General features: G+C 44.1%; 1 protein-coding gene across 6 annotated transcripts; it reads right to left on the bottom strand.

Annotated features, from left to right (window-relative positions):
* Window positions 1–214: 214 nt before the first annotated feature.
* TCF20 (transcription factor 20) lies at window positions 215–65,338 on the bottom strand. Of its 6 annotated transcripts, none has more exons than XR_012674145.1 (6): window positions 53,201–53,896; window positions 40,130–45,769; window positions 15,664–15,757; window positions 8,531–8,580; window positions 5,127–5,266; window positions 215–1,522 (listed from the first exon to the last, which is right to left on the bottom strand). XR_012674145.1 is itself a non-coding variant. In XM_075153573.1 (6 exons), the coding sequence occupies exons 2-5, from the start codon at window positions 45,731–45,733 to the stop codon at window positions 5,508–5,510; spliced, it is 5,832 nt and encodes a 1,943-aa protein (XP_075009674.1). In that variant the 5' UTR covers window positions 45,734–45,769; window positions 65,119–65,338; the 3' UTR covers window positions 215–1,522; window positions 5,464–5,507. The 6 variants fall into 6 exon arrangements, 5 of the variants coding, with proteins under 5 accessions (XP_075009674.1, XP_075009639.1, XP_075009663.1 ...); XM_075153573.1 differs by lacking the exons at window positions 5,127–5,266; window positions 53,201–53,896 and adding exons at window positions 5,464–5,591; window positions 65,119–65,338; XM_075153538.1 differs by lacking the exon at window positions 5,127–5,266 and adding an exon at window positions 5,464–5,591 and having other exon boundaries at window positions 53,201–53,897.
* Between the last annotated feature and the right edge of the window lie 56,558 nt (window positions 65,339–121,896).

The raw sequence follows: 121,896 nt of genomic DNA, 5'->3' as shown, positions 1-121,896 counted from the left end.
GAAAATTCATCCAGTCATTGGCTCGTTAACTCTGAACATCAAACGAATTCTAGGCTTTAATTTTTAAAAGCTTTTGTGGTCTTCCTCTTGCTGGGCCAGTTCAGAAGGTCATCACTGAAGGCAGAACTGATGAAGGCAAAGAAACCAAAAAGCAGCAGATAGTACTGTCTCTCTGTCCTTTTAAACAAATCAAGTTCGCACAAAACAAAAGGAGACAAGGTTAAAATGAAGTTTATTAGTTTTTTTGGTTTTTTTAAGCTTTTTTTATATAAAACTGTTTGTGAAACAGCTATTTTATTCCCATGGCAGAGTGACCCCTGAAAGATGCACTAACCCCTTTCTTAAGGCCTTAACAAGAAAAAATTATGATTTTTTTTTTGTTGTTGTTGTTGTTCCTTAAACCCAAATGTTTTAAAATTACATAATTTACAAAAAAACCCCACCCCAAATAACCATATAGTGTAGGCTGTTACACTGACATTCCCTCTTCCTTCCTTAGGAAAAGCAAAACATAAAATAAAAAGGGCCAAGTGGATTTTCCTGACCAGTTTGAAGATACACTGACTCCACTAACATTCAGACTTCCTTTCCAGTTCCCCAATCTGGCAGGTAAACCATATCTTCCTCTCACCTGCCTTCAAAACTGAAGGCAGCTTCTTGGAATGATCTGGGGGTGCATGTTGTCATGTTGTTGCTGCAAAGGACAGATACTCCTTTCCCCTACGTGGTACAGATGTTCCCACACGAACAAGGTGTACGGGATCTAGCAAGCAGCAGCCACCTCTTACTTCATAAGTCTCATAACCTAAGAGTCTTCAGATGTTTTTCACGCTTCCACTATTAATATATAGTGTTTCTCAAAAATGATAACCTCCCTACCCCACATTCACAAGTACTGACACCCCATCACCTGCAACCATCCAAGCCTTCCTCCCACACCCTACAAACAATTTATCATGATTTTATTTGCCTTTTAAAATTGAACTTCCTTGGATGTTGTGAGAAAGAAAGCAAGAGGAAGGGAGACAAGTCCTGTTTGGAGTACTCCCTGTTCTACTATTCTTTCCCACAAAATTTTAGGCTCCACGAGCCTTGCTTTGATTTTGGATTTAATATTTACTTTAGCTACAGTTTTCTTTTTTAATTTATATGGGTTTTTGTTAATTTTAATGAAAAGCATCAAAAGGGATATAGCGCACCTTTCATTTAAAACAAAGTCTTTCAAGACTAAAAAATAGATCTTTATATATATATATATTTATCCCTCCCTCTTTAATTCCCCCCACCTGTTTCCTTTTTCCCCCTCCCCTTCCCACTGTCACTATGGAGATTGTGTCCATGGAAACAGCTGGTTCAGACTCCTTGGTCAGATTCTGTGATGTCATCAGTCTTGAGTGTGATGTAAGAATTTATGAAGGAAGTGCTGGCATTGGCAGGCACGTCGAGAGGGGGCATGGCTGCACAGTGGGAGAGATTCCATTCAGTCACGAATGTCCACCGCTTTTTATCTCAACAGCCTAACCTGAAAAACAAAGTGAAACGGTAATATTAGAATGGTTCCTTCCCTCCGTCTGCCAACACGCCCCCCCAGGCTTCAGAAAAACCCACTCAGTAGCCTACCACAGCAGTGACACCAAGAGCTCTTTAGTTCTGTGGACTAAAAACAGATGGAAGCACAACGGTGAGTAGTTCATAAAAGCAAATCCACGTGATAAAAAGTATTAGTTTAACAACCAGCAGAAAACGAAATAAGCCTAGCTACGGAGGAGGTCCAGGATGACAGGACGATCTGTGCCACGACAACAGCACGGCACTCTCACAGAAGAGCTACCTCCAGCAGCTGGAAAGGAGGCCTCTTTGCCTCACGTTCGCTCCTCATCTTGACTATGAAAACTGGAAACAGAGGGGCCAAGCACATTCAAATGCGATGACAGCTTCTGGGATGCCACACTGCCCCTCAGGAACTGGACCCAAGCATTTTCATACAGGTCACCACGCTACCATCCCACAGTAGTTTTCAGTGAATATACAGCAGATAGTAAAACTGGTATCAAAGTTACACGAGTTCAGCTGCAGGAACCAAATTTGGGAAATGGCTAGATTTCACAAGCTAAAGGTGAAGCTGCAGTTAAACTAATTGGAGGTTGGGTAATATTTCTTCCTGTTGCTTTTTTATTCTAATTGCCAGACTATGGTAGCAGTGACATGGAAGGACTAAGCTTGTGATGTCTTTCAAGACAAATGAGCTTGGCACGCTCATTCTCCCTGTCCAGAAATTCTCTGAGGCGAGAAAATTAACTTCAGGAGTTTGCTAAGTTGGTGGAGGCTCAGTTCAAAAGAGAAACGGCAGACAAAGTTAAAATTTCATTTCTCTAAGCCACAGTTCTCATTCTTAATCTGCACAGCTGAGAAAGCAAAGCTTGAAATAATATATTCCTTTCTTCCCTTCTCCCATAACACAAGTGAGCCCAGAAGCAATTTGTTTATTTAGTAAGGTTAACCCTATAACTTAGATAAAACCCTTCCCACCAGCTAGTAAGCTTGGGAAAAGGAAAAAAGCTTGCAACATCAGCGACGCATATGGAAAGCAGTTTACAGCATGAGAGGTGTGCCTGGGAACAAAGCAACACCCATGTTCATTCATAGCTGGCAATTAAACTCCAGGAACCCTAAGTAAGTGTGATACAGAAGTCAATGCTGTTCTGATTATCAGCACACCAATTAGATTACATCCCAGCAAGCCTACCTCTTGGCTGCAAATATCCCCTCATACAGGGATGCCAGGCTAAGAGCGAAGAACGAATCGGGTGAGTACGTATGAAAAACAGAAGGGTAAGCCATGGAGCTACAGCTAAAGAGGAAAGGAGGGAGGTTCCTAGAGGGTTCAAGCAGCTGACCTTTGTGGTATTCATTACTGTGCAACTGTGAGCCCTCGCTGAAGGAGTATCAAGGCCGTGTTGCTGTCTCTGGCTCCTGTACAACTGCAGCTTGCCCATGCCTGGAATCGGTCCAGAGCATTAGGCACTGCCTCAGGGAGGAAACAGGCTCACCGCAGAGAGAGAGTCCTTCCCCGTTCCTGGACAAGATCCAGAGCACCAGACTCACTCTCACAGTCACTCTCCAGATCTGGATTTGATCCAAATGTTCTAGAGGCAACTGGCTCAGGGAGAGAGAAGCAACAAAGACAGAATACACTGACTCGCCTGGATGTTATCCAACACGCAGGATTTTTCTTAACTTGCTGGGCCTAGGAGTGAACCAGAACTAAAACAGCCCAATAATCTAACAGCTGAGTGCTCATTCTATCTTATGCTAAGGCCGGCAGAAGGGCAGCTCCTGTACTACCAGCACTGCTACAGAATTCCTCTAAACTTCTTTAGTTACCACAGTAATGCAGCAATTTAAAAAAAAAAAAAAATTTAAATAATCGGATCTTTTAGATTTGCATGGTTTTTATTTTGGGATTCAAGGGCAGGTTGGAGAACTTTATCTTTAAGACAGCAACAAAAGGAGGCGGCTAAATAGGACCTTCAGATAAGAACTACTTGAGGCAGAAGTGGATTTGGAAAGCAGTAATGCCTTAGAGAGATGTCTAGAGGACATAGTGAACATGGTGCAGATTCCAAAGCCTGTAAGGTCTTATGCCAATACATTCCTATGATATATAAAAAAAGAGTTAGCACTGGACAATGATACAGGAAACAAAGCTGTGTAAAGGTCTCTGGGACACAGTAATGTTCACGAGCACTTTAAAGAAATGGCCCAAAAAAACATCACTGAGAAGACTTCTCTAGTGTTAAACAGTTGTAACAGACACACTGTCCGTGAGACTATCATCCTGTTTTAACATTATGAATTATATTGCCTTTTAGACTTTAAGGAAAAGAGAAAAGCTTAAAAGAATCCCAATGACCTTTACCATGGAAGGAAAAAGTTACTCAAATAATGAACTTTAAATACTGTTTGCATGGTAACCGTTTTAACAACACTCCAAAGCCAAGAAAGAATGCTGTTAAAAATGAAAAATCACAGAACACAGCAGAGCTAAACCAAGTCAGCAGTCAATATACAAAGTATTTATATGAAACACTACCTGTCTTCTGCTACTGCACTAAAAAACAGAATTCTCTGATTAATCCCTCATCCTTCACAGAAAACACCATTAAAAGCACTTCACAATTACGTAACTCAAGAAACAGGTAAGATTTTAAGGTAAGGGAGGTGCCTGGGAAGCAAGGGAACTGCAGTGAGGGGATTGTTATAATCAGCTCAGAGAACAGACATGAAAGAGCAACTTCACCTGCATGATTGCAAGAAAGAGAAGCAACTAGCTAGTAAGAAATGCAACGGAGCAGTGAAATGAAGGCAAGAGACCTTCTTGGGCTGCAGTTTATGGGAAAGGGTGCCAATATGTATTAATTTGAAACCAAACACTTATTTCCTTTAGACCTCCCTGTTTGTGCCCAAATGGCAATGCACTTGGTGGAAATGAACTAAGAAATCCCAACCTCATCCCACTCCCTGGGTGCTAACTCCCACCTCTGTGCTAGTCCCTCCTTGTGCCAGGATTTTTGCCCTGCCACAGAGTGAACCAGATCAGGAAAATGACCCAACTCGGATACTAACAGGACAAAGCATAGTTTCAGACAAACTGAATTCCCCACCACATTCGCACATAGCTGTATGAATGCTGGGACTAGACAAAGGAAGAGGCAGGAAGGAAGAGCAGCGCGGGAGCACAACTGCTGCTTTCCACAGCACTGCTGACTTATCGCAACTGCAGCCCACCCTGGATCCAAAGCGAGGGGAGGTGCGGGACCAGAGTAAACATTACAAACTTATGAAATTGTGGCCACTTGTGGGTATAGTTCCACCTTCTATCACCCATGTCTGTTTGCAAAATAGAGGGAAATGCTGGTCTGAAAGGAATATAATCGGCTCCTGAAATGATTAATTTACTTATACCTGTATTTACATTTCCAGAAAAAAGGGAATCAAGATTACAATAATCTTGAACTCATCAGTATTATTAATTCTTCCTTACATACAAAATTTAAGAGACTTTGATGAATTTATTTATTTATTTATTTATATAGAAGCTTACTATTAACTACTCTGAGACTTACAGAAAAAAACTTTCAGATCCTTATGGACATGATCATGGCAATATGAAAGGAGATTTCTGCCACTGGTTTAGCTGGGAGAGTAATCAGGCAGTTGTAACAGCTAACAAGCTTTGCCTCTCAGAGGCAAACAGAAGGGACTGCTGCGGAAATGCAAAAAAAGTGAAGTCACTAGCCTGAACAGAATGGTATCAGGAAAAAAAAAAAAAAAGAAAGAGTTATTACAAATTTTCTGAATATACACCAGAGCACCTTGACTTCTCATAGAAATGCAGAAGGCACTGGAGGTAAGGAGCCACGGAAGAAAGGAGGTGGAAACTGGAAACTCTCCCCAACTCACCTGTGCTTGCTTTTATTTCCATTCCCAGGAGTACACTTCCCCCCTCACCCCCGCTCCGACTGCTCTGTGCTGAGGCTGCCTTTCACCATCTTGTTCTGCAAGGAGGGAAGAGAGCAAGGAAGGAGGGGCTGACGAACCAGCAAGCCAAAAGGAGGAGGAAAAAGAAAATGAGGGAGAAAAGGAAGACAGGGGTAGGGGAAGTGAACATACAGAAAGCGAGAGAGAGAAAGAGAAGTCAGTATTGGAACCAGACATAGATTTTTCAGACAGTTTTCCCTGTGACAAAAGCAGGCAATTCCGCAAAAGTAAAGAGTTTGCGATATGAAAGCCTGGTTAATTTTAAGAAACACAGAATTTAACACAAAAAGGTAGAACAAGCTGAGAAACATCACTTAAAATTGCCCTACAGATGGCTTAAGACAATCTAAGACTGCAGTGCCACCAAAAGGTGAGGTATCCCATCCCCTTTATATCCTCAGCACCTCAGCATCCTCATCAGTTCTGTTGCAACAGCACTTGCTGCGATGCAGACACAGCTAGTTGCATTTGCGAGAGGAAGCTAACCCTTCAAAAGATGATTAGTTTTCAGGCAGCGTTTTCCCTGTGATAAAAGCTGCTATTTTGCAAAAGTAGCACATTCAGGACATGGATGGTTGAAGCATCAATGCTGACAGAAGGAAATGGGAAAGCTCACTGGGGAGCACAGGGAAAGGCAGGACCAGTCCCTCTGGACTTAGCTTGCTTATGCCTGAAGTGTCAAGCGCAGTTAATGAGGCAAGAAGCACCTTTGCTCTCCAGGAGCCACTTATTATGATGAGGTATATTTACCGATGTGAGGCATGGACTGAAAAAGGATAAGAGGCACTATACTGGGGGACTTACTCAGTGTTAGCAGATTTCTAAAGTTAGTTCTTCCACCCATTAACTACAGAACAGAAGAATGAGGTATTAGACAGCTACTAATTAGCTACTAATGTTAAACTGGTGTTACCTAAAAGCATAGTTTTAAATGGTCTAATCTAAAGCCTTTCTTCCTCTCAATTGCTCGTGTTCATATCATGCAAAAAATTGATGCAATTTGCTCTCCAGACATTCTAGAGCAATGATTTTCAACCTTCCTGTTCCTGCCTCGCAACTGGCTGGAACTCCCCTTTCCAGCCACTACAATGGAAGGAGCAGGGTGATCCTATATTCTGCCCTGCAGAAGGATTTGGAACAAACCAGTAGTGATCAGTGAACCACAGGGCAAGGGCAGAGTCACAGCCAAGCAAAGAAAACTTTGCTTGACTTCAAACAAATGTTCATGTCTTTACTAAGCAAAAGTCAACAAACTTCAGTGTCAAAGAAAGGCTGCTGGTGTTGGATTTCCATTTTCCACACAACACAGAAAATGATCTGCAGTGGGATAGTTTTGAATAAAATTCAAAATTTTATTGCCTCATGAAGTACCTTTATCAACTTAATTGGCAGTTTTCCCCCTCCCGCCCCCCAAGTTTACTTTAGAAACTAATGTGCCTGCTCAGTATCTTCTCTGGGAGGCTGGATTCTATAAAATGGTTGTTGCCTTTCACAGTTTGAGCACCATCACTGCAAGTACTCACATATAGCAGCAGTGATTCAAGCCAGCTATGAAAAGCTTTGTTTCCCTGTAATACTTCAGGCAATGGGCAGCAAAAATAAAACAGCCTTCAGAGACGTAACCTTCCTATTCTCTTTAGACAAGTATCCAAAGTTGGGTAGAGGGTGGCACTTGGGTAGTTGCATTTCACAGTAAGGGGAGCTCATCGTTTTCGTTTGGCAAGATCTGCAGGTTCATGTAACATTAACGCATCAATATAAGCTTGCTGTACATTTTCAACATTATTCCACAATTGTGCAGAATAATTTATTTTCTTTTTTATGATGAAAAGTAGGCCAGTTCTGGGTAACAGCCTGAATGCCCCCAGAATCTTGCAGCGCATTTAAAATACGTGTGTATAAATACATCATATTGTGGTAGAACATCCAGAAAGAAACATGAGACTAATTCTTGTATGTTTACAAAAGACAGATTAAAGATAATCTGTGAAGACAAAAGACCACCAGATGTCAGTCTAATTCTAGGCAGAGAAGAGATTTGCAGACAAGGACTAAATGGAGACTAATCCCTGCTAGAAAGCAGCACAATTCTTCCCCATTATCATTTACTTTCCAGCATATGCCATTCACACTCTTGCACAATTCCTGTTGTATTCAACTGGCCACAAGAATAGCCATTTTTCTGGACACTTCTGAGCGTTTAAAACTGGTGGACTAGTATCCACAGCCTCCCAGAGATGTATCTTCCCTTACGGGCTGGGAGGGGTATTCCCAGCACTGTATCACATCGCTTATACGTACAAGAGTATGTACTGTCTGCCTTGTCTCCTCTTTCCATATGGACAGAGCAATAGCAAGCCAGCTCTTAGCACCACTGTGTTTGCAGGCTCCAGGGACATTCAGTTAAGGATGCCCAAATCCTAGGCAGAAGCAGCATGCTGAATCCATCCCCAAAACCAGGAAACAATGATGGGTCTTCTGAAGAGTCAAAGATCTACAGAACAACTAAACAGATTTATTGAAAGCTAAACTAGAACAAGGTGTTTCAGGTTCACCACTGCATTGGTTCATGATGTAGTTTCGAAAAACTGGTCGAAACTTTTCCATGAGCCATTTTAGTTCCTTCTTGCACCCTCAGTAAATCCAAGGAGAAAAAACCAGCGTCAGTTTCAATGTAGCACTCAAACAGAAACAGTGAACAATGTACTGATTCCATCACAGAAGACAGGAAATGAAGCTGGGCTTTCTAAAGGGTCATCAAGGATCTGAAGAACTGAACAGATAGGGCAAAAACTTACTTTATCTTCTTAAACTCTCTGTATTCTTCTCAAGTCGACGTTTGCCCCCAGAATATACCACAGGCACACATCACAGAAGATCTAAAAGCATCTCTGACTAGAGATGTTATCCAGTATAAAATTACTGATCCAAATTTAGATACCAGAAGAGGGCAGCAAAAAACAGGTCTCATCCAGGAGAGGATTCTTACCTTGTGCTTGGGGCACCTCACTGAGAAATTCTCTTCGTTTAGTAAACAATCTAGAGGAGAAGACAGCAATTTATTACTTTTTTAATAAAAAGTAACTTGAATTATACATCACATGTGTTAATCTTGCCTCACAGGTATATATTTTTCATTCAAAGATCTCTTACAGGAATACTATCTTATTAGCAGGTTCATCCTTTCCACCCCCAAAGTTTTAGCAAATAAAATTACTGAACACCCCAAGTGACAATGTTGCCTGGATTACCAAGCCAAGTCCAAGCGTCCCCAGTCTCCTGCATAGAGAGACTCCTGTATACTCTATCCTCTGTATACAGTAAGAATCACAACAGCAAGTCTACAAATCCTATATCCCAACCCCCTTCAGCTATTCCAGCCTTCCTTGCTACAGCACAAGGAAGATGGACGCATTCATCCAATCTGAACAGACAATCCCTGCTTTATACTTAATAAGAAAATCGCTGCCTTTCATCCTTACCCCAAGGCCCTGCCAGCATCAGGGGGAGAAGGGGTGTGTGTCTCTAGGTATGGGTGTATGTGACAGTTTATTTGCAATCCCAAATCCTGGTGATCAATTTACACTTTGACACTATATCTGGTAGTCAGGTCACTCAACGCTGCTCTTGGATCTGCTTCCATGATTCGTATATATGAAGCTTCTATGATCTAAGAAATAGTTTAATTAATGATTCAAACCTATTACAGAAAGTGGGGCACCTACATTGAACTGCTTATTTAGGAAGAAATTAAGCAATAGTGTCATCTGAAGAGCATATCTTTAGGGGCACTGCCAGCGTAGGTGTTGGTCCCCTCTCACCCTCCCCCCCCAGAAGATGCCTCTAAGGGATGCAGAGTCAGCAGCTCCTGGAACTTCCGTGCTATGCCCACACCAGGAGTACCACCGGCCAGCTCTCTGCCCTCCACCGGTGCCTTCCAGATACCCTGCATTTCACCCTCACAGCCAAGTGAAAAAGCAACACTCTCCCAAAGCAATTCAGCTGCGTCCCCTGGGCACCCTGAACTGCAGGGCCACCTCTCAACCTGCCCAAACTTCTGACATTGTTCTTTCCAATTGCCTCATGCACCGAAGGCAGGCTGACGGAGCACCGTCACCACCTCAGAGTGACCGACGCCATGAGAATTCAGCAAAGTGCTTATGACCTCCTGTCTGCTCCAACCTCCCCAAATAGCTAGCAAGTAAAGCAGCACAATGGTAAATAAAATGTGCTAATTTAAAACGCTCTTAAGTATGTAGCATAACCAGCGCTACCTGCTGTTTCAATCTGCTGGAAGAGTTTAGCAGACAGCAGGAGACTGCAACTAAAGCTTGAGGGAAAAGCTTTCTAGACACCCAAGCTTTGGCAGAGCATCCCTCTGCTATGAAACGCTTATGTTTCAACATGAATGCCTCTGGCCTGAATCAAAGGGAAACAGCATGCAATAGGCTAAGTTACTTGAGAGATTTTAGCAAAGGGGAGTAAAACCCTTAATTCTGCCACAGATAACAATTTCAAATGCAGTACTAGCAAATAACAGAAAATAAATAAAATGTTGTCTCATATAAGGGCAGGAATTGTACATTTAGAGTACAGCATGAATTATCACTGCATAATACAGCAATCATCAAAAATATACAGAGCAATCATCAAAAACATACACAGTATGTTAGTACAGGATGGAGTTTTCTTCCTTCTTGGAAACCCAACATCGGTAATGAATGCACTTCTCTAGCTAGTACATCACAAAGGAAGATCGTACAAGGATCAGGAAGAACTGTCAGAAACATTGTACCTCATGCTTGATCTGCACATTGAGCTCAATTTCTTTCTAAGGTTGGCATTTCTGTTGCAAATACTAATAGCAGATCCAATTAATAGCAATTTTTTTGTTTCTCTTAAGGGACAACTATGAAAAATTTCATCAGCTCACTGTAGAAAATCAGCTGAATACCAATAAGGCAAAACTTGTTCCTCATTACAAAGCTGGCCTGGATTTCAGTTAGCAGTTCCAAGTATTTTATATCACAGATTACAATTCATCATGAAGTCACCAGACACGTAGCTATGATCAGTTTGTTGTGGCAGAAAGGGAAAAAGAACCGAGACTCGTCCTTGTTTGTGCAGATTTTTCTCCAAAAAGTAGTCAGGGAAAACCTAAAACATTTTTAATAGAAGCAATTATTCTTCTGTAAGCTTCACACTTTGTCTCACCCTGTGTTCTGCTTGTTACTCATCTTTAACGATACTTGTGAAGACACAGGATTTCTGTTCTCTGCAAATTCGTTTTATTTTGCTGCTAGTCTTTTCCTAATTTACAGTCAGAAATCTTTTGTATGTGGAACTGCTTATGATACACGTTGTGGGGACAAGTGTACTGCAACAATCAGGATCTGACTCCAGGTGGGGAGGAACAAGCAGAGGGAGAGGATACAAAATTTTAGAAAACAAAGATCCTGTTTCCATGGAGACATCCCTAGGACTAAGTTATCTTGAGACATCAGAGGCTCTTCATAAATTTGGACAGATGCAAGCCAAACACAGACAATGTTAACCACAGTCATTTCCATATAAAAATTACCTAAGTGGCACTACTGATCCTGATTTTTATGCAAATGGCTAAAAGGAGTTCAGCTCTCTTGCACCCTATATTGCCAAAGATTACTTTCGATGAAAGGAGATCTAAAGGAAGGCTGAATTAGGCTATATAAAAGCATCCATATGTACAAACTGGCAGCTTATGAAGCCACATGCCTTGCATAGAAGCCAATTAGCAACAGTGGTGCAAAACCTGGCTCCTCATCAGAGTGGGATTCTGCACCATCGGTGCAGAAGCCAGAGCCAAGGTCACACCACAGGGCCAGCCTTCAGCGCTGCAAGTAACTGAAGCCGTTTTGAGATATTTCACCCTCCAGTCCTTTATCAAAAATGTACTGCCTTTCAAATGAGGCACCATACTTGACAGGGTACTAACTTCTAACGCACACCAATGCAAAGCTAAAAACATGCTCGCAGTGCAACTGCCTAGGAGTACGACGTGCATACTTCATCCCAGCTAAAGCATGGTCACTTCTAGGGATGTTACTGTAACTCAGTCAAACACCAAGTGTTTATGACTTGACATACCATAAAAAACACTCCAGCAAGTGTTTTCTGGGTTTTTTGTTGTTGTTGGGTTTTTTTTGGGTGGTTGGTTGGGGTTTTTTTGGGGGTGGGATGGGGGGGTGGGGTGGTGTTTGTTTTGGGTTGGGTTTTTTTTGTGTGTGTGTAGTTTTTTTGTTGGGTTTTTTGTTTTTGTTTGTTGTGTTTGGAGTGTTTTGTTGGGGTTTTTTTGTTTGTTTTTTGTTTGTTTGGTTGGTTGGTTGGTTTTTTTTAAGGGTACAAAACTAGTCACACATATTCCAAAAGCCTGAGAGCCCTTGTACACATCAGCAAAAACTTCTGAGGATTCAGGATCTGTCCCAGATCCTCAATAAAGCAAAGTGGCACCATCCTTCAAAGCAGGACATTCAACTTCAAATGAAACTACCACAGAGCTCAAGGAACTTGAGAAATATCTGTATCTGATTCACTACAGGAAAGACAGCAGCACTGCATAACCAATAAAAAGGGTTTATAGGCAGATAGCAGGCTGAGAAAAGAGAAAAGAATGCTTATTTGCTTCTCAAGGAAGCCTACATTTTCTGCTTGGGCATAAATGAAAATCAAGTCATATCCTATATAGCTTGCTTATTTCTTTTATACAGATTTATTGAAAGAGTGGCTATAGATTAAGACAGCTTGATTACACCCACAGATAAAACCAACTGCAAACAAGGTCTTTTACTGTCATACCATCAGGCTGAAATTTTGAATGCTGAGAGTATACTCCAAGCTAAGCACTTTTATTTGTTTTGGTTGAAAACTTCAGCTAAAGCAGTCTAATAATTTCCTTAAAACTCTTTCTTGGAAAAAGTTATTCCGCCCGTGTTAAACATCCCAGCAAATTTTCTCTGAAAAACTCTAACATATCCTGATGTGCAGTAGGACCTGAATTTTAGCTAAGGCATGCCCTTGCCAGCTTATCACAAAATCAGCAAATGTAACTCTTTGCAAAGAGGGAAAGGGATTTTGATCTGCACATCCTCAGAAGAAGTTTCTTAGATTTTAGTAGCTAGATAATTTGAAAATTTAACAAATATGCTTTTGTTTGGGGGGTAGCAGGTCTTTCTTGCAAAAGATCCTCTGGCCTGAGATTTAGGCACCAGAACCAAAAGCACTGAAGCTGTCAGGGAACACTTGTAAGGCTCAGGAAGCCTGAAGGAAGAAGGTGACCATTTCAAAACTGCAAAATGGGAAGCACAGGTCCAGAAGGCAGCAGAAATGAAAAGGTTACTGAGAAAGGGAATCTGGAACTGGAGAAAGAGTGGAGGCTAGCAGGATGAGGAGACTAGTGCTAGTAGAAGTTAGGAGCAGGGAATTAAGGATGAGTGCCAGCAGAAGGAAGCTAAGACTGAATCAGGATTGATTCAGCCAGAAGACTAAGAACTAAGGCACAGAAAGGTGAAGAAGATCAAGGGCAATATACAAGAACAAACGGGGACTAGCAGGGTTAAATGTGACAAAGAGCTAAGTCAGGAGAACCAAACGGGAGTAAAAAGCCCAGAGATGAAAAACAGAGCTACGAGCAAGAAAGGAGAGGAGGAGGTGATGTAAGAGCAGAGAGGAGGAAGCCAGAATGACAGCTAGAAAACCGGGCAAAGGAAGAGTTGGAAAGGAGAAAGGAGAATTGGGTCTTACAAAGAGACTGGGATAAGAAATTTGAGAAGAGGAACCTGAGACCAACTAGATAAAAAAGCCTGTGGCTGGTATGAAGAGCTGGAGAGGAGAACATATCAGACGCATACAGACTGAAGAGGAAGAAACAGAAAGGAAAATGTATAAAGAAACAACGAGAAATCTTTGTTCTCACTAAATCATAAATCATACTCTTTCTGGAGTGAAGGCAAATCTCTGGAACCAGAGATTCACCATTTATACAACTCCTCTGCTATTATTTAAATATGTCTGTGAAACTCACAAAGTATTCCATCTCCATGCAGCTCTAGCCCACTGAGTGGCTTGCAATTTATTACTGCCGTATTACTCTAAGGAGGGAAATTAGCTTGGAATGGTGCACACTGACAGACGGCCGCATGGCAACGTGATGTCTCATAAGAAAATTAAAAGCAAATGAAATAAGCATAGCCTTGCAACTTGAACACAAAAAGCTACTCTAAAAAAACCTCAAAGGTTGCAAAGTCAAGACAAATGTGAGGAAAAGCCAAATTTAACGTAGCCCACTTCTACATATTATATGGTAGACATATTATATTACATTCAATATGGACTAAATAGTATGATTATATACTAGTTTTTGTACAGGACACTGCCTCTTCCATGCATAACACAGAACTGCTCTTGGGAATCAATTATGATTGTTCAGTAAATTTGTCATCTGGAGGATCCTTCCGCATTTGCTGAAGTGGAGTAGAGTTAATGAGGAAGGTATATTTGAAGAAAAAGGACAATATCTTAATTTTGATACCTGTGTTTAGAACATAGAAAATGCTACATACTGTACCTAGTAACACAAGAATTCAAATTAAGCACCCCAAACTATTGGGAACATTCACTATAATTTATTTTGTTTTTTCATGGTATTGAAAAGGGCAGGTCACAAACTAGAAACAAATTACTAAACACGATATGAATGCAAATCTGATGATTCTGTCTCTCAAGTGTACTGTAAACAAAAAGTTTGCTAATGTTCATGAAACTCTTAGGCATGACAAAGATGAACATAACAGAAAATTCCACAGTGCCACTTTCAGAACCGAGATGGAATCATATGCAGTAAATAAAATACAGAATCAGTGAGGACAGCATACGTTCATGAGTGAGTACCCTCTCATCCTACCGATGACGTAGGGCCTTATGGAAAAAGATGTCAGTCCGTAATAAGGCAATTACTATCTTATAAGATACATTCATAAAAGACCAAAATTAAACTTAAATGGACACCCTTATTTCTGGCAATTTTTTGAGTGTGTGATTTTTGCAACCTGACTAATATTTCTTTACCACCTTATTTGATGTAAAATCAAGGATTCTCCATCTATACTGTGGTACTAGTAGTATTCCACTGCAATATTGATTTCATTAAAAACATTTCTATCAGAACAAAATGTGGTGCTCCAATAGGGTGGGATTTCACAGTGAGAGGTGCAATGCTGTCATTCAGAAATGAGCATATCTACTTCAAATACTGTAACATTTGAAAAACAGCATAAAATAGGTGGTGAAACGAGTGGACTGCTGTGGAAGTGGGATAACAAACAGGAAGCTTGCAATTATTTGCCAGTCAAGAGTCGTAATCTTGAATCCTTACCTGCTTGTTAACAGACTAAGTTTTGTATGATAGGAGAAGTGAGTTACAGAGGACTGGAATAGTGGGACATTATTCATTCTGAGCTGGGATTTTTTATCCAAGAATAAAGTTTATCTCCATGAAAAACTTTCACTATTGTACACAAAACACCAACTCACAACAGCCCGCTCATAGCTGGAGATAATACCATCCAAACCATTAGCTTGTCCAATGATGAAAACTGGACCTACTCAAGAGACTGACTGGAATGCTTCTAAGGAGGGAGAAGGAAGGTTGTGCTGCAAGTGGTACTGATGATTCTACAAACACTTAGCACGTGAAATCCTTACTATGACTATCCATAGGAGTGCAACCTGAAAGAGGAAACGTCTTTCTGGTTACTTGCACTCTTTTAACAAAGGGTTTCTAATTTTTGCAAGAGAAGAGTGGTCAGTTCTCATATTGCAGCCAAATTTCAGTCACTGTAGCTGCATTCCCCAAAACCAGGCTTTTTCTGCATTTTCAGGTAGATACTTTTTCATTACAAGCTCCATCTCATCCCAACGCGTTATTATACACTGTTTATCTGATGCCATTTCGCACCATTTATATTATTGTATCTTCATAGTAGGTGAGAAGCTGAGAGGAAATAAATTTGTAAAGTACCTTGGAATTATTTATGTCATATGTTTTGAATAAACACGAAATATAGTTAGCATGTTATTTGTTCTTACCTGCATCGATGGCACATGGGTAATGGTATCGGAAGGAGCAGCCTTTGTTGTAGCAGCCTAAGGTGGCTCCTGGTTCCTGGCAATGGGAACATTTCTGAAAGGAAAACCAAGAAATGGCAATGAACACTGCAAACATCCTTCCAAATATCTGTATTTTCCTGGGAATTTTATCAACTGCATTCCAGGACAAATTTCTCCAGTATCACAATGTTAGACTGTATCTTTCCACACCATACAAAGAAAGGCCTTTTGAATAGGCAACAACATAAACTCTGTCAAACAACAAACTTTTCAGCTGTGCTAGCCAGGCAAATGATACCAAATGTTCAAACCAACCATTCAGAAAGAACTTAAAACACTTCTCAAATCCGTTTCACTGGCCTATATTTCAGTACCTGACAATGACATCAGTGTGAAAATTGGAGGAAAAAAGCTTTTTTGAATCTACAGGAGCTTTAAAATGAGAATTAGCATGACAAAGAATGATTTAGAAGATACCATTAGCATAAAAGTAATTTGGTTACATCATTTTCATTATCACTAGCAGTTCAAGCAGGCCAAGGCCAAGCTGAACATTTTTTCACAGGTGATCAAAAAAGGTTTACTGGGAGCAGGAGAAGATGCCATCAAGGTAAAATACCTCACCATCACAGAAATGGCACATCTCCAAAAGAAATGCCTGCAGTACTAGAAAGATGCTCATACATTTATTTTCAAAGTAGTAAGACTCATCTGATGACTACATTCAATTTTCATTTCTTAAATCCTATTATCTCAACTGGTCAATGATGTATTTAACCATATTATCAGACAGATGTGAATGCAGCAGAATGAAAGCCACTCACCTACTTACTTCACACTGAATGACTTAAGGAATGACCTAAGGAAGTAGGCCTACCGTGCATCTCATTTGGACAGCAACCTTACTTCTTGAATGTATACAATAAGTGATTTTCATTAACTAATCTAACATTCTGACGAAAGCCGAGTTCTGACAGGTTGACATTTTTCCCTTCTAAAAAGAAAACAAGGCACATATGGCAGAAACCACCAAAGGCTAAGAGACCACTACTATTTAAAAATTAAAATGCAAATAAGACTACCAACAGAAAAAGATGATCTCCAATAACTTTTGAGTTATACTTAAGAAACACAGGAATTTTGGTTTCGCTGATAAGCACAACTAACACCACAATAAGGCCTCATATAACTGGTAAAATTCACCTTGAGTTTAGGCTATAAGAAGTTGCCTTTGGTCACTGACTGCACATAGAGAGATGATGACACGATCTAAAAACTCTTTTTCTGTTGGAAAAGCTAGTGTCAAACTACATGTGCTCTATTAGCACTATCAGCAAACTACACCTGTACAGCACACAGAACAGATGTGCTCGAACCAGCAGTGCACCTGGCACTGGACAAAAGCATGGTTTTTCTACCATACAGGAAGGCTCATATGCCAAGATAGCCACATCAGCTAGACCACACTTCTTCACATCCCTGAATAACATACACGTGGCAGTGGAGGTCTGCAGAATAGATGTGGCTAAAGATAACAGCCACAGTGAAGTTCCTTGCTCTGCATAGTAAACAGGGTTTTGGTTACAATAGTTCAAAAACCACTAAGAATATGTGACAGTCATTGCTCTTCCTACTATTCTATGCTATGTAGAGATGACTATAGTTTGTATTTAAATGACTGAATGAGGATGAAAGCAAAACTAGCTCCAGCCATAAACTAGGTGGCCCTCTCCAAATCAAAGCAGATGCAACTAACAGAAAAGCTTGTGAGACGTCAGTTCTCATGACATCTACAACTGCAGTCTTGAATACTGCCTTCTCTTTCGGTTATGCCAAAGCATTCTGAGCCTGATCTTCGGCACTCCCTATTAAATCGCGTCTATCTTCTAAACAGTAAATGTGTATCATGACAAACTACTGCAGTATTTATGATGTAAGGAAAGCGTCCCCAAGACCTAGAAAGAGACACCCAAGCAGCTTATTTTTGCCTGTCAGAACACGAACGCTAGTTTCCAAAGGTAAAAAAAAAAAAAGAAAAAAAAATCTAACCCAATATTTAAATGCACATCAGAACGTATGGACCTCTAGCCAAACTGCAAGGTAATTCACTCCCTCATGGGAGTAAAACCAAATTTCATGTATAGAAAATGTCTTTTCCTGGCTATGAAGTCAACCCTAGAAGAATATTATGTACTGGCAGTAGTCCCAGATTCACCTATGCCAAGTATTCACAAAGTGCAGCTTGAGGAGTTCTGAACCAGAGCTCTTTACCTGTATGCTTTATTCTTGCTTTTAGATGTGGCTGACCGAGATTAATTATTCTAACAGGACAGAACCTAAATTGACTATTCTTTCTGAACACAGATATGAATTTCTAGTTTTGTTCCTCAGAGGCATTCTGTCCTCCCCACTTTATCTCGTCTTTGAAGTACCATCACACTGTTGCAATAGAAGAAGTCATTCTTCCCTGAACACTGTGTCCTGTACAGAGCCATCAATAAGAGCATAAGAACTAGAGCAGCACAGATTAAACTGCAGCTGTAAAATATTTCTTAACGCTAAAAAGGCATGTCTTAATAGTGTGCTGTGTGATACAACTGAAAACAAGACGACCCCTAGCAAAATTTTGATACTTTTCCAAATGTTAATTTAGTCTTTGAACTTATTCTTTGTCACATCTAGCGTGGTTCATCTTGCTATTCTGAAACTTGCAGCAGAAACACGACAGGCATTTTGACGAATTTTAAGTGTGCCTGTAGCGCTCAGCTGAGAATGGGTATGGAATACTTTCAATTCGGTTGTAGTTAGGACTGATTAGACAGGAAAAGTGGGTAGTTAAGATGCCAGAGCATGAGCATAAAGCCTTCATTTCCCTTTTTTTCAGTCTGCCAGACCAACTAGATTATTACCAAGGTTACCTGCAGCTACGCCCACAACAGCAATTCCCCAGTGGACTACAATACCATTGACTGCTCAAGGCAGAGATCATCTGCTGCTGCTGGCTCCCCTGCTGCTGAACAAGTCTCCATTCTGGCAGATGCTTCTGCTTTTCACAAGCCACTGACAGTCTAATGGCCCCATTTCTTCTACCTCCTGGGACCCCCGACCATCTGCTTCTTTCAGGGGAAGCTAGGGGAACCACATACACAATAACTACTCTTTTCTTTTGAGTTCTTCCTTCTTGACACACCACAGAGTGACTGAACAAAGCAGATACCCTCCAAGGCTGTATGGTTCTAAAACAACTTATGAGTCTATCACTTGATCTTTGAAAGAGACTATCATCATGTACTGCCACGTGGTTTCCAAATATATCCAGGTGTTTCTAGAAAGACAGAACAAAGTGATTAGAAAATTTCTGGATGGTCTCAGTCTTCTTTTGCAAGACATCACTGCTGTGCCTTAAAAGATTAAAAAGATGCATAGTTCCTGGTAATACTTTTTGTGGCTTTGGTCAGAACTCTTATCCTTATATATTTACGTTTCAAAACAAAAAGAAAATAAAATATGTACACTACAACTAGCAAACATTCTAAAACCAAAATAAAATCACAGAACTTCATACAAGAAATGTGTGAATTGGGCTTAATGACCATTAATCGTTCTCTTTGGTCCATGAGCAAATTTTCACCCAAACTCCACCATCCTGCAGCCAATCACCAGCAGATGGTAGCAGCCTGCTTGTCACTTGTAAAGGAATTATAGCATTCTTAGCCAGGGAAACAGCACTCAAGCTCTCATGGGAAGAGAAATTCCTTTTGCTCAGTAAGCAGCCTGCTTAACCTCCCCTGCTTGAAAGAGATGAAGGCTGGTACTTGGAGTGTGCTCCCAATGGGAGGTGCCAATGGATAGTAATCATTGCCAGGCATCTAATCAACTCCTGGCTTAAATTAAAAAAGGAAAAAAAGGAAAGAAAAAAAAGAAGGGGAAAAAAAAAAGACCACACAGCAAAGATTGATTCAGAGGTCCTATCTCCACAATTCATCTCTGGCCACAAGGCACATATATCTCACTTAGAATAGGCTGGAGAGACTGAAAAGTGCCATTTAGAAGAGACACTCCATCCCTTGAACTAAATTATCAATAGTATTAAAGCCAGATACATTGTCTCTACCTCTCTGCGCTATTAGCAGCCCATTTCTTCCTTGCTGCAGCTCATCATTCTCTGTCTACCAAAATGAAGTAACACCCAACCTGGAAGTGTGAACAGTAGGGGGACAGTTACCACAGCTGCAGCAGAGCTGTTCCGATTCATTCAAAATACTAAAACACCCACTAGCTATGTTTCTTTTGCTTTAAGGGTTTTTTTTCCGCTGCAATTTGTATTCCTTCATTACTGCAAGAGTAAACTCTTCTGACAGCACACTGCTCTAAATGTAATGAATAGGGACGTGGTTTTTGGATACCTTTTTTAGTCTCCCTCAGATTTGTACCCTACTCCACATAGGTGTTATATTAAACGTGTTCTATCTACCCTCCTCCTCTCAACCAAGCACAAGCTCTTAGGCTTGTGAAAAGAAGTGCCCCAAACTGCTCAAGTAAAACACACACCTTAACCTTTCCCTTTGGCTCTGCACTGACAGAGATAATGTCTTTGTTTAGGAGAAACGGAATCCCAGAGGGTACAGGGTTTTGCTGGTGGGAGGATGGGAGCCGCCAGAGTAGCCCTTCCAACATATTCTGGGCAGCAGCAGGAACAGTTGCTTAGAAGCAGAAATGAATTGCTTTTGCCTGACACTAATATAAGGTGTTTTCAGATGATTCCTCCACTATCTTTCTTGTGGAACAATTACCAAAGCAGTTTAAACAAGGACATTCACAACAGATGCAACTGTATCATATTTTCTATTGTCTATAATCCAAAGAGTCTTTTCTTGCTGATCAGTTGCTTCTTTCAGTTTGCTCACCTGCGCCTTACACTCAGGCCTCATTCTAACTTCCTCTCTTCCAAGCACCAGTTTTTCCTTTGCTCTCTGTTTTCTTCCCTTTTCCTTTGCTTTGCTTTCTAGTTATCTCCTTGTTTTTCCCTTCTTGCATATCAGTGTCAAGAATGCATAAACTGAATAAAATGGAAAGCAACAACTGAAGGTTACTAAAAAAGAAAAGCAAGCAAAAAAAGAAATATATGTGGCATTAATTATACAGGTACAAGTCTTCACTTTACATGCTATATGCATTTTTCACACTCTCTCCTTCATCTGTTTAAATTATAAGCTTTTAGGAAAATAATTGCTTCTGTATAATTGCACTGCACAAATGCAGATGTAAGATAATGAGGATTTCAGAGTCAGCTGCAATATTAGGAAGGAGGGCCTTCTGACTATTTCTGATTAAACAGTTGGCAGGCTAGGCAGCAGCTCAGATTTAATATCCAGGCAAAAGGGCAACAGAAGCAGCAGGCAGCCGCATTCTCTTTCCTGGAAAGCGGAATGCAGAAAGACTTCCAACAAGCTACAAGGAAAACTAAAAAATATTTGTACTGTTTGCTATAGGAGAAAGGAATAAGTGATTTTGAAAGACTGCTGCAAAAAGGGATTGAGATGAAAAAAGAGAGGGTGGACAGACATTTTAGGGAATAGGAGAGGAAAACAGTACTCTCACTCTGATGTGCAGATACTGGTTAATGAAAAAATTTGCTTATGTGACTGGGGCTAGAGATAACCACCAGTACTGAAGGATACAGAATTATTAGTTTCCATTTCCTGTCAAACAATTTAAGTTCTCCAAAAAGCAGGCACAGAATACCAAAAAATGAACCGCGCAATTAAAAAGATAAAAATCCTTTAAACTTGCATTATTAAAAGGCATCTCTTGCCAAAGATGATATACTCCTGTAGCAAGCAAATCAAGTAATAATAAAGGAAAATAGTCAATGAAGTAAAATTGGGCAGCTGTATTCAAGTCAAGAAACTAAGGACAAATTTAGATTCCAAGATTTCAGCAAACAGACAAATCAATGATCTGGAAGATGCTATACTAATAAAGCTGCATTAGGAAACACAGTAAAAAGTCAGAACTGCAGTGCTGCACGGGCTGCTGAAGCACAAAGGGGAGCTGCAGCTCAAAATGGATGGCATGGAAAAAAACCCAGAAGAAATACAAGAACTGAATAATGTCTTAAAAAAGGGAAATCCTATTCAATACATACAAAACTGATTAAAGTACAACAGAAGCCCTTGAAATGAAGAATAGAGCATTCTATTTCCCTCAACTTGAAGAAAAAAAAGAAAGTAACAAGAACAGAAATAAATGGTTAGTTTTGACAAGGAATGGTTTGCCAGCAAAAATTTCTAAGGTCCTATGCAGACACTTAAGCTATTCAACTGCACTTACAGAGTCTCTCAAAAAGGGGAGGTGAACAATAAGATTGAAAACTTGTGAAGTAGTCAGATCTAAAACTGAAGGTAAAAAGCTGCAAAAACATCTCACAATCCTCAATAACTATACGATAAAATGGAGACTAAAATTAATGTTAAGTGCGAAGTAATACACATGGGGAAAATATTTTCACCTACGCATATACATGATGACATTCTAAATTAGTTTTTACTACTCATGGGAAGGTATTAGTAGTCATCCTGGACAGAAACATCATGCAGTCCCTTTAACTGCAAAAAAACTCAGCCAGAACGTAAGGAGTTACTAGGAAAAGAAATCGATAATGAAACCCAAATCTTCATTACGTCTATCTGTAACTCTTGTAGTATCCTGACATCTTAATGTTGTGTGTGGTTCTGATCACCCTATTAATAAAGGAATACAACAGATCAGAAACAAAATAAACAGACAGACACAGATATAACTAGGAACATAAAGAGCTTCCATATGAGAAAAGACTAAGTATTTCGGAAGAAAGGTAACTGAAGGGGGATTGAGATCTACAAAAACAAATACAGTGTGCGTAAGGGAATGATTCTTAGTCATTTCCAAGAAGGAAGAGCAAATAATAAGTTTAAATTTAAAATAAATCAGCTTTTTTTTCACATAACAAATAATTAAACTATAAAAGTTACCGCCAAAGAATGCTGCACTGGCCAAAAGATAAGCAAGTTCAAAAACAGATTAGACAAATTCATCAAGGATAGGTATGCCACTCCCTGTTAAACACAGTGATATGAAAGAGACTACTCTAAAGCTGTGATTGCTGAGAAGAGGGAGAAAATACGCACTCTGTACATGCCTGGTTTACTACACATCTCCGAAGATAACTGCTCCTGGCCGTCTCTGCTGGATCCAGGACACCACAACAAAACACACTTTTCCACCTGCCTGGAATGGCAGTTCTTTTGTAGACCAAGAGATTTGATTGGGAAATTCCATAATGAAGAACAAAAAAACCCCATGATTATTAAAAAGAACGTAGGCACCCAGAAATTATACTGTTAGGTTACGAGTTTTCAAGACTCTTCAGTCTTACCTCCGTAACAGGAAGGCTGAGCTAAACTGTAACACTATATAAAAGGGTTGAAATTTGATCTAAGTGATAAATTCATGTTCACTACTCCATACAAGCCTAAGTGTTTCATTCACTCGGTGGAGTGATCAAAGGCTTGAATGTGCATGAACACACTCCAGGAGACGAGACTGGTGGGAAGCTGAGAAAGTCATGGAGGAGGATGAACCCTCCCCGCCTCTCAAACAATGGAAAGAGAAAAAAAACACAAATGAAACAAGGGCCAAGCACAACTGAACCAGAATAGAGGCTAGAGACTTCAAGAGTAAACTGATGGTTAACTAACAGATTTAGCAAAATTGACAAAAAAAATGTAACTTTAAATGGTAATGAAAAAGCATGTTTAATTTCAAATTAAGCAGGCTAAGTATACACCTTTGTAGCCATTTTGTATTTTAAATGGAATATTAAAATAATACATAGACTACCAAGTCCAAGACGACAAGAAATGCGTAAATGTTGTTTCCTTTGATGACAAAGAGCGACCCTGAATGAGAGAAACATTTCAGACAACCACTTAACAAGTATAGGGATTTGAATTTGCTAAAGTAATGCAAGTCTAGCAGAAAAAACTATACAGTTTATGTTATCTTGGCTGTTCATTTGGGGAATTAAACGTGCAACAATAAGACCAATTTAGTTACAAAAAGGTCTGAAAGGAAAAAGAAATTCAAATTTTCAAGTAGTGATTATGTGATGAGGACATACAGTTGTGGGAACAGCATAGGCAGCAAGAGAGAGCATTTACTCCAGTTGGATTTTCTGCCAGTACTAGATTTCTTTTCCGACCGTATTGGGTGATATATGGTGAATTTCTATTTAGCACAAGGTCTACTGAGTGCAGTATAATACAACAGCCCACCATAAGGGAAGAGTTTTTGGATAAATTAAATAATTACCAAAAGCTCTCCCCTGTAATACCGTAGAATAAGGTATTATATCTTAGAATATCAATGACTGGAGTGACATAGAAAAGGAAAAAACTGATATAAACAAGAAAATGCAATAAACTCAATTCAAGGAATTTGTTTTCAAGAGGCAAACTGCACGACAGAACCAGTTTTTCTCCAGTCAAAGAAAAAAAAGAGATGATGCTTAGTATTCACTGAAAGGCTCAAAGAAAAAAAAAGGTTTAGTTCATTAAGGACACAATCACTATGTTATTAGTGGCAGTGGATTCAACAGAAACAAAACCTTTGTAAAAGCTTAAAAATAAGGAAATCTTTTGAGCAAGGCAAACTGTAAATGGAAAAGATTTTGACAAGATATTAAATACCTACGCAAACTGGCAGGAAAAAGGGTGCAGCACAAATCCAGCCCCGCCAACAACTCAAAGACTTGTAGCATTGCACAGAAATAAACCATTTGTCATTATTTGTAATAATCTGTGCAAGCCCTTGCCATAAACAGAGCCCCACTGTGCAAGACACTTCGGTAATACAGAACAAAGCGTTGGTGGATGCAAAGGGATGAAATAGGAATGGTGAGACTGAGCCAGCAGCGTTGGGCAGAGTCCATCACAGCAGCAGGCTAAGCATATCCAATTGTTCAGCAGAAATCCCAGACAAGAAGGGCTTTGAAGAAATGCGTGAAGGAAAACAAAGGTAAATGTGCAGGGTTTTGAAAGTGAGGCATTTCATTTAGGAAATTATAAAATTAGCCAGGATGCACTGATTGGAAATAGATCATAAGTTCTTGAAACTGAAAGAAGAAAAAGAAGCAGGATGAAGGCAGATAAAATAATGAGTAACTTATGTTTGAGGCATAAGAAAAGAGGAAGCTGGCAGATTAATGTGAAAGAAGTAGGTATGTGAAAATGATAGTTTAGAAGAATATTTTTTTCTAACAGTATTCCAAATGGATGTTTACTCATTAATAAGAATACCAGTTCTTAAATTAAGGTCTAAAGAGCCGCTCCTATTGCGCAGTCAAAGTATATTCCACTGCAAGTAAAGATAGGTGAAAAAGGTACAATGCTCATCTTACTGGAAAATGAACAACTTGCCTCTCTAGAAAAAGGATAGCAAAGAGAGAACGACGAGAAGACGACAGCTCCTCCAGAAGCAGGGGGAGCTTCTGTAGCAGTAGTTGGCAGCAGAGCTATAATAATGAGTAGCAAAGTGCACACAAGTATTCCTGAGGTCACTGGTGGCTGTTGCTACCACCCAGGAAAAGCAGTCGAAGATGAGAAACAACAGCAGGTAAAATGAATCCAAGAGCAGAGGTAAAGGTGCAATGCTTGCGGAAGGAGAAATGCCTGCGAGTCAGTACATCTCTCTTTAGTGATAAGCTGTCCAGTAACACATCAGTGTGTTAAAAAAAAAATTGAAAAGCTCATGAACTACAGCAATAAATAAGCAATCACAGTTGAGGAAAACTAAACAAATTAGTAACACACATTGATGAAATGACCTTGGATAAAGAGGAGGTGCTCTATGTAAAATAATGTTTGCTGGTCAAAAATCTGAATGGGTTTAAAGAGGCATATGTTATTTCACTATTCAATAATCATCAGGGAAAAACCTACAAACCATAATGATGTATGTGCTGCTTAAACTGCCCATTACAGTAATAGCTACTTCTCATGAATTCAAAACTGAATTTATTCAAAAATATCTAGGGTCAGTAGGCTTGCCAGAGACACATGACACCGGAAAACTTCATATGAGCTAGCGGCAGTTTAGAAGTGGCAGCAAATATAAACAGCAGCAGAAGTCCAAGGCCGGATGGCATTCCAGCTGGATATTACAAAGCAGCTGAGGTAGCGTCAGTAGTTTCCTTAAAGGATAGACTTAATGTTGTTCTCCTGGGGGAAGAACTTCCTCCGTCTAAGGATTAAGGAGCTGTGTGGTTCTCCCCAGATCTCAAGGGGAAAAAAAACTAATGAAGATCTTTCGGGCTCAGAACACTGCTGAACTGTGGTAAAGACAATAATATTATCTAACTAGTTGCAAGCCACATCTTCAGGTTTTATAAACCTAGATGAATCTACACTAAGATAAAAAGGACTGGTATGAGCCATAGACTAGTAGAAAGAAGTCACTGTGCAAGATCAAAGAGAAATTTCAATCTTTTTTCACCTGAGGCAGAAATTGAAGGATACAGGCATTTTTGTTTTGTTTTTCATTTATTTTACACAGGCACACCCTCTTTTCACTTCTTATGCCTCCATCTTCTGAAGGCTGTAGCTCAAAAGCAGAAGTGTAAGTCAGCAGTAATGTCATCTTTGTCAGACAGCTTCAGAGACTCAGAATGGAAAAGTCTTCTTTTGGCACTACCCTTGAAGCTATTTGTCCAGAAAACTGAATTTATTGGTTACTATTCAAAACTCCTGTTGCCCAGGAACTGCCTCTGCAGATTTCTGCTTAGAGAAATAGTACCATGTGGCATCACTAAAGAATCCTTATTCTCCCCAATGATAATGTGTGACACTTCAAAGGAGGAATAATTAAGTATAGGAGTTAAGACTGCATTAAAACCTCGTAAAATAGTTTTATGTACTTATAATGTGGGTATTGGAATTTTTCTAATCTAACCTAAACAATTTCCTAAAATTAACATCTAAAAAGAATTGTTGGTTTTCTGGAAAGCATTGGTTATGCATTGTGTCAACCTTGAAATTTTAGTAATTAAATTTAACTTGAAGAGTTATTCCCCCAGAAAACACTTAACAATTAAATATAATAATGAATTTAGATATGGTACTGGGACATTAAAGTTAGGATCTTTGGCATTCTAACTTTCTACAAGAAAAGAGAAAGCTAACATCAGATGAACACATAACAAAACATTTTTATTATCTTCTGTGGACCCGACTCTAAATGATAAATGAACAAACTTTAAACTTAGCTTCCTCCCATTACATCTATGCAACTAAAACATGCAACCTTGTATCAGCTCCCTAATCTTCCAACTTAATTAAGAACATCTGACAATTTAAACACGTACTGTATTTCCTGTTTTCAAAGCACACTACAGATTTGTCTTAATGGTCACAAAAGTAGGTTTGAAAGCCTACTTTACAGAATAATTAACTGACTTGTCAAAGGCCATGTAGGGAATTTTTGACAGCGCAGGCACAAAGTCTGAAAAGTTCACAGCTCTCAAAGCTGAACTCAAGTACATGAAGTTGCTTTTCTCTCCCATCTCCACCCCCCCCCTTTTTTTTTTTTCTTTTAAGTTTCACATTGAGCAGCAGTGTCCTTTAGAGAAAGTCCCCATTTCAGAGATTCATGGTAGGACACCCTCCTTCTTCTTCCCCTCCCGTAGTAGTAGGTCTTTTATGAAGGTGGACAGTCTCCTTTAATGATCAATAACTTTCTGAAACTTAACAAGTGTGAGATGTCAGTAAGAATAAAGGAGTCAGAGATGCAAGAAAAGCTGCAATTAACAGCAGTATAGTGCAAAGTACCAACAAAACCACATTTTCTGAAATGATAAGCCATGAGAAAAAGACAAACATCCAGCTGAGTTAGAACTAAGGGACCTAAGCATAAAAGAAAACATGCAAGGCGCTAGAAATAGAAAAAAAAAATCATTAGTAAGTAACTGCACAACCAGTTTCTAACATCAACCTTTAATATTTTCCCAAACAGAAGGAAAGCTTAGGACTCAGACAACAATTAGCTGGTTGAGATAAGACTTAAGTGTATCTATGCTATGATCGGTTGTGCAACCAGATCTCAGGAAGACATGTGCAATCTGTTTTTACCACTGGTAGCTCAGGTACTGACAAACAGGGTAGCTGCAGCATGGAGAGCCTTGGGCGGGCTTTGCCACTCACGATGGTCTTTGTGTCTTGAGTAGGGTTGGTATTTTACGCCAAGTCCTATGCTGTTATGTCTACTCTTACCAATAGTTCAGCAAGTCTGAAGACAACTTAAGTAGGGCTACATGATTAAAGTCACACCCTGAGCACTGCTAGAATTTCTCAAAAGAAACTGCAGCTATTTTAGTCTTTTTAACTAAAGAGAAATGCCTGCTTTAGGTTACTCCGGCTGGCAAATTAGGCCAGAGGAGGGGAGGGAGCATGCAGTCCCTAGTGCTTCTAGATCATGGAATAATAACAATAGAAACCCCTATCTTTTCATATGTCTAGACAACTACATGGTTGCACTTGACATCAGTAATAAATGCTGCAAAGCTATATACATTTGAGAACCACCTTAGACAAATTTTAAAATGTACCTTTTATTGAAAGTACTAGTTTGTGTAATTAGTAACATCATTCTGGAAAAACTTTCTATCTGAAGTCATGGTCTTGACCAGTCCACTCACTTCCAGACCATTTTAAGACATCAGTTTGTACTTGCACAACCTGCTGCTCCCTCCTATCCCTAGCTGGGGCATTTCCCTGTATCAGTACTGACACTAAGAGTCAAGAAAGCTAGTCCAGTCAAAAAATTAGCTTGATAAAAATGAGGGGGGCGGGAGGAGGCGGGGGGAGAATTTGCGGGCCAGATCAGCTACCTGACTTTGTTTACTCACAAAGCAGTAGTGCTGGCAGAAGGGGAGGCATGGGGGAGAAGAATGGCTTCTAATAACCCTAACTTAGCCGAGATGAAATTACCACCATATTTCATCTTCACAACAGGCTCCTCAGTGGAGCAGAAGTGGTTTACAAGGGACACTCTTCGCTCTTTTGTACCTTTAACAGCAAAGGAGCCTTGACCTTTTGCTATATTCCTCCCTCCCTCTACCCTCATCTTATTCCACTTTCCCCAGCCCTTGCCTTGCACTCATCTTTCCCCTAATTTACTCCACTGTGGCACAAAGCAATCAAGGACTGCTATCACAGTAAAAATGGGAATTTCATCAAGTTTAGGAGGGGATTCTGAAAAAAAGAGTTTTAGTTGTGGCAAGGAGTGGTATAAGACTACGAAAACCAGCATTACTGTGAGACGAACTCGGAACGTCAAAGGGCCCTTTAAGGAAGACGATTATTTTTGTTAACTCCCTACGTGAGCCCTAATCCACAGCCAGTCTGTGCCCTATGTCCAGGCTGTGCTGTTTTGGCTATTTGCTCTATTTCCTACTCCGATCTCCCCTGCCTGGCTCAACGCTGCAGCAGGAACGAGCTGTTGAGGGCAACTAACATCAGAATTCCCATCCCCATATTCCCCAAACAACTTTGTGCCCACATCTCCAGCTACATACCTTCTCAACATGGCTCAAGCCACTTATGCTCGCCCATAGTTTTAGCAATACAAGACTGCTGTTAAATGCTAATTGCTTACTAATGAAAACTAATCATCATGCAATTAAACTTTAATCACTAAGCAGCTGGCTGAGATCCAATCCGTAACAATGAAGGTTCATTAATAACTTTTTTCCAAAGTGCTCTATCCTATACTTCACACAGAGGCCAGCTAAGTGTATGAAATTGTTTGAAAAATATTTCCTCTGCCAAGAAAGAAAAACTACCCAGAGCACAACAGTGTAAGAGTAGCATAGTTTAGATTAGCTGAAAAGGGTGGTTTTAAAATTCAGGCAACCCAAACTCCGTTCCTAGCTTCTTCCATAACCTCAGGCAAAGTGTGCAGCACAGTCAGAACGTCTTTTCTCCAATTCCTGTATCTGCAGAGTAACGTTCTTCAAGGCAAAAAACCTGAGTTTTAATTTTGCTGTAGTTTCTAAAATTATTACATGAATACTCATCATACTTCAGTTTTATTTTTACTCATCTTTCTAAATCTAGGGAAATTAATTTAACCTCTTTCAGAACATATTTCTCTAATTAAAAAAAGATATCGGGGTTATATAACTAGGTTTATAATGGGCAGATAGATAAAAATTTACTTTTGAAAAGAAAAAAGTTTAAAAACTGCTTTCTAGACTGTATTTTAAAAAAATCTCACACCACCATCAGTAAGTGTTTCAGTTCTGCCTCCACCATGCCTACTCCAGTCTGGCTACTACACAAAGGACCATGCTTACATAGCTTTTTATGAACTTGGTTTGCATTGCAGCGTTTGAAGAGCTTTCCTTTATTATGAATGGTAGAACATTAGTACATTTGAAGCATTATTTTTGCTTATTCAGTTATCAAAGCATTCAGTGTAATGTTTATTTTAAAAATAAAACAGAGAAACTGTACCTTTTTTATTTAAAAAGTTTTACTAAAGACAGAATGTAATTCTAATAATCCATGCAATATTATAGAACAGAAAGTCACGAATTCTTACCTCCAGAAATGAACCTCTTATCAAACTGAACAAGCAAAGAAAGATTAAGTAGTAATAATTTTTTCAAAATCAGGGAAAATATTTTTAAGGTTTGCATTTTTCCCTAGTTGTAATCAAATATAGGCCATTATAAACACAGAGGCGTGGAGCAGAATAAACTTCTGAAGAATGTCCTTCAACACTTATTTGTTAGTAGCATTCTTCTAATGAAGTTAAGGGGATACAGCTCAAGTGACTACCATCTGGAGTTAGTCTAAGTTAAAAAAAAGTTAGTTCAGTTTAAGTTAACAAAACAAAACAAAACACAAACAGCACAACAATGCTCCTCCACAATTTTGGGGAATCTTAATAACCTTTTTGCCAGCACAGCTTAAAAAGATTCAAGCTAAAATCACACATGAATGGATTGTATTCACTCGCTATTGAGAATTTAGCAAGAGTTTGGCATCTCTACAGTAACAGGCAACTTAAATCTTACAAAAAGGATTGTGTGAGCTTGTGGATAGCCAGACAAAAGACATTGAGGTGTTGGAGCGTGTCCAGAGAAAGGCAACGAAGCTGGTGAAGGGCCTGGAGCACAAATCTTATGAGGAGCGGCTGAGGGAACTGGGGTTGTTTAGTCTGGAGAAGAGGAGGCTGAGGGGGGACCTCATCGCGCTCTACAACTACCTGAAGGGAGGTTGTAGCGAGGTGGGTGTTGGTCTCTTCTGCCAAGTAACCAGCGATAGGACGAGAGGAAATGGCCTCAAGTTGCGCCAAGGGAGGTTTAGACTGGACATTAGGAGAAATTTCTTTACTGAAAGAGTGGTCAGGCCTTGGAACAGGCTGCCCAAGGACGTGGTTGAGTCACTATCCCTGGAAGTATTTAAAAGACGTGTAGATGAGGCGCTTAGGGACATGGTTTAGTGGGCATGGTGGTGTTGGGTTGACGGTTGGACTCGACAATCTTAGAGGTCTTTTCCAACCTTAATGATTCTATGATTCTAAAAAGCTCTAAAGCTTTGTTTAGAAATCTCCCGCACAGAGAAGGCCCCATGCACATTTGAAAGAGCTTCTTAGAAATTAAAGTTACTTGAATGTATTTTTAAAGGAAAAGTGTACATCGATTTTGAGGATCCCTGATGCTTTATAGAAAGGCCACAACTGTGGAATGAGCAAGCTCCTTCTTACATACAAGTTTCCAGTGCTCCTGGCTACAACTAATATAAGTGGTTAAACATCCTATTCTTTCCCAACACGCTATTGTCAGTAAATCTATTTTCCGCTTTCCTCACTCCACATGCTAGACAAACAGTAAAATATAAAACCACATGCAAGCACAAACATAATGCCCATACTTCGGCATAAGCTAATGGCAAAGGAGTCTGCACAGAAATAACTTCCTTGCCTACCCTTCATCTTCTCTCTGTCCCCATATAAAAGGTCGATACTGGAGAAGTCTTTCCCCTTTTCCCCATATCATCTTTATGTTTGAGACCTCAACTAAACTGTACTTCCTGCCATCTACAATCCATGATCATCAACATACTGTACTGGTTTTACCTGATTTCTACTCACAATAAAGCCAAGGAAAGCCAGCTTCATTTCACAAATGTAATTAATGGCTTCCACTAACTCAAGATATTGAAATATATGCATCAGAAATGTAGATGTGGATTCTGTCTGCTCACACCTTCGGCATTTGAGGCTTGTTATACCAATATACAGAGCTGCTGAGAGCTACAAAGTGCTGTAGCAGTAGTCATTCACACTTCTAGGTCCCTACCAGAGGAAGGCAATACACTGAAATACAACAGGGGCTCCTACCAGGCTCTCATCTCTGTGGCAGCACACTCTTACAGACCAGGAGTCATGACAGCACAGAGAGTTTCAGTAGCACAGCAGATGGCAATGCTTTTCTGAAAAAACTGAATCTGAAGTTCATTATTCACGTTTCAGAATTTCTTCTCCACCCAAAATTTCATGCTTCCTTATTTTTGTAACACTGCAGAATAATATTAAAGATGCTGCCATTTCCTGAGGAATGAAAACAAATGTTAAACTAATTGTACTAAGGACTGTCTTCAAGACAGAAAGAGCACATTTCCAGCTCAGGCAACTAGGTGTTTGGGCACAGTCCGTCAATTAAAACCAAGAACTCAACCACTTTAAGGGTGATTGTAGAAGATGCCTTGAGATTCTGTGGCACTCCTCACTTGAGGGGTTAAAGTATACTAAAAACTGATGCCAGAGATAAAAATAAGCAGACAATGTTCTCAATACATCCTTTTTTCAACCACTGCTAACAGGCAGTTTTTAAATTCGTTACTGGTTTCCCTTTCCCCACAGTGAAAAATTAACAAGCTCCAGTGTCACTTCTTTCTACGCTGGAAATTTCTCTGTACTATTACAGGTCTGGGTGTAAGAAATACAGGTTTTCCTTCCCGTGTTTGTCAGGAATGTGGTCTTTGAAGCAGCAGATATGATTTCAGCTGAACCCTGACCTGATGCAGAACTTCACTTGAGGGGCTTTTTGGAGGGAAAAAAAAAAAAAGAAAAAATATGTCAGGTTCTGCATTTCGTCTCTAAAAAGAAGGATAATGAATAAAAAGGTCAGCATTCATCTCCCAACACTTAGAAACAGTAACACTGTGGGCCTAAAACACTTTCAGCTAGTGGTGTCACCTGGGCACCATTTTGAGTTATGGCTAACTTCATCTAATGGTTACAATCACAAGCCGAAAGGGCCTTCCCTGTCAGACACAGCAAACATGGTTCAGAGAGTAAGCGGATTCAGATGGCTGATCTGGCACAAATATCCCCCACCCCAAGCTACTCTTCTGATGGATTAGCTAGCTAAAAATCAACCCACTGCGCAAATGCACAGTTGGTAGATCTAACACAAGGGAAACAGTGGGAGCAAGCAGCTTGCAAAGAGGATAAAGTAGGATCACCCCTCTTGACAGCAACTTACTCCTAGCCTGGCTTAGGGATAACAAAGCACACCTGTGCCAAATGAGACATTCAAAATAAACTGACACCTCCAGACTCACGGTGCTACACCACTCAGGTTTCTAGGGCTAGAAATTGTTTTGCTTTGTTTTGCCAGAGGTAGCTAACCTTCCACAGTTTTCGCAGTTCATACTGATTCCCTAGCTTAGGCATTTTATTAGTCACACAGTTAGGAACCTTTTAAAAGCAATTACTTCCAGCGTGTAGGAGCATTTGTTAGGCTTTGATTTCCCAAATCTGAGAATATAAATAGCTTAATTCCTAGTGATCCCTCTAGGCACCTTTCTTTACCCAATTTACCGCTAGGGTCCAGAATGATAGAGGTAAACAAAAGAAAATGGTTATATGAAAGCAAACAAAATATTATAGATAGGCAATCCTTCTTTCCTCTATGGTACAGATTTCCACAGATAAGATATTCTGGGAGATCAACTAGCAGGAGTCTTAAGTGGTCAAGGACAACTTTTCTATGCAAAACCAGAAGTTGTTCTCCATGAAATTTGGCTAGCATATGTAAACCTACCTCCAGCCCTACAAACTAACAACGGCACACTCAACATGAGCTATAAGGCTGCCACTGCCCAACAGTAATGAAAAATTCAAATATGTCAGTATCAATCTGCAAAGAAAGAGACATGCATTTAGGTTCTGAACTTCTGTGAACCCATATGTGGTTTTTAAGAACTTTCTCCAAAGTCACTCTGACCTTCTGAACAGGCTTGTTAACAGTCCTAAGGCAGGTAGATTTCTCCTCTTCAGGTAAGCAGCAGGCTTTGAAAGATAATCCATGGAACATCAGACAGACAAAATTCCAGATTGGAGAGAGAAAGCCCAGAATCTCCTTCCATTATACTGTAGATGATGGGCAGATTTTACCCTTCACTACTTGTTACTCTGAAGTTCTCCTGACTGAAACCCAAGATGATCCTTTCAATAAGAAGCAACAAAGGAAACGGGTTCCAAGGACTTCTTTCCATGTATAAGGATTAAAAGATTTCTCAAGTTGGGAACGAAGCAGAGATTGATGAGAAAAGCATTAAGTTCTTTAGACCTTTTAAAAGAGCTCTTTAAAAGGGGCATAAACAAGTTTTCCTTTCACAGAGCACTGTCAGCAGAAACAAGAGCTGGATTTACCTTCAGCAAGGTTGATTCTGATGGGGGGGAGAACAAAAAAAAACCACAGAAGTAATACCTGTGCTAGGCCAGAGTCTCTGCCTTGGAAAAGAGTGTTTTATAAAAAAATTTCCAAGAAATGGCCTCCTAGTGAACAGCTTTTTGGAAGACAATAGTAGAACTATCTTTTCAGATTCTGCAACTCAACCTAACACAAAGAATGTTCTCTGCATTGTTCTTCACTCACAGCTTTTTAAATTTAATACTGAGAATAAAGACCATCAATTCTTTTGAACACTAAATCTGCTGACAACTACCAAAGCGACTTCATAATTTTGCCAGTTTCAACGGTAACCAAGATCTCTTCTTGCATGAAAATGAGTTTCTCATGAATAGGAAAACAAGGTAGGAAACTGTTTCCTTGAAGGTATTTATAACAAACTGCATGCAACTGTTAGTTTTCCAAATCTATAAATGCAAAATGGTTGACACAACTGTAAGAAGAGAGACCAAAAAATTTCCAGAGGAAGAATATGCATATATTTTCAAACCTGCTGCAGAAATACCTGCTGTAAGATTCCTAGTATAAGGCAAAGATCTTATGCCAAATCACTTATGATCTGCTTTACTTAGTCCAAAACATGGCCACCTTCAATATTTGAAAGAAAGCATTCTGTAGGCAACAGGATCATCCAGCACTAGGGTGATGGCTTTTTTTCAGTTCAAGATTTCATTAACCTTGGAACCAAAAATGTCCAACTGCAAGAAGGCCAGTTAGCACCCTTACTATGGTTTAACAAGCAGTTTAAGAGAGAAAGACAGCCTACTTGGCAGGTAGGTCCATCTGCTGGGGTATCTACTTTGAACCTCAAAATAAGGAGAAGGATTAAGCCATTCTGCATCTAAAGCAGCCCAATTCATCTGATCGGCTATTCACATTCTCAGAACCAAGAAGCCCTCTATAGTGGCCAGAGCAAGAGGAACACCTTTTTGCCTTCGAGAAAGGCAGATTCTAGCACTTTGGAAACCAACTGGATTGCCGCTTAGAAGACAATACATTCAGACCATTTTCAGTCTAGGGTGAAAACAGACTTTAAGGAAAGCTCAAAGCTCAGGAGAGTCACTTCACAGTTTGATAAACCTTTTTAATATAATACCTTCTACTCTCAAATTCTTCTCGAGCATCTGGTACAAGTCGATCTTCGAGCAACCTCACATACATTCTAAGCCTTCCTTGAGATTGAATATGGGTATGTTCTCAAAAAACTGCAGTAAGACACAGGCATTTATTCACATAAGGAACAGAAAACTTGACATAGCAAGAAAAATGCTTCAAATCCCTTCCTGATTCTGGAAGCCAAATGAGAAACAGAGGTGTTGGGGGGGGGGGGGGGGAACGGGGGGGGGGCAGGAATCTATAATAAGCTTCCATGTGAGAAAAAACAGGTAAGTTTGTGTGAGAAGAAGAAATGCAGGGTGGGTTACTTATGCCACTACTTCTGCATCATGGTTTGATGGTTTATGGCCTTTGACTAGAAGTTTAAGTGTCTTATTTCTATACTAGGATGCTGCATAAGCAACAACAGTAGAGCCAGATCTCTAAAGAAAATATTTCAACTCATTTAATGGTATGGATTCAGTTTAAATTTGGTGCGCATTTGCCCTTTGTGGGTATTGCAAACAGTTTACATAGATTTTGAATTATGGCAGTATTTCATTTGCACAGAATGCGTTACATACATGAATTATTTACTTCCAGGCTCGTGACCCTTCATGTGCCATAAATGAATGTCTTTCCGTACCCTAGACCAAATTTAAGACCTACATTCCTGCATGCTTGTCCACACATCTGTGGCAAGCAGCAACACGGTTTGCAGATCTGCTTTTCCAGAACACTAATACTGATGAACTGCATGTCAGAGGGAACAAAAAGAAAATGCACTTGCAAAGCAAGGAAGTGGTAAAGAAAGCATACACAACAAGCATAGGAAATCAGCTGCCTGAGCCAGAAGGCTATCCTCAGGCAGCAGGGGCAAAAGAGTCTAGCTCCACAGAGCCTTCCCACTGCCTGGGGATGGCTTCTGGCAGGTACACCTATGAATACCCTGACTGCCATCGTCATGTTGTACATAACCCTCTTCTAACTGAGGGGGGAGGATATACTGCTTCCAGAGAAGAATACAGCACTACAATTCGCTACTATAGAATAAAGTTTAAGGAAAAAATAATGCCAGGAGAAAACCTATCCCATTATTTGTGACAGAGGTAAAAGAGAAAGACGGATTACTCTTGCAGACATAACGCAGAAAAGCCCAGCATTCAGCTAGGACACCTGTTACTGTGTTTGTGTAAGACATAAAAAACAAAGCACATAGAAGAAAATGGTCCCTGCCTCTGAAAGTTCAGTGTCTTATAACTAAATTAAAAACGGACCCAGACAGAACAGTGGAAAGCTCTGAAAAGCTACATATTACTTCTCATACACAGAAAGTAAGCAGTATTTCTTACAGCCTTAAATAGGAAGGATTAGGAAGAAATAATTTTAAAATCAAATGAGGAGATTATGAATCTGAGTGAGAAGAAAATCAGAACAAGATGGCAGACGATGGATTAAGTAAGGATGATGTAGATTAAAAGCCATGTTTTGAAGCGAGAGTCTGAGAACTCACCATGAATTCAAGAACAATTTTTAAGTTTGTGGCAGAAGAACATGAACCTGGAGCAAAAAGGAATCTCTACAAGACTCTGGAAAAAAGTGGTCGGATTACCAAAAGCTACCCAAAGGCATGGTATTCCAGGATAAAGGGAAGGAAAGCACAAGCAGAACTTCAGTGAACCCCACACAAAAAGCTGGGAGTAATGAACAACAGCCTCTGCAAAAAATAGTGGAAAGAAAGGAGGTAATCAAAAGAGGACACAGACAGGAAACAACAGCAGAACAACACTTCAAGAGCAGCACAGCTGATAGCGACAAATGTAGCTGACAGGGAAAGGAAAATGAAGTACTGGATCTGAACCTTAGCTAGGAAGATATCACCGTAAACACTCATTACAATTGTAGTAGAGCACAATCGAAGTCGCAGCAGAGGACAAGAGCCCCAGACAATGCACTCAAAGAATTTTGAGATGAAAAAAGAGAAAGGAAATTAAGCGGTAGTTGCAAAAGCAAGAGAGGCCACAGGCATTTTGTACACTTCTTTTTAAAAAAAATGGGAAACACTCATGTCTACAGGTACTATGAGGGAAAAGAAAAGCTAGGAGTTGAGCAAGTGATTAAAGGAAGGAGGTAGAGAGAAAGGACACAAGGTTCAAGGGAGATAAGGAGATGTTCTTGTATGGTGCCATAAGGGCAGATGAAAGGGTTAAGAAGAGGAGAAAAAAAATTCTATTTGTGACAAGGAGATGATCATAACAGTTGGAAGAAAGTGAAAAAGGGTGGGCCAAAGTATATTCAATCAGAAAGTCATCAAGATCCGACGCAGAGAAAGAACTAGATGTCAAACGACATGCAAAACCCATATAAAAATGTTGTGGTTAACAGGCTACTATTTGACAAGTCTGATTAGAGCCTATCAGCGTAGCACGTTTCTGATGGGCATACCCCCTTTGCAGGTACAGGAACACAAAACGGATTGCTGGAGGACAACTCAAGTGGTTCAAGAACTTGCAGAGAAGGCATTTGCTATTGGGAGAACAGGGATCATAAATGAAAGACACACCCTGAAAACAGGAAAAAGGGAAAATTAGGCTGGAGCGATCCAAATTCAAAATACTGGTGAACTACAAGACATATGAAAGCATGACCACATTGCGAGTAGAATCCAAACGGTAGTGGAGATCCCGAAAGAAACCTTGCAATTATCAGAGATAAGAAATTCAGCAGTTGCATCAGAACAAGCATGCCGGCACGGCTCAATGAAAACCGAATGAAATTAACTGACTTTGTTTAATGAGAGGCTAGAAACAAGAATGCAGGCCAAATCAAGTTAGGGCAAAGAAGCATGTAATTACTGTCAACGAACAGTGAGTGAAAATGCAGAACAAGCCAGGCATCAAACCTGAAGAGAAAAGCTCACGGGGAGGAAACGAGCATGCTGTATGTAACAATACAGAGCAAAGAGAAAATAAAAACTGGATCCCAACACTGTTTAGAAAAGGGGAAGAATCTGAAGGTACATGGAAAAGTAGTCTAGTGCCTCTTCCATGGTCTGGCCCAGGACAGAAAACATAATTGTCCTGGTTCCAGCTGGGACAGGGTTAACTTTCTTCCCAGTAGCCTGGGGGTGTGCTGTGTTTTGGGTTCGGTGTGAAAGGAGCATTGATGGCCCATTGATGCTTTGGCTGTTGCTGGGTGATGCTTGCACCGGGAGGGGGGAGCACAGCCGGGGTGGTGGACCCAGCTGGCCAATGGGGTATTCTATACCATCTGACATCATGCTCAGTATAAAAACCAGGTGTGTGGGGGGGCTCGCCCCCCGTTCGTGACACGCGGTCGGCAGTCGGTGAGCGGTTCTGTTGTGCATTGCCTGCTTTGTGTATTCTGTTATTGTTGTTGTTCTCACTGTTATTATTACTGTTTTACTTAGTTTTATTTCAATTATTAAACTGTTTTTATCTCAACCCGGGAGCTTTCCTACTTGTGCCCTCCCGATTCTCTCCCCCATCCCACCGGGGGGGGGGGGGGGGGGGGTGATCGAGCGGCTGCGTGGCGTTTATTTTTGCTGGCTGGGGTTAAACCACGACAATAATAAAAAAGGTAACCATAAATAAAGGGATGCAGCATACTGATGATGGCAAAGAAAGCCACATAACTGTGGTTTTAAAGTTTCAGCTTATCTCTCAGAACATCAAGAATAGCAAGTGTCTTCATCCACAACTAGGTAGTTGTGAATAAAGTTCTCCCTTTGTCCCTGCTTTAATTTTACATATTTCTTCTCACTCATTGCATACTCGTACTTTGGAGAAAGTCAATGATCAGTATGATTTGTGGTATAATTCGTATTGAATTCATCAATACTAAATCCATCCACATCTCACTTAAAGCTTACGGACCTCTGTGTGATTCTACTCTATCCACCTTATTTTGAAAGGACTGCAAATTCTCCTACAGTTGTGTAATATGTATTACAGTCACAGAATAACTTAGATTGGAAGGGACACCTGCTGAAAGCAGAGCAAACTTTGAAGCTAGATCCAACTCCAGAGGTAAAGTGGGTTGCTTAGGGCCTTGCCCAGTCACATTTGTGTATCTCCAAGAACAGATATTCCACAGCTGCTCTGTCACTCCCCCTCCCTCAATCCAGTATCTGACCACCCACACTGTGAAATTTTTTGCCTAATATTGAATTGGAGTTTTCTTTGTTGCAATTTGCATCTGCTGCCACTTGTCCTTTCACTGTATGACTCCAAGAGCAGCCCTAGAGAATATTAAACAGCTAATAGGATAGAATAGGGAGGAAAAAAAAAGATCATTGTACTTTTAGTAGGTAATGAGCATCCAGCTTTTTAATGCCTGAAAAATCTGTCTGATCGGGTGTGGCAGAGATCTAAACGAGGCCATGAAAAGGACATCACTAGAGATTTATTTAAGATGAAAGATGATTGCTTAAGACATGAGAGAAGAACAAGGAAAAATGGTATTCCAAATGGTATACATATTGCAAATGAAAACAAATAATTTTGTATAGCAAGTTTAGGTACTCACCATCTCTCTTGCAATCTCCACAGCTTCCTGCAGCCCATAGAGCCTGCCACAGACCAGGTAGATCCCATTGGCCCAGAGAATACAACCCTCATGGACCCAAAATTCATTGCTGTCAAGAGGTAGTTCAGGAATTTGTAACTCCAGCTCAGTGCCACCTTCTGAAGTGGGCATAGAGGGCTTTGAGTCCAAAGGAGTCTTTTCACCACCACTGCCACCGTCAGTGGTTGCTTTTTTACAAGAAGCTCCCCTTGAAAGTGACCGAGAGGCTCCACTACAGTCCTCAGAGCGGTGCCGCCTCTTAAAGCGGGGATGAGCAGCTAGGCTTCTTTGTTCCTTCTGTTGTTGCTGTTCCTCCTCCTCTTCCGTATCTGTCTTGGAACCATTAGAAGCACTTTTGTGCCGTACCTTGACCTTGCTCTGCATTTCTGTGGCCCTCTTTGGAGGCGGGTTCTTGGGCAAGGTGGCTGCGTAATCCTGGGGGTAGAAAGGACCAAAGAGGTCACCCATGTTACGATAGCTGGCCCATTTGCCACACAGGCAGCAAACCAGATGCCCTAAGACAGAAGACTCTGTTACTACAGGGCCCTGCAGCATGAAAGTTGAGGTGGGCAGCACTTTGCTCTCCACATTGCTAGGAGGGGGTGTTGAAGACCTCTGTCCTTTCCGACCCCTCACCAATTTGTTCTGCTCCTCTTCCTCCGCATTAATGATTGTGCACACAGCGCCTAATTCACACTTGTTTACCACATGAATATAAGGGAAAAAGGACTTATTCTTGGAGTCAGTTTTATCTACAGACTGGGTAGCATATTTAAGCTTGATCTCTGGTTCTTGAGGCTCCACAATCGGAGCAGCCCGTCTAGGCTTCCGCTTCCGTGGCTGTGCTGCAGGTTTTCGCCTCTCTCTCCTTTGCCTCTTCGGTTTTGGCTCACCGCCACCTACCCCTTCTGAAGACTGTGAAGGTACTGGTGGGGGTGGCGGGGGCGGTGGCAGTTGCTGCTGTTGCTGCTGCTGCTGTTGCTGCTTCTTTTGCTTGTTCACACTCCCAATTGGCCTCCCCTTTTTTTTTCCAGAGGGAAAATATCCCTTTGGAGGGAAACCGTCTGGCTTGGGTGAAATGTTTGTCACATCTCCATCTTTTTCCTCAGACTTCGGATTTGGTTCAGAAGTAAACACACCGGAAGGGGAAATTGTTTTTGAGTCAGAAAAGGTCAGAGTTCCAGCTCCGCTTACAGATCCATCAGACCTTCCCTGACCACTTGATTTCTGAGAAGGTGGTGGTGCTGCACTGGATCCTGCTCCTTCTTTACCAACACTGGCAGTTTCAGGGACCTCTGTCTTGGTTTTATCATCCTCACTGCTTTGCCACTCTTCTGAAGATCTTGGAAGAGTTATTTCACCAGTTGTATCCTGGCTTGCTGGCCCCACTTGATCTGACATCTCTCCTTTTCTCTTCTCAGCCTCTGGTCCATGTCCAGCCACATTTCCTCCTTCAGGTCCACTCTTAAGGGACAGGATGTCATCAAGAGTGACAGTATCTGCGCCAGTTTCAGCACTGTTGGTAGAAACACTTCTCCTAATATTGGGAGATGTAATTTTTTGAACAATAGCTTCCAGTTTTAATCCTCGCCCCTTTCTTGGGGGCAATATTTTGGTCTTAGCCGGGCTTGTGAGGGAAACAGCAGGGCAATTCCTATTATCAGGACTTGGCAGGTCCTTGAAGGAATCTCCCTTTGCAACTGACTTGCCAACATCTTGGCTTTGAGATGAATGGGCATAGGAGTTGTACGTTTTATCAGCTCCTTCTTTTGCTGAAGTCATCAGTCGCCCTTTATCTTCACTGCCACTATTCTTCACATCCTGTGGCTGTCTTTTGGTAGGGATAGGCGAGATGAAAGAACGGACTCTCCTCCTCATAATTAATGGATTTTGAGGAGACTGGTCTTCCTGACCAGGGAGCCTGAGCATGGCATTACTAGGCTTGGGCAAATCTGTAGATTCCTCTCGTCGATGCCCATCGCTTTCTTGAGGGCAAAATCTTTTTTGGTTGGCTGCTCCGAGAGGGCCACTACTTTTGGCAGGAGAAGTTTGCCGAGAGAGGTCCCAACCAGATTCGTGATGCTGCAACTTCTGGTTGCCGTGTTTCAGTTCGGTGCATTTGCTCTGAGTACTGTCACTCCCCATAACGCAGCGCGCAACTTCCTGGCTTCCAGTATCGTGGTAAGAGCTACCTTGAAGGTACATCATTCCATCCTTGTCATTTTTTAAGGGACTCCTTACTCTTTCCAGAAACTGCTGTTGTCTTGGGCTCTTCCTTGCTCCTTCCTGCCTGTGCTGAGCTGCAGCAATCACACCCTGAGCAGTGCTACTTGCCCAATCTTTGTATTCTTCTTGCTGTTGCTGGTATATCTGTCTCTTGTAATGATATTGGGAATTTAAACTCTGGTTAGGGTCACCAAAAGCATGAGGCCTAGCATTTGTGTGATATGCTGAAGCCAAAGACGGGCCTTCTGAATTCTGAGGGTAAGCAGAATGCAAGGAACCCCTGTTAACTCTTTCAGATAGTGTCATGTGTGGGTTCATGTGATGCAGATCTGTCCCTGGGCCTCTGCTTCTGCCTGGTGACATTTTCAGCTTATCAGCAAGATCCTGAAATTGAGAAGGTGATTTACCCCTGCTGCTTCCAGTTCTGCCAGGTGCTCGTCTCATCTGTGTTGATCTGCTGTCCTGCTGGGGAATGTAGTCTGGAGCAGCATCGGAGACTGCAGCTCCAGGGCTAGCATTGCCTCGGAAAGATTCGTGCTTGATGCCAGCAGGATGACAATGGTCTCCCGATTTTTTATTATTGAGACTAGCTGAGCTCTTTGACTGTTCAAAATCCTCTTCTTTTATTTGCCCACTGTGAGCTTTCATCTTTGTTTCCATGGATACTAAACCACCAGGGAGTATTACTGACTGGCTCAAGCCAGGGGCAAGACGTTCACTCCTTCCACTTCTGGCCTCAGGACCCATGTGCCCCATTGGGTGAGGGCCAGGATCTCTGACAAGTTGCCTTAATGGAGATATGTCACAGATCACTGATCTCCTCTCTGAGAGCGCTCCCCCTTCATGGGAAGAAGACTGAGACTCCACATCAAACTTTCTAGCAATAGGGTAATCAGCTAGATTTATCTGCTTCATGTCAGGAGCTGCGCTGCTAGACTTCCTGTCCCAGGGACCCCAGTGAGGGCCTTCCAAGAGAGACCCCATGCTTTTATTTAAGAGGCCTCTATTGGTCAATTCATTGGTTTGACTAATTAAGATATTGGGCCTCATGGCTCCCTCCAAACTCCCCGTCATCCCAGAATGCTCCTGTGCGTTCCTAGAATACCTTCTATCTGGATGATGGTGGTACCCCTGTAAGACCTCCTGTAGGAGGCTAGGAAACTTCTCATTTCGGCCTTTGCGCTCACTGTGCCCTGGAAAATCCCCTTTTTCTTGACCAGAAGGATACTGTGGAAAGCCACCAATATTTCTCTGTAGACCAGCTGCTATATTATCCTTGTAACTGTATCTTAAACTGCCAGGAGATTTGGAAGGTTCTGTTCTTGCAGGAAAATTTGGCCCAACAACTGCATGACCAGGCTGGCTGTTCCCCTCTCCATTATGGTTAGTGTTATCTCCACTTTTACTCCCTTTACTTCCTCCTTGAGTTTCTGGCTGCGTCCCTACATGCCCAGCTTCTTTCGCTCCACTAGCACTAGCTGGTGCCTGAGTGGCTGTGGAAGCATCATCTTGTGCAGGTTTATCTTGTCCGCCTGACTTTTCTACTCTTCCTGTCATGGCTTCCCGGGAGACAATCACCCCAACTGCCTTTTCATTAACTTTTGGGGCATTTTCCACAGCCACCACAGCTTCCTTCCCATCAGGGGAGGCCACATCTTCCCTAGCTGCAGGGCTGCTGCTGAGTTTTGATGGCTCATTCTGAGAGCCTTGTGCTGGTGAGGAGTTGGATCTCTCTAAGTTACCCCCTTTGTAAGTGGTGTCTGAGCTGGTGCTCTGGCCACTCAGCTGTCTCACCCTTTCCCCATGATCCTCTGAACTACTGGAACAGCCACCATCAAGGGACTCTGCCAGGGGAGACTTTAGTTGCTCCTCTGCCTGGGAGGAGCCTTCTGAGTTGGTGCAGCTGTCGGCCTTCTTTGAAGAGGATGACCTTTTGGAACTTTTTTTCTGAGGAGCCAAGGCATCTGAAAGCAACATGTGCTGGACTGTGTTGGGCAGATTGGCCACTTGAGAACTTAGAGCACTCAGGCTGCTCAGCCCTGGATCTGTGAGCCTTTTTTCCTGCAGTCCTTCCAGCCCAAACCCCTTGAATCCCCCTGCATGAGCATTGGGGCTTGGCATCATAGATGGTGTAGGACTAAGCTGAGGCATCATCTGCAGGATTCGATTTCTAGAACCCATGGACATGTTGCCTTGCCCACACTGGAGATTTTCTCCACCTGACATGAGTGGAGAAGGTGTAGAGCTGCAGCTTGGAGACTGAACCACAGATGCAGCAGGAGATGGATTAGAGATTGGACTGAAGTTTTGGTGGAACTGCATTGGTGACCTTACAGGAACTTCACTCTGGCTGTACTGTCCCACTTGACTTTGAAGAGAGAGCTTGGTGGCAGCATTTGAATACTGCATTACATGCTGAGGTGGGTGCTGTTGCTGCTGCCCCTGCTGCCCGCTTTGGGGCAGCTTAGACTGCTCAAAGCTTTTCATCGGTTGAGTCTGAAAGCTGTAGTTTGACTGGGTCCCATATGCCTGTGCATTGGAACCCACAGCATGGCCTTCATACTGTGACCCAGAATTCACGCTGTAGCTTCCATCATAATTCTGTCCTGACTGGCCAAAACGCTGCGGGGAGGGGAAAGAGGAGGAGGACGACGACGAAGGTGGCTGATAGTGTTGGCTGAACTGACCCACTCGTAACTGGTACCCAGAAGCAGAGGAAGGCAGAGTGGATGGACGCTGCATTGGCTGCAAGTGTGAGGTGCTAGAAGCAGACTGGCTGGAAGCCTGGGGTAAAGGCTGATGAGACTGATAGATCTGCTGTCTCAGCTGCTGCACCTGCTGCTGCTGGCTAGAAGCCTGTTGCTGATACTGGGCACTCCCCGGAGAAAAAGGACCGGTATAATCCTGTTGATAGTGGGATACACCCCCAAGGGTCGAGTGCTGTGTTTGAAACTGGCCCACATGTCCCTCACTCCCATACTGACTCCCAAAGCTACTCCCTTGAGGGGGCCCATAGCTCTGTACTGGTCCAGAAGGCCTGCGCTGAGGTGGCTGCTGCCCTCCTGACGCCACTGGATCTTTGTTGGCAGCCATATAGTAAAACTCTCCTGCTTCTTTTCTGAAACCTTGGTAGCTCTGATGGCCAGAGCTCTCACCAGGCATTGCTGTAGAGGCTCCTGTTGCTCCACGACGTCCACTGCCAGCACCTCCTCCAAAGCTCTGGAACATCTGGGCCTGCTGGCGGGGGCTGAACTCTTCCAGGCGGGATGAACCGTGTACTTCCTGCGGGTAGCTCTGCTGGTTTCCGTGGTAACTACTTTGCTCCCGAAAGGACTGCATGCTGTTCAGCAGCAGAGCGGCAGCTCGAAAGCCCTCCTAAAGGGGGAGAAAAAGAAAGAGGGGAAAAAAAAAAGGTATAACATCCACATCTCCCAGTCATACCAATACCACTGCTCAATTTCACTGTTTTAATAGCAATTAAAATGTAGTATTTGTCTCCTACTTTCTGGTACATCAAGGTGTATCCCCTCTCCTTGCAACTTTCCAACCTTCTAGGTAGTGCAAGACGACACAAGTTGGTAGCCTACTACCAGTTGGAATGCATTTTCAGCATTAGTATTTCCCCACAGTCATTCACTAATTGGCTCTGTTTATGTGCCCCTGAAGAAACAAACTTCCAACAATATTTTGCAAAGCAAAGGAGAACAGTCCTTACCCTCCAGCTATTCTCTACAGCTGATACTGGGAGCAATCAAGTATTTTGCTACCATGTTAAAAGATGCAACAATGAGAAACCTGCAACACACTCAAACCACTCTTGGATCTACTGCAGGAATGATATCCAAGGCCCACATTTCACTCTGGGAAACATCTCTGTTAGAAAACACTCAAGATACAACTGACCAAAGCTCAAACCAAGATACTCCAATGAAAAGGATCTATGGGAACCTGTGAAAGAACTGGCACCAGCATGCTCAAAGACATCTACTCTATGCTCTGTTCCTAACTACTCCAGTGACACTTTTAGGCGAAAACCAACACAGCAAGACAACACATGGTATTTTTCCCCCCCTTCTGCTTTGTTTTAAAAGATGGAAAGTCAAAACAGGTCTACTCTATTTGAGCAAAAGGGTCTACAATTTCATCCCTTAGGACTTTTGTATTACCTTGAATGAAACTTAACTGAAAACATTCATCAGCCAGAATATATATTTTGGCATACCGTGTATGATCATCCACATTCACACAATCAGCTCCTAAGTAAATGCCCTTCAGGAAGGCTCTCCTATGTACTTCAATCTATTATTCAGTGCGTCGAATCATGACTCATCCTCAAGGACTGGACCACAGCTGCAAAATTGTTTGGGGACCCTGGCTCATCCCTCTGTAAAAGCCTGACACGTCACTAGATGCATTAAGATAAGTATGGTAATGAACAAGTATATGCATATACACTGTTGTTTTTTTTTTTTAATTTAAATAAATAAATAAAATCAATAAACAGATGACAAAAGCATTTCATTTCTGAAACACCTTGGGGTTCTCTCTTCCTGAAAACAAACTGGATAAAGCCAACTGGAGAGACTCATTCCTTTAAATAAATCATAAGACAATGCTCACATTTTTCCAGGAAACAGAACCCTGACTCCTCAGATTGGAGACTTCCTGGAAGACTTGCCTGTATTATGTTTTCTCACTTAGCTATGTTTTGTGCCATGTGTTTTGTTGCCACATTCAACTGAACCCACTCAATATTAAAATCTCGTTTTGCACTTAAAAGTTTTGTTCAAGTAGAAGATCACCAGAGTCCCAAGAAAATAAGCACAGAAATGAGGAGATGCAGGTGATGTCTGGCATCATGCTCTTTTCCCATCTGCCTCTCAAGATTTTTTTTTTTAGTAGTATGTATGTTATATACAGAAGGCTCTACCTCCACCATTAGGGTCTTTCAGAAAGACATCCTAGTTATATTTGGGTTTCTACTATCTGTTTGTACGTGCAGGCTATGGAACACACACAAAAAACCCCACTGCAATGCATGCCTCCACAATCCCTCTCTGCTAACTCAAAGGCATCTTTGTGTTGCAGCCCTGGTTCATGCAGCTTGATGTCCACACGAGTATTACTGAAACATTTACCAGAATCAGAAGGGAATTTTCACATTGTTGATACTTCCAATTCTGTCTCCCCCCTTCTTGGAAGTCAACTTTACTGCTGTTTTAATCTTATACTCTAATATTTTAACTGTCATACTATAAGAGAGGTCTGCTGTTCTGCTGACCTTCCACTTTTTTAGTATTTTAAAGACTACATATATCACATGAATAACACTTCTATGAATGCCACACCACGCTGATCTGTCCAGTTTGGGCTTCTTATGGATAAAACCCTCCCTTTTCTGAATTATTCCCTCTGATGTTTCATCAGTTTGAAGCTCCTGTCCTCAAAATAGGGATACCTAATGCAAGCTTCTTTCTCCCTTTTTGTATGACTTGCTGTTAAGGTGAAAAATGGGACAAAAAAATAAAAGCAGGAAAAAAAACATACATAGAAATAGAAGGAAGTTATCAAACTAAAGGTAAGAGAACATCTACTGTAACTGGCAGATATTAAAAAGCAGCTTCTTTAGATAAGCAGTTTGGGGCTCTGCAATCAGCAACATCCATGTGGTATGGAGACTGCCTGCACACCCCGGCAGTCACGTGCTTTGCATCCTCTTCTCATGAAAGCAAGATTTCCATCCTCATCACAGGCTCAGTCTCTCACAGAATCTCAGGCTAATTTTTAAATATGACTTTAATAAAGCTTACTTTGCATAGTCTGAACAAGGTCTCAGGAAGCCTGTTTTGCATTACATCATACAAAAACTTTCATCACGGATGATATTCATTCTTCTATAATAGTATTAACAGAGGCTTGAAAACTGCTAACATACATTAACAATGCTAGGGAACATTCTTAAGACCTCCTCACTATTAAAAAAGAATCACTTTAATTACATAATGGGAACAGAAACAGCACAAGATGCCGTAAAATACCTTTAGGAACACAGATCCAGTAAAGGTCAACCTGAGGCACAAATTCCTATCCTTCATAATCTCATGCAATCACATAATATTTATTTAGTCCAGAAGATATATATACATGCTAACTCAGGGAGAACATGTTTTTCTCCTTCAATTTTTTTTTTTTAATCTTGGATTTTACCCTGACAAATAAATAAAGTTTTCATCAGAAGAACTTAAATTGCTGGCACCCTAAGCAAATGCTTTCTGTTTTCAAGTCTCCCACAGAACAACACTTGCTTTGAATACCTCACAAGGAGCTTGAGTAACACAACCAGTAGAATAGCAGCCAAAAAAAAAAGAAAAAAGGCATTTCAGTAATAACAGGAGTTAAGAAAAGATACGAGGTGCTTCAATCCATTACATCATTGATAACTTAAGACATATAACACATTTCCTGTCGTTAACGTACTACAAATACAGGACTATTACAATTACTATTGTAATAATCTTTCTTAATAACAACAGCGCTGTAAAGTGCTAAGATCTAAGTGCTACGTTCTCAGCAAAACCACTGAGAATAATTCCATGGGCAAGCCTTGTTAATAAAATACATTCAGACAGATGAGGCCTTCAAAGTCTACCTAGATCCAACAGGAAAAAAATATATTTATTTGATTACATTTTTACTGGAAGCTTTTAAAGAAAATATTTTCTGCTGGCACATACTCCTCCACATGCAGGAGCTCAAGAGAACGATACACCAGCTGCCGACTAGAGACTACAACATAATCTCATAAAACTCCATAATGGTGGTACACATCCGTAATCCCATCCCCAGCAGAAGGGGCAAAGTCCCACCTCCAAAAAAAGTGCTCTATTAACAGCCACAAATTACATAAATTTACAGTGTTTTCCAACACACAAAACAAAAACAGCCAAAGCATTCCCAATTTATTCAAAGGAAAGGTAAGATTCTGGCACAGCTTTTACTACTCCAGTGTCACACCTACACTCTCACTACACGTGCACCCAGCTCTATCAGTAAAGCTTCATGATTCTCCTCAAGTATTTATAGCCTGTAGCTGTAGTGCCATCTAAGCATATCCACCTAGAGATTATAGACTACGTTCACTAGGCTAAGCAGTTTCACTCTTAGTTTCTTCCCCAATAGCCCAGTAATCAAAATTTGCCTTCAACCTGGTAGGAACAAAGGAAGCATATTACAAGCTTGTGTGGCCGATAAAGAAACAACCTCAGTGACAAAATCACTGCACATAGGTCACAAATAGAGAGAAGCAGTAGGTCCTCTTATCCATATCTCAGACTTATTTGTGAAACATCTGAAGTTATTTCAGGCAGTCTTTCAACCTACCTTCTCCATGTGAACTTATTTTTAAGCACGTCTACAAAGCAGATTGTTCCTTGTTTAATCATCCGAAACAGCCTTGTAGAACAACTTTGTTAACATAGGAGTTCCGCACAATATGGAGCTACTGCATTCTGATCCTACTGTGAGCAAGATTATTAAACGGTAGTCCACAGCATGTAAGCATCTTTCAACGGTTCCTGCATGTATATGACACTGCCCCCAACCACTGCTGATTAACAGGGTTCATCAGTCCTCCCACACCAAGATTACTGTGTGAAATGATCTTCTGCAACACACTGTGCTAGATTTTTAAAATCCATATAAATCTTTAAAACTTTTTTGTCCCATTTATCAAAGACTGGACAAATATACAGGACAGCTGCTCAGACTTTCCCACATAACGCTGATGCCAGCATAGTAGTGCAGCACTATAGACAGCTCAAAACAAGTGAGCTAAAAAACAAAATACTGTAGGGATATGCTTAATTCTTAATGATAAGCCTATAAAGGAGCAAACGAAACCAGCATCACTTAATTCTGTAGGAGGTAAGTCAGGTCTTTCTGCTTCATTAAATTTTCTTTAGATTTGGGTTGACTACTGCGACCCATCTGTGCAGAGAAGTCTCAGGCAGCAGTCAAATGCAATATATTTTCGGTGATCTGTCAAAGACCTCTCACTTCCTAGCACGCTTATCAGGAAAGAAAATGTTGTTACAGGCAGGTGACAAACAGTAAGATAACATTTTCCATAGTCAAAAAATGTACACAAACAAGTGGGTGTTTCATAGAGTGTCCAGGCTTCTGATTAAAATAGACTTATTTGCTAAATGCTGTGCAAATAACAGAGATATGCATACATCTCTATAGCCATTTCTAGTCACAACTCATACAAAACGCAAAAATTACTATTTTTTTTCCTTCCTCACTGTCTCTTCTTAAAGTAGCAGAGCACACCCACAACTAAAAAAAACCCACCAAGCCAGAACTTGAGTATGAGCAACTCAGTGGCATTATTTGTAAGTAAACAATCCCCAGAATTTGAATTAAGCCTGAAATATAAGGAAAAAAGATTTCCATGTAGTAAGTATCATTTCCATTGTCAAGGCCAAGTTGCTAACCCTCATTTCGGCAGGTATGCAGTTATTACTTGCACACCTGAGCAATGGCTGGGAATAGACTGATCTTGTTTCAGTTTTGGAGGAATATTACCCTGTCTGCTGCCTTTAAGAGAAGGCAAATCAGCTACGTCACAAGTAGATGAACTTCAGGATCAAACCTACGACTGCGTTCTACATTTGATGCCTTTTTAAAAGAAAAGGGAAACCAGTTTTAGTTTTCATCCTTAGGTGTGATATGGAAGTAAACCAAGACAGCCAGCACTTCAAAAGGTCACCAGTTTGCCCAAGCAATAATACTCACTGCTCACTTCTTTCAAAAAGTTGTGATTACCCTGAACTGCAAACAGATTTTCTTCATACTTTTCTACAAAGCTGTTTCAGCTGCTCCAATAAAAGTTACTTTTACGTATTACAAATAAACAGAATGATCTAAGACATGGGAAACTCTGATATTGTCTTATTCACCACGGCACTTCTAGAGAAAACTGCAGTCAGATCTGGCTCTCACCAAGCCATTGTAATTTATTCTATCAAAGAAGCCTTACTACACCACTCAAAGTTTAAACAGTATACAACTAATTTTCACTGAGAGTGACAGAACCTGTTGAAGTAGATAAACTGAAGTAGATAAAGTACCTGGGAAAGTATATAAAAATTGACATTAAAACCAGAATACTACGTTACTGAATACAGAATTTTACATTCAAAAAAAAAAAAATCACAACATGATGTCTTAAAAACACCCATATGTAGTTGTTACACATGCTTAAGGGTCTAATAATAATACATATTAGCAACATGTCTTGCCAATCAGTGCTAATACTGGCCTTGACATAAAAAATGAATTTTGTCCTGCCCAATGAAAAACTTCATCAAAAGATTCTTCAAATGAGTTAAAGCTTGGCCAAGTGGATGGTAACTAGTTTCCATCATCTCTCAGAGACACTATGCCTTCTTTATCAAAATGTCTGTAGAGCTTTTTAGAAAGTCAGTATGTATGAGCTTAAATCCAAACAATTAAGGAAACGTTTCTCACAGAATGGGTGAAGAACAGATGAGCGTGGCAGAAGGAACACAGTGAGCTTTGTCAGTTGAGAGAGGGGAATGCTCTGGGGATTATTGTGCTAGATATGATCTACATTCACTTCTTATTTCATGTATTTCCCTAAGCAGCCACAGAAAATTTTACTAAGCCTGAGTCATTGCATCTTCCTATCTCACAGGGGAGACATGAACAGACATATTCAGAGCATTCAACTGCTATAATAAAAGGCACCATATAAACAAACAACAACATAAAAAAAATCAGAATTTTGCATGTGGATATTATTTGACTGCTGATTTCTTCCTCCACCCTCGAAATATTTTTTCTGAATTATTTTTTCAAAAAATACTTGGATAACACCAAATTAAAAATACCCAACCAGATTTTTTGCAGCTGCAAGTCTTCCTTACTCACTACATGAACAGAACTAAAATACCATCTCCAGTTTAGCTCTGTTCTTTGAGTGAAGTATACTGTTAAATTCATATTCCTAGACATGAAGAAAGAAGTTTGACAAAATTTTGTTGTAAGCTGGTATTAAAGTTGTGCTGCCATGAAAACACGTATTTCTAGAAACAAAATGATCAAAATTCAGCAGAATTTTATGAGATTTTATGTATCTGATTTTATTACTATGTCACTGGTTCTCGGTCTCAATCAAGAGCACAGATGCATTTAAGTAGATTTTAAAAAATCCACCAACCGATTGATGAAAGTTACCCATCTAAATTTTTAACAGATACCGCTATTTTAATAAGAACCTATGCAAATCAGTCAGATTTCACTTTATGTCAAAGATTAAAACAGTTTTGGTTTCCACATATAGGGTCAGTCCTCTATGCTCTAGCTTAAGAGATCCCGCCTCCTACACGGTGCTAACACAGCCATTCATGCAGCAAGCCAGATCGGGGAACTGATATGGTTGAGAAACAATTCTGCAAGAGAGAAAAGCCATTTCTGAACTGACAGATCCATTCACTGTATTGTCACACAAACAGCTGTACCAGCAAAACGGACACAGCAGGAAATGCTTAAGTGGCATGGCTACTGAAGTGCACTTGAAATCAGAAGTTCATATTTAAAAGGCTCTTCATCTTTATACAACAGTCAAACCACCCTTCCCACCATCAAAATGAAAATAATACTGAACCCTCAGCTCCTCATTTCTTCTCTCCAAGCTGATCAGCTGATTGCACATCCTAACCCAATTCACTAGTCCTATGAAAAGTTTGGCAACTCATTATATGCCTTTTACTGCAAATTCACCTGTGTCCATGTCTCCAATGTCTCCATACAGTCAAACATCATGTCTGCTTCCACAATACAGCAAAATCCGAGCAACCATTTCAAGGACAGGTCCTGATCTGCTCTTCACCTCCTCAGACATGTGAGGCAGAAGGGTTCAGCAAAGGCATCACAACTCTCACCAAACCTTCACCTTTCAGTTACAAAATTGAAGACAGCGAAAAGAAGTCAATTATAAATTGCAAGAGGAAAGCAGAAAAGAGTGAGCAGGGTTGCCAGGTTCTACCTGTCCAAGCTCCCACTTTCATTGCAGAAGTGAATCCAGTACCAAAAATACTCAGAACTATACAGCAGTAAAAAAAAAAAACCCTAACTACTATTTTTAATTAACTTTTAAAAATTGTTCATGCTAAGTACTAGCCCCTGCCTTTAAAGTCTTAAATGCATTATCTCTTCACATTATGACAAGTGCTAAGATGAATACTTAGGTCGTACTTAATATTACCTGTAATACACGTCTTTCTCTTCTATTCAACGTAGTCTATACAATTAAGTCTTTTTATTCTGTTTTACAATGCCTGGTGCAATGAGCCTGTAACTAAGACTCCTGGGAACTCCTCAAGGCAAAGGAAGTAAATTAACACAAAATCTCTATCAGTTATGTGCAGTATTATTACAATACAGGTTACACACTGTATACAAGAATTAAATCCATTGATTAGGATAAAACCATTGTTGAGGATAATACCACCTAGTTACATTATATACAATAACATTAAAATCGGGTAGAAATATAACCTCAATCTACTTAAACTAACAAATTAAAGAATTACCATCCAATTGCAGAAAAGCTGTACTCAAATTTATGTCCTCCAAACTTCTTACAGATAATATTTGTTCCTTTAAGATAACCCAAGAAATTTAGCTATGCACTATACCACTTCCAAGTTTCACTAGTCAAGGTTATCATTCTTCCTATCAGTTTAGCACTTCATCCCCCTAAAGTGACACAGATTTAAGAGCAATTTGGGTGTGGAAGGTCTGCAAATACTTCTGCTATGGAAGATTTGAGACAAAAATACAGTCAAGGCCATATGATGCTCACTGATAAAACGTTAGGGGAAAATAAGGCTTTTCTCTAACATAAGAAAGAAGTGGTTGAACTTCCCTCAAAAAAAATTTCCAAGCCTTTTTAAGATTTTCACACTAAAAAACCAACAACTTTTCTGTCCCTGAAATCTCTCCTTGTCTCCTACAACCTATATCCTCTAAACACCACTTTGCTCATTGCTCCACCCCCTGGGTTCCACAGCATCTGCCTCATGCTGGAGCCAAAAGTTGAAGCAGATCCATTCCTACAATTTAAGTGTTGTCTCCTAAGAGAGACTAACAGGGAGAGATTAAGACTACAGCCACAGTTACTGGGAGACAGGAGAAACAGTTCAGATTAATACAAAATAACTTGATACATTTAAGTGATTCAACAAAAAGATTACTTCAGTGGCAGCACTATTTTAAAGTGTTCCTCCCCCCTCCTACCTTCCCATCCCCAAGACTCTCATTCCCACCCCAGCACTGCAGGTTTTCTTTGGATTTTTCAGATTGGACTAGTTTCTTGATCCATCTCATTGTGCATCCCCACTGTAGTTATACTGGCGTAACCAACAGACAGATGACAGAGAGGAGGCAGCATACTGCAGTGTTGGAGCAAACAGTTAAGAGCTCCTTAAATTCATACTTTTTGAAATTCCTGTATCACTACACCTTAGCCTAAGGCATTTAAATTAGTTCACGCTCACCAGCATCCCCATGGAGTCAATGAAAGCCTTCCTTAGAAAGTCTCTTTCCATGTCAATTTTATAAGATGATTAAACTTCCAATACACCTCAGTTAGATGTTTGTAATTATATGGTATAAACTCAGGCCACCATAACCAACAAACAAGATACTGTACCCTGCTACTTTAAATTGCAGACACTTAACTCTGTGCTTCTAAGTTCTGCTGCTGCAGCCAAAGGCATGGTGAATGACAACAGTAGTCAGACCACGCGACAGACCACACAAAATTAACTCTAATGAGCATAAGCAGTTCACAGAAGTGAACAAGCTACAACTGCAGATCCTCCCACAACTGGGGTCGAAAGCTTTCTTCTCTCCCAGCAGATTTCAATATCACCACAGTGATAGTGTCAGGCAGCGTTTGAGGTTGTTGATGGAGACACACTTGGAAAGGCGATGGACGAAGCCTCCGCCGCATGTATTCCATCTTGTATCCCAGAGCATATATCCTGAAGAAGATCAACAGTTGAAAGCAAAAAGGAGGGATGCATTCAGTACCAGAGAAGAAAGAACATCTCTATAAATATACATTAGTGGAGGATAACAAAGGTGCTACACTCTGAGCATAATTTTTGGAAATGCTAGAGTTAAGATTCCAAAGTAAGACAGAGGGAGCTTTAGATGGTCCACTACTCTGAGAATCAGCCCCGTCATTCTGTTAAACTTGAGCTCCTGCAGTCATTCATCCTGTACTCCGGAGCGAAAAGAAAAAACAAAACCAGAAGACTCCACCGTTTCTTTCCCCATCCTGCCTCCCCTCAAGAGGAGGCTAAATAAAGAGGGACAATTAACATAAACCATACATGATGGTTACATATAATCATTCCATAATGCTAATGTATTCCTAGAGTTCTATTACAAGAACATAAAGATGAGATGCTGCTTCCCTCCTTGCTCTAAAACATCCAAACATTCAATGAAAAACTGAAAAGTTTGCTACCTTGTTTCAGCTACAAAGATGACAACAAAAACAAGTCATTGACTTTACCTTGAGAATTGTTCCTGCTTTAATTTTTTGTGTCTTGTTAACCAACTGAGCAAAAGGTTCTTACTCTTTAGCTTATTTCAGAAGGGCAACATACACATGGAGCTAATCAGGAAAAATTTCTGGAGCAAACACAGCCTAACAAAGTCTTTATAAACACTACAGTTCTGTGGATAAGCAAGGAAGTTTATTTTCCAATTCCTCCTCCTGTCCGCATTTAGGAGCTTCCTAACCCTGTTTCTTATTGAGCTAAGAGATGTGCTTTCCCCAGTGAGCTTGATCCAGATCCGGATCATCATCTTCCATCAACTTCGACAGGCTTTTGATTAGGCTGTAGAGTATACACATAGTTAACCTCTTCTCCTCCCCTTGCCACTTCCAGCAGCTCTATTATACACACACATATATAGGTGTGTGTATATATACACATTTTATATATATATATATATATATATTATATATATATTATATATATCTTGTTTTCCACAAATTCCACCTTTCAAACATACAGCAAACTATATTTATGCAAGGCAAGAAGACAAGGAAACAAACAAAATGAACACACGACAAGTCAAATCCTGTATCTTAATTGCAGGATACTACCATCATTTAAAAAAACATGTACTCAACAGAGCAATTCTCAAGAAAGAAAACAGTTTTGTCTCCGATAACTGGAATATGAGAGGATACCAAACATAGAAAAGTACCCCAGAGCAAAAGGGAAAAAGACCAGAAGGCGAGAATCACCACCCTGCTCCCCAAACTGCAGTAAATATGATGCTGACTGAAGTCAGAAGTGCAGAGATGCAGAATACTACACTGCAGTGGATCTCCCTGGGTCATCACCAAATCCCCTACCTCAGTGGCAACCAAACAACTCTGCATCAGTAAAGTTCTCTTTATGCACTCTCACAATAAATGGGACACTAAGAAAGTTAAAGGAAGGATGTTTCTCCATTACAATGCAGCAATTTGGAGGGAAGGGGGATAAGGATAGCACATTTCAGTTTTTTTCATGCAAAATAAATAGCGTCACTTTGAAGCAATTCTCAATTATGCTCCCGCTACTTCCGCTCTCCAGCAGTACTGAAGAGAATCTGCCACTCACTCAGTGATGCCCTGCGATACAAAGACAATCTGCTACCATCTTCTGTAACAATTTTGCCCACAGCATTTAATTCATTGCCTGCTAAGTGTCTATCATGCTCTTTAAGACCTATCTAAAAGACCATTTTTATGTAGCAATATGTACATGGTATGGTCAGGATCAAGAACATCAGAAAATCTGATGAGCACAACATTTCATGCAAATATGTGGGAGAAGGGGGAGAAGGGAAACCTCCCCAGTTGAACATGCATGAAGAGAGATAGGGAAAACATACAGTGGCAAACCAAAATGTACACCATATGACAGAACACTGTTGACTACACTTTTTTTTTTTCCCCTTGAATGCAAGATGAGAAACAAAAGGAAGAAACATGATAATACAGAATCATAGAATCGTTTAGGTTGGAAAAGACCTTCAAGATCGAGTCCAACTGTTAACCTAACACTGCCAAGTCCACCACTAAACGATGTCCCTAAGTACCACATCTACACACCTTTTAAATACCTCCAGGGATGGTCACTCCACCACTTCCCTGCGCAGCCTGTTCCAATGCTTGACAATCCTTTTGGTGAAATTTTTCCTAATATCCAATCTAAACCTCCCCTGGTGCAACTTGAGGCTGTTTCCTCTTGTCCTAGCGCATGCTACTTGGCAAAAGAGACCGACACCCACCTCGCTACAACCTCCTTCCAGGCAGTTGTAGAGAGCGATAAGGTCTCCCCTTAGCCTCTTTCTCTCCAGGCTAAACAACCCCAGTTCCCTCAGCCGCTCCTCATAAGACTTGTGCTCCAGGCCCTTCACCAGCTTCGTTGCTCCCCTCTGGACACGCTCCAGCATCTCAATGTCTTTCTTGTAGTGAAGGGCCCAAAACTGAATACAGTAGTCGAGGTGTGGCCTCACCAGTGACGAGTACAAAGGGACAATCACTTCCCCAGTCCTGCTGGCCACACTATTTCTAATACAGGCCAGGATGCCGTTGGCCTTCTTGGCCACCTGGGCACACTGCCGGCTCATATTCAGCCGGCTGTCGACCAACACCCCCAGGTCCTTTTCTGCCAGGCAGCTTTCCAGCCACTCTTCCCCAAGCCTGTAGCGTTGCATGGGGTTGTTGTCCAGGACCCAACACTTGGCCTTGTTGAACCTCATACAATTGGCCTCGGGCCATCAATACAGCCTGTCCAGATCCCTCTGTAGAGTCTTCCTTCCCTCAAGCAGATCAACACTCCCACCCAACTTGGTGTCATCTGCAAACTTAACTGAGGGAGCACTCGATCCCCTCGTCCAGACCATTAATAAAGACATTAAACAGAACTGGCCCCGATACTGAGCCCTGGGGAACACCACCTGTGACCAGCTGCCAACTGGATTTAACTCCATTCACCACAACTCTTTGGGCCCGCCCATCCAGCCAGTTTTTTGCCCAGCGAAGAGTGCGCCCGTCCAAGCCGTGAGCAGCCAGTTTCTCCAGGAGAATGCTGTGGAAAGTGGTGTCAAAGGCCTTACTAAAGCCTAGGTAGACAACATCCACAGCCTTTCCCTCATCTACTAAGCGGGTCACTGTGTCACAGAATGAGATCAGGTTAGTTAAGCAAGACCTGCCTTTCATAAACCCATGCTGACTGGGCCTGATCACCCGGTTGTCCCATACGTGCCACATGCTGGCACTCAAGATGATCTGCTCCATAACCTTCCCTGGCACTGAGGCCAGGCTGACAGGTCTGTAGTTCCCTGGACCCTCCTTCCAGCCCTTCTTGTAGATGGGCATCACATTTGCTAACTTCCAGTCATCTGGGACCTTCCCGGTTAGCCAGGACTGCTGATAAATGATAGAAAGTGGCTGGGTGATCACTTCTGCCAGCTCCCTCAGTACCTTTGGATGTATCCTATCCAGCCCCCTAGACCTGTGTGTGTCTAAGTGGAGTAACAGGTCGCTAACCATCTCCCCTTGGATTATGGGGGCTTCATTCTGCTCCCCGTCCTCGTCTTGCAGCTCAGGGGGCTGGGTACCCGGAGTACAACTGGTCTTACTATTAAAGACTGGGGCAAAGAAGGCCTTAAGTACCTCAGCCTTTTCCTCATCCTTTGCACTATGTTTCCCCCCGCATCCAATAAAAGATGGGGATTGTCCTCAGCCCTCCCTTTGTTGCTGATGTATTTATAAAAACATTTTTTATTGTCTTTTACGGCAGTAGCCAGATGAAGTTCTAGTTGGGCTTTGGCCCTTCTAATTTTCTCCCTGCATAACCTCATGACATCCTTGTAGTCCTCCTGAGTTGCCTGCCCCTTCTTCCAAAGGTCATACACTCTCCTTTTTTTCCTGAATTCCAGCCAAAGCTCTTCTTCCCCACCGGCACGTCTTTTGGCACATGGGGACGGCCTGCTCCTGTGCCTTTAAGATTTCCTTCCTGAAGAATGTCCAGCCTTCCTGGATTCCTTTGCCCTTCAGGACAGCCTCCCAAGGGACTCTGTCAACTAGTCTCCTAAACACGCCAAAGTCTGCCCTCCAGAAGTCCAAGGCAGCAGTTCTGCTGACCCCGCTCCTTATCTCTCCAAGAATCGAAAACTCTAGCATTTTGTGATCGCTATGCCCAAGATGGCCTCCAACCGTCACACCACCCACAAGTCCTTCTCTGTTCGCAAACAACAGGTCCAGCGGGGTGCCTTTCCTGGTTGGCTCTCTCATCAGCTGCATCAGGAAGTTATCTTCCACACACTCCAGGAACTTTCCTAGACTGTTTCCTCTCTGCTGTATTGTATTTCCAGCAGACAATACAATGCTGATCATGCAGCATTTATTACATTTATCAGATAACCATTTATGTTAATTAAAAAAAAAAAAATCACATACAGTGTTCCCAATACTCCAGAACTTGTACTCATAAGAAACACTGTTGGACAAATCAAACCTCATGGAAATTCAAGTGTATCCAGGCATTTGACCAAAGGTAACAGCAAATTGCAGATACTGAATTGGAAGCTGATTAACAACATTTCATTATGGCATACAATGGTTTATTCCTTTAAGTTCTGGCAGGTGTGACAGCACATATTTTTCTTTCAGCTAATAAGTTTTAGGTATGTTTTTCATAGTCATTAGCAATGTTGTATATGGACACAAGCCATCTATAGTCAGCTCTGCTAATACCTAGTCTCTAGTTCAGTTAAAAGGTATCACCAAGACAGAGTTTGCAGCACGTATTTTTAAAGAAAAAGTGATATGAACAATACTCCCAATAAACTGTGTTACAGCTTCTAGCATAGTAGCTCCCCATACAATTTCTAGCTAAATACTGAGCTCTTATCAGAACTCATCAGAGGGTTCTGTTTACGACTTGCAATTTACTAGCAATTACATGACTGGGTTCATACTAGTAAAATACTCCAAAATAAATCATCATATTCCAGCACAGAATACACAACGATTCCACATGCAGTTATTGGTATGAACACAGACATGCTGCATGTTCACAAGGAAAGGGGGGGGTGGGGTGGGAAAAAGTAATTTTCCTAGCTTTTTTGTATTTGTTGCATCACAACACAGGCAAGAAATAATGGGCTTCTCAAATGGAGAACAGATCAAATCTCAAAGGGACTCAAGCCAGGGCTTTCAAACAAAGAACCTGGTAACATTTTTTCCACTCTTCCTATATTATCACCAGTTACAAACATTGTGATAAAAAGAAGAAACACAAAGAGCACTGGGAAAAGCACATGCATATTCACTGTCACCAGGTCGAGCCAACAAGAGGGTGCTTGTGCTTTCTTCTACCACTTCTTAACTCTGTTCTTGAGAAATCACTAGACAAGAGGCAGGAAGAAAACAGGAGTTCTACTGCAACATGAATGCTTTGTTGTATCCAGGTCAAAACTGGAAGTTTGACTGCTTGTGCTGTTGTTCACAAATGCAGCACAAACAAGTTCAAGAGTTGGTAAAATTTAATTTTCACTTTTTTTTTTCCTTCAAAGGCAAATAGGCAGCATATCACAGACTCTAGAACATCCTGAACTGATCTTATCCTCCAAAAGGGCTAAACAGAATCTGCTTTTGATTACACGTCAGCCTCAACTTTTGAGTCTTTGGTTTTGGCTTCCCCCCCCGCCTCCTTTTTTAAAATGAAAGGAAACCCAAGTACATGCATAGTGAAGAAAATCATATGCTTTTCCAAGAGTCCAAAACAAACCAATACATAACTTGGTGGTAAGCAGTAGCAGCAGGGCTCAGCTGAAGAAATCAAGGAATGGTGTAGCTAGACACTAGTGTGACACAGATGCACCAGCAGTGCTGTACATGGCTGTAAGACAGAATCTTCCTTTATCCAGTCAGTCAAGACCGAGGTCTAGTCAAGAACTGCAAGGGAGGGGACCCAGGTCAGAATAACAACAGTACCAACTTCTTTTTTTTAAATAAGAAAAGAGTTTGATGGAAACAAAATTGCACATTAGAATCCCATTACAAGAATACAATAGCCTCTCCTGTACAATTTTGGAGAAGTAAAAACCTCTGCTTAAATTGTGTTTGTGTCCTCTATCAGTAGTACTAAACAGTTTTCTACAAAAAAAAAATTTCTACATAGCATATCAATACTATTAGAAGTGGTTAAAAATATTTAAGACTACCTTTCTTTTTTATTTTAGAAGTCCAAACACTAAACCAGAAATTAATTTTTTTTTGAGAGATCTCTCACCAAAAACAGTCAAGAAAAAACACCTTTTGCTATCAGACTGCAGTTTAATTACTTGAATGGGAAGAGTTGGTTGGTCTTAGTCCAGTCTCTACCAACAAATCAGCACGTTAGTTGGCTCTTCAGAAACTGTTGTACATAATCTTTCCTGTCTCAGAGGCCAATCGCAGCACTAAGTAACACAAATTCTCACACAGCCAGTTAAGGTACACATTGAAGCCTGAGAAGCTAGCACTGCCAAAAATGTTTCTGAATCTTTGAAAGTTATAAGAACTCAGGTTCCAAAAACATTAGTCTAATACCCTTCATAAGTATAAAATATAATTGAATAGGGTATGAAAAAATAAATACATGTTTTAATCAAAAAGCTACCCCACCCAAATGGGAGATCTGGCATACCCTGTGTCAAAAGGTAAAATATGCACAAACCATCTATAAACTCTTAAATATACCCTTATCTCAAATTATAGAGAAGCCAAGCAAGCAGCATGAAATTATTCAAGTTTATTACATATTATGCCCTCATTCCAGATAGCAACCTGCCAAGCTGGTAGAGTAGCAACAGGAATTGTGCAGTACAATTCCTATGAAGGGACCCTTCTAAGAGCAGCATTATTGCCATTTTTCTGTGCTTCATGGGTGGTTTACTTAAACACGACCTAAAAAGGAAGGGAGAAAGGGGGTATGCAGTGATTTTCTTTTTAACATTATACCAAGAGCCCAAAAGGACTTCTTTGCACACACTTCCACAACAGGAAGAGGGAGGGGGGAAAAAAAAACCCCAAACCTACACATTTCACTCTTTTTCCTACAGACTTTATGCATGTATCAATCATAGACAGAACCATATTAAGAACGTTTTTACTTACACTGCTTTAAGTCTTTAAATTTAATCCAACTATTCTTTAAAATGTAGTAAAGAAGAGGTTAATATCTTCCCAGTTATTCAGTTGAAGGTTAAGGAAACAACTTCTGACAATAAAAAGAGGTGTCCTTTACAACTAATATACAAACAAGTTTTCTGTTTCATTTGAATAACCATCAGATCTTATTTATGCATTATAGAAACAGATTTACTCCTCTAATAAAAATTCATCTCAAGCCTTCTTTATGAAGCATTAGTAACTAAGAAAAGGACAAAAAAAAAAAAATTCCTGATCTCCTGTTAAAGACACTCACAACCAAGTTGCTCCTAGTGCTTTCATATAGGGAACCATGCTTAACCTGCCCCAGGCTGCAAAGGTATATTAAAGAATACATTTCAGCAAAAATGCAGGTTTCATCAATCCCAAAGCCTCTGAAATCTGATTTAGAGATCAAAGCCCATATTGTGTCAAAACACGTATTATTCTACTACAAAGGACGCTAACAGATTTAAAGCTAAGTAGTCTGAAGAATACCAAACTTGCAAGAAGGTCCAAAAACATTTAAGTTTATTAATACAAAGCCCAAAAGCTATCAGCTTCTCTGAGGTCATTCCCAAAACTATAAGCAATAAAAAGGTACAGTAGCAAAACATATTTTTTATATAAAAGGTGTTGTCATACTCCCACTCAGAAAGCATAGTAGTTTGCTTGCTAATTTAACCAGAAAACACAAAAATATGCATTTCATTTACCAGCAATTTACAGAAATGAGCAAATACTATTCCCCTCTCCTCATAACATTAACAAAGTTTAAGACACAGATGACTGAACTAATAAATATCTATCTTTTTTTTTTTTACAGTAATTCTCTCTGCAGTATGCTAATGCAGCTGCCTTTTTATATGCCAATGGAACCTAATGCAGAGACAACAAGATAAAGAAACACTGCTTCAAAGAACCCTAAGTAAACTAATATAGAACCGTATTTAAAGATGTAGATTTAAGAAAAAAAAAACCCAATCATTTCAGCCAAGCGAAAATTCAAAAGTAATAATATTAAGAAGTATTAATCATATACTCTTAACCAAATAGACTTAGTTATGCTACACAATATCCATCTACAAACCTTAGAAACCAAAGTTATCTAACAAAAAAGCAGTCTAGAAAATAGGTGCAAAAACCCAGCTCTTCCTGAATTGAGTTCAACTGATATGCTATAACTCTAACCCAGAGGCTGCTGCATCTCCATCATCCAGCCACTTTATTGTTCTACAAAGAGCAGATAAAGGTGAGTCAACTGCTACATGCACACCTCTTGATCAGGAAGCATGCTAAAAATCAAACACTCCAAAGAATTACCCATGGATGAACCAACAGATGGCAACAAGTGATACAGATGTGAATAGCTTCCAAAAAGCTAACCCAAACACAGAAAACTCTGAAAGTGATCCTCAATCCCCTCACAGGTATTTTTTCTTTTGTTTTCAAAGGAGGATTGAAAAAAAAAAGATAATGGGATGGTACAGGAAACAATGCTGCAATTTAATCAAACTGCCTGCCCTTTTAACGAAGGGGGGAATGTGATGCATAAGACAGCATAAACACAGAAATAAAGGATTCTGATGGTGCCAAATTTACCCACAGAGACAATCACTTGTTGATTCACATACAAATGTGTTCCTATTTTCAACTTAATAACAGAGTCCCAGTACCATTAGACAGCTCTGATACATAGGTTAAAACACTTAGGTTACATAACTTTCTCTTATTCCTTCCTTGAAGGTAAGGAAAAATAACTCCCAACTGCAGTCCTAAACACAACTTCCAGCAAAGTAAGCAGCATTAGCAAAAGACAACCTGACCCTCACAGCAGCCCAAATACATTATATTCTGATTACCTCTACAAATGAACAACACTAGGTTAACCCTCCAGAAAGAAAAAAGCGCTATGAACCTCAAGAATTCGCAACACAGCCTGTCCATCTACTGCAATTTGTGGACGGCATCTTCTCCAGCATTTTTAACGATTTACCCCTTCAACAGAAGCACCAATCCCCACATCCCCGTAAAAACTTCACTATTCTTTCAAAAGATCATTCTTTTGGGACAGGAAAACAGGTGGGCACCTCACCACGGAGCACGAGGACCTCTTTAAACATACATAAACACAAACATTTTTTCTTTAAAGGAAAAAAAAACAAGTGGGGGGGGAAGGGTTAAACGTGGTAAGAAGAGAACTTCCTTTCACAAGTCCTCCTCACACCCAACACTCGCCCTCCAACTCATGGATGAGACCCCCACACCATCTCCCACACGGAAACCTCCCGCACTACCGAGGGGGCCTCTGTCTCCCCAGCGGGCGGCTGGGGGGCCCCGCCGGAAGCCCTCCCCTCCCCAGGCCTCCCCCACACCCCGACACCTCCCGGCCCGGTCTGGCCCGAGCGCGGGTGCCCCTTACCTGCGACCTCCCGTCCCCACCCTCCCCCCGCCGCCTTCCCCGGCGCCCCCGCCGCCGCGGGAGGTGCGGGCGGGGCGGGGGCGGCTCAGCAGCACGGGCGGCGGGGCACCGCTGCAGGCCGGGGTCCGGGCCGGGGGGACGGCGGGGGCCTGGGGGCGTCTCGCTCCATTCTCCCCTCACGCACACAGAGGCGCACACACACACACAGGAAATAACACGGCGTCAGCTGACCCCCGCCAGCCAATAGCGGCGGGCGCTGGGGAGCAGCGCGCGCCAGCGGGAACGGCGCGAGGCGGCGGGTCCCGGCCGGGCGAGGGAGCGGGGAGGGGGAGCGGCGCGCGCGCGCGCCTGTGTACATGTATGTGTCTGCGTGCGTGCGCGCGCGCGGCAGCGGGCGGAGATGGGGGGGGGGGGCCGCGACGGAGCCGTCTCCCCGCCCACCACGCGCCCGCTTAAAGGGGCCGCGCGCCGCCTCCCCGCCGCGGCGACGGGGGAGGGCGGCGGCAGGGCCGTCCCGTGGGCTGGGAGCGCCGCCGCCGCCGCACGTGGGCGAGGCACGCCCGGCGCGCGTGTCACATTCCCCCCACCCCTGCGGCGGGCACCGAGACCCCCGCCCGGCGGCCCCTCAGGGCGAAGGCGACGCGGCCGCCGCCGCGTGAGGGAGGCCGGCGGATCCCGCTGGCGGCCCAGGCCCGGGCGGCGCGGAGGCAGAGCGGAGCAGGGCGCCGGGCCCTCCCAGCAGCTGCGGGGCCTCCTTCGGCCTTTTCGGGGGAGGGATGGTGGCGGTTTCCATTTTAATCTTCTCATAACCAGTCCCGGTAACGCACACATTGTGTTTAAAGACGTGATTATTACCACCCCCCCGCCACGTTATTTTAAGAACCGGATTTATTCCGTTTGGCCGCTTCTCCCTCCCCGCCCGGCCTCCTCCCAAGCAGGAGGCGGGCAGCTGTGGCCGGGCCGGGAGGGCTCCCGGTGGGGCCGGGAGGCGGGGGGAGCCCCTTCACCGGCCCGCGGCTCCGGAGCACGTCCTGAGCCGGCGGTCAGGCCGCACGCCGGGGCTGGGCGGGCCCCAACCGGCCCCGAACCGGAGGTGCCTTAGGGGAGCCGCGGGGAGCTCGGGAAACAACATGGAGGCTGCGGGCGGCTCGGTGCGCGGTGCCGGGCGCGGGGCATCGGTGGTGCGCGGGCTTTCCCCCCGACTGTGCCCAAGGGGATCAGCGACCCGCTCCCCGGAGCGCTCCGCGAGTCCAGCGCCGCTTGGGCAATCAGAAACAGCACTCTCAGCCCTCCCGAGTGCCCCGTAAGCCTTAAATTTGGGAGTTAAGTATGCCTAATTGTATTTCTGCACTGGAGAAACGATTAAGCTTTTTTAAGAATATTCACCAGTTTTTGGTTTTAATTTTTGAGAGTGAGGGGGCAAGGAAACTGGTGGAGGGGGCAGGGTGAGAGCGAAGATGCAGCACCTGTCAAATCATCATCTCCTTCATTTAAGCCCGCATGCCAGCAAAGGAGCTCTGTGTGACACTACAGCTTCCTCCATCTGCCACTCGGAGCAATTCACGTGAAAAGGCAGGAGGCTGGCAGCCTGAGCAGCTCTAAGCGCTGGGCAGAGAAAGCTCGAGCATCATTTAAAACTTGCTTTGCCAGGAACTTTACTGAGCAGATACGACAGTTTCAATAACTGCCCCGTTTCTCAAGCTTTGTTCCCCAGATCCTCAGCCAGCCTTATTCTGAGAGAAGGCCCCTGCTTATAGCTCATCCCAAAAAGCAATGAACTGCTTAGAAGGACTGTGCTGTAAGCACAGCCAGTTGACAACTTCACTGATGGCTCCCCACAGGTGACTTGCTCTTTATGAAAAATAAATACAAACCACCACATCTTGTACCATGCATTATCTGTCAAAAATAATTCGGAGGCTGGCTGAAATTCCATCTAGATAAGACTGCAACGATGGCAATAGTCTGGGGAAAACAACCGGAGCAGACAACAATTACATGTGCTCCTACCATTTGTCTTTCAAGTTAACAATTCGCGGGTGTTAGAGACTCCCCAGGTGCCGGCCGGGCAATCGTGCAGCAGGAGTGTCCAGGAAGGACTCGTCTGCTCCTCCACTCCCCTTTGGACTCGATAGGCGATGTCTCCTTTTAGAGGCAAGCCTTCTCCTGTGATCTATGCCTTATCTCCTTCAAATGAGATTACTGCGATGTGCTGCTCATCGGCTACCTGGGAATTGCAGCTGGAGCACACAGGCGCTGCCTTATTGCATGCTTTTCCTCCCGCAGTACAGTACGCCTCTGGTCCCCTCAGCCCTTGTTGCCCATTTGCAAGTAGCGTTTAAGGCACGGTGCTTCACTGACGGGAGGCGGAGGTCATTGCTTCCTTTGCCTGAAGAAGAGGCTCCGACAGCACATTCACTGTGACAAACCGTGAGGTTCCTCTAGTCACAAACAGCCTTAATCTTGTTGACTGCCACGGCATGCTAAGAGCTTGGTTAGAGCAGCATTCCCTCTGGGGATCCAGGACCGTGATAAAAGCTGTAATGGGATGGGGGAACTCGATAAGGTTTTTATAATTTGATTTTCCATTATCTGTTTTCTGATTTTGAAGTGAAACGTCAATTGAGGTCAATCCTTTATGTAGATTTATAAAGTAGGAGTGCTTAGAGCACTCTACCTTAAGTTAAACTTAAACTTACCTTAAGGTAAAACAAATAGATGAGAACATAGCTTATCTATATAAGCTTGGTATAGCGAGATATTTTTTACCTAATGTCCAAAATGAAGTTGCAGCATAAATAGAAAAGGTTTTGTAAAATGCTCAAAAAGGCACCATAAAACTATAAGGACAGCTAACATTCACAAGTCAAACATTTCTCAAAGGACCAAAAAAAAGTGAATTTGCATACTAAAATACCTGGATCTCTAGTCTGCTGCACAGCAGCATTTCCCATCTCCGCTAATGACTACTTATAGGTGTTACAAGGGAAGTAAAAGAGGAGTTGCTTTTTAAAATATTTAAAAGCTCAAAACTGTATAGCTGATTTTAAAGGATGAAATGAAGTTTAAAAAAGCCTCATGCTATAAATACAGGCAAATGCCACACTATCATCAGCTGTTGCACTACAGTAGGCATCACCGGTAATATACAGGGTCATTGAAAGCGCAGAATGAAAACAAAGTTACCAAAACTATATTAGTTAAACATCATACGAGCAGAGATGCCATATCCTTTGCAGCTTTTGAAGTGATGTATCAGGCTTTAACGTACAACCCCACTGAGCTTAATGGAGAATTTAATTCTCTCAGAAACTAATTTTTGGCTGGCTGCAGACTCCAGATGAAAAACCACTGTCATTAGTACACCTTGTTCACATCACCGAGTTTTTCTCTGCCGCTGAACATTTCTCTTTCTTTCCAGAAGAAAGAAATTCAACCTTTTGACTTGGCCATTCAGTGATAACTGCTGGACCACCATCAGTTACACAAAAAAATTTGTTATAAATAAAAGACTGACTAATGAAGAAAGTAACCCCATCATGCTACGAGGGCTGTGATCCTGCAAACACACAATCAGGGTGGGAATCTAACATCCATGCAAGCAGTTCTAGTTCAGGGTAAAGTCATCAATAGTATTTATATGCTCTTAAAGCAACTCATAACAAAATCCCCCTTCAATTCTGAAAAGAAGAAAAAAAGCAGGGATCTAAGGCCAAAATGGTTACTTACCAAAATAAACCTTTAAAGGATCAATTTTAACATCAATGCAACAAACTGAACAGGTTTGTATGTAAATTTCCAGCAAATACATTCCATCACCTGAGAGTAAGTGCTATAAATTGAGCAGGTGCGCTACACCACAGTCATAAGAAGGATTGAAGTCTCTGCTTTTAGTGCAAGAAAATCAGCTCAGCCATAATTGTTTGGGGCCACTATGGTACTAACACAACAAAAACTTTCCAAATCCTACCCGTTTCTGCCCCTGACACCCTCCCCCCACCTCCTCCTAATCAAAGTGCTTCCGAGGATAGAGGCACAAACAACGCAGAGACAGGCAGGAAAATGGCCTCAAGACTCAGAACCCTCCTCTACGACGGATGGAAGATTCTGGGCAAAATAAAGCCCCCCTGAGTAGCCCTTGGGGTTAGTGCCATTGCTCCTACCAGTGCTGCTGTGACAGCAGACATGCAAGCAATGCTGACTCTTTTACTGCATGTGAACTCTGCAATGGCAAAAGCAAACGTTTTTTCCCCTTATGCCTTAATGTAAGGCTTACCTTGCACATCCTTTTCCCCTGTCCCACATATCCTGGAGAAAAAAGGTCCTTCTGACCCCGAGAGGACTGACAAATGGAGATGGAGAGTCGTCTTCTGTCTTTGAGGTCACCACTTCTAATCTAGCTGTAATTCAGTAATTACTCAGTTTGTGTGGCTCTCCAGAAGCATACATTAGCAGCTTGGGGGGGAGAACAGAAGGATGACACCATTCCTGACCTCCACCACTTCTCATCTCCACACACCCTCCCAGCTCCTGCTGTCTGGAAGGAGGGAGGGCAGCAAGTGATGCAGCTTGGGGGATCAAGAACAAATTTGCAGGTAACATACGCTGGAAAGACTCTGAGTGCCCCCGTGTTTGTTAGAGGAAAGATGATTTCTGAATGCAGCTGGTAGGGTCCTCTGAGAGATTTCTTCTTCTTTTACAAAAGGTTTCATTGCTGATGAAAAGCAAGCAACTAGCAGCACCAGGAGGCTGAAGTCTCCGCAGAGTCAGGCATGCAGATTTCTCATAGGCGCGGCACCTGTCCCCTCAGAGTATTATCTTATCCTAATCCTTTCCCCTGTTACACAATTTCATGTCATGCACAGGGTCGCCACTACACTTTTACAGCTTTCATCTAGAGGCACTTAGATGCTATGGGAACAGGCATTAGAAACTAGCTTGAAGATAGATAATACAAAAGATGACAGCAAGATTGGGCACCTACAGGTCACGCAACTGGGGACTGAAACTTATATTCACGGTGGGACAGCTACATCTTTAAGCAATTGTAAAGCAAGGGCAGCTAGCCTGTTTCTCTTTCTCCAAGAAAGACATCAGCATGGCTGCATTCATTAACATTTCCTACCTCTCTTCCTATCTAGCCCCAGGATTTCCCGTACCTTCCTCCTATTTCTTTTACGCTTACTTCAGATAAAAAGTGTTACATCTGACCCTGCACAAGGGAGAAGCAGTATCAGACGTCTCCCAAGGAACTGCAGCAAAGACAGGGAGGGCTCTCCTCTCATTAATTCACCGATATTGAACTTTTCCCCTTAAGACAGCCAAAGGATCTGTGTGCTTGCTAGAAAGTATTTTGGACGAGCACAGATTCTCAACATATTGACTGTCATGTCTTGGGTGCATCGCTTGGAAGCGGCTGTCTGGACACAAGAAGTGTCGCCATAAGCCATAGTGCTAAGTCCTACAGCCCAATTCCTGCAACAGAGCAACAACTGGATTGAAAGACTTTGGAGCATCTCAAAAGAAGGAAAATCATAAAGCAGCTGAAGGTAGGTAGCGTGAATCATAGCAGGAGAAAAATTAAATCACCTATATGGGAGACAATTCTGCTCCACCTTTTAATACTGCAACACTTCTATCTTTTCATCTTCCCGTTACAAGGAGCTGATTCATGAAAATAAGATCTTTGTACCTTAAGACCTGCTCAGCTTCTTCTGCTTATTCCTTTTACCTCCTGCCAAAAAGCTGCTTCTGGCAGAATCAGAATTAGTTGCTGTGAAAGTCATTGTGATGCTGCAGACAAAAGAATCTGAGTCCAACAGAACTGGACTTTTGAGGAAAAGCGGATTGCATTTCCATGCAGATGTCCGAAGTAATAAAGGTGGAAATTAAAATAAAGCCACACAAATACGATTCTCTAGCAAGACTGTCTCCAACAAGGCAGAAAAGGCCACCAATAAATCTTCATTACCTGAATAGCTAAACATATCTAAATAAAAGGAGAAATTCAAATATTGGAAGAACTCATCTTTTTAAATGGTCTTACATAAAACAACTCTGCCTTGCCTAAACATGTTTTACAGAAAGGGATTTTTTTTTTTATTTTACTGTGCTGGCCTTTTACAGAGGTTTCATTTGCTGGGGCTTTTTTTCTGCCTACAGGGAAGTGCAAATTTCCAGGCTTAACAAGCTTAAATCCCCATGACATATAGTCCCAAAATTTAGAGACAACTAAGATTTTGATTCTTACTTCGTTCCCTGTTGGTTTCCTCCCTGATGCATGCAATAGCTGTTTTGAATCTCAGCTGTTCCAACAGGAGGAAAAAAAAGGTCCCTGAAGGAACAGCATTAGTTCTTCCAGTCACCTTGCTGCAACTGCACTCCAGAATTCAGGCACATGAAACAGCACATGAGAAAGGCTTGCAGCAGCAAGCGGCAAAAGCAGAGGGCATCAGACTGAACCAAAACCAAGAAGTCTTCTACATTCATCTGGTAAGAAGGCTGTATTTATATTGGGTAGTAGTAATCTAAGGGTCCACTGAAGATTTACGTTGCATGAAATTTCATTAACTTCTTGTCACAGAAACCGACTTCCGCTTTTTCTGTCATATACAGTGATGTTCTCTGGTCCCAATTCATCAGAGAGATTGGTTTATTAAAAATATTTTTAAAGTTCCACCACAGTTCACTTACACATCTCCTCTTGCTAATAAACATGAGGAAAAAAACCTACTTCAAACACAACCACTTTAATTACTTTGTATCTCGAGACTCATAAAAGTACATTCAATGCTCAAACCCTCTAATTCTACATTTCAAAATACATTCATGTCTTATTTTAGTGCCCTGCCTTACTTTAAAGTCACGCTCAAATCCAAGTCAGGATAGGGCACACAAGAACATACAGAACTTATGACTTTAAACACAACATATTCAATTATTTATGAGCACTACCGACACGTTTGGGGGTGGGGGAAAGAAGCATATTTTCACACAAGTCACCTAACCCAAGTAATGACAATGCCCTAAAAGCTATCAGGTAATAGAGGTAACCGTCCTGGGTTAAGAAAATGAGCATTTAATTTTATAAAGATTGGACAGACCTATCCTTAAGAGAGTCCAAGGCATGCAATAAAATCTTAACTAATTTGTTTCTATTTCAGGTTTCAGGGGACTCTTCCAGTTGCCTACTGAAGTTCAGGTTCAAACTAACAAAGCCTCTGCTTATGTATCAGGGCTTTCATCATCCCTCTTGAAGAGATTATCTTCTGCAGCTGGGAATCCTGCTGGCACTCACAGTTGTCCTGAGAGGTGATTAGGACTAAGGCCCCCCATTTAACTTTTCTGTAAATGTGCTCAGAGTAATTAGACCTAAACAAAATACTGTCAGTTCCATCAGGGCTCTGAAAATAAGGTAGGCACTTCTTCTCAGGACATCTGAGCACAGAAGCAAAAACAGAAGCCTCAGCAAGCACAATTCATGTCAACCAACCAGTCTCCGCTGGTTTTAGCAAGTTTTAGAAATAGCCCAAACCCACAAATTAGAAAACAAGCTATCCCAACACAAACACTTTCACGAGGAGCAGCAGCATTCGGGGGGGCTACAGTCCTCAAGGTAGTCCCCTAATAACCCTGGCTGAACCCAGGTCTGATGAAGAGATGCTGCTTACGTTGGTGGAGAGAAAACATTTCACCAGGGGTGAAATTTCACATTCCCTGAGGTACCTGCCCACAGCTCAGGGATCCCCCCATCAGGGCCAAGCCTTTCCACAGCAGGGAGTGTGGAGTGAGAAAAGGGATGACTACTCTTCTCCGAAATCCAGCAATGCTTCAAACTCTTACAGTGTGATTCATTCCACGGGCTGAAGATCAAAGTGTCAGCTTACTCCTAATATTGATTAAAAAGGGTAGTCACCCTATTTATAATCAGCTAGCGTTATCTCATCTCAAGAAACAGTAAGTCAGCAGCTAGCCTTGGGTGATATGTAGGGGGTTTCCTTAACAGTCCTCTTCATTGAGATTGACGAGAAGTTTTTTTTTTTTTAAAAAAAAAAAAAAAAGAAAAAAGCAGTGGTGGTTACAAGAAAGGGAATATCTTAACAGAAAGCAGGGGAAAACCAATTAATGCTTTCAGCTTGTTCCCCTTCACCGCTGCCTGGAAATTCTCCTCTGATACAAGCATCACCTGCCTAGGGCTTTTTGAGAGACCCTTGCACATCCTCACTGATTACTTCCCCTACTCAGGGAGACAGACTGTCCTTTACCCTAAATGCTTTTATCCTCTTGATGAGGTCTCTTACCCAGCTGGATCCTGCCTCCTTCTCCCACTGCAATCTCTGAGCCTGAGAGAAGACACCTGGGGACCTTCCACTTTGCTTAAGAAAGAGATTTAATCCTTTCATATCCTGGCATGGGGCTGAAGTGATGCACGCCTCCCCCCTCCCTGAACACCTATGGTTACAGTCCTGGGTGACGGATGTCCCCAGCTGAAGAGAAATCAAAGGAAAGGGCTTTCTCCACTGTTTTCTGCTCTTTCAGGAGTCATTTAAAAACAGGTGTAGATAAAGAACTGAGGAAAATCCCGTAGAGGACAATCCTGCTGTACCCAGACAAGATGATGAGACTTAAAATCTCTTCCAGATCTAATCTTAGCTAAATAACATCCCCGACATCCTCTACATGCAGTTTCACAGCGTGCATTTCTCTCATTGCCCCCCACCTCCCAGGCTCACATGCAGTGTCCAGTCCCACCTGGTCACCCCCACTTCTGCCCTCCCTGGGGTCAGAGGTCTGAAGGAGGACCCCTCCACAGGGTGGTTTGACTTAATCCTGTGAGGGGGTTTTGGGGCGATTCCAGGCTTCACTTCCCAGCCAAACCTGGGTCACAACGCAGACAAGCCAACAGATAGCACTCAGTGCAGACAATGATTTTTATCTTCAAAGTGCTTTACAAACTAACAAATCCGTACTTCCCCTCTGAGAGAAGAAAGAAGGAAAAAAAAAATCCCTAAACATCACCATCATGATGGAGCAGAGATACAAATAACCCCAAAAGTCCTTTCATGTTGGAGCAGGGGCAGAGGAGAGAAGTCCTGCTGTGCAGCAGTGCTTTGGGTCTGGTTTTTTTTTTGTGGTGTTTTTGGCTTTTACACCGAAGACCTGGATTCGAATCCTGTTTCAGATCACTACGGATGGTACAGTAGGACAGAGGCTCTCAAGCCATGGCCAGCAGGTCCCTTCCCTGAGGGCTGTGGAGTTGGGGGTCTGAGAAGCAGGCAGCAGTACATGGGTGTCTTCCAAGAATCCACTTGCCTGTTCAGACTGCGAAAGAGCCGCACGATTAATTATACATCTGTGCTACAAAAGATCAGCTCTATAACTGCAGGGGGTGCTATTCATCAGCCTTGAAAAGCATTGGCAGAGGACAGCCAGGGTCCAGTAGTTGAAATAAAGAAATAAATAACTACAAAAGCAGGATGCGCTCTGGGTCGTTAGGAGTGAAGTGCAGCGGCGGGACCCAAGTGACCCAGGAGCGGAGAGGAGCCTGATGCTGCAGCCTGTCGGGATGCAGTGCTTTGTCCAGGAGCTTCGCGAACCAGAGCGGCAGTGAAGCCACCAGTCATCGGGGTGAGGTGCGTAGACAGAGCAGTGGCAGCAAGGAGCCTGCCTGACACCTGCATGCACTTTTCCTTCCTCAGCCCTCCCCTTTCAAGGAGGCAACAAAACATCACGTTCCCAGAAGTGGGAGTCCAGTCCAAAGTGGCTTCACTGCAGGGGCAAATTCAGAAGGACCCCCTTTCCCTCATCCCTTTCTTTTGAAGCCCCCCTTTCCTGGAGCAGGCATTTAGCAAGTACAAATACACCACAACATTAGGCATCCTTCCACTGTCACTCTCCACTATCCTTCCTCCTCCAGACACACACACTAACACAAAATGACGGCTTCCTCAACAGACTGAATGAGCAAAGCCCTCGCGCCGATCCTTAATTGTCTGCGCTTTACTCTCTCGCTCCAGTCATATTATATCACAAAACTCAAAGCAGCCCACCCACTGCCCCCGTCTTTGTCCAAAATCTCAAGTGAACGGTAAATTGGACACAGGGAAAAAAAATTGCTGAAGCAGAAGGGAGGGGCAAGCTAACCCCCCCCTTTTCCTCCTCCCCTTTTTTTTTTCTTTTTCTTCCCCCCCTTTTTTTTTTTTGAGGTTGCTCTTCGCCGGTGCACCCACATTGCTATTGTGCGGTTCTCAGTTAAAAAAAACAACCACCAAAACCCCCCAAAAATGGAGATATTAAAGAAGAAATCATATCTCACAGCCCTTGAGAATGTGACCCTGAGGCCCTGCCCTTCTCCCTCCTGAGGTACCCACCCATCACGGTGAAATGGCAGGCCCCCACCCCATCCACTCCCGTGCTACTCTGAACCTGCAGAGCCAGAAAAAAATAAAAACGCATCCAAAACCAAAACAAAATAAAAAACCAAAACCATCGTCAACGACAGATGCAGGGGGAAGGAAGGGGGGAAAAAGCCCCCCCACACACACATGCATAAACCCCATAAGCCATTTATGTCGGTCTCAGAGCAGGAGACAGACTGCAGCTAGCAGCCAACAGCTGGGGCCTTTGAAAAGGGACAAGGCGAGCGGCTCCCCGCGCCTGGCCACGCCGGACTCCGGCTGCCCCCCGCCGCCACGCCGCCCAGCTGCCCCCCGGCCCTCGCCGCCCACCCACCCGCCTGCCTGCCACCCCACACGCCCCCACCCCGGGTGGGCACGGCGGCGTCACTTGGGCGGGTGACACGCACAGGGCGCCGCAGACACACGGCCGCCGCCGCACGCGTGGTCGGCGAAAGCTGGCCTCTGCAGGGCAATTTTCCACTCTCAACTTTCAGGGAGAGGAAGAGAGAGATAAAGCCCATTTACTGTACCTTTCTGGCATCTTTCTCAGCTTTCCCTGCTGCTTCTCCCCACCCCCTTCCGATTTATCTCAGCTACTGGTTTTATAAACCAAGAGGGTGGAGGGGGGGGGAAGGGAAGAGGAGGGGGCTTTTTTTTCTCTCCTCTCAGCCCCGTCTGCACCTTCTGCCTGAGCCCGTCGGTGAAGTCACAAGGCTGAGTCTCTGACATCACACAGAGCCCACAAACGCCGGATTGTGACTTCACTGCAGGGTAGAACAGGGAGGAATAGGAGAGGGGAGGGGAAAAGGCTCTTATTCAAACACATATCTGCAGTAGTAACAAAGGGAACTCAGGAAATGGCTGGCCAAGAAAATGGCTTTTTTCTTTTTTTTTTTATAAAACATACTCTCTTTTCTTGTTGTGTTTTTTTGTGGGTTTTTTTTTCCCAAATAAAGTTTGTGACCACGATGGAAATACCTTTCAAAAGTGGTCTGGACAGGACAGCCAGGCAGCGCCAGCCCAGGCGCCATCCTCCAGCGCAGCACAAGCTCCCGCAGCCCTTTCGGGACAGAGCCGCTCACCGCGGCCACGCTGGACCCGCCGGGGCTGGAGCAGGACGAGGTGCTGGGGTGAAAATCGAGGGGCGCCGGCGGCCACGGGAGAGGCTCGGGGGGGGGATGGTGGGGGAGGATTGAGGGGAAAGGGCTGAAACAGGCGGATGCTGCGGGTCCTGCCTGGGAAGCGCTGGGAAGGCAGGCGCTGAGAGCTGCCGGGCAAGTGGGGCCACACGGTGCGACCGAAGCTCCGTGGCAGAGGTCGGGGAGCTATAGGCTGGCCTGAGGTAACGCTAATCAGTGTGCATTTGGGGTTTTTTCCCCATCTTAGGATCCGAAACCACTTTTAAACTATAATCGGAGTAGAAGAGGTATTAAAGGTCAGGGTTAAGGTAACAGAGTAGAATGTGAGGCCTAAGCAAGGCAATAGGGTTAAAAAGTGAGGTTTTTGGTTCCCTAGCGTATTTTTAGGTTTTAGGTACCCTGGGGAGGCTGGGGTAAGTAAAAGAAAGGCCAGGAGGCTTTGATGCACTCTTAATACAAGGCAATGCTTGGATGGTGCTCTGGGAGCAAAAGCTGATGATATAGACTTCTGTGGTCATTTCTGAAATAAACCCTAAAAGAAAAAAAAGGGTTATTAAGTAGCTATGGGCTTAATATGACCTGGAAAGTTGTAAGGCTTGGCGGTTTTTTGTTTATTCAGCTGGAGGATTTTATTTAATATAAATTTCTCAAAATTTAAAAAAAAACTCAAACATGTTGGTAAATAGGCCAAAAAAAAAAAAATCTGTTATTTGTGTTTAAAATGGAATTTTTTTTTTTCCTTTTGTAGCATGGTAGCTCGAAACTTTCACTGTGCTAATTATGCCTGAAGGCCAGGAATTCAGAGGGATAAGCCAAAGGCACAGCCACAGCCAAGTGAAATAAAAAAAAATTAAAAAAAAATTAAACAGTGCTAATTGCAGACAACATTATATTTATAAAGTTATTTGAACAGCAGAGCCAAAGGGGAGACAGCTTGTGTTCCTCACAGTGTGTCCACTCCTCTCTCCAGCCTCCATCCCTGCCCTCGCCGAGACCTGCAAAGCATTCCCCACCGCCACGCCGACCTAGAAGGGAGGAGAAAACAGCACTGCCATCGCAGCCTGCCCTTCCCGCAACCTGCCAGTGCAGCAGGAGGGAAATCTGTACGTGGAGCGAGCGAGAAGCGAGGAGGAAACAATCCAGATCCCTGCCACGAACCGGCTGGCAGGTACGTTCCCGGCTTGCTGCTGCCGGACGGCAGGAGCACCCCATGAATGCCCAAGGTGCCCCGGAGGGCTAGCAGCACATGCAGCGGTACTGGAAGCCCAGCAGCGGGCAGGGGCGAGAGGCGCTTGTCAGAAACTTTTGTACCCCGGTGGCTCTATGTGCTTCCAGTGTAAAACCCAGGTGGCCAGAAGATGCTCTTCCAGGTAGGAGCTCCTCCATGGCTGAAGCCTCCGTTCCCGCACCGACTCTGAATCCCAGCGCCCTGGGGCATGGCCCCAGCCTTGGCATGGCCACGGCACCAGGGACGATTTCCCCTGTCGTTTTACGACTTCTCTGTGCCAGTACAGCAATAAACCAGGCTGCAATGGAAGGAATAAACTCTCCTCCTGCCTTCGCTTGTGAGAGGAAGGGAAAAGGTACGAATTGCAGGTAGGGAGGTCCCCATCTGATCTTGTATCCTTCAGCAAGTCTTGCTCCCTGTTTGGCCACAACTTTGCTACCATTTTTATACTGACTGAATCTCCTTTCATCTTTTTAAATTATTTTCTTCCACCCTGCTGACTGCATGAGAGAAACCTCCACATTTATCCCACTCCTTCTCTCTCGGGGAATCTCTCTCAACCTGCCCGTGGCAGGGAGGCAACATGGCTGCCAGCACGCCAGGATGCCAGCAAAGGGAGGAGGTGAAGGGGGGAGAGAGGGAGGTACGGGCGTTTGTTGGGAAGCGGAATAAAGAAGCGGGGAAGAGCAAGGAATCTAACACGCGCACACTGACTAGCACGGGCTTGCTCCAACTTGGCCCACGATGCAATTACCTGACTTGGAGGCCAGCCAAGACTCCCAGGCTAAGTCCCTCTGCACTTGTGCAAAGTGCTGTCAGAGCTGCTGGGACCACAAATAGTCAGGGCTTCAGCAGCGCGTCTCATCCAAAAAGGCGAAAGGGGGGGGAAAAAAAAAAAAGAGACAGGGCAGGGACTGAATGGGCTTATTTTCACACAACTGCGATTGTTTTGTTGATGCGGAAAGGTAATTAAAAAAAGTTCTGATTTCAAACGTGCCACAGAATTCCCAGAGCCCGGAGGCTGCTGCTTAGAGGCAGATTAATCACACTGAATTCTCCATCTAGATATTGCATGCACTCCAAATTCCCACCGCTAATAGCTCTAATATTCTCCTCAGCGTGTGCATGCTGCTGGTGTTATGTTCCAGGAATATTAATTCCCCAACTCAAGCTCCTTTCGCTTGCGCATGTACCCTAAAGGCTTGCTGCCGGGCACTGGGAGATTATGGAAAAGAGAAAACAGGGCTAGAGGAGAACTGGGGTGCAAAGTTACTGGCTGGAACTCCTCAAGGAAAGTCATTAACGTTCTTTGGATAAGCAAGCCGTCCAAATAAAATCTACCTGAAGGCCAAGTTCTTTAAACAAAGACAGCCAACTATACACACACAAGATGGTTGAAATTAAAATGAGCTCCCAATGCTGGCTTTGTGTTACCTGCTCCCGCTACCCTGAGACTTGCCCAAAATTTCAGTCCTATTAATTGTGAAGTCTGAACTAGGGGTTTTGTTTGTGTCTTCTGCTGGTGTCTTCCCCCAGCCCCTCTTACCCCCAAGCTGCACGCATCTTCCTGCCACACGCTAGTTAACAGTGAAAATATAGCAGGTTGTAGCGCACACATCCAAAGAGCAGGTAGTGCTCTACATGGCGAGCCCTTTCTCCCCAAGCAAAACCGACAGGCCAGTAGATTCATGGTCCAGCTCAAGGTCTCGCTGCATGGCGGGGACCAGAAGGCGCATTCCCGGGATCCTCAGTCCACACGGAAAACAGAAAAGAGAAGGACGAAGGCAGGAGAGAAACGTGTAATTTTTGTTTGAATTCAAGTAACTGTCGTTCCTAGTAAGCAATTCAGTGTGTGTGTGTGATCTATACATATGGCTGCTAAGCTTTAAAACCAATGCATACTTGAAAAGATGCCTATGATGTAATTTTCAAAGCTGCTAAATGTCCAAAACTCCTAGTGCTGTTCAGCGAAGACTGTAGGCAGTCGCAAGGTTAAAACACAGTTTCCTGAAACCGGCCACACCAGGACTCTGGAAACCACCACGCAGAAGACACCTCAAAACGGATGGCGCTGGTCATGCTTCTATTTAGTAGGATTACTTGCATGACAAGAAACTGTCGTGGGCATGCTTTTCTTTGTCAAGCAGTCAAAATATGTATCTCCATGTAATATAAACCAGCATGCCTATGTCAGTGCTGGAAAATAAAAGGGAGTTTGCCCCTTTTGTTGCAGGTGTTTCTGATAAGCGCACCAGTACGGTACCTGAGCCACAGGTTAATTTGGATGTATAGACCAGCCCATCAGCTGTTTTCACAGCTCAGAACACCTTACCTAGTCTCTGGACTAAAACCTGTAACACCACAGGTGCACAGGCATAGGTGGTGGTCCTCTCCACAATCACAGCAGGTCAAAGAGAAAAGGCAACATTTTTACGGCTAAATACCTTACAGGGGGCTGTTGGTGGTGGGAGGGAGACGCATTAGAACAGAGACATTTTTGAAGCTTCCTCTGTTTGCTATATATCATGCAGGTCTACAATCACACGTGTGCCTTGAACTCTCAGCCGATTCCTTAAACTTGGCTCTCGCTGCAGGGAGGGGGAGGACGGGACTCCAACCCAGGCACCGCCTGCGTAAGGCCCTTGGGGCTTAACTCTGCTGTAGTGGAAGGGGAGAGGCATGGGCTTCCTTCGCTCTGATAAACTGAGGCATCGCTCTGTGTAGCTTAGGTGCAAATCTGTGATCCTCTTTCTCTCTTTGTACACAAAGAACGAAGCTGATAGCGAAGCTGACATCTAAATCCTCACTATTGCACATCTGAGATAACCCCGGTTGTTTTTGTTTTTCAAACTCAAACATATGAGAAGGGAGAAAGACAGAAAGATTTCAACCCTTGCCAAACCCTATCGCCAGCCCCCTGAACTCTTACATGGGATGAGGGTTCTTTGCTTTTATCTCCCTGTGCAGCGCATATCCTCAACCCTTTGCAAACAGATGTTTTGCCCTCCGAAAGGGAAAAGAGGAAAAAAAAAGAGAGAGAGAACACGAGCAGGGGGGGGGAGAGAGAGAGCATGAGCAAGAATGCTGTCTGCAGATGTCAATCAGGACTTCAGTCTAGGTCTAACCTGCCAGTCCTGCAAAAGGAGGATACATGAATTTTCTAGTTGGATAGTCAGTATCATCAAACAAGAAAATTGTGAGGTTTAGATTGTAATGCAGTCTCACGTTCAGTAAAAAGGCCTTGCTACGTGGAGATGATGTGGGACTGAGGAGCCTATTCCTAGCACCCTAAAAATTAAAATTTCACTACAAATATTCTAAAGAAATGGTCAAAAATAGTACAGCATTTCAGACCGTTTTTATAGAGCATGGTAATATTGGCAAGGGGGACGTGATTGTAGGTAGAATACTATCAGGTTTGGGGAAAGCTTTCTCTGCATTTTAAAAAATTATATGAAGGAAAATATTCTTGGGAATGAAAAGTCTAATGATTACATGTATATAGAGAGTGTCATCTCTATCTTGGCGTTTAGCAGAAATCAACTCCCCCACGCCAACACCCTCCCCTCCAGCCACCCACCCTGATATTCTTCTTCACCACTTCCCACCCATTAACCCAGTACCTGCAGTGCAGTGTTCAAGTGGGACTGGCGGAGCTGCTGCCGCTGTCATCTCCTCAGAGCTGGCAGTCACCTGCCAATCTCACCCCCACTTCCTCCTCCCTCCTGCTCCCCCCCACCCCTCGTCAGTGCAGCTTTCCCTGGGGATAGATCACTCCCCCCCCCTCCAGCAGCCTGACAAATAACTACTGTTAACTCAATAATATCCCCCTCCAAGGTTTTTTAATTACCAGCCGTCCGCAGGGCGCGAGACTCGCATGTACAGAGAGAAACGGGCCGGAGAGGGAGGCTAGCAACAGGGGGTCAGAGAGTTTGGGCTGATGCGGGCTTCACGCCGAGGGACGGGCTCCTTGTCCTCCATCCACATGGCAGGGCTGGCACAGGCAACCTGCAAACCCCCGCGGGATGCTGCCGCCCCGGCAGCGGGCACAGCACGCTGGCAGGTGCGGGGTGGGTAATGTGCCACTGTATTTGGGGAGAGGGGGGGGATTTGGTCCTGCAAGGGCTGATGTGGAAAGCTGCTACTGCAGGACAAGGGGAGGCTCTGCTACACCAGCTAAGGAAACACCATCCAGGACAGCGTTTGTTTATACTGCATTTTAAATGGGAACCAGAAAAAAGTGGGGGAGGGGAGAGGGGAAAAAATCAGGTGCATTTCTGTTTGTACATCTTTACCAAATATATCTATCTTTTCACATATGAAAAGGCCTTTTTTTTTTCTTTGCAAGACAACAGCCTTATTTTGCCATTTTTTTGCTGAAAATTCATGGGTCTGTGGCCTGAGAGGCTTTTTCTTAGCCTTATATTAAATGGACACGGCTTACTGAACTTTCAAACAAGCTCTCCACCTAGTATTTGTTTGTTCACATCCATTTACACTCCCTTGATTTTTAACAGGTCTGAATAAGGCTTATTTTTTTAAATAATCGGTTAATGAAGTTTTGTCTGAATAGTCATAAGCCTATTAGTGCTCAAGTTGTCCATCGAATCCCCCCTCCCCCCCAGAGGTTAAACAAGACCAGAAATCCTTTTGTACTTGAAATAACATGCTGGGAAGAAAAGAAGCAAAGAAGGATAAAAAAGCCCAAGCCCGACATTCAGTCCTTTTTAAATCATAAAGAGACACTGGAAAAGGGGCATAAAAGCAAGGTTTTTTTTTTTCCCCCCCTCTTCTTCTCCTCCTCTCCCTCCTTTGTAGGTCATCTTTACTATGAAGACATTGATGCTTCAAGTCTTCATTTGCTTAAATCAAGAGAGTAAGTTCAACACCCCAATCAGGTAATCGCCGTACTCCAGGCAAGTGATGAAGGGGAAGGGCATCCATGCTGGCATCCCAGAGCGGGGGAAGGAGGCACCCTGCACGGGGCAAGGACCAGGTCCTCTGACGCAGGAGTGGGGCAGGGGGGCTTCCCTGGGAAGGGGCAGGCGCTTTCGGAGGAGGACAAGTTTGAGGGCAGGGCACTAGACATGCTGGGCTCGGGTGGAAGGGGAGCAGGCAGACGTGTTATGCTGAGGGATGGCTCGACACTGGCTTCTGCACCCCGGGAAGGGTTGAGGGCAGCAGTCGAGGGGGAGAGCGTGGCAGCCATGGCCCAGGAGCCCTTTGGCAGCCGCCCCTCCGCCCCAGGGGAGCATCCTGGCAGGCGAGAGAGCCCCCGTTCCCCTGAAATAAACAGCAGTCTTCCCAATGCTTCATTAAACTAACACAGCTTCCCGCCATTGCCCCGGCAACCGACACAGGCCTCCTGTTTGCCAGCTGGGGGAATTAAAGGCAGCCTGGCAGCCAGCCCCCGGCTCCTCCAAAAGCTCCCCTTACACTGTCAGAAAGCATCCCCAGGCAGGGGAGGGGGCCGGGCGACCCCCAAGGTGCCACCTGAGATGGGGGGAGTCCTGTCCGCCCCCACTCTGGCAAGCTGCGGTCCCCAGGGAGCCAGGGACCTCACCACTGCCACCGGTGCTGGTGCTGGAGGGCAACACAAAGCTGGAGGGCTTGCCAAAATGATCCCTGGACTGGAAAAGGACTAAATAACCCCCTGGATGGTCCAATGGCACAAAGGTGGACGCTACTGCCCATCACAGCATCAACTCTGTCCAAACATGATCAATAGTTCACATTAATTAGCAACACAGTCCTCTCGCTGCCCATCCACCAGCTGAGTGAACAAATTACATCCTCTTGTCCCTGGTTTTATTCCTTTCTCTTAAATCACGTAGGCTGCGAGGTAAGCCTTAGCGCGAGCTGTCTGCTCCCATCGCCTCCTTGGCGAACATGGGAGAGGCGACAGAGGACAAGTTGCTCCGTCCTTTGCTGCTTGCCCTCAGAGAAAGCCGTCTCAAGAAGAGCTCCGAATGAAAACATCGATGTTGCATGGACACCCTCCCGCCCCTCTGCCTGCTCTCGGTCCCTCTGTTCAAAACGGGTAGATGGTCCCTTCAGGCAAGGCAGAGACGTCCCTCCATACGGCCTCAGCGGAAGAGCTCGTTACGCTGCTCAAATCCCAAAATTAGATCCGCTGGGCTGGTGCGGGTGCAACGTGCCAGATGCTTCCAGTACCCTCCTCCTGCCACCACCCCAGGCCACCGACACCACAAAGGAGGCTCGCCAAATTGGTGAGGAGAGGAAAACACCTCGCTTCACAACGGCGACAAATAAAGGAGCGCTATTCACTCGCTCAGGCATCCACATCTGTTTTGTCCTGTTTTCCATGACTACTGGCTGTGAGCAGAGGTCTCGCAGGGAGAAGCATTAAGTATTTATTCCAGCTCTCAGTTTTGTCAGCTTCTGATGCCACCAACATGTTTCGATTCTGCTTGGAAAACTACACTGTTTTTTTTAATCCAGGGATCCCAAAACAACCCTGCAAAGGTACCTCCAACCTCATCGGCAGTACTCTACCTTTCCATAGCTCTGCAGCACACATTTCGCAATGAACTTAACCCTGTCCGGACAGACCCACTCCAGTCCTGTCTCTGCACAATTTGTATGCCCTACTCCTCTCTTATTTTGTAATAATATTTAGCTTTGTGAAATACTACTTATCTACACTTAGCAGAATTAAGAAAAAAAAGGAGGAGAATAAAGAAATAGGTACATTCCAGATTCTGGCATTGCATGAGGAAGTGGGACATGGAAAATGTGGAGCTGTTTACAAGCATTCAGTAACACTCTCTAGCAATCTTGCAGGGACAATATAAAGGCAGCGCATCCAAGCAACCCTACAAAAATTAGCCCAGAGGTCCCACCTCAGTGACAGAAGACAGCACTGTAGTTAAAGGGTGTTTGAGCAAATCTTGAGCAGAGGGAAACAAGGGGCAGGAAAATATAATTAAACACCTTCCTTCAGTCCAAAGCTCCCAAAAAGAACTGTTACAGAGGGTGAAAGGGGAGTCTTTGAGGTTAAGGGGAAAATTATTAACACTTTGACATCATCCACTGTAAATGATAGTCACAGTGGGAAGAATACTGCCTCAGCTTTGATGGGGGATGCAGAGAAAAGGGGACACTTTCAGCTACTTGCAGGAGAAATTGCGAGGGGAAATTGCAAGGGGAAAATGTGCGTGCAGACCACCGCAGGTAATGGCCATTAGACTGGTAAGCCTGGTTAAAAGTTGCAGACCTGCCAGCGGTCCTGGTTTAACCATGTGTCTCCTACTTTGGAAGTTTCTGATATTCTCATCTTCTGGTTCTCTCTTGTACAGGACTCTGACCTCTCAAAAAATCACACACACACACAAAAAAGCAGGTTTCTAGTTCTTAAGCTTTTCTTCAAAGCAATAAAAGTTGAATCCTGGAGACTTAAAACCAAACTCTTCCCCCAAACAGAAACCAATTTATGTTTAAATCTCCTTTTTTTCAGGTAGTGCCAGGATGTGGAGGGAGAGGAGGTTGACAAGTCCTGAGGCAAAGGGACACCTGCACCAATCTGGACCACTCTGTGCCCTGTCCCCACCTCTCCAACTTGGAAGCACTTGCAGCCTGCTGTTGCCAAACCCACTTTTATTTTTTCCATGCTCCTCGCTAATTAAACCTTCAGTCAGGTCTGCCTCTCTTCCCACCTGGACTAGCTCAACTCCCTGCTTTCACATTTTTTTCGTTCTTCCTCAGACCCAGGAGATTTAAGTTTCTCGAGTCTCAAAGCTCCCGGAGGATGGGGAGGATACAGAGCCGTCTCTTGGCTCAGGCGAAGCACGGTCCCCCTCTGCCTGCCCTCCTCCGGGGCTGGATTTCAGAGCAGAAGAGATTGCTGTCAGCGAGCCAAAGGCGTGCAGGGGTAGGGGAGGTGCTGGTCTCCGTGTGCACACCGCGTCCTCCTTCCTCGCTGCTGCCATACATGATTAATCATCCCTGAGACACGCCTGCTGCTTCCCTCTGGCTCTCCAACAACCACAACAGCGGCGGCGGCAGCAGCTGAGAGCAGAGAGACCTCCTCAGGTTCCCGGCCCCGGCCCAGCGAGCGTCTCCCAGCGGGGACCTCTGATCCTCGCACACATCTCTCTCTTGCACGCGCCGGTCTGCCTCACGGCCTCGCAATTAATCGCTCCCCTCCCCCCATTTTCAAACTCGGCTCGTCTCCCACCCCTCCCCCACCCCCCGTCCATCTGTGTCTAATTGCATTTCATCTGTAGTCATTCTCTGGAAAACTCACCGGGAAGGTGTCCAGGAGACTAGCACAAGCTTAAACACGCGCTTGACACGGGGAGCCGGGGGGAGGCCGGCTGCTCTGCTGGGGCGGATCGGGGGCCCGAGGGAGCTGGTCCTCTCCACAGCCCATCTCTCGCCTCCCTGCTCCCAGCCCGGGCAGGGGATGGGGTGCCTGCTGGCGGGCAGGGCGCTGGCAACTGGGGAGAGGCAGCAGGCAGCCAGGAAGGGCCGGCGAGAGCCGGCGGGGCAGAGGTGAGGCTGCTCAGATGCCAGCTCGCACTCCACCGCGGGAAGCGCTTGCTCCCCTCCTTCCTCTGCCAAGCACCAGCGGCCTGCTGGTGGGCTCTGCCGAGGCCAGCGCGGGGCAAAGGCAGGGGAGAGGCAGGGTCCCGCCAGCACCACCTGCAGCCGGCAGGATCCAAGGGCTCCCCTTGCTTCTGCTCTCCGGGACGCTGCCCCCTTCCCCACACAGGCGCCTTCCGCTTCCATTACCGATGTTCCTGCCTTGTGCACAGCATGCTTAAGTCTGCCGCGTCCCAGCTGTGTCTGGTACAGCGCATGCAGCCCTGCTGGTCACACAGCTCCTCGGTCCCACTCCACCACCTCGCTGCTGCTCTGATCCCGCAGGGCCTCCTGTAAAAACCAAAAGTTATCCATGGGCTTGTTCACCCTGAGGCAATAAACCAGGCTCTGAACGGACAGCACGCCGGGCACTGCACACCAGCTCACGCCATAGCCACTCTTACTCAACACCACTGGAGCAAGCAGCTCAGCTCTTAGTTGTGTATGAAAAATGCCCACACAAAAATAGTCCAGAACAGCTAGGGAGCTATAAACTTACACCCCAGCTTACTGCATGCTAACTTCCCTGCATAAACAAGCTTAAGTGCATAGTGGTTTTATGCTGCAAGCAAGGTTTCCTCCTGGAGAGGTGGTCCTCATGGCAGGCTATTTAAGGTTTTAGACCTCAGGTAGCAGATCTGCAGCCCAGCAGCTGAGCACAGTCCACTGGTTCATTTTGCATAGGCTGGAGCCACCTGACTTCACACATCACTGCGGGATAACGCAAAGGTATGGGGTAATGCGTGGCTGCCCAAAAGGCCAGCTTGGCTCTCAACAAGGGAAAGGTTCTCCACCTTTGCTGCAAAGAGTCAGTCTTCCAGCTGTGAGAGGGTAGGGACTGAACTACTAACCCATATAACACCACCTTAAGCCTCATCCATTTGCTGCCAAAACTTTAAATTGACAATGGCTATCCACCAAAATCAGTCCAAGAGATGCAAACACAGAAGGAAGCAATTGAGTTACCATGACTAACAAGTTACCATTTGCCAGCTGAGTCACAGTAACACTGAACCAACCAACCTCCTGATGGTTTAAGTAAACATTTTACTTCTTATTGCAATGAAGAAGGATCACAGAGTCAACAGCTATAGCCCAGATGACAACTTACAATCTCATCGTGGTAAATCAACTTGCTGGCAATTGTCTGTTCATAAATTTTGCTCTGCCAATATCAGACTGAGTCAAACCTTTTGGTTCCACCAAATGCCACAAGCCAAATGTGTTTCTGCAGTACAATTGGAATGCTGCTTGTGATGAAGATGCAAAAAACTACTACATTTTTATCCTCTTTCTCAAGACAATTATTCTAATGAAAAGTGCCACATTGAAGCTGTTCATCTCCAGAAGCAGATTCAACGCAAACATACGTAAATATATCTTTAAGTAAGCACAAAAATCATCCTGCCTCCTCTCTCATTCTTCCTGGGTATTGGACACCAAACCAAGAATCACAGAAGTCTGGGTTCAGTTCTCAGTTTTGATGCAGACCTTCTGCACTGTCTTGAACCACAAAACACAATTCTTTACAAGGCTATAAAATGGGGATGCTGCTAGTTTTGACACAAAGCAAGGTAGAATACATGCATCATGGCTTGTAAAAAGCTCTATACAAAAGACAAGGGTTGTATAAATAACTAAATATAAACATACACAACAGATTTACCACTGCCCCAGAACTCTGACTTGGTAAGGTAGTCTATAGAGAAGGGTATTTTCCTGATGCTTACCCATTTAATGAAAACAAGTACCTGTGAGAGAACAGACAGCACTCCATCTGCAGATGAATTTTATCTGCTTTCAATGCTAGTTCAGAGCCAGCACATGCTGGGAGTAAACAAAATCCGTTACGAGACAACAATTTGTGACAAATGAGAGCAACACATGGACTGAGGACCATTGAACAAGTCCCCATATATGTCAACATCAGGAAAACTACCATCACCCTTCCAAACTCTTGCAAAGGTCAGGAATTGGGGAAGACTCAAAAACTTACCTGTCCTCCCGCTGCCAGCGGCACTCTGCTCCATGTCAACACACATCCTCCATTCTGGCAGAAGTAGTTTTTACTGGCATTGTCTAAACTGTATCGTTACAGTGCAAGGACTGTCAACCTTGTATCTTTCATCAGCACAGAGTTCTCTTTATCAGAGAAGAGAAGCACAAAAGGGAGAGAGAATTACGTACACACGAGCAGTGTTTCTCCAATGCTCAGCATAAAAATCTAATCAAAATTGTACCAGAATGGTGATGTGAAAAGCACCCTGCCAAGTCAGTAATAAATATAAAATTCATATCTTACATTTCCACAATATATCACCTCTCATCCCGCAGTACTTTACGCATTGTTGGGACTCGGATGCATCCCCAAATCAGAACAGATTTGTACTGGAATCTAACATTTTTGTTGGCTTCACATTCATTCAAATTACACCCTTAAGCAAAAGTAGGATAACAGGCACTTAAAATGGCCCCTTGAATGCGGCAGCAGCCATTTTAAACGGGGCCCAATTCCTTCCAGCTGCTGGACTCATTCCCTGAAGTTTGTCCCCCACCCACCCTCTGTCCCTCTCACTCCATGAACCCCGCACTCGGTCCTGTTCCCCCTCCCATCCATCCCGTGCCAGAGGAAAGACAAAGTGGTATTTTTAGGGTGCATAAACAGCTGGTCCGCCCCAGTAGGCCCCTCGATGATATCCCAACTCCAAACGCAAATCGTCTAACCCTGGAGACTGCAGCCACTGAGACCTGAGCAAGCCTCAGCACAAAAGACAATAAACTTCTATCTTCTCAGCTTTCACCTTTCCCAAGCTACACCACGTAACATCCTGCACAGGTATTATACACAGCATCTGCAGAGAGACCAAGAACCACATGTTGTGCAGCCAGCAGTAGTAACAGTTTCTCCTTTTTGTGAGGACCATGTGAATTGGGAGAAAAGTGAAAGGGTCAAGGCGTGAAAAGACATAGTCCACTTCCCTGTGGCTCATTATCCTAATTCCCACCACTGAATCCTTCCTGACAGATGCATTTGCCAACGACTCTGATGGGAACATTCAGCAGTGCCGTTCTTTCTCATCCTATCAATATGCCTATATGACACAACTGTGTCCATTTTGAAAGATTTCACCTTCTGAAAAACAGATGCATAAAAGATAGGAGGCATTAGAAAACCCTGAGGAAGGCTACAAGTGTTAACAGCAGCAGGTACATTAAGAGAGAAGTGCTGATTGTAGTCCTTCACGCATCATACCACACCTGATCACTACAGGTCTAAATAGGGAAAACATCTTCTAAAAGGTCAGCTAAATGCTAAGGTGTCTAAACAAAGACCACATTTTTCACCACTGCTCAGAGCCGTGAGTGGTAGGTGTTCAGTTCTTCAAAATTCTGACATTGCCTCTAATGACCCACAGATGATCCCAAACTCCTCTGCCTCATCAGTAATGATAGCACAGCTAAGGATGGCAGCAGTGAAATGCATTGCAAGGTTTCCTTTTTGTCAGTAAGGTTTTGGAGATCTTCATATTTTTCATATTCATATCTATTCACTTCTTGGTGGCACTGCCTACAAAGCCTACAAAGTATTTGGGGAAGAAAAAACCCTTGGAAGCCACAACAATATGAATGATTTAAAGTAGTCCAATCCAAAGAAGGAAAAAGGAGCTACTAATACTTGGAGATGCTTCCAAAAGGAGGCACACGATAAAGGTAGGAGTCTTCTGTAGTTCCAAGTACATTTATCTGCATCTACACTGACAAAATCAGGACAATTATTTCACCTCTGGCAGCAGAAACACAGCTGCAGCACACTCAAGAATCAACTCCCGATATTAAAAAAAAAAACACCCCACAATGTCATTTAGCTTTACAGTGAGACGATAAACTATGCATCATTTGTCTTCCTTTTCCTAGTATAGATAAGGCCCTAGAACAGCATCACCCAAACCGTGGTCCACAGGTCACTGCTGGCCTATGAAGCATAATAGGTGGTCCGTGCAGCACGCTATCTGCAAACAACACTCAGTGAGCCACAGCACCTAATAAAACTCCCCATCCATTGCCCTGTGTCATTTTCTCATTATAAACACTGAATGTTTTTATGCGTATATGACAGATAAGCATTTACATCTAAATGTAAAACAGCATCCAGAGTGCATCTATTTTGACCAAAGGGAAGAGACAGTATGAGACCCTTCCTGAGAGAGACAGCCATCACAACTGAAACATCAGCATTTTCTACTCACAGTCATTGCAATGATGCAGGCATAGGAGACGCAGGATGCATCAGCGGGCAGTCTCCTGGAGAAGACTGTTGTAACAGAGATATTTCTATGTACAGGTGGGCACTGCTGCAAGCAAACAGATGTGCTTGCTGCATGTGCTTCCAGTATTATTAGCTGTCTCTAGAACTGACAAGCCTCAAATTGTTTTGGTTGTAACCATACCTGAAAGCCAGTATTTAATTCTGGGCTAAACCTGCCCAAAAAGCTCATGACAAAAAGAAGGCTGCAGAATAGCAACAAGTACATTACCAAGAACCAGAAATAAATTTACAAACACAAGGACTAAATATGAGAGCTTGCTAAGCAATGGCCAATGAGCTGGGAACTGAACTGTTTACAAACCTCTGACAGGCACAAACAGAAGGGGGGATCGTTCAACACTACTGGACTATGCTTAGGTCCAGCGGAAACCAAGAAAGGGAAAACACAGGCTTGTTGCCACACAGGCAAAAGAGGACAGATCACCTTAATAGGGAAACATATGATCCCATCTTTTCAGGAAAACGTTGGAAATGCAATCATTTGGGACAGCTAAAACTAAATTAATGCAAACACCAGAAAACGCGCGGAAGGAAGTATCACATCTACTGTGTTTTGATCATGCGTAGAGCTAGGTAATCAGATCAGTGGGGTGGGTTTTCTTCTTGTTGCTGGCTAAAGGATATTCAATTCCACAGCTGAACGGCACACTCTTCACTTCCACCTTGCCATTGTCTACCCAGCCTCCAACGTGGGACGGTCCCTGTCACACAGGAGTGTGACACACCTGTACCTACAGTACAGTACAGTACAGTACAAGAGGCTTCAGGCAGAACCTCCGTTCTTGACTCTACGGGGATAATCAAATAACCATGTTGAATCAGGCTGGTGGTTTGTTTTGCTTCAAATGTATTTACTTCAACAAGTAATTAATATTTTGAGTAGAGAAGGCCTTTGTTAAAGATTCACCACATTCACCCCTTCAATTAAGGTTTTAAATGTTCACGTTCATAGATTCATTTACACCTCCCACTTGTCCTTCAGCAATGCCAGAAAAGACCAGAGTTTACACTCTTGGTGTCTCAAAGCTAAAAGAGAAAGGGAACATAAAACCAAATCCTCCAGAAAACAACAGAACAAAACAAAATACACCAATCAAATTAAAAAAAAAATAGACCAAAACCAAACCTACCAGGTCTTTTATCCATCTCCAGAAAGAAGAAATGGTGTCCAAGCCGAGCTGTTTAGAAATCTCTCCCCTCTCACATGCAATACTGCAGCTGAAAGATGAATTAGAGGAGCAACTCGGGCAACTGGGGCATCACCAAGCACAGGAGGAGAAGACCTCAGCCGCTCAACCCAGACGCGGGGCTGCTGGCATGGGCTGAAAGGCTTCACCTCATGGCTCCGCACCCCAATGCGGGCAACGTGGAGAGGGCAGGTGTGGGGTGGGGGGATCCAGCCTCCCTTAGTACCTGCAAGAGTACTGCCCGGACAGTTCTGCTGTGCGCGAGGTGAAACTCGGTGTACTTTGGCGATGGACAAGTACCCTGGGGTGGCTGGGATATTTGCATACGTTAATTGCAATATCAAGGTGTTTACGTCTGCTGTGCTCACTTCTTCAGGGGGAAACAGCGGCGGGATCCGACTTTACCTGTGCCGTGCTGGTGACGTCACAGGCTGCTATTTCCAGCCCAGTTGCCATGGAAACCTCCAGGCCTCAGCACCAGTTAGCGGTTCAATATATAATTTACTTATTCTTTTTCACCTAAGTGATTAGGACTCAAAATACAGAAGCATCTCACAGACCCTCAAAGCCTCTGATCGTTTCACAGAAATTTCTTGAAGGCAAAAACCAGCCTGAAATACTGAGCTGTGTGCTCTCCAGGGGAAAAAAAACAGGTAAATAAAAGCCTAAAACAAGAAAAAAAAAAAGCCCCAATCCTCTCCCCCTGTCCGCTGCCCTCCCAAGTTTCAAGGGAGACAAATGCTGCAGCTCCTGGAAGATTTCACAGGGCTGTCACTGTCTGAAGGAGACAAGACGAGCCAATGGCGAAGGAGGAGATAAAAGCCCAACAGAGGACCTGCCGCATCCAGCGGGGCCTTTGGTCCATCCTGCCCGGGACGCCACATCCCACCGTGTCCCGCAGGCAGTCGCTGCCCGACGCCGCTGACAGCGCAAGGCACCTACCCCATCCCACGCCATGAGTGATGGGTGGCAGCAGGACCCCCCAAAAGTCTCCTCTGGCTCTTACAGATGACCATCGTGCATTAAGGAACAAGTCTCTCTTCCCTATCGATCTTGGAAGCAGGAGTTATGAGTGCTGCTAGTCAGTGCAACACCAACCCGAGCCCTGGGGAAGGCAGCCCCTCTATCTCCACCTCCTCTTATAGCCCAGGATTGCAGCGGTTGCCTGTATTTTCAACAATTTTTTTAACTAGTGCTGCGGTCAGAGGTGAGGTGATTTCTCTGCTTTTCCATTGCCTAATTAGTCACTGCAGAAGTTTGTGCGATTATGCTTCAACATACTGGTCCAGTGAGAGAAAATACAAATATTTTTACTGGGAGAATTTTCAAGTGATTCATCTATCTTCAGGTAGTTTTAAAGTAACGGTCTCCCCATTTCTTATTGTGCTTCATTATTTTTTAAGTTAGTCTCTTTCAAAATGGCAAGTTTTAAGCATTAATTTTGAAAATCAGCTGCTTTGTGGCTGAACCACGTGGTCTGGCAGAACAATAGGAACAGCAGCACCCCCAGCCCCCCCATTTCAGACCAGCATCGGCCACCCCCCTCTTATTTCCCGAAACAAGTCATCGCAAACCATCCCCGCTGCACCCCTTCTCCTTGCGGCTCCTTCCTCACATGCAGAGCTGGCAGTAGGGGAAAGAGGACAACCACCACTGAGACCCAAACAAACAAAACCAGACACGTTATCAGGCACAGTTTTAAATCAGGCACATTACTCCCTAAAAAGTAAAAGGAAAAAAAATCCACAGACAAGAATCTTTCCGTAGTTACTTTTTGTTGATGTTCTTAAATGCTTTACATGTTAGGAAGTTCTCATCAACAGCACAGGACAACAATTTGAAAGCCACCAGGACAAATTGGCAGTGGACCGTGCCAAGTCATTAACACTTTCAAGAATTCGAGGGACTATTTCCTAGGGAAAGGAGGGTGCTATCAGACACCATATGATCTTAGGACCAAATTTTAGAGGTCTTCCTACTCAAAATTATTTAACATGATAATTTAGAGTGGTGAGATGCTTAAAACAAAAGAAAGCATCATAAAGCAAGGTTTAGAAACACAGGGTAGTGCCTCAAAAGTAAAAATCAAATTAAATGTAATCTATAAAGCTAATTGACCTGAATGAACTTTTTTCCTTATTTCCTCTCTTTTCTTTCTTCCAACTCCTTGACTCAATCCACCTTTCTCCAAACCACTGCTTTCATTTGTGCTCCCCGCCTTTCCTTCTTTTCCTGCAGCATCTCCTTTCCTCTCACCCTTTTGCATAATCCTCCACATTCCCTGCAGCTCAACACCAGCTTCCCTCTGGTACTCCTTGGTCTGAACTTCCTCTTCCTTTTTTTCTGTCACTGGTCCCTTTCTGTCCCTTCATGCTCTCACTCTAATTCTGCTGGGTCACAGGGTGCTTCCCTCCTTCTCTAATATTAGGATCCGGTGCACGCTCCACCAATATCAACTGAATTAAACAGCCACAAAACCTTTGAGAGTTTACCAGGAGCTACCCTGATTTCAAAGCTAATGGAAATAAAAGATAAATTTATAAGTGACTGAGCAAAGGACAAATGGGAAGTCAGTAGTATCGGCCAGAATAAAATGCAGAATCAGGCTGATCTGTACTGGGGTCACTTCATTGTCTAGAACCGGATCGCACCATTGACAAATCAAAACAGATTTATGCCGAGCCTAAACCAGAAACAGCCACTGAAAAAAATAATGTCTGTTGGCTGTACATCGAGAAGTATGATTAAAAAGATGATTAAATGTTTCTATTTTGGAAAAAAAAAAACCACAAACAACAAAAACAAACAACAAAGAATGTCTTTAAAACCCCTTTGCTACAGCAGCTCATTTCACACAGGGAACAAGGCAAGAAAAACATGTTGCAGTGACTTTAGCTATGGGAAAATGACTGATACTTTGGATGGAGCCGAGAGCTGACTTAAGAGTCATCGCTAGGGCTAATATCTTCCTTCTCTGTGCAGCCTACAGTGGTCTGGCATGTCTCAAAACTTGAAAGAAAAAGAAAAAAAAAGCTGCTGATTTCATAGGGAAGTAGCCTAAGAGGCTGTTTGGAGGATGAAGTCAACTACATATGGTTCTATTTATTTGTTTGTTTTGGGGTGGGGAGAGGGAGTCAGTGGCAAATTCTCAGCCCTAACAACCAGCTCACAATAAAAGCTTATGAAGTCAAGAGTTCCTCAAGGAAAAGAAACACTCTTAAAGTTTGTATTTATTACATAAATGCCAACATATTTGCAAGATTCCAAAATTCAGGCAGCATCCAGCTCAGATGATTAAAGAGCATTTCTCCTTGAGGCCACCATCTGAATCCAGCCCAGATAAACTGTAATCCAAAACTGCCTTTGGATAGCAGGTCAATAGAGTTTACACAAAACCTCCCTCTGTGTAAGGAGGTGATACAAAACAGGTACACTAGGCAGGTCACGTCCTAATGCACACTTAGACCTCTACACCACAAACCAAACACAGCTGCATTTGAATGCATGACCAAAGTTTTCTGCATTTTCTTTTAGCGGGGGGAAAAAAAAATCCCCCTAGGAAACACTGTACAAAAATATCCCTTCTCTGTGCTTTATGAATGAGAATTCACATAGAAAAAGGCAGGAAATGAGGTAAGGTTGCTTTTTCCCTCATTCTCTATATTGTGACCACAACGCACACACACATTTCTAAGTAAGAATATAAACGCACACTCGTATATAGCTGCATCTCATCCAAGCACTGGTCACTTGGGAAAACTTTGAAATTCAAGAGTTCTGTGACTCTGATCCTACAACCATTACCAGTTGGGAGCTAACATACATTTCATTTTTTGTTCTTCCTGAAGCTTTGAATTATAATTTGCTCATTAGCCTAATAAATATCTCATCGTTGTGTGGCCTGTAACAGCAGAAACAGCAGTTATTATAACAGTTCCCCACTGCAGCAGAGGAAGCTCGTCTGACCTCAGCATCCCCCAGCACCTTAATCAAACACGGATCCAGTATAGCCATGATCCTTACAGAGCTTTCCTGCTAACCCAGACGTATGCAAAGCAAGAGGCGCGACTCTCCTCTCTCTGGAGCACACACACAGGCTGTTCTCCAGTCACAGGAGAAATATCCCATCCCCAGAGGTTTTCTCCATCTGCTCCCCCTAAAAAAAATTAACAATCTATGGCACAGGGGCAACACGTGCTGTAAAAAAGGTTCACTAGCTCAAGTGCTTTGGCTGTGCTGAGCATTTCAGTTGTGACCAACATAATTTCCTGCCATTCCACTTTTCCCAGGTTGCCTCTACATCTGTCCTGAATCTATGTGAAACTCTTGTTTATACTTGATCCAGAGCCTGGCAAAAATTCCCTCTTAGAATGGAAGGGTAAGAAAACCAAGAGGTATTAACAGTTAACAGATTTTTATTTTTTTTAGAAAGCTTCTCAATTCATATAAAAATGACCCCAAAATAATGAGTCTGGTTTTGTTTGGGTTTTTTTTTTTTTTTAAAAAAAAGCTGAGATTGTGATCCTGCTTCTGTTGAAACCTCCCCTGGCACATTCCCAAAACACATGCGTGATAAGAAGAGTGATGACTCTCCCAAATGTACTATATAGGGCAATTTTGGGACCTCCTCCAAGATCTCTCTCCATCTGTCCATCTCCTGCCCAGCAATTCATCATATACCCCAAATCTCTAACTCTACTGCATTCTCCAGCCCTGGCATTCGCTCCCATCTCCATCCCACATCAATCCGATCACATCCCACCCCAGAGCAACACCTTTGCTCTTCCTGGAGCTCTCTGAGCAGACTGACACCAGGGAAATTCTCCAGTTTTCCATTCCCAAAGCCAGGTGGTCCCCAGGGCACAAAGGGGCAGAGCCCACTGCTTGCAAAAGGGAGGGGGGCAATCCTAGGGCACAGATCTTTGTCTTCCGCTGCAAAAAAAAGGCATCACTCCCAAAAGCAGAGGCATCAAGTTCTGTCTCCTGTCTACACCGGCTCACACTAGCTCCAGTAGGTCACTTGTCCCGTTCCTCTTCGGGGTTACTTTTCAAGCAAGGCTGAACCTTCTAGCATTATTATCAGACCTAATTCAGCCCTGAAATCCCATAATTTGCCTGCACAAAATATGGAAAGAATTAGCACTGATCTTAGACCCCGGACTACCAATTGTCCCTGTACACAAAAGATTTAAGTACTGATGTTGCACGTGCCCAGAGATCGTGGCAGAAAGACTCTTCTGCCTGCAGCAGGTGAGAGACGGACTTGCAATTTTCCTGGGAATCGGGCTTTTTCCCTTAGCCTTCTGATTTACAGCGCAATCAATAGGTTTCTGCCCACTGCTGCCACCCCCTTTAGTTTCAGAATTGATGGGCGGCAGCACTCCGGTGCTATTGTGTTACAGAAAAACTGTGAAATGCCACCGAGGCGAGTGCTCGGCTGAGTCACGCACGGTCAGCACAACACAACCAGGCCAGGCCACGCATTGGAAAGCTCTGCGCAGACCTGACCATGCCAAGCCTGCTCCCTCCCATCAGCAGCCCTTGCCAATGCCATTTCTTGCCCCACAGAGGTTTTGCCAGCGGAGATGATTATCGTAGGTCTCTCTCCCTCTCGCACACGTATACACACACACGCATGTTGCATCTGATCACTTCACTGCCTGCGATACCCTCATCATGTCCTCGTGAAGCTGGGAAATACTATTAAATGGGGATAACAGAAGAGGACAAAGGGTAGAGGCAGACGAGTTATCTAAATAAGCTGAAAACAAGTTGTCGGATAACACGACAAGACAATCCAAGTCCTCACTTCTGCTCTGCGCTCTGCCTCTTCCCTCCCTCCCCCAGCACATTTCCCTGCCTAGGTCTAGCTGAGAAATGATGAGTTTACTAGGTTAGTTTACCACAGAACACTTGCAGCATTAACAAAGAACATGGGAGGCAACTGGGTCCATTCTATTTGGCAGCCATGCTGATCTGTATCTACTTCAGCCCACCACAAAGCCATGCCCTTATAAACGCCCTGAAACCCGCAACCCAAACCCCAATACTGCCTCATCTCTGAGCCATAGATTTCAACTCCAAATCGTGAATGGTACAGATTAAACGCGAGCCTGCTTCCATTCGGGTTTGTCTGTCTGCTTCCCTTCCCCCAGCTCAGTCGGAAGGGGTTCAAGCCTAATTCCTGCTTTCCTCATGAGATGCCCACAGCCACAGCTTACAAAGGGGAGCCCGCCGGCGCATCCTCTTCTAGAGATGCAGAGAAGCTAAACAATGTTGTCAGCAGAGGCAAGCTTGGGTTTGAACCATGGCATGTTGAGTCCTCGTCCAGCACCTTCCCTCCAGTATTATGGCATACTTTCTCTCCTTTCCTTGAGCTGCATGTGTTGTAAATGATACCACATCCACGGCACTGCCAATACAACTTAATACGAAACTGCAGCTTGACAAGCAATTCCTTAGTGCATCATATCAACAAGCACCTGGATCATATCTTGCCACCCAGTCCTGTCCTTTCACCCTCCAACGGCTTTTGAAGGCATTTTCCAGGAAAAACTTAACGCACACCAAGTTTCAAAGTCAAACAGATGTAAGAATGCCTTAATTACACTGCAGTAGATCACATGCATTTTCAAAGCTTTAAGGAAACAAAACACAAAACAAAACAAGCCTCTCCTGCCTTTCCTCCCAGAAGGGCCCGAAGGCACAGCTGGATCCTGGCTGCTGGTGACAAAGCCGGCTTACACAGCCACTGGTGCTCCCTCCATCCCCTCATGCTATCCCCAAGCATGACTGGGAAGCAGGATCTGTTTCGGTATGGACAGCCACCAAAAAAACGCTCTGCCCACCACCACCTCGGGCACAGAGCCTAGCTCAGAGGAGGGCCTTTAAGCAGGCAGGCTAGGGGATATTCTGGGCAGCCGGACAACACCGCATTCCTTTCCCTGTGAAACTTGTATGAAATGCTGTGTCTTAGACAGACACTTATTACTGTTTAAACTAACACTTTCCAAAAGAGAAAAAAATCATTTAATCAATATTCCCAACTGGCTCAAGTGCTCATATCTACAACGGAAGGAGAAGAGAAATGCTAAGAGGGACAAGAGAGGGAAAAGAGAGTGTTTGCAGATGAAATGAGGAATGTGAGAGAGAACTGACAAAACAAGAGATGGTCAGCATGTCTTTTGCAGAGTCATGCAGCTGTACAGGAGCTTTCTGTACCAGAAGACAGATTTTATAGCAAGCCAGAGAAGAAGCTGTTCTAAAGGAGTGCAAGGTAGGGGGGCGAAGAGAAGGGAAAACAAAGGAAAAGGGAAGTTCAAGCTGCTCGAGCAGCTGTAATGCTGTGACTGGAACCAGTGGACGATAAGCTATAAAATACGTTGGCTGGATGTATGGGGAAGCATGAACAGAGGGGTCACTTATTTTCATCACCAGTGACTGCAGTTCTGGCATGAGGCTCCCTGGATACTTGGACATGGAGGACAAGTGAAGTTTCTTAGACGCAAGGCCCGAGACGAGGCCTTGCCAAATCACAAATCCTGCAGCCATAGGATAGATGTACATGGAGTGATAAAGTTGCTTAGACAGTCCAGAAAAAACTGGCTGGTATCTTAATTCAATTAGATTTTTCTAAGGATAATGAAAACATCCACAGTGGTATCAGATAGCAAATCAGTTATAAACTAGTACAGAACCTCACATTTCAAAGTATAATAAAACCAACTGACAGAGACATAAAGAAGCAGCTTCTGCCTCAGGTTTGTTGCTCCAAACTAGCCACAGTGGAGTTGTTCTTCACTTTCCAACCAACACTTGGTCTCAGCTCTAGCATCACAGCCTGCTCCAGCATCCAAGACAGCATATCAGAGCAAACCAGGGTCAGTGGTCCAAGCAGCGTGGCGGTGTGCCTCTGCCACCTTACGCTACCAAGGGTATGAAGTAAAGACCACGCTTCTTCGGTTCCACTGAGATACCCAAGCACCCACCCCATCATAGGAAAGTTTTGGGGGGTGAACTACCTGGTTAAAACAGATGTTTTTGCCACTGGCAAGAACCCAAATAGTTCCTTTGAACAAGAGACTTCATCACTAATCTGCCATTTTCACTCTTGCCATAAAGGAGAGTTCTGGATTAGCCCTGGAGGCAGGAGAGGTAAGAGACTCTACTAACTGCTCATCTCTTTTTGACAGCTAATGAAAATCATGCATCTCTGCCAGCTCTTTTGTACTGGTCATCTGCCTGCAATTAGTCAACATCAGTGGACCACAGATGCAAAAGAGAGACTGCTCTTGAAGGGGACCAAGTCACCGGCATCATGCACGGGATCCTAGACAGCAAAACCAACTGTTTTCTCTACATCTCAGGACACGGCTTACTTTACAGGTTTTGATAAGCAGTTAGTGCCTGTCTTCAGACCTCAAGAAGGCTGGAGAGGAGCTACGGGGTACAGTATATTCTGGCATCCAGTTTTGGAATTCCACCTCAGGCAATTCATTTATGCTCCTTCTCAGGCCAGGTCAGAAAGGAGAACTAACAGCATCTCATCACTGACGGAACAGCGACACATGAACCATGATACCCCAGTCCTCCCAGCAAGATGCCACGGTAAGAGGCTTGGAAGAACTGTTGACAGTAGACGTGATTCATACAGCAAGCATCTCACTCAATTTTGTCCATCATTCATGTTTATCTTATGTAACCAAAATAAATATGAAAAATTCAGTTCTGTGGGATATGACATTGAAGTTTGGGCTACCTCATTGCATCGACCTGCAACCTAGGTCTCAGATGCAAAAGAGTCCTTTGAGAAATAGGAATAACCTGCAAATATCAGGAGAGCAGATGCTCCTTCCTAATAAGGCTTACAGATCACAGTCCCCTCAGGCAGAAATGTGCCTTACACCAAAACTTGGGGGAGGGGACTAAGAAGAAGGATTGAGATGTAAGGCTACATCTAAGATAAAGCTCTTCTAGGGAAACAAGGCAAACAGCAGAAAGACATTTCTGCTGTGCAAAACACAGCATGGCCCATCTTCACCTGAACTGCCCACCCACAGGGTCTAATCAACAAAAGCACATGTTCCACTGGTGAGGGACAGGCCAGACAGAGTAAAGGTGGACGAAACAGAGGGCCTCTGCAAGGTCTCTGCGACCTCCGCTCTCCCAAGGCACGAGCTGAAAGTCATCACTCCAAAAAGCTAATGGAAAAAAGGGAGAAGGTTGGGGTGGGGGGAAGAGATCAGACTCTTTTTTTGAGATCCTGGGAGCTGAAAGAGAATAAAAGGCTAGTTGAAGCCTAGCAATCCACTCTGATAAAAACCCTATGTGCAGACACAGAACAATGCTGATTTTACACTAGAAACCAGGAAACGAGGTGGAGGGAGAATGCAGGACAGCGCTGTGTTTCTACATTAGGATTTTTAAGTACACTGCAGGATTTCTGTCTCAGAGTACTCATTGAGTTACATCAGACTGTAATGGCCTGTTGATTTTGAGAGATTATGGCAGCGCTGCTGATGCAGGGGGAGAGGAGATGGAAGGAAAGAGAAGATGTGATGTATCAGCCAGCGTGCGCACACATTTCAAGACGATTACCTACACTCCTGTGCAAGAGAGACACAGCAGATTCACAGTGGGACCAGGACTGGGAGGGGACTGTGCACGGGACCCTGTTAGTAATCTAGGTTGGCACGGCAGGCCGTTTTGGTCCATTCCCGATCCCCATTTCATTCCCCCAGGGCAGCAAATGCCAAAAGTAACGTTTCTGCAGGGGAGTCCCATCCAGGGCTGGCAGGACCAGAGCCACATGGCGTGGCACAGCAAGCGTAATGGAGGAGGTGAATCCCGTGTGTTCAAGGTGCACGGCGTGTTCCTGAGATGGATTCAGTCTCACTCCAGGCTGACAACTTTGCCTGCCTGCCTTTCTCTCTCTCCTGTATTTCACAGAGAGGTGGTATCCTTTCCTTTTCCTTTCTTTGCTCCCGGGCACAAGCAATCAAGAACAAAGGATGAAAGAAAAATGCAGTGGGGGGGAGTGAGGCGGGGGAGGGACATTTGAGAGTTAAGGAGCAATCTTTAGCAGAGAGAAGAGAATTAAAAAAAAAAAAAAGGGAGGAAGAAAGGAGATGCAGAGGCTTGGAAAAAACACAATATGCAAATGAGGCAGAACAAAAAAAAGAGCTGGAAAAAAATAAAATAAAATCACACCAAACAAACCCACCTCTCCATAAGCTCTCTGTCTCTCAGACAGGGGGATGCCATCGGGGCGAGGGGTTCCCAAAGCCTTCTACCACCCTCCATCTCCAGCAGACACCCGTGGCTCACTGCAGGCAGGCAATCTGCCCTCTGGGGCTTAGTGAGGGAAGGGAAGAGGGAAGAGTAAAGCGATTCTGGAGCAGTGAAAATCCTTGTTTTCTCTCTGAGGTAGGGAGCTGTGGGGCAAACAGAACCAGCCAGGTGCTTCTAACATGATGTTTGTCAAACAATCTGATTTCAAGCTTCACTGGAGTAGTCCCTCAGCAGCTGCTTTAATCTACCGCAGCACTTCTCCCCCACAGCAGGCTGCATTCCCCTTGTCCCTCCGCCACTCTTCCACCAGGACAGAGGTCCCCCAGGAGCAGAGACCTCCACCCTGGCTGGCAGCAGGTTGCTTCGCAGACCGAACCACCTCAGGCCACACCACAAGCTAAGCATGATCAGGCTTGAACTGGAGGTTTCCAAAGGGCATCCAGCTGCACGAGGAAAAGGGGGATTTTGCCGCTGCAGATGACAGTACTGCTCTCAGTGCAGAGCCCTCACACTGCTCAGAGGTGGGTGTCAGCAAAGATGGCCACTTCCCTCTGGACCACGGAGTAAATAACTCATCCATCAGCTCGTTCATTAGTGACACCGTAGTTGGTGTTGTGTTATGACACACCGTAGTGCCGTTACCCTTCTACTCATTATCATTTATTTCTTCTCCTTCCAAGGTATGGCAAAACATCAGTGCGTGCTCCTCAGCTGGGAACAGTGAAAGGTGTAAAAGGGAACTAGGAAGCAGCAGGATTCCTGGCTTTTAGACCAACTCTGGGGCAGGCCCCCTTGAAATGCCACTTTTTAGCACCAGTAGTACTCTCCTTTCACATCAACAGCAGCTCCTTTCCCCCAGCTTTCTGTTCTCCTTCCTGCCCACATTTCTACTCCAAATATTACCAGTAGTTCTTCCAGTTCTGCCTGCAAAAAGCTATGGGTTGGTCTTTACAAAACAAAACATTGAAAAAAATTTTTATCAGTATCAGAAAAATGGATTACTCCTTTTACTTACTACCAAGGGGAATCATTTAACTTAGTAAATATTAACTGCCTAGAACCACAAGTCACAGCTGTGTTGCAAGTGCTAGTTAGAAAACAATTTCAAGAAGCTGACAAATTCCACAGCAGAGGTGTCTACGCACTGGTGGGGCGCGTAAAGGCAAAGGCGAAGTCTTGCACTGTATTTTACAAAGGACTGCGGATATCGAGGTAGAGCGGAGAAGGGAAGCTGTGCATGTATTGATGGCAGTAAGTTGTCTAAGGGGAAAACAGCAAAAGAACAAAAATGCAGCGGTGGGGAGGGGAGGGAGAAGAGGACAACAAGTTTTAGCAGAGATCTGTACCAGGCAGATCGTAACTGCAACCGCCTGCAAAGGTCTCTCACACCTCCAGCAACCAGAGTGGCTGCAAGCACCAGCTGTATTTCCCAGGAGCTCCCTTGCTCCCAAGCGTGACTCCCCGACCCCAGAGACCCGCGGGGAGGCAGAGCGGGAAGACATATGATGTCTCAGTTCACATCTTAGCCAGGTCCGTGTCCCCATCAGTAAGAACTGCCACCACAACTGACACTAATTGGTTCTCTTGTTGTCATGTTGCAGAGGTGACAAGGACCACATGGGCACAGACAAGAAGCCTCCCTCTCCCCGGTCCCCTCAGGTCACAGCTAGGTACCCTGGTAGGAACAGTGTGCATGCATAGCTGGTATTGCCACGATGTGTGTGATGCTTGCTCCATGAATAAAGAGCATCACTATCTGGAGCTGTCGAGCCTGCGTCACTCACTGCAAGAAGCGGGGGGGGGGGAAGACAACTACCAGCTTAAACCAGATTTTACTGGTAGGAGCACCACCACAATCCAGACTCTCGGGGACTTTACAAGGGAACCTGAAACATTACCAGCTGCAGTTACAGCCTCCGTACCCTCCTTCAGCCTGGAAAAACAACAATTAGCACACGTGTGCGTTAGCGCATGCATGTGTTTGCAGGAGCCTGCAGTGCAAACATATACAATAAACAGAGCAAGGAAGAAAGAGATTGTTGTTTGAAGCTCAAAGAAGCTATTTGTAAAAATCAGTGTGCAAGTGAGAATGAAACATAGGCAAGAATTACTTTCATCTTTTGGGAGGGAGAGGGGGGCAGGGAATTAAGCACGCACACCCCCCCCGAGCAATGTCCAGGAAGAAATATGCTGCTCGTGATAAATGCACTTTTCTAGTTCTGTGAAAAATCTGACATAATGAAAGTACCTTGAATGCAATTACCAGCACTTGTTTAGCATGGCAGGGCATTGCACTGCCACTGGGCTCGCTCCTCTCTGCTCCCGATTAGCATGCCAAGTACTCCAGCCACACACATGGGCTCACGGGTCAGGGATTGGTGCGGAGGAGCAGCAACCAGCTTCTTGCCCTCCAATGAGGGAGCGAGTGATGTGCTGGAAAGCTCCAGCTTCCTTCATTTTACATCCTCCCATCCCTATCACACTCTTTTCCTCCACTCCTCCAGGGTCTCTGGAGGCAGTGATAAAAACCGCAAACTCTCCCCCTCCTCTCTCAGCTGGTCTCATTCACGGCTCATGGCAGACCCGGTTTCCTCTGGGGACTCACTAATGAAGACGGCCAACGTTAATCTCTTTCCCCCTCCCTGACGGGTCGATTTATAGTTCCACGGAGAGTCCTGGATTGCAGCCAGAGGGCTTGACACATTCTTCTTGTTCCAAGACGGAAGAGGGGGAAGAGACAGGCTTGCGCACACACACACACACACACTGAAGACACGCAAATTTATGATTTGGATTTAGCTGGAAGATGCAACTAGAAAACCTGTTTACCTGTTTTGAAATAGCAGCTGAAGGGAACAGTAACCAACAGTGCTTTTGTATATATGTGTATACTCCAAACATCTTTGTGTTTCCATAGCACCTCTTTCAGCCCAAAGACCCCAAATCGCAGTGATCACTCCCTCATCACCAGGATGAAGTAAAGCATCAGTTGTGTGCCAGCAGCATTATCCATGAGTCACTAAGAGAGGAAGTGAATGATAACTTCTCCAGGATAAAGGGCACAGTGAGGGGAAGGGGAAATTTTAGATGGGCAGAAAGTAATGAACTGGAATCTGGCCAGGACATCGAAGTTACTGTCCCCTCATCTCGTGAAAAGTGCGGAGGGATCTTTAACAATCGATTGATTGAGGCCTCAGCTCTACCTCTCATCCAGAAGAGGTTCCAGCAGTAGTTGCAGCTTCTCCAAGAGTGATGCTGGTGCATGGGCTCAGGAGCGTCTCAGAGAGAAATGCACCCCGCTGGTATCCCCCACCTGCCTTTCTACGGTGCTCTGTGGCGTTGCCCGCACTGGAACTCCTCGGACCTGTCATTCCCACGGCTGCAACTTCAAAGGAAACTGGAGAGAAGGAAAGACTCCGATATTTTTTTACCACTAAGCTATAAGGGAGTATCCCTTCCTCCCCATCAGCATTTCATTTTTTCCCCCATTTGGCAGTTGCTGCCATAGCCTCACCACATCCCCTAACTTCACGCTATTTGTTTAGTTCAGTCCCCCGTCCGCACACCCGACTCGCCCGTGATGACAGCACGGGTCTGCTAATAGGGTCAGTCAGTGAGCTACTGCTGCAGAGCCGCAGGGGAGCACAAAACACTGGCTTTATTCCTGTAAGACCTATACATTACCTCCTCGCCCCCGCCCCCTCAGGAACCAAGTGGTGGATTTAAAAGGAGCACTGTCAAGTCATTTAGGCCCATTATTTTGCACTAGAAGAAATGGCCTTTACAAAGCTCAATGGAAGCACACTCTCATTCCATCTTTAAGTAATCTTGAAGGTTTCAGTTGCAGGGCTGTAAACCACAATGCAAAAAAGCACAGACAAATAGATCAGATCAGATATGAGACTGCCCAGACACAGAGTTCCACTTGCCAAGCTGACTGCAGAGCAAAAATAGAAATGAACGCTGCACATAATTACAGTATTTTACATTTCCACTGCACTTTCCGTCCTGAAAGATCCCCAAGTGCACACACATGTGCATGCGTGTGCATACAGAGAGGCAGGAAAATTCACTTGCTCGTGAAAGAGACCAAGAAATCGTAATAACAGCTTGTCCTGAACCAAAGCCTTCATTAACACACACACACACACAAGCTCATAGAAAATCATTATAATGTGAAACAAGACTAAGCCAAGCCACAGCAATCTGTAGATCAGCAGCTCCAGCACTTCTGCTGCTGCTCAGCATTTCCCCCAAAACAGAAGATTAGAAACTGATCTTTTATTAGCTCTCACCCTGTTTCCCAGCAAAGCCCAAGGTGCCAATTCCACTTCGCTACTGCAGGGCAGGGGCAGCTCTGCAGCTGTTGATCCCCAGCCATCAATCCCCAGCCTTCCCTTCTCCTGCTGTCGAGCGCTTTGTAGCCTGTAAGCATGCACATCCTCCAGCCCTATGGGCTGCAACGGCCCCATTTTGCAGAGAGCAGAGCATCCAAACAGGGGAACCAAAGCCAGGGACAGTGCCCTAACCACGGTGCTCCTCTTTCCCTCCTGACAAAAGAGCCGGTGTCAGGTACAAAGGCCCGTTCTCTACTTGCATGCTACCCAAGATACTCTGAGCAAGGATGAAAAGAAAAGGGCCAGGAAAAAAGAGCGCTGGAAGATAAGCGGGAGCAGAGACGTGACACTGGCAGAAACCTCCAAGTTTCTCAGGAGGCTGGGAGGCAGGGGAGAAAAAAGCAGGCGCTAGCTCGAGCCTCAGCCTAGGATGCTGGGTCACTCCCTTCTCTTTCCCGCATATCTGTGGCAAGTCAGTTTTGTCTTCCACGTGTTAAATATCTCGTAGCAGTTTAAACTCCCATCTGAGCACACAGGCGTTTCAATATCGTCTTGTGGCCAAGCATATGAAGAATGGGGGAAGGAAGTTCAAGAGGAGACAGAGAAGGCGGCGGCTCTGAGGGCACCATAAAAACGAACTGATAGGTCAGGAGGAGGGAAGGAAACAGTCTGAGGTTATGAAATGATACAACAGCTGGCTAGATAGAGCTGGGGTTTTTTTTGTTTGTTTGTTTGTTTTAATGAAAAACAGGAATCTCACCAACAATACAACGTAATCAAGTGTAGTATGCAACTACCCATTCAGGGAAGAGCCTCCCTGCTAGAAGCCTTAGCTCTTACACTAGCATGAGGCTGGTATCTGCTTTTGATGCCCCTCACAGAAGAGTCCATTCACTCAGCAACATGCTGCAATCATGTCTGAGGCTCGGCGAACAACCGGCATGTGCCCCTCTCAGCAGAGATTTTGGGGAAGGAAGAGATTTTGTCAAGGACACTGCAGCAACACCCTCCCCTATACTTAGGGAAAGAGACATGGGATTGTTAACGTCCAGAGAGGACTCCAGGTTTTAATAAGGTCACATCTGAAAGAGCCCCACATAATAAGCTGCATGGAAGTCAATTTATCGACCTCAGCACACAGGGCTAAGTCAAGCCTGCTGGGATTCAAAGTTGTGGTTGCAGGGCGCGTAGGTAATTCATACCTGATGCTCGAGGCCATCCCCTCTGGCTACAAATGGGAGACCAATGCGATTTCTGAAATTTCATTTAGTTTAATAGTCCATTGCATTATTCAGGAATGCAAGGAAGAGCCTGCTTAAAATAGGATTTTTATTTTGACAATGTCACTTTAAAACAAATAGCTGGCTGCTCAGTTCCCTTAGCAGGCAGACAGCAGGTGCTCAGCTGGCTGATTTAGCAGCAGCCGCAACCGCCACCACGGGCTGCTGGGTGCAGTTCACAGACTGCAATTCCCTACTCCCCCCAACGGGACCACAGATTCCCAAGGAGGGGGAAGGGCTAACAGGAGTGAGAGAAGAGGCACAGGGGCAAGCTTGGGGTGAAGGATTATTAAATTAACAAACAAACCTCACTGCCACTTCATTGGGACACCCTCATTGGACCCTGATCGGCACCCATGTCAGCCGCCTTCCCCCAGCCTTGTATGCTCCCCTTCCTGCGTAAGGGAATTAAATACATCTTAGCAGAGGGGATGTTACAGCAAGTGGCCTGTGGTATGAGATTGCTAGAGATGACCTTAAAATAATCTTTAAAATTAAAAATAGATGGCTGCATGTGACTTTGTGGTTTGTTTTTTGTTTTAGTTTGGGGATTGTATTTTCTTTTAAAAACGTACTACATAAAGAACGTCAAGACAAAAATTCTGGCCGTTTCCTTTACCTCCCTCATCTTCCCCATCTAGGAATGCAAGTTTTTTCTAGGCTGAAGGACTATGACAATCAGCGGACCAAGAAAATGCTGTCCTCCTAAACAGTGAGAAACTGAAAGCTGTGATGTTGAAAGGGAATGGGATTTTACTCAGCCCACATCAAATTCTGGTTGGTCTTCACTTGCTTTTGCTACTGTCTATACCAAGACTTGTATTTATTCAGTTGTTCTAAGCTGAAGACAGCCAGTAGACTCAAAACTCTCTTACCTACAATTAAAGTATTAGAGCTCACAGAAACATCCGTTATACCTCAGCAGCAGTTCTCTAACTAAGCCCTCAAAAAAATTAAAACACAGAGCACGCATTACTCTTTATTGTAGCCTTAGATATATCGGGCTTGATGACAGTATCATTTTTTAAATCCATCGTGGTGGGGTGGAAGGGGGAGATAAATTGGTACAAGCCCAGCGTAAAACAAACATTCCCTTTGGGTCATCTTTAAAACTAATCTGGACAGGACACTAGAAAGTATGCTTAAAGAGACAAACAAAAACCTTCCAGTTGTTTTATAAGCATACTATCCATGGAAGAGGCCTGAGTAAAAATAATACTATATGACTGTATTAGCTGACTGTTATTGTTGGCTACTCAAGCAAAGTAGAGTTTCAACAACCCAGAATTTACAGGACTGGGAGCCTGGTGGGTCTCTGGGTTTGATTTTGTGCCAATTCACATTCACTCATGCTCTTGGATAAGCCATGATGCCGTCAGCAACTTCAGCCCAGCTGGAAAACTGGGTTAAGAAAGCAGTGGACGCTCACTGAAAACTAGGGCTTGCCTGCACGAGGACACAGAGGAGAGGCAAGCTGAAGTACTTTAAGCAGACGGGTAAAATGGCATTAAACCTTTGCATGGACAGATTTATACAGAACGCAAATGTGTCCCTGATTTGCCTGCTTCACTACTAAACCAATTTTTACTAAATCAGCTGAAAGTTAATTTAAATCTAAATAAGGGTATGGTCAGATCAGCCAAGCAATTCGGTCAGTGCGGGCTAACAAGTTGCTGTCCTTTCACTTAGGTATCGGTAACTCACCCTATGTGCTTCCAATCTTCTGTAACGCAAAAAAACCTTACAGTATCCTCAGAGGAATCTCCCACAAACTGTTTTTGTGCTACTTAAAAATCAGAGGGGACAGTTTGGCTGGGAGTCAGCAATCTGGTACGTTGGCAGGGGCAGGCTACAAAGGATGTCCCTAGAGCTGCCAGTCTAGCACCGTTCCTCGGCTCCAAAATTAAACAGTCAAACTTTTAATTTTTCCAAAAAAAGACAGAAATACAGGTTTGACCCTGCTGGGATACTGCCTCAGGAACACTCAGAGATGTTGCCACCAAGAAGGGGCATTCATCTGCAGCAGGACGTTTTCCAGCACCACGGTCACTCGACGGAAACAAGAAGCCAGGCAAGGACTGTTGGCAACAATCTCACATGCCGCTCCAGGACTGGGCAGGGACTCAAGAAAACGATTTCCCAACCTCTTCCCAACAGTGACCCCAGCCGTGCACCTGCCTCAACAGATGCTGGCATGGCTTTATGGCCCTGACAAGAAGATGCCTCTCATGCATTGGCTTCCTCACTTGGAGGAGGCCCCCCAAACCGTGCAGGCTCAACACTGGGTGGACAGACCTCCTGTGAGTGGACAGAGAGCTGAGTTCATTGCTGAATACAGGGGAAATGCAGAGCTGGCACAGTAGCTGTTTCCTGAGGAACAACAAGTTGTTGGCACCAGGGAAAATGCTGGTTTAGTGTCTACCTGATTTTCTGTACTTCCTGCCCCAGGGTTACATCACCCTCGATTGGATTTTTTATGAACGAGAGTGCAAGGACGTAAGATAAACACCACTGCTCCCCCAACCTTCCTACGGTGGGAGCCACTGGGGGTGGGCTCAGTCCATCGTACCCTTCCATATCATAACTCCTTCCAGCCAACCTGTCAATGTGTCACCAGGGCCATCTTCTCCCGGCTGCTCTATCTAATCGTCACGCACCAGCGCCAGGGGTCCTCGCTGCTTGCTCTCTCCCCCTCTCACCAGGGCTATGCAGCATTAATTCTCTGCCAGCAGCTTTCTCTCTCCTCACGCGTGTTCCTCCTCGCAGCTCCATCGAGCGCACCCCTGCTCCGCCCCGCACCACAGCCCCGGCCGCCGGGCTCCTGACCCCTAGGACCCACAGCTGCCCCAGCCCAGCTGCCCCCCAGCCCCAGCAGCACTCTGCATGCATTTGGAGCAGGAAAACAGCAAAACCCCCATCGCCCCAGGGAGCTGGCTCGGACCACCAGCCTCATCCTGCCTGCAGCTTAACTAGCATGTTAAGGCTGGAAGGGGAAAATGCCCAGTGCCCCCCACCCGCACCTCCCTCTGCAACCCCACCAGCTCCCTCCCCTCCCCAGCTCCCCACCATAGCGTAAACCCTTTTGTTTCTCATCAGAAATACAGCAATTATTTCAGAAAAAGCTCTCCCCTCACCACTGGTAGAAATACCACAGTCTGAGACAGTAGCTCTCTTGATGATCGCAGACGGTGGAATATTCCAGAAAAAGAGGAAGATTTGGGGAGGGGGAGCAGGTATCTGGGATCCAATCTTCTTCTTCCCCCTGCCAACCCCCCTCCATCTCTAGCAGATTTCGTTTGTATCATCAGGATTTCTGTGATATTTTCACCCAACACTTCCTCTCTCCCATTTCAACTCCTGGCTAAGCTCAGTCAAAGGTGCACAAGAATAACACGCTGCTCCACTTTTCTCGCAGGCTGGACAAATAAGTCTTCAGCTAGCCACATGCAAGCCATTAAAAATATATTAACATACCCAGCAGGGTCTGTCACTTTTTCTTTTCTCTCCCCCCTCCCCTTTTCTTAAACACAGAGAAGGAAGAAATCTTGCCACAGTAACAAGAGGTTTTCATCAAGTCTCATTACCTCAAGCACAGCCACGCACCACAGCCCCCACAGAGAACAGCCTTCGGTTCCCGCTGTCATTAAAAGAACGAAGATCTTAAACAAAAATTAAACCCGGGACAGCATGAAGTTGGGAACACACAAACGGGTAAGAAGGAAAGGGTGCGTGAAAGCCAAATGGAGGAGCAGGAGCAGAGCCACCAGACAGGGCTCCACTCAAGCAGCTCAGGACGGATGGGGCAAGTTAAACGTGTTCCGCAGAGTAGGGCAGGGGCAAGTATTTTCAAAGTTTCAAGCCGGCATCCAGAGGTATGCTATATTTCCCAGAAACTTAGTGACACAGCAATGTCCTGGAACATTAATAAGGCTCAAGGTAAAACCAGACCAGCAATTATGATAAGCAAGAAGCTTTTTCTAAGTCTGAGATGTTGCACAACAAGGATGATTTTGCACACTCTGACACACGTCCATTTTTACTGCAGGGGGTCCTTGACCCTTCTGAACGGCATCGTGGCCCACGCTTCCCAGAGCAGCTGTACAGTGCATCTTAACCTGCAGCAGCTGCTCTAAGCCTGAAGCAGGTGGCTGCTGGTCTTACTAGTTTGGGAGGAGGGTTTGAAGGGTGTGAGTCAGCAACACTACATTTAAACAAGGGATTTCTATACCAGGGGGTTGTTAGTCAAAGGGCTATCAAGTCAAAGTGCCCTTAAACTGTAGTTTCTCACGTATTTCTTTGGGCAAATCGCTGGGTTAAGCAGCTTTCCTCTCCACCCTGGCTACTTTAATCCAGATCAATTTCCTGATCCAGTTCAGTGTGCAGCAGCACGTTCAGCTGCACTGGCACAGCTGAACAAGCAGCTCAGGAGCAGCAGCAGCAGGGGCTGCTGAAAACAACTCTCGTAAAACTACACCCTCGGATTCAACAGGCATGGCACTTAGCCCCAGGAGAGCAAGACACTGCATGCAAACCCCATGAAAACAAAGATAAGGGAAGAGAGATACTTCATGCATGGCTAACTGTAAAGAGATGACCTGAGCCAAACAAGATGTAAAAACCCAAAAATCTGGTGACAGTGTGGCCATGTTTTATGCACTTCTAGTTGAGACATAAGTTTTATTTCTCCCCTGGGAATGGGGGAAAGCAAAAAGCTCTCCCTTGTGAAGCAGGCAGTACAATCAGGAAAGGCACAGCTATGCAGAAGAGCCAACGACGGTAAAGCACCGATGAAAGGTAGACAAGGACCTCTGAGGAGCAAGGAGGAGGATGAGAACCCATGGCAGGTGAGAAGTGGGATCTGTGTGGGGACACCACAGAAATAACTCCCTGGCAGAGCAGTGAGGAGCAGAAGGGAGCCAGGACATGAACTGGATGACACAGAGGAAGGATGGGGATGTAGAGGGTCCACCCTGGGTGCAGAGGAGGGGATCAGGAGAAACAATAAGGAAGCTACTTCAGATATCTGGTGTCACAACCATTCCGGTTGTGAACAGTTTAATGGGTCATTATCCGAACAGTTCACACACCCTCTGGTTCTGGAGTAATTACATCCATTCTTTTAAAAGACATCACATAACGAGGTCTACCAGTATCACAGAAGCAGATAGGAGAGTAAGCAAATTGTCTGACCATACTAGGAACAGACCAGATAATAGCACTGATTTCATAATGATATGATAAAAATCAAAGATACATTCACCTCTGCAGCACTGAAACTTGCTCTACTCATCCTACCTTGGAAAGGGAATACAAGGAACTGAGGGGGTTCAGCAAGTGGCAACAAAGAGAAGAGACTTATAGAATCATAGAATCATTAAGGTTGGAAAAGACCTCCAAGATCATCGAGTCCAACCGTCAACCCAACACCACCATACCCACTACACCATGTCCCTAAGCGCCTCATCTACACGTCTTTTAAATACTTCCAGGGATGGTGACTCAACCACTTCCCTGGGCAGCCTGTTCCAAGGCCTGACCACTCTTTCAGTAAAGAAATTTCTCCTAACATCCAGCCTAAACCTCCCTTGGCACAACTTGAGGCCATTTCCTCTCGTCCTATCGCTGGTTACTTGGGAGAAGAGACCAACACCCACCTCACTACAACCTCCCTTCAAGTAGTTGTAGAGCGCGATGAGGTCCCCCCTCAGCCTCCTCTTCTCCAGACTAAACGACCCCAGTTCCCTCAGCCGCTCCTCAGACGACTTGTGCTCCAGGCCCATCACCAGCTTCGTTGCCCTTCTCTGGACATGCTCCAACACCTCCATGTCTTTCTTGTAATGAGGGGCCCAAAACTGAACACAGTATTCGAGGTGCGGCCTCACCAGTGCCGAGTACAGGGGCACGATCACCTCCCTGCTCCTGCTGGCCACACTATTTCTAATACAGGCCAGGATGCCGTTGGCCTTCTTGGCTACCTGGGCACACTGCCGGCTCATGTTCAGCCGGCTGTCAACCAGCACCCCCAGGTCCTTTTCCTCCGGGCAGCTTTCCAGCCACTCTTCCCCAAGCCTGTAGCATTGCCTGGGGTTGTTGTGGCCAAAGTGCAGGACCCGGCACTTGGCCTTGTTGAACCTCATACAGTTGGCCTCAGCCCACCGATCCTGACTTGGAAGACAGCAAATGCTTACATGAAGTCCACACGTGCAAAACAGCAGCTATGTGCTAGGGGAAAAAAAAAAGTCTTCTAGTGCAACCAGACTATACTGCATACCAGGGCTGTGACACAGTGGGTGCACGCTCTTCTCCCCAGGAAACCCGTCCATCCTCTCACAGCAGCCACCGCAACCTGGCAGTAACTGCTATCAGCCATGGGAGAGAGCTATCCCTTGAAGAGTGAGCAAGGCAGACTCTTTCCCCACGCCTGCCAAACTGGATACACTGCGTGCAGAGTCTTCACTGCGGAGCCTCACTGTTGGTACTTCTACAGCCTCACAAACAGACAGCTTGGCTGGGTTGCTCTTCCTAGCCGCTTCAACATAGATGGCACAAGCTCTGTCATGTAAAAGAAATCGAGAGCCCTGCTTTAAACTGATTGCAGGCATATACTGGAGTCTTACCTGCACTCCTAAGTTTGACAGCAATGTAATTAGGTCAGGGGATAGCTGCGCTGTAACAGATTCCTTGGACTTGGCTCTATCCAAGGTAGAGATGCACACGAATGCTGCTTCAGCTTGTATCTGCTCACTTGCCAGCAGCCTGGATTCTTGAAAACCTACTCTGAGTGACTAGCCCGTCTCAGATCGCAACTCAGGCCCTTGATGTGGGCTCCCAGCTCCGTACTTCTGCAACGGCCTCCAACAGCAGCGCTAAGGACAGTGGAGTTTGAGCCAAGGTACAGCAGCCTGCAGCTGAAAGAGGCCTGCAATAAATGCAAGGGAAGAAGGGGAGGGCAGGCTCTAGGCAGCACATGCGAGGAAGGCACTTCTATTGATGCAGGCTAAGGTCATCCCAGGGACCAGGAGTTTGACACCCATGATTAAAGCATAATCAAGAAATGTCTCCTGACAGTGAAGTCTATTAGGCTGTGGCACAGGCTCCCAAGAGAAGCAGGGAAGCCTCACCTCCGCTGACAGGGCAGGCAGTACAGAATTGAGCCCCAGGACTGGTGAGACGGCCTGATGGGGCCAGTCCCACAAGACGCTTCTTTCACGACTAAAACCTACTTAAGAAATTCCCTCTACCACGCCTGCGACATCCCCTCCCCAGTTCTGCTTGCAAGGCAGCACCGTGGACTAGATCGTTGTAGCCTGGGTTGTTTCATATATTTGGAGGGATGGGGCTTTTGATCCACATCAGGTCACTGATGTATTTTACACCACGGTCCTACCAATGGTTGCGTCTTCACAACGAATGGGATGACAGTGGTGGTACAATACAGAATGTGAGGTGAGAGGTGAGGAAGTAGGAATTTCTTAAGCCGTGTTATAGGTATCTCTATACTAACCCTGTGTGCATGAATTCATGCAAAGAAAGGCAGTGGAGGATGCAACTAGGGTGGAAGGCGTTAATTAAATAATGATTTAGCATGGTCAGACTTATGTAATTGGACATGACCTTACATATATGGAAATTATCTTAATTTACAGCAGAGAATCTCACTTTTAGTAATATATCTGGTATCAAGTAAGTTTCTGACACACTGGGCCAGTACTAACTTAGTGTTTTATATCTGAAGGACTGTCTCAGTTTTGAATTTATTTAATGTTTAGTTGCCTCCCTTAAACATTTCCTTTTTATATTTTTTGAATGGGGGAAAGATCAGCTTGATTTTGAACTATGCAGATCGACAGGAACACGTATTTTGCCCCATTTAAAGCTAGCAGATGCACATCTCCCGTTTTGGTTTTTGGGGTTTTTTTGTTGTTTGTTTGGGGATGGAGCGGGGGGAAAGGAGGTGTTAAGAACATCACAAAGTTCAAAATTAACGTCTCAACTTGTAACACACTTCCCCCTCTCCGACAACACTGGTTGCAGAAGCTACCCACGGCTGACACTACTCATGAAGCTCCATATGGTTCTGCTTCCCTTCATTTTTCCTCAGCCTGACAAACTTTGGCACTGCTCAGGTTTTCCTGGTCCTTAGGAAACCGGAGAGATTCCAACAATTCCAGTTTCTCCTTCCTTTGCTTTTACAAAGCTCCCACCGTGCCATCTATGAAAAACCTATTGTAATGGCAAAGCATAAAGGCAAATTTGTCTGAACGTAACTGGTGCTGTAGAATTTTTCACATTGCGCTTAGTATTGTTAACAATTACTTACATTGCATTAGAGTTGAAGGACCCCAGTAATATCAGGGTCCCCCATGCTCAGCGCAAAGTACACACACAGCAACAAACATCTGTGCCTGACTAGCAGGCTAGTAAAGTTATTTTATTTAAGATAGAAAGGGTTCAAAATGGAGTGTCATTTTAAAGTACCCATGAGTTGACAACTGTTGGTACAATTATCACAAACCATTCAAAGAAAGCTTCCAGTACACCCGGGAAGTAACCATGCACACAGTGAGTACCCTGTATGCACCATAACTCAGCAAATGCTTTTTGCAGCTCCCTTCTACACTCAGTCATGAAGGATATAGATCATTACAGCCTCCAGCTATAGAGCTTTAGCTCACAGAGTAGCAGCTCACACTTTTAGCTCTGGAGATCCCCAGTTCAATCTGCTGCATGTCAGCCAAGAGGGCAGCTGTCATATAATTACAGCCACAACTTTGCATGTGAAAAAGTAGGGAGAGCGAACAGAGATCTTATTATAGAATTCTGGTTGCAACCTGCAGAACAGCTCCCTATTTAAAGTAACTTCTTGTAAAGAGGAGGGAGACGGGGAGGAAAAAAAAAAAAAAAAAAAAAAGGAGAGAGTCTTCCAACTCAGCTTCCCAATTCTCCCTGTTTTGCAGAAGAAATCAGTGCTGCTTTGCAAAAAGTCTTTTATTACAAATGCAAGTTTATATCAGACAAAGCACACAAGTGCAGAGGCAGGAGTAAAGCTCTAGCCCCTTATCAGTCCAAAAAAAAAGAAAAAGAAAAAAGAAATTCTCATTGCTCCAACCAAGACATCTATGTCCAACAAGGCATCTTAGTTGCTTTCTGAACTATAAGCATTCACCAGCAGCCAAACCATTTGGCTATGCAATTTAAATATTAAAACTTAAGTTCAAGAAATCTTAACTCAGTTACATCTTGTTTTCTTCAAACTGTACATAGAAGCTCTCAGGGAGATTAACAAAATAGAGAATTTTAGAGAGTATGTTTGAACTACAAAGGTACAAACCATGGCAAAAAATTCAGTCTCAAATGAAAAGATCTTTTAGACAGTGCAACACAAAACAACTAGACCAAGTTTCTTCTTATCCGTTAATCCTTCTGCAGATCCTTCTGCACATACACAGCAATTTTTGAGCCAAACTTTTTTCCAAGCCAAGAGGTTCAAAAACAGAATTTGAAACAATGTAATCCAGTTTTAAAGAAACATGTTTCCCCCAATAATTATTCTAGAAATCTGTCTTTCCTCAGTAAAGCTATTTCAGGCTTAAGACACAGATTAAATTCTTTGCAGAACATTCTCCTCTCCTAGACAGTCCCACCCATCCATCCATCCATCCATCCGTCCATGACTCAGCAGCACAGAACCCATGAGTCCCCTGTTGCCTGGGGTGAATCAAGCACTTTGGACCACCAGCAACAGATGGGAGCTAACTCTCCAACTTCCTGCAAACTACCTACCTGCTTGCTAAATACCACTCAAAGTAGACCGATCTGACTCAAACTGTTCAGTACCTGCCTGCAAGAACACAGACTCGCTGAAACACGTCAACTAGTTCGTGCACACTACACCAGTGGTGCTTCAAAACTCCCCGAAATGCAGTGCCACGCTTCCAACAGGGTTTGAAGGAGAAGTACCTAGTAGACAGCCAAGCTGATGATTGCTAACACCAAGCGCAAGCCTGCAACAGTTAACTCCAGAATTCACTAACACTTTGTATTTAAACCAGCTGAATTGTCTGGTGACACCCTTTCATCAGCCTCGCTTCTGAAGACCCGTTTTCATTTGGCTCAGAGAGTCTTCTGCTCCTCACCTCATGCAGGACCTACTCAGGAAACGCACAAACTACCTGACCATCTCCCTCTCTTTAGAAGAGGGTGAGGGAGAGAACTGAGGACACAAAGCCCAGTTTTGAAGAAAGCTATGTGCAGCTGCAGCAGCACAGAAACATTTGGGGCTGATTATACACACGCAGCAAACCCCTGGCTGGGCTCATCACACAGAAGGGACCCATAAAGGGGTTCACCTCTCCCGCACCTACTGCAACCAGGCAAAGCTTACGAACATCTGAACCACACTTGTTGCAGACGTCCAACGAAAGCAGTACAACCCTGTGCAGAGCTGACTGAAATGAGACACCGTTATTCTATTTTCTGGTATTATTTCTGTAAACTTAGCACTGCTAAAAGGTTCCAGATAGACATTCTCTGGATACCAAAATCCTTTGCCTACCCTGAGAAGATATGCAGAGAGAACAGCAGCAAAACATATACGTGCTTTTCTCATCTCTCCTAGCCTGCCGAGGCCAAAATGACTGACAAAGGTCCAAAACAAGGGACACACATAAATTATTAAAATTGCACTAGTAGTCTCGCTGTTGCTGTGACAGTCTAAAGACTTAACAGAGGCAGGCTCTGCAGGGAAATACTACTTTACTTCAAAATCATTCATTCAGGAAACTTACATACTGAGGAGAAAAGAATCATTCTGCAGCACGCTCTGCCAAACCCCTCAGCTTTAAGACCCCTCGTTTCTAAAGCAAAAGCAATTTTAACAAGAACAGGAAATCAACGTGAAGCATAAGGCGCTTCGAATTTTAAGTGAGCAACACTGGAACAGCATTACTTCCGGACACAACCCTAACACACATCTTCTCATGCCTGACCTGGAAAGTCCATCCCACTTCTGAGAGCCAGGTAAGTGTTTTGTCTCTGCAGCCTCTCTGCTGAAACAGCCAAGTGGCATACCAGCGAGAGGATAATGGGTAGCCGTGCACTAGCAAGTGGAAGGGAGCCAAAAAGCCACTTCAGTTTGCCGCTCGGGCTGCAACCTGTGCTTTAAGCCCATGCGACGCTCCAGATTCACATTCTCTCTGACGTTTTATTTCATTCCAGGTCTCATGCTATACCTGCTGCCGCAGTAATCAAGTACCCGTAAGCAGCACACAGAGACATGTGGCTTCCTACTGATCTATTTGCTTCCTCTCCCCTGTTGCAAAGGAACAGTTTATGCAGGGGTATTAGTCTGTTTTACATTAATTTCTAGAACTGGGACAAATGACCTGAACTTTTGACATTTCTGAAAAAAGTTAAATGATTTTGATCTTTCTTAGTAATCAGAATAGATTTACTTTTCATTTAAAACACCAAATTTCCCTCCTAAAATATTTGAAGTCGTTACTGAAATGTTTTCTTTACCAAAGCCCTGCAAAGCTCAAGATTATGAATAACATTTTGAATATAGAGGTACAACGTTGCTCCATACCAATTAAAAAAAAAAAGAAAGCAGTCACATTTTCACACAATAAAGTAATTAATTTTGAAAACTAGCACTTTCTATTAAAAATTATTGCATTTAAAAACCAAATGGTTTCCAATAACTCTAGACAGTGATGGGGGCAAAGAAAAAACAGACCCTACCCCCAGCTGGATGGCATTCCTCTCTTTGGATGCAATGTGGTAACATTTGATTGACGCATCTGATCCATTCCAAAACTCCAGGCGATGTTTTAATCATCAATGGGCAGAATCCTATTAATTTTCAGGGAAAAAAAAAATAGAAAAACAGAGTAGAATAAGGAAGCAGGACACAGAGCACCTGGCGTTTGTCTAGCAGATCCAGCTGATTTAGCTAGATCCGTAATAATCAATAGATTAAAGACTGAGTTGATGGCAGAAAACTCACATCTACCAGTATAAGCCCCTTCCTCCCCTCCACCCTCTTTCTGCCATCTCAGCTCAACCCAGTCTCCCACACAACCTGGAACATTAGTCCCATACCGAAGGAAAATAAATAGGAATAGGGAAAGGAGTGGGAAGAGATAAACCAGGGTAAATAGGAGTAGCATAAAGACCCCATTGGCATGCAACCAAGAGCCTGCACAGGCCCTTGCTATGGCAGAAAACAGGAGATCAGGCACGTACGAGGAGATGGCAGGACAGCAGATGTGAGAAGGTGAAGGTTCAAGGGGTCCCTGAGCTCAGGGGGTAAGAAATGGCAGCAGACAGTACAGAAGTGAGCCCCTGCATGCACAACGAGCTCAGCCTTCAGAAGCAGCAACACACCAGGCGACCCACTAGCTTGGTGTCTGCTGTGATAGGCATTTTCATTATCGACGGGCATGGTAAGAGAAATATAGTGTGAACCTTACACACTAAACAAGGCTTCCCAGTCCACCCATAAATTCATTTTGCTATCAGCCAAACCCAGATCCACAATATCAGCCACTTTTGCTCTGAAATAAGCCTCCACTTACAGTCTTGCACCGAACAGTTGCCATTGTTTCATTTCAGCACTGATGAGCACTGCAAACCCTCAGGACCTGCCAACATAAGAGGCGGCACAACCCCGAGAGGAGCTGACCCGTTCCAGCGATGGCCAGAAGGCCAGCATCATCAGTGTGACCCTTCCAGTGGGCCAGCTGATGCATCAGACCAGCCCATGTCCCAGTCAACTGACCTGGAGCCGGGCACCTTCCCACTAGGAGTGGAAACGTGGCTGAATGGTCAGCAGGACAGCTGGGAAATACTCCTGGTTTAGCTGGCCGGCCGCCTGTTTGGGAACGAGAGCTGCACAAAGGTCACCAGGCACATTAGTCAGTCACCTGGTTGTTCATTGCATCTGTTCTGTGTTCCCAAGTCTTGGGAGGATTAGCAGCAGAAAAGAGCTGGATGGAGAAAAGTAGGGAAGGCAAGAACAAGCTGACGTACTGCAAAGGGAAGGGAGCAGCAGGCTGAAGATGGGATCTTACAGCAGGAAACGTGATTGCTACAGTGCGGAGCAGGAGCTGGGGGAAACGGGAGGGGGCTGTTAGCAGAAAGAAGGCAGGTGAAGGCATGCCACCGCGGGGAGCGGGAAGGGCGTGTAGCCCAGGTCTGATAAATCAGGTATTGCCGCCAGAGTCTTACACCAGCCCTTAAAGCCTCTACCACTGATTGGGAGGCTCTAGGCTCAGCAACAAGCAGGATCTGCCACAAGCGTGCCCGCCCAGCAGCTTCAGGTAGTCATTTAAGGCATCTCAGGTCCTGACCATTAAGTACCCTGAAGATAAGGACACAGACGTTGAATTCGACATGATCCGGTCACGTGGAGCTCGCACAATGAGAGAAGGATATGCTCCCAGCCCTGACAAGGACTGCACAGCTGCAGCTCGCACCTCCCTTAGGCTCCTCAGAGCAAGCAGTTGCATACCGAGCCAGATCGCCTTTGTAACGAACCCCCCCAGCCCATCAGGAGGGCCTGAACCCTGGACCATCAGCAGTGAAAGCACAAACCTCCACCTCACGCTCTAAATAATTAAACTCTGTGGGAGCAGCAGCAGACTCATAAAACTCTTACACAGACCAAGCCAGCCATTAATGGGGGTCAAAGATGAACGCGCTATTTTTTTTAAGTGTGCTTTGATGCGTGGGGAGAGTGGTGAGAGGAGATCTTCATTACCCTCTCTGGTGCCTGATGAATTTTTCCTTTCCTGGCTATCAACACCTCCTACTTCCACCCGAACCCCATACTGCTGGCAATCATCCGGACAGCCAGAGACAATTAGAAGGTGTGTTTGGATGACATCTGTGCTAGCTGGTCACCTGCAGGTAGGGAAGCAAGAGGCCTCGCTGAGCAAAGCCAGGCTCTACCAGAAGCTCAGCCGGTGCTTATTAAGAGGTTTGGGT

This window comes from Calonectris borealis, chromosome 1 (assembly GCF_964195595.1).
Source record: "Calonectris borealis chromosome 1, bCalBor7.hap1.2, whole genome shotgun sequence".
NCBI lineage: Eukaryota > Metazoa > Chordata > Aves > Procellariiformes > Procellariidae > Calonectris > Calonectris borealis.
Note: the sequence above shows the minus strand (reverse complement) of the source record. Positions and strands in the feature narration are given on the sequence as shown.

Excerpts from the sequence above, each read along its gene's own strand:
- TCF20 (XM_075153538.1), bottom strand. The coding sequence starts at position 53,242 with ATGATGTTTGACTGTATGGAGACATTGGAGACATGGACACAG. Across the intron at positions 15,758-40,129 it reads TGGAGATTGCAAGAGAGATG|AAATGTTCCCATTGCCAGGA; the intron begins GTGAGTACCTAA and ends TTTTCCTTTCAG. Across the intron at positions 8,581-15,663 it reads CCCATGTGCCATCGATGCAG|ATTGTTTACTAAACGAAGAG; the intron begins GTAAGAACAAAT and ends CTTCTCCTCTAG.